Source organism: Falco cherrug, chromosome 7, assembly GCF_023634085.1.
Source record: "Falco cherrug isolate bFalChe1 chromosome 7, bFalChe1.pri, whole genome shotgun sequence".
In the NCBI taxonomy this organism is placed as follows: Eukaryota; Metazoa; Chordata; class Aves; order Falconiformes; family Falconidae; genus Falco; species Falco cherrug.
Window position 1 is genome coordinate 21,993,141 of NC_073703.1, and position 144,179 is coordinate 22,137,319.

The 144,179-nt window shown below is 38.2% G+C and overlaps 1 protein-coding gene across 3 annotated transcripts; it reads right to left on the reverse strand.

Annotated features, from left to right (window-relative positions):
* Window positions 1–11,373: 11,373 nt before the first annotated feature.
* Window positions 11,374–108,667, reverse strand: VPS13C (vacuolar protein sorting 13 homolog C). 3 transcript variants are annotated; one of them, XM_055715787.1, is made up of 85 exons: window positions 108,262–108,663; window positions 106,651–106,694; window positions 102,631–102,673; window positions 101,741–101,836; window positions 100,894–100,995; window positions 98,459–98,521; window positions 96,492–96,557; window positions 94,233–94,342; window positions 93,793–93,852; window positions 93,144–93,203; window positions 92,350–92,430; window positions 88,204–88,261; window positions 87,747–87,874; window positions 86,765–86,871; window positions 85,906–86,077; window positions 85,384–85,446; window positions 84,411–84,546; window positions 83,772–83,866; window positions 81,777–81,919; window positions 80,191–80,383; window positions 79,933–80,047; window positions 79,468–79,604; window positions 78,623–78,749; window positions 78,027–78,144; window positions 77,538–77,667; window positions 77,078–77,156; window positions 75,959–76,098; window positions 75,213–75,366; window positions 74,705–74,781; window positions 74,486–74,545; window positions 72,551–72,704; window positions 71,118–71,234; window positions 69,716–69,819; window positions 69,242–69,409; window positions 68,147–68,451; window positions 67,694–67,841; window positions 66,581–66,686; window positions 65,434–65,567; window positions 63,284–63,440; window positions 62,516–62,595; window positions 61,634–61,693; window positions 60,316–60,481; window positions 59,262–59,378; window positions 58,622–58,725; window positions 58,010–58,177; window positions 57,289–57,593; window positions 56,762–56,906; window positions 55,477–55,633; window positions 54,488–54,615; window positions 53,310–53,479; window positions 52,518–52,756; window positions 50,818–51,047; window positions 49,947–50,039; window positions 48,550–48,915; window positions 47,224–47,313; window positions 46,649–46,804; window positions 45,378–45,639; window positions 44,381–44,541; window positions 43,751–43,872; window positions 43,215–43,509; window positions 41,460–41,849; window positions 40,338–40,442; window positions 39,440–39,604; window positions 38,953–39,081; window positions 38,673–38,806; window positions 38,138–38,264; window positions 36,474–36,709; window positions 35,995–36,145; window positions 34,822–34,962; window positions 33,687–33,768; window positions 33,512–33,581; window positions 32,554–32,665; window positions 31,529–31,642; window positions 29,862–29,998; window positions 29,549–29,630; window positions 28,996–29,109; window positions 28,677–28,752; window positions 27,838–28,001; window positions 26,563–26,608; window positions 25,426–25,549; window positions 24,616–24,730; window positions 17,622–17,713; window positions 16,194–16,317; window positions 15,853–15,936; window positions 11,374–13,085 (listed from the first exon to the last, which is right to left on the reverse strand). In XM_055715787.1, exons 1-85 carry the CDS (start codon window positions 108,359–108,361, stop codon window positions 12,984–12,986), a joined length of 11,280 nt encoding a protein of 3,759 aa, XP_055571762.1. In that variant the 5' UTR covers window positions 108,362–108,663; the 3' UTR covers window positions 11,374–12,983. The 3 variants fall into 3 exon arrangements, with proteins under 3 accessions (XP_055571762.1, XP_055571763.1, XP_055571764.1); XM_055715788.1 differs by lacking the exons at window positions 96,492–96,557; window positions 98,459–98,521 and having other exon boundaries at window positions 108,262–108,662; XM_055715789.1 differs by lacking the exons at window positions 11,374–13,085; window positions 15,853–15,936; window positions 16,194–16,317; window positions 17,622–17,713 and adding an exon at window positions 18,784–23,772 and having other exon boundaries at window positions 108,262–108,667.
* Between the last annotated feature and the right edge of the window lie 35,512 nt (window positions 108,668–144,179).

Consider the following 144,179-nt stretch of genomic DNA (forward strand, 5'->3'; position numbering starts at 1 on the left):
GAAATAGCTCACAAAGAAAAAACAAAATTTAAGCAGTTTGCTGTCCCTACAGATGGCCAATTCAAGTGCTCAAACAACCACGCAGGAGAAACACAGCTCCAACCTCTCCAGAATACTGAAATCTTGAGGAGAGCTCAGTATTGTCTTCTGCTCTCTATTCCCCACTATCATGAGAAAACTGCTTTACTCAGCAGACAATTTTTTTCTAAGGCTTAACAGGACAACATAGCAAGACCAAGTTGAACTTAAAATCCAGCTTAGATTCACAGCTACGAGAAAATCTGATCTCCTGTTCCACTAATATCTTTTCTACTTTTTCCTTCATCACCCATTATGGCAAAAATATTAGGTTTTGAATGTTTCATGATACAACCAAAGAAAAGAAAGAAAAAGCTTCATCAGCATATGGTTACCTGGAATGTGAGAGACTGGTGCTCTAACCACCACGTTACTATTCCTAGCTGAGATAAGAGAGAGAGAAAGGAGTGTCTTGTTTTTATTTCAGTTTTCAGCTGAATCTGAGCAACTCTCCTTCAATTCAGTATGTGTCAACATATTTATGCTTTTAATTAATCTGCTTTCCCTCCCATTAACAGAATATTCCATTTATGAAAACTCAGCAATAACTCTTTTTACTGAACTTTTTCACGTAACATTATTCAGAAGGCTAACAAGTCAGTGTGGTTAATTTGTGCACCCTCTCAGAGGTTTTTGGCTCAATGCATTCATCCAATTTTGCAAGAAATTCTTTTTAAATCACAAGGATTGAAAACACATTTCAAAAAACTGTATTTCTAAGATTTGTGTGCTGCTGTAATAGGAAACTAGATCTCATCAAGCAACAAGAGGATCTTGATAGAAAGGAACAGTCTGTCTTTAAATTGCTTTGTTGTTTTTTTGGTTTTGTTTTGTTTTTTTTTTTTAAATCAAGTTTGACCTAATCCAGTGATTTTTAAGATTTCACTGAATCCATGTACTGTCCAGTAGAAAACTGGAGTATTTAAAGGTGAGGCTTTAAAAAGCACATAAGAACTCTACTGCAAGACTCAGCAGAAGTCTGGGACAGCATTAGTAACTGCACAACAATCCCAAACTAGCATTGCAATCCCCAATGCATCCTTTCTCAGTGAAAAGCAAATGCCTCTGTGAACCAGCTGTGAAAGGAAACTTTAAATTATTTTGATCAGTGGCTGCAGTATTCCTTATCAAGTGGCTAAGATACCTTTAAATGACCATCACTTCCATGTGTTTTGTTGCAGAAGTCTGCTATTCTCACAGCATTCCCACGTCCCAAGCAGAAAGTGGTTTTTATGCTCCATAATGAACTATTCTTGTCAGCACTTCTTTGGAGATCTCTGCTAACTCATCTTTTGTCACTTAGCTTGTGCAAGCTGATAGGATTGTAAAAAACATAAAACTCTCTTAATTTCATATTCTAATACTATCAGTATATTCTAATACAGACCATACAAAATACTATTCACTAGCATACACACGTCATCACTCACACAAGTGATCTTTTAACATTTTAAAATTTCAACACCAGAGTGATTTCCCCTGTGATCCATGCTTACAACACTTACTGTAACTTTACTGAAGAAATGCAAGACTATATTGGGCTTTTTTTTTTCCACTACCCCACACCTCCCCCCAGTTTTAGTCTTTAGTCTAGAGTAAATGCTAAATGCACAGCTTGCAGTTGTCTTAATTATAAAGGTTTTTCCCAAATGGAAATGCATTCCCCCTGAAGACTTTATTTCCAAGCCCTTATCACCTGCAATAGAATAGGTCTGGTGAAACAGTTGAGTAGTATATCATGCACACATTCACTTATGCTACGATCTCCATCTGAATACTTAAACAGAAGCATGTTTTCTTAAGAAAAACTACTAGTAGAAACATTCATCTGTGTTGAAAGGGCAATGCTATTATTCTGCCCTGTATTGCTTTCTATCTCATGAACCGAATCTATTTCAGGTTCCACTGAAAATGCACAATAAATCTCTTAACTGAACTGCTAGAAATTCAGGTGGCCCCAGTTCAGACACATGCTGTGCTCTCACACCATTTTCCTTGCATATTTATAAACTTGAAATGTTAAGAGGTCTTTCTTCCCAAAACTCCTTAGAGAGCACCATAATCTTGTGGCAAGTGGATAGCTGCCCTGATCCCAAATATGTAGGCATGCTCACACCTTTGATGGAACTCCATCCCACAAAGCTTTTATTTCAATTCTTCACTAGTTACACTGGTGACTGGATCCTAAATCATGCCCTATTTATTGCACACTGGCATCTGTTTGACTGATGTCATTGGAAGGATTTGGAGGTTTAACTGCCTACTTGTTGCTCATCTGGCATAGGCCTTCGAACATGCCACACACTTGTCTATCCGTTGGTGGATTAAACAATTGCCTGCCTGCCAACAGGCTCTCTGCTGGAGTTTCACACTCCTTTCTTTGCTTCTTGCCTCTGGTTTTGGGGCATTTTGTTGACTCTGCTCTGCCAACATGAGCATTATTCATCTGCCCCAGAAACAGGTCAGACCTCAGCACACAGAAAAGACTAGAGGCAATGAAGCCACCCAAACAGTAACACCTCATATCAGACAACACTGTAACACTTCAAAACCAGAGCATTTAAGCTTCCAGCTGAAGTATTTTTTTAAATTCCTTTTCTAGTACTCCATTCTTCAGTGGTAACACAAATGGAGACACTGTGGTAAGCTGTTATGTTTCATTGAAAAGTTTAGTTAAATTCCACGTCTTTAGCATGCAGCTTTGGTTAAAAGATTTCCTCAGCACTTTAACTTTTGGGATGAAGCTGAGCCAACCTAAGAGCTTGCCATCATCCAAATGGAACATTCACTTCCCTTCTTTCCGTTTCCTTCCCCTCTCTAGGTACTTAGCTGACTGTTAATCCGGCAGAAAATTAATCTGGCATAGGAGAAGTAAAATATGCCTCTACTAAACTTATCTACTCCAGATGATTTTGTTGATCGTATTTGGATGTTGGTATGACAGCACTTTATATATATAGGCAAAAAGTAATATTTAGCATGTATATTTTCCACCCTTCCACTGTTTTTATCTCAGTTATTAAGACAATTGATACCACTTTAGTTTCTTCCCAACATTAAATCATGCCACGCATTTGAATTTACAAGCAGTCTGTATGTGAACAAACATCATCTATGTTCCCTACAGGTTACAAGAAGGTGAAGAACAGCAAAGCACAAGTCTTTATGTAGCTGTCCACTGATCAATCAAATATAAGCTCTGTCAAGCATACTAGTGTCTCCTGGATTGTAACCACACAGCGGTGTAACACTATACACAGATACCATGTAGCGATATGTGAATTTTGGTGCAATTTTTGCCAAATGAGAAACATAATTGCTGCCTTCTATTTTGCTGAACCAAACCAGAGGGAAAAAAAACAGTCATTTGTTGCACAAATGCTTTGATGACTGTGAATGATCAAAACAGAGAAGGAAGGTTGTTGACGTGCTGTTGACTCAACTACTGTATGGCATTAACTGAAATCTTCAAGTATATGGGTAATTGAGTACTTTCCCCAAAAGGTGTAGCAGGATAGATAAATTATATATACCTTGTGCTTAAGAACAGAAATCGTCTTTAAAAATTCCACATTCTCATTCTAATGTACACAAGCGTGACGTGTTGGAACAGTAAGCACAAACCAAGAGCTACCTAAGCTAAGGCTGTGATTTGACACTACAAATGATTTGGCAGCAATCTCACTACTTCTGACTGCTCAGTCCCACCACTGACAGGTTGCACTGGTGTTAAGCCACACGAGTTCCCTGATCTGATTCAGAGTTTTGGTTCAATGGACAATTAGATTTACTCAACAGAGGGCACGGCACAGAAACAGGCATGAGGCGCTTGGACTACCTCTGAACTCCACAACAATATTGTTGCTAAACGCTTCATACTGTCACACGATGGCCTGTTCCATGTGCCATGGTCCACAGAAGGACCAAAACAAAAAGTAAGGCAAAACCACGACGAGTATCAGTGCCTCCTTGCCAGAACTGCAGCACTGGCAAGACTACCTGCCTAACTTGGCTTTAATACCACTTTAGCCATATTTATCAATGCTTATTATTTGCAAACGTGGCCCTAAATACGCTTTCAGCTAGGTTATATATTTCCCAGGTCTACAAGCTTGCTTAAGTACTTAGATTAGGTAAGGCTTCTACATATGCCTCCATGAAAAAGGGCATACAAAAGAACAGTTAGGTCTGGAAATGAAATTTTGTGCTCTCAAAAAACCTCAGAAAACCATCATGTAGTAGCCATATGAGTACTTCAATGTATTATTGTATGTTATATTTATTTTCAAAGACATATGCATAGAATTCTGAAGACTTGAAACAACCTGCATCATCAAGAATATGCGCCCTATATACAGGTACAATTTATATTTAAAATTGCAAATGTGCAAATGGAAAAGAAACAACTATCAGAGGCAGGACATATTATGAGACATCTAAAGAGGAAACCTGGAAGAAATCCTCCATGTACTCTTATCCATAACAAAAATTAGTGTGATCTGAGTCTAAGAAAACTTTTAAAGAACTTCTTAGAAGTCAAATATAAATGTTATGACAGCTAAGTTACATTAGGGTTTTGAACCTGGTGACTACAAATCACCTGGAGCAAGTACTAGTCAGAATGTGATTCTCAAGATTCCTGGCCTATCCAGGTTTCTCCATTCCACTTATTATTCCCTATTTTTCCTGTGTTTTAAGTTCCTAAATCCTTCAAATACTTCTAGATTAGTCAGGCAGGTGCTGCAGAAATGACTAGAAAAAAATGAGAGGCCATTCCGAATTTGTTACTCGGCATACCTAAAACACGTCAGTGCCACCACGGCCTGCTGTCTGCCCTTGGTGTCAGTGGAAGCCATGAACCATCCCCTGACAAAGGCCAGATATTAACCCAGGACACAATGTCTAGCAGAATTCCAAGAACAAAAAGGTCAAATTGGGAATTAAAACACAATCCCTGTGTTACTTGCTGGCTACTCAGGATATACCAGATGGGACACAAAGTCACAAGGTCTTGTACCCTCCTGGACAGGATGAGAGCATCCAGGCAGAGCCTAGAAAAAAAGCAAGGCAGAAAATCCTGTTGCAAGCGTTGGCAGTAAGCATCTTCGCTCCCTCTTTCCTTTCCTCTCAATTCTCAGCCCCTGCCTGCAAGCCCTAGATGCTACAGGGTGAAACTGTGAGGGACAGCAGAAGGAACAGAGCAGCCCTCAGAAGACAGCACAGAGAGCACTCTATACCTAATACTAGAAATAACCTGTTTTAAAATGTTTCATTCTCCTACAGTGAAGATTGTCTTTTCTCCCATATGCCTTCACAGCAAAATTTCCTCTCATTAAGTATTTTTTGCCAGTAAAAAGATATGGCCATATTATTAAACATTTATATAGCCTTACCTACTTCCTATTTAAGTATTTCTTTCCATTGGCAAGAGAGTCTTCAGAAGGCAGGAATTGGAAAGGATCCTAAAGGCAGACAAAGAAAATGACACTTGCAACCAACAGCACAGGCACAAAGAGGGCAAATTGGCTATAACATCTTCAATTCTTGCATGCTGCAAAGGAACATAAGTGATATTCTGTACAGTCCTGGAAGCTCACGAGTGTAATGGCTCCAAATCTGAACTACAGAAGTTGAGTGAAGACATAGTGGCAGTCTCTGAAGTAAGAAATGGCAGTTATGACCCAAATACAGAACAGTATTACCTGTTTTTTAATTTTAACTCTGTTTGCAAGTATTAGTTTCAGGTAAGATGTAATACTTACTATTAGTTAATCTCTCCTGTTTAGAAAAATCAGATTTTTATTAACTTTAGCTGAACACCGCAAAGAAAGAGCACACAATCCTTTTAAATAGTTCTGTTATGGCTTCCTGGGCTGCCTTAGATCTCTCTGAATTTATTAGATATGTAGGAGAAAAACAGGACACACCTTATATGACACTTACACAGCCATCTTCAAATCAATTCCTGCAATTCAACAGCAGCATTAGAAGAACGAGCATTTGAGTGAAAACCACATATACAGGCTTTTACTTTAAACCACTACCCACTAAAGAAATCTGTACACATGGAAACACGCACCAGTTCCTGTAACACTATACACAAGTAAGAAGTATCATGTGGATGATCGTTGTGGTGTATTTTTTTCAACAGTTCTAGAACTCCAGACTTGGATCTATAGTTTGTAAAGCTGATTTCCTCTAATTTACAGCTCTATGCTTGCACTGACCATATCAACTACATGATTTTAATAGTATGGCATCCACTCGGGAGGAGGGTGGGCAGGAAAGCTGTAAAACAACAGCAGTAAAATATAAAGATTCACTCCCCCACCTTGTGGGTAACTACTGAAACAACAATTTACAGTAGCATACATTTACAACCTAGACACATTCATCTATCAAATTTCACACACAGACTTCTGCTATACCACAGTGAGTCAAAAATTCCTTGCAATTAACTCAAAGTTGATTTAAGTAATATGTTCTGATTTAGTTTTAAATTCCACAAAAACTTCGAGAATGTCTACTCTTTTGATGCTTATCAGCATCAGTAATCAATTATTCAAACTCAGTACGTTCTGTTAAAGTGTGAAGAATGTCTTAACAGCATATATAAAGGTAGCTAACTGGAGTTGAAATTTAAAAGAAAAAGTTTCTCCACGACTGTCACCATGACAAGCCTACTGATACTACTCTAGTTTTAAACAATTGTACAATTGCTCCCCAGTGTTTGTTAGAATGTCATTATATTAAACTTCTGTTTTCTCTTGATATTTGATTACATACCTTTGAGGACAGGATGAAGTCTGAAGTTGGGTTGCTTAAACATGTAAGTAGTGACCTCGAGATAATTTTTGTGCTGCTTTTACTGATAATTAACCTGCAACAATCCTATGGGATCAGTTGCAGAAGTCTTTTTGGACTTCTTAAGAGCATCTTAGCCTAGTATCACAGCTCTTTAAAAATCAATAGCAAATTTTTCCAGCAGGCAAATGGAAAGCACAGCCAGAGGCGAAGACAGCCATAAACACAAGCAGCAGCTTTATAAGCACAATACAATCCTCGTACATCAACTACGTCAAGGGCAGATTCAGGGCCACGTTTAACAGAGCAGAGACTAGGGCCTGCACAGCTCAGTGATTTACCTATAAAGCTTTGATTATATATGAGAGGAATTTATGTCATACCTGATGGGGAAATGTTTCAAAGCCCTAGAAGTACACTACATTTTACAGTGTATAAGCAGGTTCCCTATTTTTCAAGTCTTTGTTTTGGACAGGCACTTTTCAGAATTACACAGCCTTCCTGTGCTTACCTTTGATAAAAACAGCAAAGCCTTCCGTGTGGACACACACACAATATGAACACTGGAATTTGAGTGCTGCCATGCTACCAATAAAGAGACTTTTCAGTGTTCCATCTACTGACTCCAGTAAAGCGTCTGGGAATGGCTCTGCCTCCCTGACCGAAGTACAAACAAAAATTTCTTTTCCGTGTTAAAAGTCAAAAGTTATTGTTTTCATGTATCACGGTTTGTTTTCATAACTAGGTGAGGTATTTTCCTAGTTACTGATGTAAAAGGAATTTGTAGCAGCATTTCAATATATCAAATTAGCTTTTCCCATTTATTTTTTTTTTACCACTAAAGAGTTAGACATTTTACAGATTTATCACCAACCTTTCACTTTCCTTCGTTTCCGAACTACCATGCCATTATTACAGGGTTCTTTCCCCACCACCCTCGCTCCCCTGCCCCAGTGCACTCTGAAGACAAGATCAGGACAGGCAATGAACATTCTCACTCTACAATAAATAAAAAAGATGTAAAAGTAATTTCAAAGTAGAACCTTACTTGTTGACCTGTAGGAAAGGTGAGGATGCAATGAACTGAATCACATTTCAAATTAACACGTTCCTTTTGACAGGTCAAGTCCTTCCTTTTTGGAGTTATTTCTCCTCTCATTAAGCTTTTCTCCTTCAGACAAGTCAGGTGACTAGATTAAGCTACCATCTTAGTTGCTGACAATTATCTTGAAAACTCAAAACAGGAACAACTTGCAGCACAGAGATAATAAATGCAAAAGTCTGGAGATCTGTGTATTTGCATCACTGTTAGTGATTATTCAAATGAGATCCATAATCCAAGGAAGGGAATTGTATTAGAATCATTAGGAAACTGAACAACATCCATACACTTGGTACAATTTTATTTTACAACTAGATGTCTAAAACCCTTTTATTTCCTTCAATCCACCCTTCCCGTGCTGTGTGGTATCATACACGGAAATTTTAATAAAGAGACTAAAGCTTTGATTTTTCCAATGGAACCTGAAGTTGTATACATTGATTCTCAAATCCCTCCACTTGTTTCATATATTAAGTTTTCTCTTGAAGTGGTCGGTCCACTGCCATCTCTTCCAAATTAAGTCTTCACACTCAAGTTTGACTAAATGTGACTTCATAAGCTGTTGAAAGAATTATTTAGTGAAACGAATGCTAGCTAATTTCAAAAGGTTTCACAAGTCAGTTTTCACTTTTAAAATTAAATCCTTTTTATTTTATTTTAAAATACTCTGAGTGACCCAAGATCCCCTTACATAAATAATCCTTGCTGTCAATCAAAGACCAAGACTAGGCTATAACTATTGTAATCACTATGTTACCCTGCTACAAGAAAAGCATATTTACTGCCATCAATGAAATAAAAATACTGGTACCTTGGTTTACACAAATTACTTAATTTAGCCCCTCTAAAACTATTTAATCTCTTACCACTAAAGCACTCTCTTCAATGTCTATAATAAACCAAACATCCTTTCAGACTCCGCAAGTATTGAGAAAACTTTTAAACATGATGGTGAGAGGTGTAAAGTTGTTTTGATAGGTATAATTTAAATTAACCCAGAAAACACAGAATCTCGCATCTTCAGGGGTTTTCTTTCTTTTTTTTTGAGGGAGAGGGGAGTACTTCACATTTCTTACTGTGAAAGAATCACAGAACTGCTGGGATTGGAATCTATCTCTTGAGATAGCACAATCCAACCACAGACAGCCAGAGAAGGTTGTCCAGGACCATGTTGACTCAGGCTGATATCATCTACAAGGATACAGATTCCACAGTCTGAGTGTTTTTAAGAGTGTTGTGGGGTAGGGGTATCTCCTTCTTTTAAAAGTTCACTGGAATGGTTTTAAGTAGTTGACTTACTGTAATCCTGTAAAGAATGACTGGTAGTAGTAAACTTAATGAATATAAAGTACTTTTAAGATAAAAAACTGAATAAAATGCAATTACAATTTGCATTGGAAGAGATCCTAAAAATCCCTCTGAACAATTCACAGCAAAACTGTGATAAATCAGTAAAGAAGCTGATTGTATTTTCAAATACAACACGTGGAGGCTTACTAGTCTCCAGATTGGAGAGAAATTAAATGAAAATTATCAAAGTAAAATATTCCCTAAACAGAGCCCACAGTTAAGTGGAATTGATAGCAGCACTCTGTGAAAAGCAACATATACCCATTATCTACTCCAAAAGTTCTCATGTCTTTTTCTTCTTCTTTGTAAAGCATTAGACAGCTTTTAAATCATAAGCAAAAGCATATTAGCATGTTTTTACATGAAACAGTTTGATTTTATTATCACTTTCTGCTAGTGTCTTTTAAAATGCTTACTAGGTTGATACAGATCTACATTAATCTACATACTGTTCTCTACCTAGGAAGCAGCGGAGCATGCTGGTGGAGAGAAGGCAGAGAGAACCTCAGAAAGGACTGAGCAGTTTCAGAAAGGAGGCCACAGCTCAAGCAAGAGACTGAGCAAACCGTTGCAAGGACGAAATAGTCATCCAAACCTTGTAAAAAAAGTGCTTTTGAAGAGCCAGAGAAACCTATAATGAGCTGGAAAGCAATGGAGTAACTGAAGGAAAGCAAGGATCCAGGCCTGACCTAAATGCTTGGAGTTCTAATTAACAAGTAGCATTCCATGTCTAATAATCAGGAAAACTTGGATTTTGAGACAGCAAAAACTTCTGGGACCTCATCGTAAGGAAAGGTCTATGAAGTTTTCAACAGTTTGGCCAACTTATGTGCTCAATAATACTGAAACTCTAGAGCTTCATAGAAACATTGTCTTAACAGTATAGGAAATCACTTTGTTGCCAGACACAGTCCAAAAAAAAAAAAAAAAAAAAACAAACCTCTGAAAAAGCTCTTTCACCTTACATTGCAGAACCTGGATGAAATTCATCACTAAAGACTGTCTGAAAAGGCAATCTACGCATCATTCCTACAGATGTCCTGAACAGGATTTAATTCTGCAGTTGTTCTTATGCTGGATATACAGATCTTCCCTCAGCTGGCACTTCAGGAAGATACACTAGATTAAGGAAAAGAACAGAAAGGAAACAGGAAAATAAAGTTGCCAAATTCAGACAGCAGAAAATAAAGTTGCCAAATTCAGACAGCAAAGCTTAGGTATAGCCAACAGCATCTGCAGCTGGAGAGAATGCAGCAATGCAAAAGGCTGGATAAAACACAAGAGCAAAGACAGGACAGATAATAAAATGGAATGGAACACTTCAGGAGAGCACAGGACGAGTACTGGAAACCTACTGGTTGTGAATATCTATCTTTATTTAAGGAAGAAAGGGAATTCCTTAGCAAATGATGTCTCTCATCCCCTTGAGCACTTGACCCACACAGTAAAGAAGGTCATTCATTACTTCTTCAGCTGGAATTTTTAGTGCCATCTACCAGTTCAAATTCAGCTAGCAACCCAAACTGCAAAGACATGCATTTCAAAAATTAAAAAAAGTTCTATAGAACCCTATTTGCTTTTCCGGACTATTTCAAATAGGAAGCTACTTTACTGTACCTAATCACATATAAAGTAAGAAAATATCTACTGTTTATAATTCAAGTGAGAAAGCTTAAAAATGAAAATGAGGAAGTACAGAAGTGAATCAAGGACAAGACTCAAATCAGAAACGTTATCAGCTTAAAACGTTGTCTTAAGCTCCAATTTTCCACCTCAGAATAAGCACACGGTACCATCTAAACATGCACTGAGAGTAAAGAGGAATCTATTTTCAACTACAAATTAAGAGGCAGTACACATACAACTGTCCCTTACATGCCAGAAACCAAGCTGAAAGAAATGCTGAGCTGTAGAAAGTTCTTCTACAGTACACTAGTACTCCAGTAATTATTTTCATGATATGTCAATAACCTGTGGGAAACCAACAGCATGGAACGTATTTTAGAAGCAACAACATTTAAAAATCATAGCACAAATAATTGCATATAAAAATTTATTGTCTTTTTTTTAAAAAAACACAGGTTTGAAATACATACAACTGAGACAGCTAATTTAATGTGTGAGCAGAGGTTTTTAGAAAATAGGTGATACCACATAATTAAAGGTTGTACCACATTTTTCCCATTGAAGCTAAGTGGATTAATAGCCATGTGCATACAACAGCAATAAAATCATATCTGCAGATGCAAAAGTTCTGTTTGGCAGCTTACTTACAAATGTCTTAAGCTTTCTAGATTTGGTGAGATCATAGGTACAGATTAGGAGTACATTTATAGAATTCACCAGCCTTAACTTAAAAACCCAGACCTGGTTTTCATGATTGCTCCACCTACTGAATAGATCTATGCAAGAATATTGCCATTTTTCTTCATTGAATTTGTATCTATAGCTATTACCTAGTACCAAATTAATTAAAAAAACAGAAAATAATTCTTTCCAAGAATGATTTAAGTTGCAAAGATCAAATTTTCACAAGTAAATATTTGCAAGGATGACAAAGACTGACAGAAAGAACTCTTAGTTCACTGATCATGGAACACGAATCTGTTTGCTCATAGAGTCCTTGACCCAGACAGTTACTTATGGATGTGCCTAGTGTTAAGAACAGACCTTGTCTTAATGAAGTTCATGGGATTATTCATACCATTATGAACTAGGCATATACCTTAGATGTGCTTAAATATCTTGCTAAACTGAATGCTAACAGTCTTCAGGAAGAGAAACTGTAACAAAAATACTGTATCCGAAGCGATTATTCACTTAATGACATGGCAGTCTTCCAGTAGAGTAACTATACACTGAAATATGGAAAGCTAATTACTTTGATTTAAGCTTTTGACATACAATGCTGTCTAAAACCAGCATGCTGTTCCTCCCAAAGAAGTCTTTAAGCTACAGTGATACAACCAAAACCATATACGTGCACATGACAGGTAAATGATATTTTCCATTTTTAAAGTGCAGATTTTAATTTACAGTCTAAGTGACAACATTCTAAAATAAGCATTTCCAGACGACAATAGCCTATTTTTTTCATACATATTCATTTTTCTGTTGCTCCAGTGCAGTATTTTCTAATACTAAACAGACAGGGATGAAATTACAGCAGCTAAATTGTTTACACTTCTTTCTTAATTTACAGAGAATGCTGCCTAAAATAGAAGTTTTAATTAGCTTCAAATCAGTAACAGAAGTACTTTATTTTGCAAAATGCTGAAACCACAATTACTACAACCTGTCTGTAAACCATAAACTTAAAAGAGTGCAAATGAGATAACCACTTTATTTTAGAATCCATTTACAAGAACTCCTACACATGAAAAAGGGTAGAAAAGAAAATTCAAGAGTGGGAAAACATTTTAGCAGAAGTTGTGATTTTTTAAACTGAAATGCGTACTTTAGAATAATGAAATCCATAGTTTTACAAAGTGGCATAGGTTCTTAAAATAAAGTGTTTATGGCTGTTAAGTTTGAAGGAAGACCTCAGATATTTCATCTTTACTTTCTACACCATTTTCCATTTTGATTCTAATCAAGTTTAGGGATAAAACTGCATACCAAAGGTCAAACTTGACAAATCCTGTCATTATCAAGATAGTGTTTGTGGCTTCTTCAACTGCAATGATGCTTGCTTTACCAACTTGTGTTGTTTTCTTGTTGCCTGGGCTTCCTGAATGGCACAAAAAATCCTCTGTAAAGCAACATATTGAAAGAAAGAAAATTAAAACATGCAATCTGCAGTTTTCTTCTGTAAGATGCTACTAAGAATAGCTAATTCAACAAAGATTAAAACCTACATACGCACTGGTCAGTTCAAGTTAGATACATAGCTTCTGATTCACATGCATAATATTCCACTCAGAAAAAGCTTCAGTGATGCTGCCAGTCTACTCCAAATTTTTCAAGCAGTAACATTAATGATGTTCTTCACACTTAACTAGATAAACCTTCCTCAGGGATTACCCCGATACAAGTGATCCAATTCTAAACTGATAAGCAAATGACAGTTCCAATACTATATGCTCTGGAGGCTCTCACAGTCAGGCCACTTAAAGATCCAGCATTAAATTCATGTCCAGTCAGCCTAGTAAGGATGCATTCCTTCTGTCTTAGCTGATCTTCTAATATTATGGGATCAAAAGTCTCTTACATAAATATAATGATCAAGTACTGCAACATACTAGATCCATTAATCAGCATCTGTCAGCTTTTGACATCCTCTGTTCCTGTTGCTACACATTGTTTTTGGCCAAAGTCTAAATGCTGTAAGAATAAGGTCGTTTGAGGAAAATTTAGTATCAGAACAAATGATGCCATTTTTCCTCTTCTAAAATGGCTAGAGAAGTAATGAGAGCCTACAACTACTAGATTCAGATGTCAGCAGGCACTTTTGAAAATACTTACAATGAAAAGCACTCTCAAACTGGAGAGCCACAAAAGGCTACATCAAAATAGAACCCAACAATAATTCTACAACTAGAAACAACTTAACTGAACAAAGCAGTGCAACTGAACCAGTAATTTTTAATTCCTGAATATAAACAATCCAATAGTTAACACCCCCCCACACTTCTCAATTGGCTAACATGAAACATATTGCACATTATGCATATAATGTTTATACATAATATTAAGAAAGTGATATTATCTCATCTGAGAAAATTAATGTCAACATGATATGCATAAATGCCTAAGGAAAAAAGCAAAACCCAAAATGTACTGGAGTAGCTTGCATGGTCGCTCTGATTTCACCCGAGTAATTCTAGCATTTAGTGAAAGCTGACAGGTTTGAAACACTTGTGTGGGTTTTTTTATCCATTATGTCAGTAGAAGTAAAACTCATATATACAACAACAAATGTTAAAATAAAGAATAATTTTAGCTGAATGGACCAATAAGATGCATCAGGTCTATGTACTTCAAGTATTTCCAATATTTATGGATTTCTGACAACTCATGGAGGCTGGGGAAAGTTTCAGAGGACTAAAGAAGGACAAACCTAAAATGCTTGGGTTTTTTTTCAGAAGAGACAGAAAGAACACAGAAGCTACAGATAACTTTAATCTGATCTTAAAGTTTCATGCACGTCCAAAGGTCACCAACGCAGTTTTCACACAAGTGACAGTTATTTGTCAAGCATACTTTTTTTGTATCTTCCTATCAAACTGCTACAGTTTCACAACTGATATCTATGCCAAGAACAGAGATGCAAAGCAAAGAGTAATAGTGATAAGCTCAAGAAACAAATCCACAGAAGGTAAATGGGTAGTGCTGCACTTTAGGACAGAAAAAATTATTTTCAAAGTATAGATATCAGCATAAACACTAGTAAAGGAGCATGCAGCTAGGCAGTAACAGAAAAACAGAGAATTAAACATAAAGTATCCTTCTGCTGTGGCCTGTGTGCTGTGTACAACATTCCAGCTTCAGCCAAGGCACTAAACACAGACAAACTAAAAGAATTTAAATCAGTTAACCAAGTGTGATTCAGAAGACATGCTGTAAGAAAAAGTGGAAGGAACTTTGTAGACACGGGACAGTAAAGAAATAATATAGATAGATAAAAATATTACAGTAGATAAAAAAGTGCCTCAAAACGATAGCAATTTTTTTTCCTTCCCAGTCTAACCCATTTTTTTAGAAGGCTTAATCAATGTAATAGAAGCAATTTGGTCCCTATTCTGATTCTAGCTGCTGACTTGCCAGTTACTGGAGCTACAATTTCAAGTGTGCTTCCAAGATGTTGTGGATGTAATTGATTTCACTTTTGGTATCAGGAAGAACTCCTCCTCTCTCATCATCTGATACAAAACTGCACTAAGACACGTGGTTTCCTAGGTAAATTTTTCCATTGTCAAAGCACCTTGGAATTTATACAAATCGGTAGTTCAGCTTATGAGACCCAACCATCCACAGAAAAAAACCTCCCAAAATATATCCACCTCTGCAGCATCAACGTGAACAAACATTTAGAGATGAACAGTAGAAAACCCAGGTCCAGGAAGGGTGAAAGTGGGGAGAAATCCAAGTAAGGCTTTTTACACAAGGTACACTTATTGGGTTAGTCCAGTGACCTTGAAATAATGAGGGGGTAGCAGAATTCAGAGGTATGTTGAATCCTAGAGACTATAATGAACTTAACCTAGTACTTCAGATATTTTTGTTGTTTTCCTTTAATGAGTTTTAATATACAAAAGATAAGACTCTGCAACTTCAACCTTAAATTATTATTGCCTATGCTCTTGAAAAATTTAGACTATGTTGTCTCATTGTTCTCCTGGTTAAACTAATTTTTCAACATGAAAGCATGGTAAGCAGTCCTCAATCTTTTCCAACAGCAGCCTATTCCATAACGAATCTCTGAACATTACCATGTTTTATATGTGCTGAGTTTCAACAACTGTTAAAAATATCATAATGAAAGAAGAAAAAAAAAAATAAAAAAAAAATGAACATACCCTTGCTGTAGCTTCATCCTGAAGCTGAACTGTCTTTACACATTCACGACCTGTACCATCCTTCCTTTGGAACACCCTTTGATCCTGTGGTAGAGAAGAACAAAAATGTACTTCAGGTGACTCAACACAAGAATACAGAATCTGATACTTAAACAGCTTGAATGTTAACTTCAGTTTAGATTTCAGTGTGGCCTCTGTTCAACCCAACTCAAACTTTCCAGAAATCTTCAGGAAATGCTGACTCACAGTCCCACAGCTAGCAGCTTGAACCATAAATAAGTTAAGACCATGTTTGGACTCTAAACAGTTAAATAAATAAATAAATTACAAGCTTTTCTTACCAAAACCGTTATTTTTAAAACATTTGCTTCATAGGAGGGACACTGTGTGAATTCTTCAAATAAGTAATACCACTCTGTCGTTAAATGGCCCAAGATTTCCACTTCTTTTACATATATCACTCTCCTGTTCAGAAGAAAAAACATTAATACTCAATTTCTCCCGGGAACTAGAACTTTCCTAGAAAAACAAAACAAAATTAAGGAAAGAAATTTGATTGAGAAGGTGTTTTCTATGTGGATTAACAGTATCCACTCAGTCACAGTGGAATCACATTTCCTTAATACATATTCTGAAATAATCACTTTATCCTTAAGACTCATAGATGATCTACGATACCTCATGGTATGCACAGGCCAACTTAATCAAAACCCACCCCGACCTCCAAGTTCAAACATTTTACTAGAATTGAATACTAGAGGGTCCTCAGTTAATTCAAACCAGTTCCTCAAAGCCAGTCTCCACCAGATGAAGGCAGCCAAACAGCAGCATACTACCTACACAGTGACACAGTAACTACTAGATGGACAGATGCCTCAGTTGCTACTGTTGAGAGTTGCTAGCTAGCTGACCCTTCCATTACTTCAAAGCTCCAGTGTCAGCTAGCACACCAAGACAAAAACAGCTGACAGTTTTGAATAGAGTTAAAATAGAACGTTTATGCAGATGGAGAAGAATTGGGATAGGGAGAGAACTAAGCATTTACTTGAAGCTGCAAACAACTAAGTCACCTAACTATCGCTGAAGAACCTTGTCAGTATCTTGAAAAAGCTTGTTCAGCTACAGCATGAATTTCAAGGTGTGCTAGTTGTTATTGAACAAACATGGTGGGTTGCGTCCCATTGCCTCGCTATGGATGAGCCTATCTCACACATGCAGGCACGGTGAAACTGGTGATATTTGGAAGTAGATATCATAATTCATGGGTTCCTTTTCATTCTCTCAATGTATTTAGAAAGTTTTGAGTCCTCAAACTGTGTATCCACGACTAGTAACATCTTGAATTCCAGAAATGGTCCAATGAGTTTAATAATAATTTTCATACTTGCACAAAACCTTAAGACTCCATTTAGAGTATCCTTTAAGTAACAAGATGGTAAATGTGGATTATCAAAATGTTGGTTTGAATGCGAACACTTATGACAAGATAATTTGAAAAATTAGAAAGATAGATAAAAAAATATTTCCCTCCAATATGATGAAAGGATCACTGACCTCAACTGTCTTCCTAAATTAGTACCTAACATTGACACTACTATAATATTACATTTTTCATAATGGCAACAAAATAACTGTAAAAAAAAAATCAAGAAAAAATGGGTAAGAAAAGTACATATGCAGAAAAGAGCAACTGCTTTAGACCTAGCCAGATGTCTAATCCTCAAGCTGAAATGAAGACAAGCTCTTAGTAAGCCTTCAAAACTTAATACCTATTTGTAATGATAAGGTTTGCTCTTCTGCCTCTTGGAAGCGCACAGTGGTATCGATAGCTCTCTTTTTCCAGCTTTCTGATGTGCAATTTCTGTAATAGAAACAGAAAATAATTTTTGGGCTGTAAAAGGAAACTCAAAGCAGTGTTTTCAATTCAAACGCCTTTTAAAAAGTTGCTTTGTTGAACAGGTGCTTTAAAGGCAGGCTCTCACCGTGTTCTCATTCATCAAGCTGAGTATTTCTACAGTTTTAATGTCCTTTCTGTGCTAGTAATTGTTTAGTAATTTTTTTTCTGTTACACCCCATGCTGCAGACTTGATTCAAGCATGAAAAACCTGCAACAGTACCTTTAAGAGGCAGCAGCACATGACCCAGACCCTTAGAAATAAACCGTCAAGTTACAAATACTCAATGCACCTCAAGATTAGGTTTCTGAAGCACTGAATGGACATGCCTATTCAACATCCCAAATAAGAAAGTATATGGAAGCGCAGATTAAATCACTCATCAAGTTTTTGTTGGACAGCTACAACTCAGGTGACAAACCATGAATACATAGGTTAAAGTTTTACAATTAAGTACTGAAGTGCTTCTGAGCTATTTTTTTCACTTCACTAATTTTTTGATTACATATTTTTCAGATTTCCCATTCTGCACATGCTGCTTAACTGAAGTATATTTTGTAAAGCATGCCACCATGTTTACAATATTCCACCAACAATGAAAAGCAGCACAAAAGACAGTCACAGTCATCCCTAAATCAAGCTCACAATAACACTGGCTTAAAGGCAACAAGGTTCACAGAGTGACACATCAATGTTTTTGTGGGAAATGGATACACGTCAAAGCATCACATCGAAAAAGATAAAACTGTGAACTGAATAATGTACTACCAATGGGAGCCCAACCTCCAACTGGGCATGATAATACATCTGTGCCAACTACTGATGCTCCTGATACAAATTTGTCAGAGAGCAGGCAATCTCCTTCTATCCACTCTGCTTTGCTACCAGCTTGATTAACTAACACAGCACTGTGTTACAGGCAAACATACTTGGGTTACTAGTTTGAATGAATGTTAGTTTTCAAGACAGAAGTGGTCTACTGCAATTAAATACATGTTTTCTGTTATAATTCTGTATATAATTCTGTATATATATATTTAGTAGCTGTAAGGTGGCTAGAATTCACATTCAGACTGTAATTGTCATTGTACACAAGAAATACGTAATTGCTACTGAAGAACCTTACCTGTACACAGGTTGCATTAAATGCAGAGATCATGAATTCTCTCCATAGCAAGCCTACCACAGTAACAGTGTTGTATGACATACATCTTATCTAAAACCAGCTACCAGCAGAACACTCCAAAGGGAAGCCCTTAAAATACCCAGGCAGACCCTTCTCTTTGGGGAAGCCATACACTGTTACATTTTAAGGTGAAAACTCCTAGCATGAAAAAAAAAATAATAATGAAACAAGCAATATAAACATCTAGTTTAAAATTAGTTCAGCATTTATTTTGGACTGCAAAGCTAAGTATAGTTGAAATATGCGATATATACTTCCCTATACTTCAGTCATCTCATGTCTGAACCTGCAAATCAAAGAGCCACTGAAGTTGAAATTCTGTGAAGTTATTTGTAAGAAACTAGAAAATCTTTAGAAGCCAACAGTTGGATTACATAGTCTCAACCCTGGATACAATTGTTGGAAAGAAGGTGTGCATACCCTGGACTTTGCCCCAGGACACTAACCAGAAAAAGCATCTGGATTCTGTGTACACTCAAGAGGCTTCTAACAAAGACAGGGCTCTAGCATACTAGTCACAAAAGCCTGGTCAGGGACACTAACCTAGTTATGTTCTCTGACAACCGCGAGCTTTTTATATTTAAAAATTACGACGGTGATCAACAGAGGGTTTTACAGAAGCTCCAACTACTACAGTCTTCCTAGGTCACACCATAAAACTTACCATTTATTGCTAAGATAAAGAGCTTTCAACTATCACCACAGTGAAATCAACAGAGATGCTGAAATTTCACCTATGGTACATGCATCTCAAACACCTACTAAGAATGTTAGATCAGTGCAAAAAAAAACTTTACAAAATACACTTTCCACTTGTAAATAATGTTTACACAGCAAAAATTAGCAAAGACAGTTACATAGGTACACTGTCAATGCATGTTAGCTTTGCAATCTCTAAGACAACACAACTCCCTTTTTATCATTTAATCTGTTTTATTGGAAAATGTACAGTTCCTGTGTAGGAATGTGAGGAAACATCATGAAGACTGAAGGCCATACATGCTTTGCCTGGATGCAGGATGCATGCACCTCAGAGCAAGTTTTAGCAAGGGCACGGATGCCCCAAAATTGGTTTGATGTTCTTCATAGCAAAATAAGATGACCTTAAGTTAATTTTACGGATGTTACTGTGGAATCTAGCCTCTGTATAATGGTAAATTTCTCAAGCTGTTTCTGACAAACTAGCGTGAATAATTTAAAGAGGAAGGACTAAAAATTCAGTGTGTTTTTAGTTAGTCCTTGTCAAGATATATTCCATTCTGTATTTCCGTAGCTGTATCTATAAAAACGGTAAGATGACAACAGAAGCTAAACCTGACTCCACATTTATCAGTCTATGATCAACCATGCAGGCCTAGAACTCCCTATAGTTTAAGTCACCCAAATGGAAAGATCTTTTGTCAACTCAGCTTATATCAGAATCAATTAAAAGAGGCGTCAACATTTACTTATATTTGCATATATTTAAAAGTTCAACAAAAGTCTTCAAGCATCATCATACATCATAACCAACCCCCAAAAATCCTTTAAGATCAAAAGTACATTAATATTCACAAGTTTAAATCAACAACATTTTTTTTTCTGGATTTGCTCCCTAGTGACATGACATTTTGAAAAACATTAATTCAGCATTTCCAGCAACCAAAAATATAGAGTCCACATCTTCTATAAAAAAAATAGTACTTTCTGACCATCTTAAAAATTTCTGAAACCCTAAAACATACGTGGAAAGAGAAAAAAATGCCAGAAAGACTGCTTATCTCAAAGTCCCTTCAAAACATCAGAAGAAAGATGGCAGCATGTCTAAAATTGAAATATGAATTCACATTTTATACCTGAACCATAACTATTTGAAAAACAAGTAAAAAATTAAGAAATACAAAACCCATCGCCATGTAAGAGTGCAGTTCAAAGGCTGCAATCCATGTTCTGAATCCCTTTGCTGGATATGCAGAAATGAGATGTGCCACATATTTGAACAGATTTATTCATAAGCATGTTTCTTCTATTTAAACTCAAAGCTTTGGAGAGAAAGCCTGTTTCTCGTAACTTCAGAAACAATCCCGATAGTATTTTTTGTATTTTACATGCAGTGTTACTAAAGTAAGAGTTCCCACTGAGCTCTGTGCTTAAGAGATGCAATATCACTCAGAGCTATTCTCAGTACACCTGGTAGACACCAGCACAATGGTGGTGGCATTATGTAAAAAGGAGGTTGCACTTGCTGCAAATTACTCCATGATTTACACACTCTTAAAATTCAGGCATCTTTACCAAATGCTTTTATTTTTACAAGAATACTAGAACACTTAAAAGCTCAACGCATTCTTGTTTTATGTGGAAATGAAAGAACCAGTGCAAATTTACACAGCAGAAGTGTGACTCAAATAGAATCTGCAGTTTCTAGCACAGTATTCTCTTTGCCACAGCACTGTCTTACCACGATGTCTCAATTATTCATGAAACATTCTGCATTCTTTATAATGCTCTATGCTATGCTCTATGCTTTAACTGGGAAATGAAACAAAGTAAGGCCATAGGCATTGAATAATGTATGAATTGCATCATGTCAGACCCTAAGTGCTGGGGTTAGAAGACAGCCTCCTCAACCAGAGCAGGCAGCAATACCTGCATATTAAAATGCAAAGACTAACAAAGCCAAAGGCATTCATTACCTGCTCTAGCACATCTCATCGACTGCAAACACTCATCATGCAAAGATTAGCACTCGTGAGAACTTATTCCTTGGAGTTGTCCTATTTGTTCTTTGTTCTCTCCAGCTACACATACTGTGCATTTATGCTTAAGAAAATGCATTCTATAATACTGAGCTTCACTGCATGAGCTAGAGACTTGGTCTGCAAGATGTTAAATCTAACTTTCCAGGTTTTGAATTGACTGAGCAGATCCCTATATAGCCCATATACATTAGATCCAGCACTTCTGGGAAAACACACTGCATGAACAAGTTTATACAACTGATCTACTCCATCTGGCGACTGTCCTTATTCTGTACAAAAATGCCCCACAACTTCAAGTGGAAAAAAGTAACTTGTCTTTTAAGACCTACATATATGCCCCTCTTAAGCCAAGCTCTAATGTCTACCAATATCTACATTTCACATACAAATGAGTATTTAAGTGAAACATCTTTTTGTACAACCACTGGATAGTATTGAGGCACCTTAAGGTAACCTTACGAGGCTTCAACCTTGTAAGCATGTATTTATTTTCAAGGGATGTATGAATTAAAGTTAAGTTAAAATAGATGAGAGGGTAGGGATTCTGATTAAACTACTCATAACATTGGGTCAAAACTGGATTCAAATGCAAACAACACTAGTACCTATGAGTTATTTGCAATTAAATTTGTAAATGCATATAACTGATTTTGACTCATCTTCCTTGCTAAATATCTTATAAGACACTGTCCCCCTCTTGCTTGTAATTAACACTAGAAAATGAAGCCTCCCCAACACTAACCTCTAGCATAATAATCAAAACCAGTTAGTTAAAAAAGACCAAAACGACAAACCACCACCAACAAAACCCCCTGCATTCAATTAACTGACTTCCAAAAGGAAGAAACCGTATGTAGTGAACTAAATAGAGGATTCATTCTTGGTTAGTATACAATTCCAATCTACATCATTTAGATTTAAGAAAAATTCAAATATTAGATGTGCGGGAACTGCTAATATCCAGGTTTTGGTGTTAACTGTGCTATATTGTCCTTTTTGAAGAAAGAAAAAATAAAAATAAAAAAATCTCACTACATGAAAAAAATGGGTCTGTTTAGAGTATCACAACAACAAAATTCCATTCAATCAGCTAAACTAAAAATTCACTAAATGTTTTATTAAAAAAAAAATTAAATTCAGTAAGCTATTGACCACTACATTCTAAAAAGGCATTAGCAGCAGAGATGTCTCTATTCAGTTTTTTTCACGTACGACAGGTGAACAATTTGCTCTGAGAACAGTTTGTTAAGCTTAGCTTGTTAATTCATGAGAAGCTCTATTAGAAATTAAATTTATGGCATCACTTAATTTAGAAATATATATTTTTTTATTTATACATATATGTAAATTCACGTTAACAGCTGAAAGTTTACATTTTAGTATGCTGAACATCAAAGCCCCAGAAGATTCTGCAAATGAAACCAGAGGCAACTGAGCTGGCTATATTTTTTAATTGATAAAATTTCATAAAGAAGCAGTAGTAATAGCAACTTGAAGTGATAGTGGTTCACCAGATTTGTAAGTGACAGGCTTATGGCCTATTACAGAAACCACAAATGCAAGTTTTCTTCACATTTATATGGAAGCAGTATCTCTGCATCATGGTATTATAAGCATTTTCACTGGAAAAAATACCATTCAGTATCACTATTTTAAATTTTGCACAAGTATAAAAATATTGCTTTCTCCCTTCATTCACAGCCCTAGCTCTAAGAGAAAGCTAATAAATGAAGTCAATGTCTACCCTATCATGGTGTTTATTTTTCTTTCCAAGTGCCTTCTGTTGTTGCCATTTCTAAGGAGCTAAGCATCCTTAGAAAAACAAATATACAGAAAACAAAGGACCCTCCTTGTCTCTCTCCTCTTACTCACTCATCTAATCTTACTGAAGATGGTTATTCAAGTTTGTTTTCTTAGCCTGGACAACATGAAACACTGTTTTAATAGACTGCTACACAGAAAAGATAAGAATCAAGGGGAGAGGACAAGTTAAATCCGATCATGCCCTTTATATCTAAATACTTAAGGCAGATAAAAGACCATGATGGAAATACAGAAAGAAATATGGAAAATGTTTACTCCGTTATTCCAGTTCTTGCTGCGTAAGCCAGGAGAAAAAGAGAAAGAAGAGAAATATTAGAAATAGAATAGGAAATAAGAATTAAAAGAACATGTAGAAGAAAGAAGCAAATGTGCAAGTTTTGGTCTTAAAATGTTAATGTAGACAGTTACTTTACTCTTAACTTTTTAGCAACAAAATAAGCATTTTAGGGTAAGTTTTAGGAACATGAAGGCTGAAATACAAGGTAACCAGATTCCGATTATCTAGGACTTGAAAACACATGTTATTCATCCTCCTTATGTCAGCCACATCCAGATGTGGAAGCAGGCTAAATGTGCGTACAATGCCTGTAGCTATGACACATTGCTATTAAGAACAACACAAGGAAATACCAAAAGGTGGTATTCTGAGAAATCATGCAGACTTTTTTCAAATGCTGATACCACCAAACTGAAAAATTAAAATTTCAGTATTTGTACTATATGTCAAACAATTCAAGCCCTATTCATCCTATTTAAAATTTTTTTAGTTTGTAAATCAGCCTCAAATTTGTTATTAAGCAAAACATTAGAACTGAGTATCAAAATATTTGTTTCAACATACTCTAATCTTGATCCTACTACCTACTTCCAGGTAAGCGGTTACGGAACATAACACACAAAAGATCGTTTAACAGCAATGCTGCAGTTTTCTTGTTTCATTCAGCTTATGACCAGCATTAGGTCTTCTCTGCTATACAGGCTTGCCATGTGAAATTGGCCAGGGCAAATTTTTACTACGGGTAACAACTGTCACAGATACCTGGCAGCTTTTTTCTAATGTCATGTTTTATGGAACCCTGTAGGTTAGTTTTAACTATATTTACAATGTAAGTCATACCTCAAATAAATCATAACCCTCAGCTTCCACTCTATCATACGGCCGGATGATGCCATCTTCATGAATGAAACGTGGAGGACGGAGATTAGATACTTCTTCAGTTGATTCTGCTACCCTGCCATAGATAGTGGAACAGTATTCTGGTAAGCTTACTTAGTTTCACCAAGATATCTTTAAAAAGTCACCCTTTCATTTGCCACATATCCCACGTACACTTCCTGGGTAGCCTACAGAATGTAAATAGTAAAGGCACACATTAGCCAATTAGACAGCTACACAATAACTTAGAAGTTTACTCCCAACTGTGGATAATTTACTAAGGGTTCTGATGTTTATTAACACAGTTTCCAAAGTTCCCCTTAAAAAACAAGAAGCCTCCAACTTGCACGCTAGCCAAATTTCAAACCGGCAAGTCTTTCTCCAAAAATTTCAAAGGTCTATTTTTTTTTTTTACAGTAAGTCTAAATGACATTTAGCTATTTCCATTCAGCAGTACACAAGCCTACCTCAAAAGTAAAATTTACACAAGACCTTTTAAGTACTTTCCAATCAGGGGAGGGACTGAAAGGAGAGAACTGACTAGTTATCATCTATCTGAACTACAACACTGCAAGACTTGTTGTTCTGAAGCAGCAATTTCCAGAAATCATCATAAAATACACTCATTACAGGATACCAGACATCTCAACCTCATCCATCCTACTGCACATTGTATTTAACGCAAAGAATTGTGCGCTGCCCCTGGACCACTTTACCACCCAGTATCCAGCACATGGAGAGGACTTCAAAATTTCATCTTAACATTTTTACCTTTGAATTCCCTGGAAGGTACTGCTTGCCATATCTACAATGCCACCCGTTGGGCGGGCTACCACTCCTACAAGCCCCTTTCCAATTCCTTTAAAGAATCCAGCTGCACCTTCTTTTTTAGCCCCTTTAAAAAAAAAAGTAACAGAAATCATTTTAATGACCTACTCCTTGAAAACATTAGCCACAGAATTAAACCATTACTGCTCCAGGCTGCATTAGAACTGTTTGAACTGGAAACAGCCCACATGAATTGATTATGTACAATCCACCTTAAAAAAAAAAGTTCTCTGTGAAGTCACACATTGCTTCCTCGTCTGTTCAGACACATTGCTGTCCACTTAACACCCTACGAGCCTCCAAAAACAGCGTAACTGAGAGGTCAGCTAGGTTTTCCTCACATTTTCAGTCTGGACTGTAGGCCAACAGATCAGTTTTTATAGGTTGACAGTAATAAAAAAATCTGAAGACTCTTAAGATGCACAAATATAATGGAAGCTAACTATTCATATCTCAAAATTATACGTGTTTCTGGTAATACATAACACTATACATAACTATGGAAGAGCCAAGACAGTGTTTAGAAAACATGTGTGTTCATCCACCAATGAGAGGAGGACTACACCTCAAAGTGTCTGCCAATAACCTATAAAATACAACACAGTAACAATCAACATCCGACATTTAAATCACCAAGACATGAATTTACTAAGAGGTATTTTATCTTGCATTTTTTCAACATCTATCATGCTGATAAACTGATAGACTCCACAAAAACAAATACAGATCTCAGACATAAAACCAAATTTGTTTTTTAACATTTCTCCGAACTTTGGAGTTCTAAAAAACTTTTTTCAATTGGTGCTTTCTAATTTACTATTTTTAGTATCTCTATTACGGCTTTAAACAATATATTAGGTGCTACAGTAGGCCTAACATAATATATATCAAAGACAACCATTCCTTAATTCATAGAAAGGCTGAAAATGTAGTAAGGTCACATTTGAATCAGAAATACAATCTTGCTGCAGCTTAGCATCACCACACTTAAAGCAGGCATTTCTTAAAAATTACAAAATAAATTGTAAAGTACTGGGAAACCATTTACACAGTGCAGTTCAGCGCAGCCTTAATGCTTACCTTCTACAGGTTTAGTGATTATGCCTGTCACACCTCCGACAACGCCCTAAAATAAAGAAGGCAGTTAAGTTCCTACTCAGAAACAGAAATGCTATAGTCTAACTGAACAATGACTTATCTCTCATTTTCATTGTAAAACACTGTTTGGCTGGGTCTTTTTGGGTGGTTTATTTTTTGGTGGGTTTGTGGGGATTTTTTTAATTTAATTTTTTAAGACAATCATAACAGAGGGAAAGAAGAGAGGAGGGAAAACCTAAAATGGCTGAAGAAACATTTCTGCTGGCAAGAAAAAGACAGCAAATTTTTGTATTCAGTCTTGTAATAATTAACAAAGTCACTATTTCACTTTCACTACTAACAGGAAGCTGCCAGAATTCCCAGTCATGAGTCAGTGATACAAAATACTCAAGAGAAGTTAATACCAAACAATTTTCTGGAAGACTTTAAAAGTCAAGTAGTTTAATGACACTAAGCAGAATAATAAAAATCCACTGAGATAACTTCCAAATCTTCAGCAAACAGTATCAGAAACAACTCCAAAATGTTTATTATTTATAATTATCTTAGAAATATGTTGACTGCTTTTCTTCTGTATGGGAAGTGATGGAATTTACTAGAATACTTAAATTATATTCAAGTCATACAGATCTCTCTGTAATTGTTTACATGAGAGTTGTCTCATACTTAATGCTAACTAGAAACAGGCATGATCTTTCAGCAACCAGAAAAATACAGGGGTTGCACAGCTTCTGTTTCAAAAAAATCTCTCAAACTTACTGTGGTACTTTTATACACATTCTACTTGCTTTATGTTCATATTCTTTTAAGTCAAGAAAACCTAGCAGGTCTTACAAGACCTCAGTATATAGAACGTAATTTCTAGTAAGCAGCACATGCTTCAGAGCTCATAATTCACAGTCAGCTGACTGAAATGACAGAACTGACTGCAAGGAAAAATACAGGCCCAGCTGCTTTAATTAGATAACACATTTGTTCAACATGAGTAACTGTGTATTTATATAATTCACAGGGGAAATTGGTGTTACTTCCTACACTTTTCCCCTCTGAAACCATACCTTCAATTCCACAAGTTAGCCAAAATCACAACCTCAAACGCTAAAGCTGATACATTACACTGACTCTCCTATAAACTGACTGCCTGTTTGTCTCTTCTGTTTAGTTCATGAACTGATAAAGAAGAGTAACTTGCTTGCATGTAAGTTTCAAGCATGGATTAAAAGTTGGAACACCATGCCCTCAACTTCAAGTTCATACCCGTAACAAGCCTTTTCCTCCTTTGGCCAGGCTGTCACCAAAGTCTTTTGGCTGCCGACCCATTTCCTCTCTCCGTTTCTGCTGGAATTCTTTATCCATAGTAATAGCAGCCAAGCCTTTTCCAACAGAACCAGTAATCCTAGATACCACCCCCGCTGCACCACCTGATGGAACAGGGCAGAAAGCAGGAGTTACTGTTCTTTCACAATTTAACAGCAGACAAGACGTAAGAAGCCGCCAAGGTCATAGAAGTTTCCCTTCATATTCAGTTTAGATATTACGAATTTAACACAAAGTGACTACCACGTCACCCATGAGGAGACTCTAGATCTAGCCTGACATCCATAAATACTGCAAAAGGTAACTCTTAAATTGCCTCAATACATGTTACATAGCATATTGGATGGAATTGTATTTTCACTAATTCCTGTAACACATAGGCAAATAAAAATCTAAAGTAACTGTAACAGTATCTTCTATTCAAAACACTTCTCAAGCTTCTCCAGACATTTTAGGACCATCGGAATTATTTCCCATATTCATTCACAGCATGTTACAAATTCAGTTATACATGCAGTGTTTCTCAGTTTGGAAAATGGACATTTAAATGGTCTCAAGTCAGTTAGGTAGGAATAACCTGTATCATGAATACTGGCAACACTATCTGACAAACTTAAATACTTACTATTACTTTAAAAATTTAATACTTAATACTAATACTTTAAAAAATTACCATGTAGATACTTTAAAAATATAACTTTCCCTTGAAAATAAGAAAAAAAGAAAAAAGCAATCCATGAGTTAACGGTTTATTAAAACAGTAACAATATGATACATACCCACTGTGTGTCCAAGAAGACTTCTAACACCAATTACAAAGCCTTCAGCAAATTCTTCAGGTCCTTGAACAGCACCCTAAGAATGAAGCTTATTATGAATAGCAGAAAACCATACATTTATGCATCTCTTTCAAGAAAAACTAGTAATTCATTTACACTATGAAAGTAAGGCCATTTCAATTTATTATTTCTTTAAAGTTAAAAAAAATGACTGCTTTTTTAACTTTGCAGGGTGCAGAGTACAGTGACAACAGAACTACAACCCTACGAGTATAGTCAGTCTACTATTCATATGCAGTGAAGAATCAGAAAGTCATACCTGGAATGGCTCATAGAAGAAAGCTTCTACTCCCTCAGACAATCCTCTGATTAAGCCAAATGGATTTCCAAGAACATCTAATCCAAGTACCAGAACATACATCTGTTTCAGGAGCTAAACAATGAGGGAGGGGGAAAAAGCAAAAAAAAAAAAAAAACAAAACATTATGTTGTTACATAATGTTAGAACCCAGGCTGTTAAATTTTTTAATTTACTACCAAAGTAAAGTGTTAAGAGTATTCAACTATGTATGCCTACTAGAACGAAGAAAGCCTTAGGTAAGAGAGGCAGTATATGTATGGATAACAACTAGAATACTTTGGTTAATGAAGATTTAAATAAAAGGAAGTAGCCACTTTAAAATTCTTAACACACATTTTTCAGGGCACTTCTGTATTTACGTTTTCATAATATGCCACCAGATTCCTACTTCAGTACCATGAAATAAAAATTTATTAGCTTTTAGAGGTATTCACCTTTTCTTTCCTATTTTCTGAAATCTGTAATATATGCAAAATTTTACAAAGGCTTGACTAAAACTAGATAAGCTTACTTGTTCGCTATAATGTCTAACAACTCTCTTCATCAGTTGGTCTCTCTTGTAGAACTGATATTTAATTTCAAAGAAAGCAAGTCTGAAAGACAAGTAATCACACATTAGTTATAGATATCCTTCCTGCTTCTGAATAGTTCCTTCAGATAATCCTGAAGCCTTATTCTCTTAAAAAAGAGCCCAAACCCCATCTTCCCTTTCCCCAAAGGCTGTATATATTTATAAAGTCAGTCAGCAAAGTATACCATGGACCCAATTATTAAATGTATAGTAGCTTTATTAAAATATTTTTAGAAGATCTTTATTAGCTTACTTGAAAATAAGATCATCCACATCTGTTAGAGTGGCTCCAATACTTTTCAACAGCAAATTCAGAGAATGGATGGCTATCATTTCTTCTCTCCTATCTGATGCTTCTCCACCAGAAGCCAGAGATAGACTCAAATGCAACTATCAAAGCAGAATTAATAAAACAAGACAAATCAAGACAAAAAAAAAAAAAAACCCAAGACACTAGACAGGTTGTGTGGTGCGCATGTAAACAAAGCAGTGGTGAAAGAGTGGTAAAGTGTACTTTTACTCATTTTGAGGAAATGAACAATTTCAATGAACATGCTTGAACTCACAAAGATATTACTATTAAAAATACAAGGTCCTGGAAGTTGCCCTGGAAGTTTAACTTTTTTTATGTTTACATCTATAAATTCCTGTAAACAATGACAGAAACATGTTAAATAGGTGGAGCTTAATTCCCAGTAAAAGTTAAATCTTATATTCTGATTTACTTAACTAGTTTGTGTGTATTTTTGCAACTACTCACTCTTTGGGGAAATGCATAAACTTCAGAGAAGTGCCTTTAACACTAAAATGGGATTGTTTAGTGTTCCTAAGACAGTTATTTTAACAGAATTCCACACACTTTTACGGGTGGAGAGGACAACAGAAAATTACTTTCCTTTCCTCTTGTTCACCACCATAACCAATTGTGCTCCCTTCTACTCGCTTAAAAGAGGGCATAGCAGTTAACTTGCATGATTTGAGTTTTTAATGATTCCCAGTTTTCTCCACCCATGCCTCGCCACCACCACCACCCCAAAAGGCCATTTTCAGTCTTCCACTATCCAGTGGTTTATAATATTGAGATGAGACACCGAATTAAGGTAAAAAAACACAGGAGAGAAAAAGCAGCCCCCTCCCGTACATCACAGGCAGCCCATCTAGACACTTCAAATAAAGATGCAAAAGAGACTTAAAATTATAACTGTTTCTTTAACAACTTTAACCAGACAAGGTAAGGAATGATTAAAAAAAATCACAATAATGTCTTGTTCCTCTAGTGTTTTCCCTGGTTTCACATTTTTCAAAGTTTATAAGCCAAATCACATCAGAAAAAAAAATAATCTGAGAATCTAAGTGTACCTTAAGAGGTAGTGAAGAAGTTGGAAAAAGCGACAGAATTTAATGATCTGTATCAGAATTTACGTCTGCCTTTTATATGTTCAGTGAAAAGGAAAATAATTATTTTTCCTCTAAACTCTTTTTCAATCTGATATCCTTAGGGGATTCTGTTGATTCAGAGTAACATACAATTACTGATGATCCTTCTTCCCTTGCTCCGAAAAAATCTATACTGGTTGAAGAGAGACATGAAGACAAGCGCACGGAAGTGTGTTTTAATGTATGATAAATTGCAATACTTGGATACCTTCAGGCCAGCATTCTCTCTAGCCCTTCTCATTATTATACCCATTGACTCTACCCACTTAGCAATGGTTAAGGGTCTGTTTCTACTCATGGGCAACTATGAAAGTTTTTCAACAAACCATTAAGTTCTAGAGAATATTTAAAAAATCCCTATTAGGAAGACAGCATGAAGACCTCAATTCCTCAGAAGGTTGATCTGAGGATGTATTTACTATATGGAATTAATAAGCCAGTTGATATCATGATACCTTAACCACAAGTATCTCTTTAACATACCTTAATTGGAGAAATATGGAAATGCTCAAAGAAGCTGAGCATTGACAGGTCTGTTAGGGAAGACTCCATTAGCTCAGTGTTAAGTGCATCCACATCTTGTTGAATTAATTTAGACTGGTTTCATTAAGAAAAAAAAGAGTAAAGAGAACAGAAGTTAATCTCATCACCATATATGTAATACAATTAATATTATATATAAAGATGAGTAAAAAAATCTATGCATATGAACAGCAGAAATAATAATCAGTCAAATGTAATAAAACAGTTAACTAGTTAATCAGTCAACACCTCCAAAACTGGAAACAGACTAATTACTTTTTGTATACCAGACTATAACTGTACTAATACATTTTTCAATCCAGGGGAAAACAAAATAATAACCACCCTAAAAAAAACCCCAAATCCACACAATTTCTGGGTGACTCTTCTATTTCATGCTGTATCACTTGATATTCCCTTAAATTCCTCAATCACTTAAGGTATCGCTTCAGAACTACTAATAAAATAACTTCCTGAGCTGCTTTGTGGTTTTGTATTTCCTCACAAAATTAGAATTTTTATACAGTAGATAAAATTTCTAAGAAAAGGAACTTATAAAAATGACTCTCCTAAGCACACTAGAACCAAATACTATCCATCTATATACGACTTCGAGCCATGAAAATCTGTTGTTCTCTCTAAAAACAAAAAGCACTATAGACTAACAAGTCCACTCCATGAACTCTAATGTTATTTCATCTACCACCCTTAAGCCTTAGTAGCCACTGTTAAAACAACTGTGCCATCAATTAATGAAACATGAAAAGAGCAGAAGACAGTTACACATACCCAAGTATCACTTACTCAAACTTGTCAATTAGTAATGCTCACCACCAATGCTTAACAGAAAATTATCTAATCTTGTCCCTTTATTCACTGCCGTCAAATGCAATATTCACTCATTTAAATTGAAATTTTCAAAAAACAGCAACACTGTTACCATAAAGGCCCTGTTCTGGTAAAAATCAGTTTATTTCATACATTACCCTTTGTTTTTCAGCTTCTGGGTCTGTAGAGGGAGTGAAAAATTCACTAAGTGCTCCTAAAAATCCCTGATCAATTTTCAGTGCCATTTCCTGGATAAGAACCATGAAGTATCTAAAATGGGAAAACAAGTGTGTACCTGTAAAAGTTTAACTTGGTAATCACATGCTTACCCTGTTTGAAGTTTTACCTAATTGAAATTTTGTTATGTAATGTTGCATATTAAGACACAATCTACAATATCAACCGCCTACTTACAGTTAGAAGGTCATAGCAGCCTCACAAAGTTATACATTACTGCAGTTTATTCGTATTTTAACACTTTCCAACTATACCTAAAAATACTAACTATCACCAAATACTACTTATATTCATACATTATGATTCCATGCGCTCCATGGATAACATACCTAAACAACATATTTCCACCTCTTATCCAGCTGCCTCTCTCTGAAAGTCATATTACTGAATATTTATTTTATTAAAATTCATTGTCCTCAAATATTATACACACACTGGTTGGGTACAGATACTTGCATTAGAAGCCATCAGTGTAACATTCTTGTCTCATTTTAGTACAAAACCCCAAGACACAGCCATATAAACTAAAACCCATACATTTCACAATGTAACCCACTGTACTGGGCCACACTACAGACTGTATGAGCTGTCTGTTAGAGCACCAATAAACTCAGCACCGTACAGCAAACAGGCAGACACGCAACTCCGATATTGTAGTACAAGAGGGAGATAATTCTGATTACTAAAGAATCTGCATATCAGTCCCTTCACATGGTCAGTCCTTATTTTCTAAAAGTAAGTTTCTTTTAGAATGATGTTTAAAAACTCAGTCCAAAGTCAAAAGTAGTTTGGACAGGAGAACATGAACTTTAAAACAAGGTTCACTTCTAAAATACATAAAATCTCTAAAGTTATATCACAATACACTGTTAAACTCACTTGAACTGCAGTACTTTGCTATATTCGTTGAATCTAGTGATGATGCTGATGTCAATGAAGGGTTTTGGTTCTAAATAGAAAAAAATAATTAAGTATACGGAAAAAAAAACCCAAATTGCCAAGTTACTACTTCCAAGGCTGAATAAATCTGATATTACTAAAGGTTTTCTCTTACCTGAATCCAAAGCAATTGACTTGGGAGGGGCTACAGGATGAAATACAACAGGAAACATCGATCCTGGTAATTGATTATCAACCTAAAAAAATATTGTATAATTACAGTAATATTTTAATGACATGATAATCCAAGACCACTTTCATTTGAGAAAGCTTGAGAAACTTGTTTATAGAGTGCATTCAAAAAGAACATCATTTTTATTTGGGGGGAAGGAGAAAAGAGGATTACTCTGATGTTTGGAGTGTTATCCATTTAAGTATAGAAGCCAAGATGGCTGGAAATGTTGCACGAGGAATGCTTACAGAGATTCACAAAGGTTCACTCGGAGGGCTACAGCTGATAGCATACATTGAGTGTAGCAGTGAAAACGACCTTCAGGCAAAATCAAAAACAAAACGCAGAAGATAAAAGTAACCAGCTGATGATTAAAAGCATCAGAGTCCTCAATGAATGCCCTCCCCTGGGGGACTCTAAAGCACAGCAATTGGAGATGAAGATGACAACAATGATGACTATTTCTCACCACTGTTTTCCTCTACTACTAAACACTTCTCACTAGTACCTGCTGAAGTCTCTACTGGTTAATTTAGCAACGTTATTAAAACTGACTGGAGAATACTAACCAGGTGCAAGTGTTGCACACAAATTCGCTGTTAAGCTTATACGCAGATATATTACTGCATACTATTTCTGAGTATTTATATGTCAATTATCTACTTTCCATTAGACAGGTAGCCTTTGTACTAAAGATCTCTGAACCTCTAGACACAGCCTCTAGAGTCATGTGTTACATGACTATACACAAATTATGGTAAATAAATTTTGAAAAATGTTGAGGTTTTTGTTTAATACACCAAAACATCTCTCTCTAGAAAGCAACTTTGCATCATAACACCCTGCCTTACATTACCCCACAATTTTACAGGATTTTTTCTTTACCACTTGCAAAATCCTGGGATGGTAGTTCTGCAGCACTTCTCAATAAATGAAGCATTCTTAGCACTTCTGCTACTCTGACATAGTGAGCAGAGCACCACATATGTAAGATTTGGAGGTACTTCTTCACATAAATGAATAAAATAAAAGCCTTAAAGTGCCTGTTTTGTTTATGGAACATGATGAAAGATGGTACCTGCAGCCAATACAGTTGAGCCCGTAAGCTTCTTTGGTGAGGCGACTGTTTGAATTCAACCTGAATTCCTGACAGGAAGTTGCGCCGGATGCTGCATCTGACTGGGAGACGCATTTCCATTGGAACCCTACTAAAATTCACCTGGAAATTTAAGCAAGCAGAGTTAACACACGATTTAATTTGAGAAATAATAAAATGTTATGTTACTAATAAACAGACTAGCAATCAAATCCTGCATTTTTCCTTATTTTGTGATCACATGGCTACTGAATTACTTGACCCATTCAATTACTCAATCCACACAACCCACTATCTGCATGGAATGTAATGAGAACCACAAGTTAGTCTGATAAGCACATTACATTGCAATTTTAGTTGCCCCAAGTGTGAATCTCTGTTTCATCTTAGTGAATATTTCTTCATGAGTTATATATTACAACGGCATAATTAAAGATCTTTACATGCAGCTGACTACTTTCCCCGATGCTTTTATCCGGATCCTGAAACATTTAAGTTATGAGGAAAAAAACGAAAAAACCTCTCCTTTAAGTCAACTTACAGATAGGACCTTTTGTTACCACACACTTCAAATGCACTACTGCAATGTACAATACCTAAGTATTAATAGAGCTGAGGATATATATGTTTTTCAAATTAAAGGATGATATAAAAAACAAGCCTGATTATGGTACTATAAATGCCTGTATTGTGCTTAGCCATTTCAACATGCTAAATTTATACGTGGATTACAGGCATGTATAATCAATGTCAGAAAAAGCTCAGGTAAGTGAATTAATTTCAAGTCTTTGAACACTATAGGCTCCTTTCTCATATCAAGTCATGGAAACTGCAGCTTACCAAGAAGCTAAACCCAAGATTTCTGCGACTAAGTTACATCAATGAGAATATAGGTTCATAACTAACATGCAGATACCAAGCAATCTTTTCTACCACACAAAAGCAAAATTCTTTGAGATTCTTACTTCATAATACCAGTCTGGAAAAGACCTCAATACAAAAATGTTCTACTGTATAATATGTGAAACTATTGCAAAAAAAGCTTGCTTTTTGTTGTGCTTCTCTTAACACAGCACCTAACCTTATTTTTACAGACTTCTGTTTTGCCTGTTCCACATTCTGCAATCATTTAAACACTGAAACCTCAAAGCATACCTCAGTATTGCTGTCTAGTTTATGCCAACCTTGAGCTTGGAAAGCACTCTTACAAAGATACTGCTGATAGGCTTGTTCCAACAGGTTTATTTGCTTTTGATTAAATGGTTTCCACTTCTGCCTTGGTTTCAGTTCCCAAACGACACCAGAACTGCAAGACAAATAACAAGTTAAGAATTTAAAAGTACTTACACCTTTCTTACGTATGCAAACCATGTAAAAATATATTATCCTAATTTTTCAGTCTCAAAAAAACCTATTGTGTACTTTTGCTTAACAGAAGCTAAGAAAGCAGGCACTTAAATCCTATTTATTCAAACTGCACAATAGGAATAAGGTAGAACTTAATTTTAAAATGTTTAATTTACATTAATTTCATTTGAAAGATATTCCCTTCAACTCAACTGTTTAGGTGAAATTACAATATGCTGTCAAATTTCAATTATTTCAATGTATACTTAGGCTTTCATGTGCAGTACCTAGTAACTCCTATATAAGAGATTTCTTGTTTATTTTCATTGTTAACGAGAGAAAGTCCAAGACTGTGGATTGACAAGTTTATTTCTTGATCAGGTTGCTCCAGCTCCTCTGCTTGTCGTGCTTTAGAAACTAATGCAACATCATCAGTGAAAAGTAGCACTCGTTGGCGTCCATCCAGGAAAGACACCCAGTGTATCTGAGTATTTGCATTGTAAGGGAACTGGCCACATTCATCCTGTATTGGGGGGGAGGGGAGAAAAAACAAAGTATTAATATACTCTATATACTACAGGAATAAATCCATGCTCTTGCTCTATGGTTATAAGCAAGCAAGTTTACTGGCACACATACAAACTGGAACTCAGTATTCTTCTTTGGTCAGTTTACTGCATCATACTGACTTGGTGGTATCTTGTATCCCAACACTTGAAATATGCTGGGGGTGGGGATTTCATATTTTTCTTCCTTTTTAGAAGTAGCCATTCCAGCAATATTTGTGGATGAGAATAATATTGGAATTTATGAAACAAAGGCCTTCACAGCAAAAGAAAATACTTAGAAAGGTAGGTGACAGGGGAAGAAGGCATTAATCATGTACCACAGATCAGTAAAACCAGACAATGATGAAGATCTCTGCTCTCCAAATGCTGATACTCCTTATTTGTTAATTTGTGAGGCAAAACTGAGACAGTTAAAAGCCTCTTCTCAAAAGCCCCAAATAATCATGATTGAGTTTTCAAACTAAAATAATTTGTAAACATATAAAATTTGACCCAAGAAAAGTGCTTATACAGGAAAGCACACTAATTAGTTAACTGTCAGAATTCAGCTGTGAGAAACTAAATCCATTCCCAGTGTAACTGAAACACTTGCTTTCTTGTCCCTACTTTTAGCTAGTAATATTTTCCGTTTTCATATCTCAAGTCTGTGCGTAGTCAACAGAAAAACCTAGCCACCTCTGAAGAATTCAGAGTTTAGTAAAAGGTTCAAGAGGGCTGCTATTTAGAAACAGACACACATTTAGCCTGCACTCCAGTTAGGTGAGGAAAGTCTTCCCCCATCAACGCTTGCTCCCCTATTCTTTAACAAAATACTTGCCCAGCCTTATCCTAAATTTACCTCTGCTTCTCATTACAGTTTCCCTCTTTCTCCAACTCATTTCCCACCTTGGCCATTGTTATTTTGCTCCAGCTTCACACATTTTTCTGTTTTAATACTGCATGAGTTACAAACACCGGAATAGTTCAGTGAGCAACTCAGAATTTTCAGCTCCATGCAAGCATTTCCCATAGGAAGCGAGAGTCACAACAGTTAAAGATTTTCTACATCTTTAGGAGATACTTTAGCTGCAAGCAGCACTTCTGTAAAATTGGCAATTTATTCATCCTCTGTACTGTTTAGATACATCCACAGCTCATACACTTTAACTTTCTTCTTTCATATCCAAGAAAACCATGGATAAAATACAGGTTGGAGTTTGTGTGCAGTCCTCCAAATACATTGATCTAAGCATCTGAAGTCTTGCTACTGAAGAGTACATTCAGAAGTCTCTTACAGGACAAGACAAATGCAAATTTACTGAAGAAGCTTTCTCCCAGATAATTTGTATCTTGTTACAGTCCTAGATAGGTTCAGCATTTACTTGTCCCCTTCTGAAACTTACCTTAAGTAGGTCATGTTCACCAAAGTTCTGGGAGTAGCCCCAAGTCAATTTTCTTGTTTTAGTTGGATCTGTCCATGCAAACAGGCATACTTCCTTTGGTTTCAACTCCATTTCCTCTTGCAATCCACTGCAGGTTAAAAGAAAAAAAAGAGTAAAACGACAGCATTCACTTGGTTAAGAGCAACGACTGAAGTGGTGCCAGCAGCTCAGGGTGCTACACGCTCCACCCCTCCAGCCTCCTGGGGTGAAGCACGAAGGGCCCTAGGCTACCCACTCCAAACAAGTCCAACGGTAGCGAGGCTCTTAGAGAACTAAGATCTATACTCCCACTTCTTTCTCTCCACTTTCTCAAACTATGAATACTGCTTAAAAGTATACAAAATACCTCATTAAAATAATATGATTAAGAAAAGGGGTTTATTCTATTTTTCAAGGTAGCATAATGGTAAAAGAGAACTACATCCTTCACAAAGGATACACCCCACCCCCCCACCCCCCGTTAAATACCTGATGGTGAATTGTTTCTTTTAAATACCTCTGTTTATATCTGAGGGAGTCCCACGAGGTATGGTTAACAATAAGAGCTGGAGCAGCTCCTTCATGGTAATCAGAGAAGCTTATGACAGTAGAATGCTCAGAAACATTCACATCTACCAGTAAGCCCCCATTCTGGAGAGAAAGTTAGACAGAAAATTCAATATTTGTTCTATGCATAAATTCAAGTTAGAACAGACAAAATAATTATTTTTAAGCTTTCTTAAGTTCATTAGCATAAGGCTTAAATGGAGTATTAAGAACAGACCACACAGTCTCACCAATTCTTCCAGTCTAAGCAGGGTACCGTTATCCTGGGCTTTAAAGAGGAATGGTTTAGATAAGCTTTCATAGCCAACTACTCTTACACAAAGTTCACCTGATGAGCTTTCAGGCCAAAATGGAAGACACTGTAAAACAAGAAGTATGTGTGACTTTAACAGTTCATATATGTGCAATATACTAAGCCAGCAGTAAAACAGTCTCGTGTGACTAAAACTATTCCAGATGCCTTAGTTCTTACTCCAGCATGTGGTGATGAACATCTCATCTACATGTAGTAAACTATCTAAACTGAAGGACTTTGTTAATTTACCAACATATACAACCTGTGCTGTTCAAGTTGCCCTGAGATGTGAAGTATCCATGCGATGTCATTAGAAGTGACAGAGCTTCTATAAAATAATTGCTTTGTCCTTAAGTGACAGCTGGAGACCTGTTGTTTGTTTGTCTACAATAACATCCAAAGGAAAAAACCTGAAACATTACCTCTGAAGCAGAGATATAATTCCATTTGTTAGTTGGAAAAGAGCCATTAGGACCAATTTCTCCAACTTCTAGTTCCAGGGAGGATTTGTTTGCTATTGTGTAGAACGGAGTGAAGGTAACTATCCTGGTAAGGTTAAAACTGCTCATTTTGATGCTAACTCCAACCTGTTGAACAAAGACAATTTGATCAAACAATCAAGAACAAGCTTAAAAGTCAGGATGGAAAAACAGAAAAGCCAGTATTACTGTAATTACTAAAGCTAGCACAAACACTCCTGTTATGAATACCTGTAATAAAAGAACCAAACAGCATGCAGCGACATCAGCGAACTATGCAATGCAATTAATGCAATGGTAAAGCAACAGTTTTAGCTGTAGCGTTTGTGGGGAAAATCCAACAGAAATCCCTCTACAGGAAACCCAGAAGGCCTAAAATGATATCATCATCAGAGATCAGTCAAAGAGTACACAGAAACAAAACTCCCCAGATATCTGCATATTGTTATTATGTGCAATCTCCATTCTGCTTAGTTGTGGAAATGTAGTCTTAGACAAGGCTGCTGTATGAAGATCTAAACACTTGCAAACAACCATGAATTTTGAGTGTGAACTCCTACCTCCATTATGTAAGTTCACCACTGTATTTTCAAACAGCCCCGTACTACACGTTTGTTACAATAAATCATGTGTTTTGAATTACACTGAAACTTCTGTTGGTGAAACTACTTGTCACCAAGTGGAGACCTGAACAGCTGGGGTGTAAATGTTATTATCCTAGTTGTTAAATACTTCCACTATTTAAAAGCAGTGTAAGTAGTGAAACAAAGGCCTTAAGAAGAAATAAGTCAAGCCAAAAGAACCCCAAGAGAGCTCCACGAAACACAGAAAACTATCTTACCAGATAGTCCATGTTATTAGCTGAACACCTGACACATCCGTAGCTTCCTACAGTATCAAGGGAAAAGCTACTGGACCAAGTGCTAGTTGAGATACATAACTGGATCTACACACAAAGAAGAACAACATGGAAAGTATTTCAATAAATTAATTTCAATTCTATAGTTCATGCATTACGGGCTGCAATTATATCACATGTAGCTGTATAAAGACAACTAAGTGCTTTTAAATCCCTCTATAATTCAAGATAAGCATAAGCATATAGTACCACTATTCATTTTCTGATTAGTCTGCACCTGATTTCTGGGTAAAATGTTACAGTAAAAGCTAGCAAAATACAGGAGTCCTCATTTACTCTCATGTTTGTGACAGCACTCATAGATGGGAAATAAAGCTACAATTTTGTGGTGCTTCACAAACTTGAAGGGGGCAGGGGGAAATAATGAAAAGATGACCTTGTCAAAACTGTTCCTTCAACCATTTCTTAAACTATTGTTGGGTGGAAAGATGATATTTAAAAGGAAGGAAGGGCCACTTGACAAAATTCCTCTATTACAGTACTCTTCATTTGATTGTGTAAATATCACATCAAAACAAAATAAATACATTTGACATAGGACAGAATATTTACATAGTGCATTTTATATGTCAAGGTACCTAGCTGACTAAACCACAAGCCTATGATTCCTCTTTATTCAGTGGAAAACACCTCCACGGGAAGATTGAGAGCAGCCTTCCTTTTGACTATAAAGGGAGTCCACACTCTAAATTTACATAACTGCGTTAAATTCCTCTCCCCAAGGAAAGAGTTTTCCAGTAGGGTATCCTCTGAGTTTTCAGGACCTAACCACTCTATACCATCAGCCAGCTTCGGGCCAGGAGGAAAATTAGCCAATGGGATGCAGTGCAAGACTTAGACACAAAATCTATTGCAACTTTCTCCATCTGCCTTCCTTTCTTAGTCCAAAAAGTATAACAAGAAAGCAACAGCCAAATGACAGCCTATAGATTTAAGTACTACAGAAAAATTCCTTAGACAACAATCTGTGAGTGTGTGTGTGTTCCTCCTCAGAGCAGTATTTTGAAATACCACCACCACAACCACTGCCTACAATAAGCATACCTTATTTTTACTAAAAATATTCTTTTTTTTAAAGGAGAACAAAACAATATCTCTGTAGTCTGCTGGATGCTTCACGTGTATGTCTTCGGCTCGATACTGGAGAATACGGGAAGTCTTGTTGATTATCCAGTAAGGACTGAACACAGACAAGATCATACGGCTTCCAATTCGCCTAGTATGTACGTAAATATCCACTGTCATCACTGTTGCAGAATGGGATGTGAAACACAAAGAAAAAAATTCAGGCATCCCATCACAAATTCTGAGATGTCCATTCCAGTCTTTGCCTTGGTATTTTACCAACACAAGCTCCATTATTTCTCCATGGATTCTTGAATGAAAAACATCTGCAGCAATCCCTTCAGGCAATTCACGGGCTTCTGCTGTCCCCTGTAGCAAAATCAAAGGAGGCAAATTTAAGTTTTTAAAATATAAAATTTAAGTATTCAAAAACCAGCATTTTGTTCTTCTGTTGCAGGATGCATGTTGCAGGTATCTCAGTACCACACACCCCAGTCTCCAATCACTTTCATTTGAGCCTGATCCTATGAGTAATTTGAGATGAATTGCACTTTTCTTGCAGGGCAATAAAGGCTGCTTAATTCTGGATTTCAGGAAGGCAAACTAGCTCCAACGCATCCCGTCTCTGTTTCCTCCCTCCCCCGTGACTTCAAAATGGCAATGAGTTCTTATTCACATACTTAACACACCAGGTGCAACACTGAACCGGACTGTGCTGCAGACGTACAGCCAGGACTTTTCACATTAAAGAACACCCAAGGCAGAAAGCTGGCTGCTGCGCCATACTGTCTGGCAGCACAGCTTTCCTAAGGCCCTAACATCCCACAATAGTAGCTTTCCTAATTTTTACTGAGAAACAGTACATTTTTACTGTATTGCACAGCAGCCGGGCTTGATTAGTTGAGGGACGTGAAGACAATAAGCACACATCCATCTATAGGTACAGTGACTTCAGAAACAGATTTCAGTTACTAGTTTCTAGCTCCTCAGTCAAGGAATGGCACTCTGATCTACATTCTGTCACCAAGTACTGAAGTACAGTGAAGGCAAGGAAAACTGGAAATAGTGCCATTAGGTTGTTGGACAGGAGTGAAAGACAGATCTAAATGAATGTCACACAGCCAGTTATAAGAGTAGGACAAAATGGAACAAAGAGGATGATAGCTCTAAATCCTCACAACTTTTCTATTTACTAAAGTCACACAGCTTTCATGAAGAAATACTAGATACTGAAAATAATAAAAGAGAAAAAAAGTCTGCATAGCATCCCGCAAGGAAATCTTCCATTTTTTGTATGGGAAGCCTCACAATAGTCCTCAGTGAAGAACCAGTGTCAGAATGGAGAAGCTATGTTTTTTACATAGAAGAAAAGCTCCAGAAATTTCAGATGCTTTTCCTTACACCTCTCTTTGTGAAACAAAAGATACCTTGCAAAACACAAAGAGGATCTCAGAAGAATGAAAAAGAGAAAGACCAATCCAGTGCAGGATTCACATTTAAGGAGCAAGGCAGAACTGCCCAGACACACCCAAACTGAAAAAAAAGAAAAAAAAAAAAAAAAAAAAAAAAATATCCCTAAACCTCCCTGAATCAACCCACCAGCTGGCTCACTCATTTACAACAGAAAATACAAAACCTAACATTCATTACCTTCCATACTACTTCTAAGTAAATATAGTGTTACTTAAAATCAAGTAAAGGATTTGCAAACAAAACCACAGTAAAATAACTTACCTCAAGTAAGTACCTCAAGGAGTATGGTAACAGATTCCTCAAAGTCAATGTAGGGTAAAAGTGAATGATGTAGGCAGGATCCCACTCCTCTTCATAAGTTGAAATAAAATTTAGTTCATCAGGTACAGCTGTTGAGCTGATTATCAGAGGCAAGAAGTTTGTCTCAGTGGCTGGACACTGCAACAAGCACTTCACTTCATTGCTCCTATGTAGCTCTTCCCTCCAGGCAATGTAAGTCGTGGACTCTTTAAACTGACCCTCCAACACACCCGTTGGTCGAACATACAGATGACACCTATGGGAAGATGACAAGTAATGGTACACAATAGCTTTGCATTGACAGCTAACTTCATCCATTTTCAATTGCCACCACCCTGAAGGGCTTTTGCAACACACTAATTGCCCAATAAAGGTAGCATTCTGGGGTTTTTGCACAGTCAGGAGGGGTTCCAAGGGCAAATTTAAGCTTCCACACTAATGCTGTATTTGTGCGTCAGTCTGACAGAGACCAGCCCTACAGAGAAGAAGTAGTGTACCTGTATGAGTGTAAAGGAACATGAAATTCCTCTTCTGGCTTGGATATGCCAATTGGCTCCAGGAACTTGGAGTCTCTAGCCAGTTTATATATCATAAATGGGATTGAGAAATGGTTCTTTATCTAGGATCAAAATGCATAGTTTCCATTACATTTCTATGGTACAAATTTCTAAGGAGAAAGTATGAAAGTATGAATAGCAACAAGAAAAAACAACGCTAGCAGATTTAATTAAATTATGGAAAACAGACTTCTATGCACCTTAGAAATACAATTCTAAAGGAGAACAATATGCAAACATATGAGAAAACTATGCTACTGTTAAGTAACATGAATTGAAAAACATGCTTATAATTTTAAGTCACATAAAAAGTGTATGTGCCAACTTCAACTCCGAGGCTAGTATAAAGCCAAAAATAAATAAAAAAATTGAGGTTTTACTTTTAATCAGGAAGATACACACATACAGAATATAGATAAAAATTCATGTAACAGTAAAATACTCACTAATTTGCCTTTAAGTAACTTGGAAAAGTATGATCTCAAAAAATGCATTAAGGAAGGAAAGCTAAGGCAGTCAGAGAAGAGCACTGCTTTCAGGCTTTTGGTTTCTTTGGTTGTTTTTTTTTACCTGCAGAGGAGATCGTAAAGTAACAACCTTATTTCCTTCTGTAGCATCTATCTGTACAATAATCGAGTCTGAATGATTAGCGAGAAGGCTTCTTACGTTGTACAGTCGTCGACCTGGTTTGGCTATGGGAATGTTTACCACTTCTTTATATCCTTGAAGTTCTGATCCATAAAAACATACAAAAGTCTTAATTAGACAAAACAAATGACATTACCATTTTCTAGTTGACCAATACTTTAGCTTCTCTAAATTCAGCAACAATCAGGATCAAAGCACTCTCTGGCAAAAGCATCTTGAAATGGTGTTTGAGCACCACAGAAGGAAAGATTTAAGGTCAGAATACTCTTGGAGACGATAATTTTAGATTAAGATTTATACATAGCATGATAAATACACCACAGAGTAAACAAAGGTATCTGGCTGGGTAAGACAACAAAATGCAACACAGAACATGGTCTTTGTATCACGGACAAGTATCTTCATATGGGATGGGAGGGAAGGGAAAAAAACCCAGAAGATCATGTATTAGTAGTTCTATCCTACTCTCCTAGGAGTATTTTCTAGCAAATAAAAACTCTCAGTAAGACCTTAACTGTTGTCAAGTAACTGGGTAAGTATAGAAAGCTAAATGGTAGTAGGGATGTCAGAAATGAAGATCTTAACAGGAGCTGGAACCCACAGGCCTATGTTCCAGGGGTCTGTAAGATGATATATCAATGACCCCACTAAAATGTCTTCCATTCCTTCCAAAGGGGGGAAGAACAAAAATTTTGTATTTTTCCCTCTGAAAAACTGGAGAGATGTAATTTTACTTCTTTTTAGAAGTCCAGTAGCTTCTTTAGTTTTGTTTGGGGTTTTAAATTGCCATCAGTATACAACAGTAGTTTGAACACAACATACTTCACCTGAGTTTTGATCACATTTAACCATGTTGACTCTCCCCTCCCATCTTCCCATTCTCGACATCTCATAACACAGTGCTCCCTTAGCACAATACCTAAATTTACAGAGAAGACTGAGCTTTCTTGTCGGCACAACGCAGACAACTTCCCTCGTTGGGGTGTTTCAAAAACAGAGTATTCCAGTTCCATGTTCTGACCACTTTCTACGTCATTCTTGTTTTCTTTTTCTGAACCAACGATCCGAAAACTGGAGCTAGGAAGCACTTTGAGAGGAACACCGAGGGCATTTTTAACAATGAAAGGTGCTGTCTCTTTAAAGGAATAGTCAAACGTGGATGCGGTCCCTTCTGAAAATGCCTGTAATTAACAATATATATAATATGTCATACATAAATAGCCACAGTAACATAAAGGCTTCAAAAGACAGTTCCTAGTAACTACCATTTTAAAGAAAAAAAGCAATGCCTATGCTTTGTATAGCAGTATCTCAGGGAAGTAAAGGTTACTTCTAGAAAACTTCATTATTATTCTGTGATTTGCAGCAAATGTTGATGATATAACAAGCATTCATGCTTCTCATAGGGATTTTTTACAGTTGTTGAGTTGTAAGAAAAATAAGATCTGAGACACAGAAGCCCCAAGCACATTCACCATGTACACATATTCAACCACAACTTATGCTTACAAACATTTGTTTGATTACACAAAAGCCATGGTAACTGACTGCCAAAATAGACTTACAGGATAAGCAGGTACTAACTCAGAGAACTCTTGCTTATTCAGCGTTAATAAATAGTCACATTCTGTAACAAGTTTGATTTAGTAACCCCAAATTTATCCCCCCCCCCCCAAAAAAATAAGGCAAAGGGAAGTGCCTAGGACATTCTATAAGCACACATACTACCACAACAAAAACAGAGAAAGAAGTATTTTCAACACACTGGACTTTCTACTTTTACACTTTGAAGGCCAATCTTAAAACACACACTTTTCTTAGTATTCTGTTAAGGAAAAAAGATGAAAGGGAAACAAATTTCTCTTAATATTTCAGAAAAAGGATTGTAGGAAACAGCTGTGTTTATTGGAGGGTTTTAGTTTTAATCTCATTCAGCTGCTTGTAGGACTGTTCCTTAAGTCCTGCAAAAGCATATTTGTTCTTCTAACACAGAAATTGCTTTTTTCAAACACTAGCACCACCTTTTTGTTAACCCTAAAGGACTAAAACTCCTCAGTCCTGCTAGATAACATCTGTCAGGGCTGCAGAACAGTCATTGGCTTGTGACTGGCAGCACAGCAATTTCTTTTAAAAGTATCAGAACTTCCTACAGAAAAACATGATTCAGCACCTTCTGCCTGTTAGGACTACCTTGGCTAAATTACTGAAAACAGCAAGACAACATTTGGATATTGTTATATTCATCGTATCCTTTGAAGAGATGTTAACTGCAGTTTGCGGCTCAGGAAGAACAATGAAATCGTCCCCAGGCATCAAACTTCTCTCTTGGACAGGGTTAGTCTTCATCTAAAACACAAATTTCATTAGGCCATTATGAACATACACGTTACTTTCTCCCATGTTAAAACAGAAAAAAACCTTGACCTACACTTAACAATTTCACCAAGCAAAGGAAAACCTACTTTCCGTTGTAAAACTTGGACACCCCCACACAAACACAGGATTTTTATACCAACACTGAAGGCAAGCAAGTTATTTTCTTTCCTCTCTGTATGTGTGGTTACACAATACATTTTGTCCATGCACTGGAGAATTAACATTATTCAGAAATGCCTTAAGATGTCTGAAGACTGATTTTCTATGTGAAATTGCACAGCTTCCTCAAAGCAACAGCATTCAGAAGATCAACCTTCTGTCACAGAAAACTTTTAAGAAATAGTTGGCTACTCAAACTGTTTCACATGGGTTCAAGTGTGTTTACATACTTCCAGCTTTAAACTCCATTGCTTCTTTCCTCCTTCAATTCGTTCAATAAGTGGCTCCCACACTGCATAGGTTTCATTGTAATAATGAACCTAAAGAACCAAAATTAAATAAGGCATCTAAAAATAAAAGACTGAGTTCCTTCCAATAGCATTTAGTATGAAAAACATTAACAAGAAAACATTGAACTTCATTTCACATTTTGGAGGTCTACCTTTCAATGGCTTCAAAAATTAATACACAAGTGTAATATGTCATACACTTTCTGAAAGTGACTTAAGTTTTGAAGAACTGACAACCTGCCTTGCTTTTAGAACAACCAGACAGCCTGGTAACTCCATGCCTTTTTAACATCTTCATTTAATACAATTAAGACTCCACCCTCTCTTAAGACTGTTTGAGACTATGATTTTGAGATCAGGAACTTCAACGCCCAGAGTACATGACTGTACTATGAAATAAAAATTCAGTCTGAGCAAACCTTAGCCTGGATCTGGTCCACTGGAACAATTAATCTCATAACCTACACCAAGTTTTTACTTTCCTTCAGCCACTGCAAATTTGAATAGAAGTTGGGGTCCAAACTGTTTTGCACACTCCCTTTCAGCTATCTTCCTCATCCCTTCCCACTTTCGGAAGCATGGCGACTTCCCCCAGTTGTATACGGTTAGGTATGCATCCTCCATACTCCGATATGCACATCTAGCAATGAAAAAAGGCTACTTGTATATCCAGTACAGAATGGAGTATGAGGCACATTTGGTACACTGACAACATATAATTAAGCTGTAGTTAACCTACTGCACAGAACAGCTGCACATCTAGTTGTATGAAATTTTAATATGCTGCCTCCGTAAGAGACATAACATCTCAGAATTTACCGTGTCTTGGGGAAAACAGTTGCAATAGCTAGCAAAACAGATATCGTATGATTACAATCCAAGATGCAAAGAAGATTTTTGAGAACATAGCGTAACTTGTATCTTACAAATAAACACAATGCTAGAGAAACAAAGATGGGCAAACAGATAAATATGAATATTCAACTAAGCCAAGCTCATTGTTCATGCAGCAAAAAATGAATATGTGAAAATAATGGAGAAACAGAGAGAACTAGATTATTCCAGTAACATCTGTTATTGATTTTAAAGTTTCCTAAGAACTACATCATGCTTAGCCATACTTGCCTAACTACTAAAGCACTCCTAAGAGCATTACAATTTAAAACTATTATTAATTTAGCACATAGAAATATACTAGAAACTTTCTTGGAACATTATGAAATGTGCAAAAGTGTTTTAAACTGCTAACAATTTGATTCTACATACCTCCAGTGACATATCAGCAGTGACCTCCATCAGCGAAGACCAGTTTTTAAGGACACCTGAAAACACAGATTCCACTAACAATAAAGGGACAGTACGATGACCCAGGCCACATTCCAAGGTGACCTGAACTGATTTCACCACAATGTCGAATTTCTCTTGTTTCAGAACATGTTCCCGGTCCTTAAAAGTTTCTGTTGCTTCTGTAGCTACATCAACACCAAGAAACCAAGCATTGCACTCATCTATAGGCTTCACTTGCCACAAATTCTCAGAAACTTCAGGTGCTCCTCTAGAATCCTCCTCTATTGTTTTGGGTTTTATGGCAGCCATAATGGTCATTACAGTGTTTAAAATTATTGGTGAGATCTTGAACAAAGAACAAAATAAAAACTTTATAGCACAAAACAATTTAAAACTGATTAACATACAAAATATACAATAAACGGAAATGGCAAAGAACTCTTGGGTTCTTCATAAAGGTACACAGCATTAAAGACTCTTATACGAGATGCAACTTCAATTCCAAGATAAAGAAACAGAACCCATTCATGGACTTCCTCTGCTTTTCCCTTCCTACAAAACTTTCCAATTCCTCCCTCACAAGACACCCCCACCCCCGCCCCCCAGCTCAAGAATAAAATTCTCAGATTGCAATTTCACTTTTACTAATACACAGTACTCCCATAACGGCAGTCAATATCAACCTTTTCCCTACTACACTGTGAAATGTGAATTTATTTTTTAAATCTTCAAGGTGTTCAGAAAAGCATGTTTGCAGAGTTATGCGCACCACCATTTCCATTTACAGTACAATACACCCACCAAAAGCTTTATGCTTTAGGAACAATGTACTGTTGCCTACAGTTTAAGACAGCACCACTGACCACAATTTTCAGACCACAAATGCAAATTTCTGAACTTTTAATAGGAGAATTAGTAAACTGCATTCAGAAAGACCTTTACTATAGACACAATTATTAATTTACCTATTAAGAACTAGGTATTTCACATTGCATATCATCCTGGAAATCACATTAACGGCACACACACTTGCATGTATGCTCCTGCTTATAAGCATCTCTGAAGACAAAAACAGTGGTGGTGGTGGCGACAGGGGGAAGGTCTGTTTCATAAATTTGGAAGAAACTGGTAGAAGGAATCCTAGTACCTGACGTATTTAAATTAGTCCTTTTTTGCCAAGAGATTGCCCAAACAAGGAACATGGAATGATTTTTTCCAACACAGAACAGCTCTAAAAAAAGGATAAATGCCTATTTCTGAAATTAAATTAATGGGGAAAATGGAAACTTTAAGTAGCAATACAGAACTTTAAAAAAAAGCATGCTACAGCTTGAGAAGCGCACTTGTTCTTCAGAAGACAGTTTTAATGATCTTACCTTTATAGTAAGTTCTTCTACTGTTACTACCACAGTTTGTAACCCTGAGACATGCACCATATTTTCCATGACCAAAGAACATGGTCGTAACACCTGAGTGAAAAATATAATTTTATTATTAAGGTAACTCCTGGAATCTAACCTGTTCAAATGGTCTTGTATTTTTTAATGCCATAGGCCAAAGGGATGCTGATTCCATAAAATAGTATGTTTCAAAGTAACAGCATTCTTTCCACAGTGTTACTGTACCTCATTCCAGCATCCAAATTTGCACAAGAACAATTTTGTACAGGAAGGTTAAAAGCAGTGAAATAAAAGCTTTTGATGTAAGGCTTAAAAAACAGACCAAACAAAAATCCAATGCACAAAAAGACTGATGGTATAGTCAAAAAAACCCTGAATCCTTTAGAAAACTAAATGCAGAATGAAAGATACCATGTGTGAGATGAACCACACAGGCCACCTTTGTGGCTCACTGATCGCTACCAGGAATGAGTAGAAGTTCCAAGCAACATGCTAATCAGCATACTCTACTGCAACAAGTGAGCTGACAAGCAATAAACAAAAGTTGCAGAGAGATATTCTTAGTCTTCAAAATCCCTCATACAATTTCTTCACTAAAAACTTTAAATTTAATTTAAAAATGCAGCACACAACTTTTAGACAGAACTCTACATAATGAAGTCTTGCACCTACAGATGAAAGATTCACCTTTAAAAGCCATACCACAGATGTGCAGTCCCCTCCTGTCTTCATAGCAGTCATGATACAAAACCTGAAATTTCTCAGTGCTATGGATACGCCAACCGAAGGAACGCACCTGCCAACAATTCTCATTACTTATCACATTATGAAAACCGAGTTTTCTTACCGTAGTAACACTTTTGTCTTGTTTTTCTTTGAGAAAGGCACAGGCCAACACTTTGAATCCCTTAACTTGAGCAGTCATCCTCTGTGCGAGCTTTCCAGATGTCAAAGAAAAGTCACATTGGAAGGACACTTTTAAGGCAGGGGCATCCGCACTGGTCAAATTAGCAACAAAAACGATTTCTGGATCCATGATCACAGCTTTTACTGTCATATTTTGCCGTACAGATATTTCTGTGAAAGTGAAACACCCCCTTGAATATCAATCGTTTGAAAGCATTATTATGTACATAATACCCAAGCCATGCATTAAAATTGCTACATAATTTTAGAGGTATAAATTTTACAAATATGTCTCAATTTTTACAGGAATACTTTGCTGAATATTACACAGTGTGCAGAAATCAGCAGCAAACTGGTCAGAAGCCTTGTTTTGAAGAAATTGTTTCAATATTGTAAAAAGACAGTATTAGCTCTACACACTGTAGTCAACCTAAGCAGTGGCTCTACAAAGCCAAGCTGGAAATAGTTATATTCTGGCTGAATGCCTAAAATAACTAAATTCTTTAGAGTGAAGATTTACTAATTAAAACCAAATTAGCAATATTCAATTTGTCTGAATATCCACTCAGTCTTCAAACAGGAGGAGAGAATCGTATTATGTTTATCTCAATTAAAAGCAAGAGTCTCTAACCTAGTGATGGATCAAGTCACTTTGGCCCTCAATGATAGGCAGTGTAGAGCCATGTGATGCTCCTGCACACTGGGACTCATTATATGGGTTACTCACACCTCATACTTCCTGGTAGTACCAGGATATCACACCTATGCAATGGAAGAGGTGCCAAGTTGAGGCTTGGTGCACTACAAGGAAAGCCAAGAAAGCTAGGCATCATGGACTACAGGCAACAACGCACCCTGAGCAGCCCCTGCAAGTGCCATTTTTCTGGAGTGTGTACCATCTCTCCCTCATCACAGGGCTTGTGCACATCCCCAGCAAGGGAAGAAGAGAGGAAGTGAACTTCTGACATCACTAGGGCAATTCATAAAACCTAGGGCTCACTCTAGTACTCTGCCAAGGTCCCCAAAACAGCAGCAGGTTTGTTGGGAACCAGCTAGACAACACAACCCAGACTAGGTCTGACCACAACTAAGGCAAGCCTAACAATCACTTAAAACCAAATAAAAAGAACCTCAAACACGGTGTTCCTTGCCCTTGTTTCATCATGCTTTACCTTTAGTCTTCAACCAAAGAGAGGAAAGCTGTTCATCAAAAACTCAAGTCTTCCATTCTGAAATAACCTAGTTTCAAAATACACAACTTGCAGAAGTAAAGGTAAGACATCACTCACCTTTAAAGAGTAAGTTGTTCTTTTTACTTCCTTAATTACTATCTACACGGCACTTTTTACCCTAAGGATGCTTCCTTTGCAACATTACACAGGTAAAAGTCCTGTTTAGCATGAGTGACTTTCAATATTTAGCTCTGTTGGAGAGCACAACTCCACTACTTAACACAGCAGTTTTAGAACTACTACTGCTTACAACAATCTATGGTATCAGTGCCCAATTTACACATTGTGAAGAATAAACTCATTTCTTAAGCCTGATAGCAAGACAGTATCTTGAAAACTTTTGGATGATTTATTTTCAGTACGAGGTCTGTAAAGGAGGGGAGTGGGGGTGGAAATCAGTTTCACAGACCTGTTTCTGTCTTGGATTTCCCAGAAGCAACATGCTTTAATTGGAACTGTGCAGATCTTTCAGTTGAGGATGCTGGCATTGAGTTAATGAAAAAATCTGCTACTGTCAACAAAAACTCCATACTGGCACATATGTATAGCTTGTCAAGGAGAGCAATTACTTCAGTTCCATTTTTATCCTGCTTGTAGTTTATATCTATCATAGAACTGTCATTTGTGTCATCTTTCTTGTCTATCATTCTGGAAAACAAGTTTCATAAGATACATTTCAATCATCGTAACACATACATCTAGAAAAACGAGCAATGCATAAGTAGTGCCATTTTTTCCCCAGTGCCATTTATAAATAACAATTACAACACAAACAATCGGCGTTCCCTCCAGAAACAAGAAGGTTTCTCTAACACAGGAGTCATTTCAATTTAAAATGTGTGCTACAGTTTTGGAACTACCTATGTAGCATGTAACAATCAGACTAAAAAGTTTCCATGCATAGAGCTCTCCAGCTGAGGCTGGCTGCTCTCTACCCAGTTGTTCTACATAGTTTACTCAAGCCTCCCAGGTACATCTTTTTTTGTTGTTTTGGACAACCTGGGAAATCAACATATAAAATAAACTTGCTTAACATTATTCAGATTACATCATTCATTACTGTAGTGCACACTATGACAGGCAACAACTGACAGCCCTACTAAGTTTTATCAATCCCATGTGAAACATAGTATAGAACAAGGTAACAACCTTCCTCACAAGTTGCATGGAGTTTTTTCATGTCTGATGTGCTCAAACTTACCTTGCAGTCACATTCTGAATTCCTTCTCTGAGATCATCCAGGGTACACGCCTTGAGTTTAACACTAATATCCATTGAGCCATCTGAAAACATCTTCCCTGATGATGCCATGAGATGCAATCGGAGTTCACCAAGGCGTAATTTGTCACTATGCAGTGAAAGCAGGGACTTCTACATAATGAGACATAGTAGGACTAGTTATTACGGAACAAATAGGAACATTTCCCTTACTGCTAGCCACGTGCATTTTGATCCATGAATTGAAGGATCTGATTAGCCTGTTGCTGTCAGTCCTCCAATCATACAAATTAGTCCAAGAAACTCACTGAGAAAACAGAAAACGGGTTGTAACAAAGTTGTTTCTTTACCACATTTCTAACAGTTGTTCAGAATGCATGACCAAAGGATAACCTGTCTGAACTCTGAACCTCCTACCAGAGGATCCCTCCACTCCTACCACACTAACTTATTTACAAACAGGACCTGAGTAAAATGTGGAAAGTGTATGAAGAAATTAAAATGGTCCCATTACAGTGTACTTTTTCCCCCGTAATGCTCGTTTTGTGCCCCTCATACAAAAAGCACCACAAATTCCCGCACTACAGTTATTTTAAATGCAAAGCTACCACATCTTCACTATATACCAAGACTAACAAAGCAAGCATCTTCACTTCTGGACAAAGCATATTAAGTCATAAAAATAAGGCAACATTGTACATTTTTCTCTTCCATTTTCTGCACAAGAAGGATGTTCATTATTGCTCACCCTCAGGGATATGAGAAGGAAGTATGGGCTATGTTCACCTTGGCTCTGCTTACTGACTGTATAGGTAGCATGCACAGAACTAGCATCATCTAAAGCTAGCAATTCCTGCTTTTCAAATTTTCATTTTTATTTTGGATAACTGGAATCAAGGCTTGAATGACCAAATCAAATGGTGGGTTGTTTTGGTTGGTTGGTTCATTACTTTTTTAGGGTCATTTTTATAAATGCACTTACAGACATACTCTGCCCATAAAGAAACAAAGTTCCAGGATAAATTGCATAAACTCCATAGAGTAAGCAATACAATGTCAACAAAACCAATGAAACTCTTTGTTTTACTATCCTGAGTTCTGTCTATGTGAGAAGCATTAAGTTCCCCACCCCATCTCTATGGTAAAAGTTTTGTCACAAACCTGATTTGTATCACTATTGTAGAGAGTTACTGAAAGTGACTCAAAATTGAAGTCAAATTTAAGCGTTGTATAGCATTCCACAGAAGACTGAACTGCAGAAGCATCTTTTTCTCCAAAAGCAAGACGACCTGTCAGTGAAAAGAAAGTATTTTTATATTTCTTTATAACACTGGGCTTGGGGGTGGTTTTCTGGGCAAGGCAGGGGTGTGGGGGTGTTTTGTTTTGTTTTGGTTGGTTTTGTTTGTTTGTTTGGGGGTTTTTTTAGTTAATATCAGACAGTCACAGAAAGAGGAAAACCTCTAAATTTGGAAGACTATTCAGATCAACAAGCACTACTCTTTACTCAATAGCACTCTGTTCTATTTAATGCATGCTAAAATTACCTAGCACAGAGTGGTTTAATAAAAAAAAAGCTGTCATTAATTTACTGCAGTTCTTCATTTGCTTTGATGGAGAACTACAGAAAACACTGAGACTGCTCAAGGAGTTTGCACTATTCTTCCTTCCAGTTTCTTCTGATAGCATAGCAATTCAACTATTGGCTGAACAATAGTTTTTTGACACTAAGAAAGTTAAATTTTGGACAAAAAAAAGACTTTGGCAAAGTTAACAGTATTTCATTCACAGACTTACACTCTTTACATTATCACACTATTTGAATACTAATAATATCTAGATTGTTGTAACTGTGCATTAACATTATGCAGTAGTTGGTTTGGCTTTTTTCTTTTTTAAACTACCTGCAGCTGAAGAGTACCATCCTATAAGAGATGAATCACAAAAAACACACTACAAAAAACTTTTGATCATCAACAGCTCACACTACATGTATGTGCATACATTATTTATAACCTTTCATGTACACAATACATACAGAATAATTAAGAAAAAGATTTTATTTACACATTTAAGTGCTTGAGATAAATACGATTTTTGAATTTGCAAATTGCCCTCTGCCTAAACATATGTAGCTTTTGAATTGAACATACCCTCACAGAAATCAGATTCATTTGGAACTTTCCCTTTTTGAAGTATCTGTGTATCTTCAATGTTCTCTTGCACAGTAGTTGGCTGGGAAGAAGCCCCTCCAAGGTTTTCAAGTAAAATTTTCATGACCACAGTTAGATCATCTTCACTGAGTGCAATCTGTGAAGTGATAAACCCGCAACTTCATTTTTGGTGACAGTACTTCTTTCTAACACAGTATGCAAATGTTGAGAAGTAACAACATGCTGCTTCCACCATAAACAAGCTGTCTAGTCAAAATGATCCTGGCCAAAACACCCAAAATAATTTGCCCATTTTTCCTAAAATATCATTTGTTACTTGTTAAGAACAAGAGTTACACCAAGAACTAACACTCCACACGATAAACACTTTCTAGTCTTGTAAAGGCTCTTTGCCTGCTAAAAATATGAGTAACTGATGATAATAAGCCCTTCTTAATAATTCAGTAATCCATAAACAAAACCAGATAACATTAAATGCAAAATTTACATCATATACACTAAAGCAACTGTCATTCAGTAGGCCTTTAAAGAGTTAATTAAACCGAATCCAACTATCACATAACATGATCATGAAAAAAAGCAGTATTAAGTGACAAAATGTAGTCACTTAGCCCGCAATACAGTGTTAGAATGTTTTTTCTACATTTATTTTTTTTTACTGGTACTGCTCCACTACGTTAATCATCTGTGCTTCACCAGTGCTACATTTGGCCACAGCACAGATTCAGGAGTTAAACAGGGATCATGAACAACTAAAAGGCCCCTAGCCCATTTTTACACACTTAAATCCATACGGTTAATGTAGGAAAAGAGAAAGTAAAGGCCTCCATCTGCAAAGATATGAACCATACTACTTAACTGTTGCATACTGGAGATCCACATCTACCCTTTTAATTTCTAATAAACCTACTTAAATGCTCAAATAACCTGAATATTACAGATTAAACAATATAAAATCTTAAATCTAGATTTTAAATGCTAACTCAAAGACAGCCTCAATGACTTTACTGACTGTTGAGTCGAAGGATAGCTCCAACAGACCCACAGAAAAGTAAAAAATAGGTTTTATTCCATTTGCATGCTGCTACACCAAAATTAGTCACTATACGATATCAAAACTCCAATAGACCAATGAACTGGACCGTCAAGCTGGAATCTTTTAACATTCTGTAAAGAATACAAGTTGCAACGAGTTTACAAGCATCTTAACTAGGTTATTCTTATTCTGAGAAAATATCTAACTTTTGACATAACTTTGTATTACCTGCATTGGTTTTAGGTCTCCTTTGATACCAATTGTTGGGGTTTTATGATACCAAGTTGCTGCTAAATTTCTCTGGACCAGTAAAGTCAAACTCACAGGACACAGAATTTCATGAAATGGTTGAGAATCTGTGGATATAACACACCTACAAAAGACAGTGGCAGAGAAAAAAAATGTTTAGTAGTTGCAGAATATAAAACAATATCATGTAAATCTAGCAGAATTATACATATACTTTTTTCTAAATTAGTAATAATGCATGCTTACATGCACTTACACCCAGGTATGCACTTAAGATGAGCTCAGTTACTGTCCTATCATTCCTTTCTTTCCAAGAAGTTTGAGACAGGGACATGTGTCCCTATCTAAAAGCACTCTCAAACTTAGTCTGGGGGAGTGGGCTTGTTTAGTTTTAGTATTTTTTCATCACCTATCATCTTTAAAAACATAGAACAATGCTGTATATAGAATATGGACCTGTTTTCTTTACAAACACTTTTCAATTCAGAAGAAAACTCCATGTATACCTTGATAATTTCAAATGACTTAGTTGCACATCCATGTTGTCAATGACTGGAGGAAGAGGAGATTCATCTGAAGACACCAGCTTGAATTCATTCTGAACTCTGATTAAGCCAAGATCAGCTACCAAAGCATTGTATGAAGTTGAAGACTCAGGAACAACTATAACTGGAGCTTTCAAGTTGACATCCATTAAGAGGCGGAAGCTCTTTTTAGCAAAGTCTTTCATGCTGGAAGCAGCCTTTTCTGCTGCCTGGACAGTAACTGCAGTCAGGGCCTCTTGTGCCGTTTGGAAATTGTTTAGGAAGTTCTGTTGACAGGCAGTGAAAAAAAGTAAGAGTTCTATGACAGCAAATAAACCTCTCAAAAAAGACAAGCCTCCGACAAAACGTAAACTTAAGCAAAATAGTTAAACTGGCAGAAAGATAGAACTTCTAATGCAACCATGGAAAAGAGCAAAAGGTTAAAATCATGCACAAGCTGAGACGTTGCTTATGTATTTAATTTTTAAGGTATTATTAAAGCTATCAATTCAAAATTTGTTTTGTCATCCTCCTTACTCCTCATTCTTCTATGAGGCAGTAAAACTTAAGTGACACTTCAACAAAATATTTCTATACGCTTGTGCATCAGTTCACGCAAGGTACAAGTCACAAAGAACAGATTATGTTTTATTTTATTAAAAAACTTATAATGTCAAGTAAGGAACTGAAACCAATGTCTTACCAAGAGAGACAGGAAGAATCTATGTAGGTAAATTATTTGGATGCAGCCTACTTTCAGAGACATTTTTCCATCCACCCTTGACATATCAGCATAAGCTTCCCCTGCGGTAGCATCTGGATAAAGTGACATGTGAAATCTAAACACTTCATCTCCCATTATGGAGACAGCCTAGAAGATTAAGTCCATATAGTTAACACTCCCAGGCAGTAATATGTGATAGAATTATTGCTTAAGTTATCAAACAAAAAATATTTCCACAAAAAGATCAAATGCAACTTATCAGCAATAATTGGACACATATATGCTCAGCACAAAAGGAAATTAAATCAGCTGTTCTATAGTATATGTTTTCTCACATGGTTACCTATAGTCCCTTTACATTTAACCCATGCAACTCAAGCGCATCAGTAAAAACATGATTAAAAAGAATTAAATATTTTAGGGAAGCACGTTTTTCTTCCCTGAAATAAATGAAATGAAACAATGGAATTTTGCTTAATATTTGATACATTACATTGCACTTATTATACAACACAGCAAATAAACTACAGTGCTGTCATTAAATAAAGAACAAGGTCTTTTTGTTTGTTTACAATCTGCACAACACATCACCTTTTTATGGACTGTTTTTGGATCAACATTTGTAATAACAATGTCCTCAAGTCTGGAGAACACTTTAATCTTTTTAGGTTTCATAGCTATAGATGCATCCATTCCTGATTTGAGACAAAAGGAAGAAGATAGCCATTTGTTTAAGTGCATTTATTAAATAAACACTTTTTAAAAAAGAAGCATCATTTATTACTGGATATAAAGACTAAGAGGAGCTTAGAATCCAGTATTCTACTCTATAATAACTGACACTAAGCCCAAGACAGAAGTCATGACTTTACTACATATGCCAGCATAAACTGACTCTAAGACTAGAGTGAAAATTCCCAACACTATCTAAGATCTAGCTATTAAAAAAAGAAAGCTTCTGTTATTTATAATGTAGTGCCTTCATTTCTTTTAGTTTTACTCCACTTAAAAATTAATTGCTTTCTTTTTCAGGGTTAAACATTTTCTTGCCTCGCAGGCATTTTGGCTACTAAAATAATTAACCACCATCTTATGCAATCAAAAAGTATTCAAACATATCTTACAGAGACATATGTGGTGCACACACTAGCCTTTCAGAAGTGAATGGAGGGGAATAATATATTTCTTGCTACAATCAGCTACTCTATTACTTAAATAAAAAAACCCTTACCTTGTATTCTAATGTCTGCAATGCTACAGGTCTGATCACACACTGTAATACCGAATGCATTTAGCTTTGCAGTGAGTTTTAATTCACAGATATCATCACGGGCTGCATTACTGGGCACTAGGTAGGAAACACAAGAGACAGACAAAAACTTCTTAAGCTAATTGCTTACAACAAATGTTAGATAATTGTACACATATAAACTATTCAAAAAGCAACCTGCACTTACTCCCTTAAAGTTACTGCTAATTATAGAAAAGTCACCAACTAACACAGGCAAACAGCAATCAAGACTATGTTTTCTCTCCTCATAAATACCTAGTCTTCATGCGACGGTATGCCGAATACAGCATACATTTCATTATTTGGAACACGATCTCACATGAGAAATGTTCCTTTCTTTATAGAATAGCAGTGCCAATTTTGGCCTATCAAGTGAAAAAAGTTTCTGCAGCAAATTGAAGGTGCCTGTAGAACACAAAATCTGCCAGCCACTGTAAACTCAGTCCCAATAGATTTAGGATTAGAAAACCTTGAATTTCCCTACAAATACAAGGATCAACCACACAGGACCTGATGAAACATTCTTATGCAGCTTCCATAGAAAAACACGTACTATTTCAAAGTTATAGCTACTAATTATTCAAATAAGCACAACACCTTTCAGTTCATAACTTCTCTTTGCTTCCCCCAGGGCTCAGGAATGTTTCTTGTCAGCAATGTAAGCAACTCTTTAGAGCCTTCAGATTGGAAAGCAACTAAGTTGTGACACCAATGCTTTGGAAAAGCTTTGGTTTTGTTCACTGCAATATCATTTAGTCCACTTTTATTACAGAAGTCAGACCACTACCTAGGAGAAAAGCTATATTGACTAAGGAGAATGTGTAAAACAAAGCGACAGCAAAAACATCTGGCTTTTCTTTCTTAAAGAAGATTATTTTCTTCCTTGTTTTTCTCCAAACAGATTGCAATGCTGTCACCTGAAATGGCATCCTTTGAAAGCAAAGGCTAGATGCTGTTAAGCAACAGAAGTACAGGCTTTCTAATACCACATTACCTGCTCTAAGAGTACTGCCTTTTTCTTGTTCTTTTATTTGCGGCTTGTGGTCTGATGTTTTATCAGTGCTGGGAAAACCACCTGATGGAACACTGAATGTAAGAAAACTTATGATGGAAAGCAAAGCTTCTGTGTGAAGTACTATATCCAAAGATGAAAAAGTGACCTAAAATGAGGGCAAGCAGACAAAGTAACATTGTTATTTAGTAGCAGTCTATTGCATAACAACTCATAGTTATTGTTGCAGAATTGAGAAAATAGTGTCTTGCTCAAGTTTCTCACCCTTTCAAATTTCTCCAGTATCTCACACTTCTACCTCCTTCAACTTAACACCACACAAGCCCCCAAACAGATGATAGAGCTGTGGAAGCAAAGCTTAAAACTGCAACAGAGGAACTGTGCCTATCTAGAAATTGATGCTACATGTAGTTATGCTTTTTCAGTAAGCTCTCAGTTCTGCTGCATCTCATTGTGAACTATTGAGCACTCTGGTTGACACCTTCAGAACTGCGTACAGAGGTATTTTAGCAGGTATGATACAACAAAACATCAAGACTTGCACAAACACAAAGTACTCAAGTAGCAACTATCTAGTCAGTATTACTTAGTGAAACCCAGCATCACCTAGCTGACTTCTTAGCCCAAAGCAACTCTTGATAAATGGTTTTGCTGATGCATTATGGGATGTCAGCATTATTGACTCTAAACAGTCCAGCCACTTCAAGTTCCCCATATGGCTGTCAAGAAGCAAGCTGCACCCACCACTACTACTTCAAAGGAACCATTTTAAAAGCAAAATGACTCTCTTGCTTCAAAAGTCACTGAAGCCATGGAAAGCTACACATGAATGGTTGCTTTCAGGAGAAGTAGAAAAGGACTGATTAAACACAAGACCTCTGAAAATACTTTTGAAATTTCACTGTTACAAACTTTCAAGCTCTGAAACACAAGGCCTTGGTTTCACAGGCTGCTAAGTGTCACTGCAGAAATAATACACACCCAACAGGCCTCAGTTAGAAATAAGTACTTATAAATTTAAACTAGCTACAAATGTACAGCTTCTAGTTAAAAGAATTAATACACTAAATAGTTCATTAAAAAAAGAAAATAATTTATTCTCCTCCTGGATTTTTCTTTGAAGTAGTTAAAAATAAAGCATTATAAGCTTTAATGATGAAAGAGTCAAGTTTTCGTTTTTTAGGTTGGTGGGGGTTTTTTCCCCTCTTCAATGAAAAGAGAAAAAGAGGGCAACTAACAAGTTTACACAGCTGTTACTTTGCAAGAAGCTTAAAAAAAATTAAATACATCCAATACTTACATTAATGTTTTGCTTGGTACTTCCATAAGTAGTAACAAAAGCTGGTCCATCAACATCAGCCTAAAGGAAATAAAATAAGCCCAAGCACACACTCAGTCTCTACTGAATTAACCAAGTTCATTAACTGAATTAACTGAACAAATTGAATTTATCACACAAACACATAAGGATTATTCCCATTGCAAAGGAAAACAAAGGACAAGAAACAAGTTCTCTAAATAAGGCACACAAGTCAACAAGAAGGTGTACTCACAACACTCAGTGACATTTTACAGCACATATTTTGTGAAAGTTCAACTGGCCAGTTACAATTTTCTCTCTTACCTAGGATCTATTTAAACTGGATCAATTTACACTTACTCTGTCACGTTTCTGTATATCTAATAAGAATCAGGTCATTATAGATAAGAATACAACTACAACCTACCAGATTCCCAAGTATTCATGCGGTTTTTGAAAGGCACTTTTTTTAAAAAAAAAAAAAACAACAAACTCAAGAACTCCAGCTCATACCACTCCTCAAATGCTAGTTTTACCACCTGTAGAGAGCCACCTATCACTTACATAGGTAAAGACTATCTCACCTATTAAGTTTCACCAAGATACTTCTCTGTATCATTCACAAAGAAGAACGTATACAAACATTTTGCCTCACCAGTGATTTCAGTAATTGTGTTGACTTAATGAAGCAAGCACTGTATGGAAGCAGTGGAGAGTGAAATTAAATGGTAAGCTGAAATATAGGTATTTGGGAGAAGACCTAGATAAGTTTTAGATACAAATCCTACAGGTTTTAAAAGAAGAAAAAAAATTTCTGACGCAGACTAAGTATGGAAGCCTTATTTTACTCCCCATATAACCTTAGTTAAAAGGTACTGAAACCTTAATGTATTCCATTTTCAGAAGATGTTCATCTGTCTCACTTGAAGAATTAATAATGCAAAGAGGATCTCCTTTTGTGTCTGCAAATAAAGAAATAAAACCGTAAAGTATTCCCACTCAGAAGCTTTACTCCACCTTTGGAATGCCTCCATGCTAATTCTCAATTATATATAATGATATACTATTCTATAAACATCGCTTTTCACTGAGAAGCTGCAGATTAAGCATTACCTTGTGAAATAGTGTATTCACTTTTTTTTAATTAAACTACTCAAAATTAACTTGATCCTGATATAACATTCAAAATGGGAAACTTATTTTCCTATAATTAGTTTTGCATTCCTATCTTTAGGTTTTTATATTCAAAACCATACTTCTTCACTTTGAACACATGGCTATTGCAGCTATTACTTGAATATCACTTTGTTACCCGGCCAACCAAGGATGCTGATCATAAAGCACAGATTCAGAAGCCCATCAAAACACTCTGAACAGATAGAATACTTCTCAGGAATGACCATTCATACTCACAAGTAGGCAACTAATTCAAATAAGTTAACTCAAACCAACTCCAGCAACAGGAGTATAATTTGGTATCAGGTAAAACAGATTAATCTGTATCACACAGGACATCATTAAATGGATTTGGCATGTAACCTCCTGCCATTCCCCCCCCTTAATTTTTTCTTTTAACCATCCTATCCTATTGCTACAAAAGCTGATTGCACACACTGTACTGACTGCATACCATTTTTGTAGAAGACTTACCACTTATTTCAATGCATCTCATAGTAATTTTTTTCAGATATGCTGCTGCACTCAATTCATGATTTTTAACTTTGGTTTCAGTTCCAAGCTGTAGCACAGTTAGAACATGTAATGGGTATCTCTCCTTCTGAACCTGCTTCATCAAGGTTATTACAACCTGGAATGGGGAAATGGAAATAAGTTCACTATTTCAGTGAAGCTGTCCAGATGATAGAGCATGCAGTTATAATGGGCCATTATCTCCTCAGCTAAGCTTCAAGAGTAGTATTAATCTAGACATTTTGCTTTTTAACAAAGAGAACCCACAACAGGAGTTTGTTAAAAGATTTTTTTCCCCTCTCTCTCTCTGTTCCTCTTGGCTGAGCAACCAATCACTTATTAACTCCAACAACAAAACAAAAATCCCAGGTCTATTAATTTGGCTATAATTTAATTTTGTTGGCCTAACAGTGTATCTTTACATTGTTAAGCTATGCTTTAATTTTGTAAACAGGCGCTACATACAGAGTCTGAATATGGAAAAAACCGTTACTACAAGTCATACTGGTCTGGAAAGAAGAGCAGTAGAGAACAGACAGCAATGTGAATCAATCTTTGAATACCTGATGCTGTGCAAATAATAATTAAGGACAAAAAAGTTTCAACGTTACAGTTCTTCATTTATAGAATATATTAAGCATTACACCGATTACAACATTGAAAATGAGAAAACTTGAGTTTCTAAATGTAGCTGAAAATTAAAGCAGAACTAGGTATAGTTATTAAAGAGCAATGCTAACTTTAATGCAATTGTTACATGAGGCAATTATCTTACATTCTTGGGAACTAAACCCAGTGCATCAATCTAACAATTTACCACACAAGAAATTTAAAGAATTCAAGTCTTGTCAAATCCTTTCTGCATCATTACGTGGCATACTCTTTGTACACTAACTAATCAGCATTTTGTCATTTATCAGCCAACATATACAGTCCACAGACAATGTGAACCCTACCTCAGTAAAAATTTCCATGTAAAGCACGTGTATTAAACAAGACAGAATTGTTCATAAGATATATTAAATAAGAGAACATGGAACACTACAGCCTAGCCCGTAACATGCCTCAGTCCCACCACTAAAAAAGTTCTTCACAGCCAAGCCAGCAAATCTGTAAGTCAGAAGCGACCAGAGGGACTAGTGATGCACATTGAATAACTACATGCTGGTTTTGTTGACAGGTACCTCATCAGCCAGTCGCAATTGTAATTCTGAAAAAACTAAGAAAACCCAAAACCTGGGATGGTATCAACTTCCTACCTGTCTATACTTCAACTGTGAGACAAATATTTCTGATAACCTTATAAAAACCCTGATTTTTCTTGTATGATTTCGTATCACACACACAGAATATGTTTCCCTGGTGGCCAGGGATAGGAGGGTGTTCCTAGTCTTTGAATGCACTCTCACTCAGCAATGGAATAGTTTCAAGTTTGAAAATGATTTTTTTTTCCTGTCTAAAAAATAGGAACTCAGATTTTGTATTGGACAAGAACATCCACAGAGATTTAGCGAAAAAAAAATACACACAAAAAACCCTGAAAACCAAAAGCCAAACCCGCATACCTAAGCTGTTTGGTCTCACTCTTGAAAAAAAATGAAAGGCCATGCTGAGTTCTTCACATTTAGCATGTCAGACATCTTCAGAGAAACACCATGCTTGGACAATTTCTTATGCATAGCTATCTTTGTCAATTGATCACTCGTGCATTTTACCAGTACTCCATCTACGTCAGACTTACTATCTCTATGGGAAAAATACTAGTTCTAGCTTAACTATTTCACCTGGTTTGTTACTAAGAGAATCATATGCAGTGTTATGAAGGATTAAGGTTTGATGAGTACAGAACATGTAAAAAGTCTGGTTTTCCCTGTTAGATGTATTGTCTATGTTAAATATACTATAAATACAATCTCGCGTAATATAGACAAAAGAAAACAGCTAAAGAAACTGCTTAAGAACCTAAGTTCTGGGGGTTTTTTGTTTTATTTTTGCTGGTATGTACCATCATCATCTTTAAACAGTTAAAATGGATTTTATAGCTCACTACTTCTAAGAAAAAGACTTTAGTATATATTCAGTAACAATAAATTTTACAGATGGATACATACCTCTTTGATTTCAAAATTAAGTAGCATATTGATTACATCTTCATTTAATGGGGTTTTTCTCTTTTCAGGCAGCATTCCTTCTGGAACACACTTATCCTGCGCCAAAACTGATTTCTCCATTTCTTTAGTTTTACCTGAAACATTCAATAAATTAGTTAACTTTTGAAACTGCCACCATTTGTTTAGCTCAAGAAACATATTGTCCTGGTTTCTGTTGGGATAGATACATTTTTTTTCTTGCTGGCTAGTGCAGTGCTGTGTTTTGACTATGGTGTGGGGGCAGAGTGGTCATGGACTTCATGGTTTCTCAGGCCTTGCTGGTAGGAGGGCTGCAGGGGCACAGGGAATTGGGAGGGGACACAGCCAGGGCAGCTGAGCTGAACTAATCAATGAGGTATTCCATACCATGGGACATCATGCTTGGTATATAAACTGGGTGTGGGGTGGGAGGTTGGGGGGTGTCTGGGGCCAGTTGATTGTTGCTCAGGGACTGGCTGGGCATCAGTCAGCAGGTGAGGAGAAGTTGTACTGTTCTTTTCTCCCTTCCCTTTGGATTTCATTCCTCTCCCTTTCTCCCTCCTTTCATTATAACTGTTATTGTCATTATTACTACCGTTCTTTTGTTCTTATTTTATCTCAATTATTACATCGTTCTTATCTCAACCCTTGAGTTTTATGTTCCATTCTGATTCTTCTCCCCACCCCTCTGGGTGAGAGGGGAGTGAACAGGCAGTTATGTGGTACTTAATTACTGGCTGAGGTTAAACCACCACACATACCCCATTCTTTCATTCATTTAGATGGCTTACATTCACCTAAAATAAGCTAGCAACACTTCCACAAGCAGGGTCTTTAGCTTCAGAGCAAGCAAAGGAAATACAAACATGTTCTGGCAGCAAGACAACTCTGATATCTCAATACCTTGCTAGTACTATAACAATTTAGCTAACACCATTACCAGATTTTGTCTTGTGATGTTTCCACTTCTTTGAAGTATTAAAAGTGTGAACACTGTCCTTGCAACATTAAAAAGTTTATCACTTATACACCACCGTTTCAGATCTAAGCTTACTTTCCAGATAGTAAGCGCTTTCCATTATTCCTGAAAGCTATACACTTAATATTCATGACAACATCCGTCTCTGACCTTCCTTTTGCAGTACTGGTTTTGCATGAGTTTGTTCTTCTGCTTCACCAAGGTTTTCTGTCAACACTTTGAGAAAGACATTCAAATCCTCTTGACTTAACACAACCTACAAAATTGCAGATGACAGTTCTCATGAAAAACGTTGTTCTTTAAACTTATTGCTAGCTAACAAAGCAGAACAACATTTCCTGGCAAGAAGAGCGTTTATTTAGGTATTTTGTTAGCAGCAGCTACCCTTAAATGACATGATGACTTATTGTTAAAGGATTAGGACAGGGGTCCTCAAACTTTTTAAACAGGGGGCCGGCGCATGGATTAAGTGGCAGGAAGTCATCTGTGGCTGCTTGGTTCCCCCCACTTCCCCCCAACCCCTGGTGGGGGGGGGGGGTGTGTCTGTAAATACCGGGGGCTGGATTGAGGACCCTGGGGAGCTGTATCCGGCCTGCAGGCCGTAGTTTGAGGACCCCTGGATTAGGAGATTAAAGAAAGTTGAGACTTCCAAAGCTGTATCAATAGATACTGCATCCTTTACTTAGTATATCTACACTTTTAACACTTTCCTGTAAATGACATGCTACTTAATATTTTGAGTTTCACCCAAGATGTACCTGGTATTTTTCTTGCACAGCACATGCATTGCCACAGAAAACAACTATCTTGAGAGGTCATTCAAGGGAGACAGGAAGTTATGAAGCTAGAGTTACTAAGGCAAGTATTTGCCTAATTTAAAATTCTTCTCAAGAAGATATTTTTAAAAAAAACAAGCACTGAAAGAAGACTTGCTCTGAGAACTGGTCACAAAACCATTTGATTTAAGTTGGTCCTGCCTTATGGCAGGGAATAAACAAGACCGCTTGACATCCCTTTCAGTTATCTTACCTTTCTCTCAGTTTAATATATGTACACAGCAGTTTGGGTGCTTTATATGACACTTTCAAACCTCTGCATTCAAATAGGTAGGCTAAACTCTGTTGACATCCCTGAAACTCACTCAACAAACTACTTAGAAGTTTGCAGCTTGTTGCACCTTTGTGTCTAAAAGTAACATAAAGGTTAGTCTTATGTTTAGTATTGTCACCGAGATTCTCACCATGTTCTTTTCACAAGACTTACATTCATTGTATCCAGACTCCCCGTGATCTCCAATACTGGCAATTTGTGAAACCAAGTTGCAGACAGATTTCGTTTCACAGACAGGCTTAAATTAATAGGACGAAGTATTTGAATGTCTGGATGTGACAAACCTGTCTCCATAGTGGTCCTTAGAACAAAAGGAAGAAAACAAAAACCCTCACACCACACATGGTAGGCAAGTTAGAAGTTAAGTACATTTGCAAAGGAACATCATAAAATCTCAAATCTCATCTCTCTTTAGGCTTAAATGGCTTCCCGAGCAGAACAGTGTATTATTTTACTACCAAATTTTTTGCCCTTAAGACCACATTATTTTAACACCACATATTTGACATTGTCACAGACCATGGTTTCCAAGTAAGTAGATTAATATCCTATGAAGTATTAATATTACCAGTTAGCTAAGGCATTACTTAGTAAAATGCACTTTACCTGGACAGTTTCAGCTTCGTCAGCTGCACATCCATTTTGTCAATGACTGGCGGGAGCGAACTGCCTTCTGGAGACACCAAACTAAACTGGTTCTGAACCTTAATCAAGCCAAGATCTACTACTATAACATTGGGGGAAACTGAGGACTGAGGAATGACTATAACTGGTGCTTTCAAGTTAATGTCCATCGAAAGTCGAAAACTCCTTTGAGCCAGGTCTTTTACACTGGTAGCAGCCTTTTCTGCAGCTTGGACTGTAGCAGCACTCAGTGCCTCCTTAGCTGTCTGAAAGTTGTTCAAGAAGGTCTAGAACAAGCAGTTGAACAAAAAGTAGAAATGCTTGTAAACAGTTGTTTAATCTAAATTACTTTCATTTTACATCATCAACCACAAGCAACATCAACCACCAGTTATGCTTCCTACTGTGCTGAATTTTCCCTGGGGAAAGACAAATGTGTACCTTCTGTCATGACCTCTCATAGAGGGTCAAAAATGTATTAACCAGTACTATCCACTCATTTTAAACCCGTTTCTACCTTTTCTTACTTATTAGCTACAAATTCCTTCACCTCATTAGCTTCTGGAGACATGTTTTTAGAGCCCCTCTTTGCCCCCACTGAATACTAATTCTTATTAAAGCCAGTACTAAATGACAGAAAGCCCACTAGCGCTTTATTGAAAAAGACAACATGAGAATATCTGATGAAGGTATAAATATTTACAGTGATTAATTTGCAGCTGTCATAGCATCTAACCTTGCAGAAAGTTTTGCCTCTAACATTAGCTCAGATATGTTTGCAATGAACTCAGGTTTTTGCCAGGGTGGAGAAAGCAGTGAACACAAACACCCCAAAATACCTTAATAGCATCAAGCTTTTCCCTATTTCGAAAGCAGAGGGTGGGAAGTGACCCACCTACATTATCTTAGTTTTTTGAAACTCAAACTAGTTCAAGCTTACTGAAAGTCTTTTTTAATAGTACACACAAATAAGCTTATCATTTCTCTTTCAGAAGCTTGTTACCACTTGTACTGAGGACACAAAGAAGGCTAATTTGAGAATACAGCAGAAACATAAAAAGGGAAAAAAAGACTCACCAGAAGAGACATAAGAAATTTGTGAAGGTATACTATCTGAATGCAGCCTACTTTCAAAGATACGGTACCATCCACTTTTGACATGTCAGCGTAGGCTTCTCCCTCAGTAGCATATGGATCTAATGCCAGATTGAAACTGAAAACTTCATCTCCAACTATAGACACAGCCTAGAAAGAAAGAAACAGTACCTACCAGCCATCAGCAGCTTCTAAAAAGGTACTTAATACAAAGAAGGACTAAACATATCATCAGCCTATCAGATGTACAAGTTAGACCATTATTTTTTAAAAAATTTTCAGACATCTATTCTTCTAATATGAAAACTATGCTTTACCATGTATCTTGTTAGAAAAGGAGGTATACATGACAAATCAAATATTTTAAAACAAGTGAAATAGCATTTATTACATTTCACTTCTACACACAAAAGTAACCAAGAATCAAGTAAAACTTAAAATCTTGTAGTTTAGTACTTTTTTATGAAGGGTCCTTGAATCAACATCGGTGACAACTATGTCTTTAAGTCGGGCAAAGAATACAGTGTGACTCGGCTGAAGGAGAAGAGATGAGTCAAGACCTGTAAAGCATAAAGAGAGAAACAGTAGTATTGTGTAATGGAGGTAAAACTCATTTTCAGGGTAGGGCCACACAGCACCGTTAGGGGAGATGAGATCAGTTACCGAAATTATACATTGCAACAATTATTTTATTAGTAGCTTGCTAAATTCAACAAAGATTTTAGAAAAACCACCAAAAAAATAAACAAACACACTTGGTTTTCTCCTCTGTTTCGAAACAAAGTCAGTTACCATTTCCCTTGCTAAAAGGACTGTACGTAGAGCTCTATTCAATCCAAGGCATTTTTGTCTCCCTGTATCCAAACAAGAATAATTAAAAGTAGTTCCCCAACTACCATAACCTCTCCAAAATAAAAAAGTACTCTTAAGTTCTGGAAATAGATACTTCTTGTATCTTACCAGACACAGAAGGCAAGTATATTGTCTGGAGTTCAAATCCAAGTCTGTACACTGTGCCATCTGTTATTAAGCTTTGAGAATGTGACCATACTACTGCTTCGAAAAACATGAAATATAAAAATTTCTAATCCAGACACTGTCTCAATATCAATCATCTCTAGAAAGAAGTGAGCTAGTATTCACAGAAAAATATTCTAACATTAATCCATCTCCTAATAACCAAGCTGAGTTAGTTTATTGAGATTTTCTGTCACAGAAGATGTTACCATACTATATTTGAATACAACACTTTCTTGTGTGAATACATCGTATGATTTAGAGATGGGCACAAGTGAAAGACTTTTTATGAACTGTAATACATATTCTGGTATATCACACATTCTTCAATATTCACACCAAGAGGGAGTTTTGGCAGCTATAGCCAAACTTGGAAGTGAAAATTCCTCCCCTGCCTCTCTCTCACACAGAATTATTGATAGCCCCTCTGGGGGGTAAAAAAAGAATCAAGAAAATGAAACCGAAACAAGAAACGCAAACAAACCCTAAGACTTCAAAAGCAAAGAAAATATTTTTAAGGGATTTTTTAATCCTAAATAATTCATGTATAGCAGAAAAATAGCGTAACATGAAAACCCACCCATAAACAAGCTCCTTCAAAACATCAGCCTAATTACCTGAAGAATAATGTATCATGCTTTTCTAGCAGGAGGCCAAAACATTATGACAGACTAGAAGACTGACTTTGAAAACAATACCACAAGCCACATTTATACAGATAATTTTTTTTAAAAAGTCAGATACTGAAAATATATACCTTACATCTCTTTTAGTCCAATTATTAGCAGTTGCTTTAAAACTAAGCTACTAGATCAGTTGCTACTAACAAACAATTTGATACCTTGTATCTTGATCTCTGCAATATTCTTCTTTTCATCACAAATACTTAAACAGAAGGCATCCAGTTTGGCAAAAAACTTGAAGTCAAAGACATCCTTATCCTTGGAAGGTCTAGCCACTAGAAATGAGAGAGGGAGTGATTTACAAGGTACTTTCACTTAAACTCCTGAGAGTATTTGCGGGTTGTTTTGGTCTAGGGTTTGGGGGTTTTTTTGGCATTCAGATGACTTAGCTCTGTTCCCTACAGTTTCTTTCATCACCAAGTCTGTAACATCCCATCTTAGAGCAACAAGCCTTCCTCTGAAAGCAACTCTACTGACAAAACATGTCAGCATCTGTTTGTAATACTATGTCTGATATTATTCCCATTTAGCAATGATTCTCTGTTGGAACAACTTTACTTTTTTTAAATGAAGGGTAATTGTGGGGTTCAAAGGAAGTAAAACGCAGAGTCTACTTATTTGTAACATCAAATCAGTAACTCAAATAGGTTCACAGTAGTGGCTTTTTCAGGTTATCCAGTATTTCCTATTCCAAGATCCTAAGGTAAGAATTTTTCTCTTAAAGCTTATAAGAAATGGCAAACCTTGGAAGCCTGTTTCAGGCAGCCAACATCCAGGTTTTATGAAACCAAGTGTTAAGACTGGGAAAAATAAGGCAAAGTCATGCACAAGTGTCAAAAATTATCTCTGGGGGAAGACCAGAAGCCATCAGACCTCACTGATGGTGTGCACCTTCACTAAGAAAAAGCAGCAAAGTATTAATCCAAGAGCTTAAATATTTACGGTCTTTGTTACACCACATACACCAGCACCTTCTTTTTCAGCCTGCAGATTCAAACCCAGGACAATTGAAATTGTATGTGGTTCTGAACATTCTTCACCAGGCACCTCATTTCCAGCATACCTGATGCTTGAGTTTTGCGCTTTGTATTAAGGACACTGCAGTTGCTCCCCTCTGAGTATATTTTGATATAAATTCAGATTTTGTTTCAGTGCTATACAAACAGGAAGATTTTAATTAGGCTAGCAAACAACTCTACTACTTCTTTGAAAGTATATTTAAATCACCTCAGTCAGTAACATCACATAATCCAAATAATACATCTCCTTTATTTTACCATTCACAGTAAGATCATGCTGCTGTTTGAGTCCTCTAAGCTCACAGAAATCTCATTTACTCAAATTCAAGTGTATTTGTGAAATGGCAATGAAACAAGAATAGAAATATCACCTGAAGACACTATTTATGACCAGAACCAGTCTCACTTACTGGTTTTTTGAAATGAGTCCTCCAGCCTGGTAAGCCACAGTCACATGACTTTTGATCTTCACCCCACACTACAAAGCTTATCCTGTTTCTCTGGATTTGATCATTTTGTCAGCATGTTAACACTTCCTTTCAGAACGACCATTTTGTCAAATACAACTGTACCTTTCTTCAGTCTAGTTTCACCTTCTTGCTTTTCATCTTTATTTGGTGTGTCTCCACTACTTCCATTGCCTGATGGACTAACAGCTGTCAAAAAACTGACAGTAGACATAAGGGCCTCTGTATGCAGTAGAAGGTTCAATGACGAAAACACTACCTGTTGAGAACATAAGACTCCATATGACAAAAAAAAGTAACATGTACAAGTACAAGAGCTGGGCTGAGGTGCAAAAGCATCCAATGGTATATAATAACTAGATTATTATTCTTAGATTATTTTTTAGATTTATTACGTTATTTTCCTTAGAACAGGAAAGCCGCATGTGTTACCAACAACAGATCATAAAGGAAAAAAGCTTTCTGTAAAGCAGAAAAGTGGTAAGCTTAAAAATAAGAAAACCTAACAACCACCCAACAGTGCAGCTGTTAACTACAACCTCCTCAGTACAAAAGCGAAGTGATACAAAATTAATTTAGAAGTATTAAATGAGTAAAACACTTATTGTGGAAAACTGCAGTAAGTAAGTGGAGAACTTCATTAGATGACTGAGATACACATCTGGAGTAAGATAGTCCAACCTAAACCTGGATTCAGTCTTCTCAAGCTGTATGGTCTGTCCAACAGACTCATCTTGAATTCTCTTGCAGTAACACAGCACTACATGAACAGATAGGTGGCAGGTGTCTGCCACGTAGATACAGAGCATAAAGGTATTTCCCAACATAGCCACTATGGGAGTCCAAAAGATGAGTAAATGCCTGACATCCAGTTTAGTAAAAAAGTTACCCACTTGAATGGGCTTGGAATTGGAAAAAGAGCCCAAATGCAATACTTGCAGACACAGAAGTCCCACTGAGAGTTGCAAGGCAACACCTCACGATGTACGGGAAGTTGAGTTCTCTTAACATCTGTGCGATACCATTGCATGAAGGCAGTCAACTCACTGTATAGCAACCTCACTAGCATCGGAGTAGCAGAACTGTCATCCACCCTGCTGTGGCTTCAGGAACTTTTTCTTGGCAAAAAGATTCCAGTATTAACTAGACTTCCCAGATGAAAACTACAGATACTCTAAAACTATTAGATGGCAAGTGCAGTATTTCAGTTTTCACACCAAAAAACAGCAGGCAAAATAATGCCATAAAATTATAAAGGCGGGAAAGTACCTATCGAAGAAAACTGACTCTGTAGTTTCTTCCAGAATTCCTCAAGACACTGTTGTTCCCTAGATTGAAATCTGACTCAAAAATTCACCATTAATACAGCACTCAGAACTTAAGAAGTTAGGTACTTGCTGCCTGAAAATGTTTCCCTATATTGTAATAATTTTTAAGAGATTAAATTGTCATTCTAGAGTTGACAACAGAAGTGATGGAGAGGAAAATGCAGTATTGCAGGAAGCTCCTGAATCATATTTTGGAGTGAAGAATAAGACCGTGCTCCCCACTGCCCATCCTTGAAACAAAAAAACAAAAACCAAACCAACCCACACCAAAAAAACCCAAGCAAACCAACACTCAAAAATGGATTTAGACTTCTTATTAAATTTAGCCAGAGTGCTGATTATGTGGTGCTCATTATTTGACAGGAAAAGGAAAGAATTCTAGACCCTGCTACATTTTCCCATACTGGGCATTGGAACTTCATGATCTCATATGTGTGAGATGTATTCTTACATTAGTTTGCATTTTATCCACGTGAGCTACCCTAGACAGTTTTTCATCATAGTCAAGAAACAGACTAACATATTGCTTTTACATTAAATCACATAAAAACTTTGAAATGCAGTAAGGAGAATTAAAGAGTTAAAGTGTAAGGCTGTGGGGGGGGGGTGGGGGGGGGGGGGCAGCACACAACAGGAAAGCTTAAAACCCCTTATTGATTCTTCCCTTCTAATCCAGCAAACAAAAAAAGCAATAAAATCTGCAAGCACTCACTTGAATCATCTGTTCAGTGTTGTCAAATGTTGTCTGGAAGTGTGGCCCATTTCTGTCAGCCTGAAAATAATGATTCACATGAAGGTTAATACTAAATTCCGAACAGTCACTGTGCTCTTCAGAAGATACAAAACAATCCACTAGCTCTGAATAGTTGGTTTAAGCCTTTATAATATATAAAAGAGCTTTAACAATACATTTTAAAAGCTTTATGTATACCTTGATATATTCCACCTTCAGAAGGTCTAATCCAGGTTTATCTGAAGAACTAATTAGATGAATGGGTGCTTTTTTACCTGTAACATACCACAGGAAATACACAAGAATTAGAGTAATTTCTGTCCTTTCAAAAGGACCAAAGAATTTCTGCCTTGAAGATAGGGATTAACTTTCAATACCATTTGTTAAAATACATTGCACCACCAAATATGAATCACTGCTTTCTCTCCACTAAGTCCAAAATGGCGAGTCTACACCTCTTCTCCATCCAAAGGTGGAGTACTAAGCTATTTATTTATCTAATAAGCATTACGGTGGGCGTCCAGACCTCATCAACTGTGCTAATGGAACAAGCACAGCCAATGAACATTTGCATACCAAGTATTGTAACTGGAAAACTAGAGCAACATCTGGATTTCAGTGAGCACAAGAGACAGGACAGCCAGTTTCAGGCTAACTGATATACACACACACCACCACCCCATACTTCTCTTCCACTGCTTATTACCTCCAATTTCATAGTAATCCAAGTTTATTTTCTTTAAATAAGATACAGCTGCTAAATGATAGGTTTTGACAGTAGCTTCTGTCCCAAGATGCATTACATCAAATACAAGTACCACTTCCTCAGTTTTCTTTTGCCTGGTGAGTTCTACTAAAACCTGCATGAGCAAGAAACACACAGTTATACCATCTTTTCACATGTAGCATCCTCACCATTCAAAACACCAATGAAAAAAGCACAAAATTAATGCCTTGCCTGCTTTACTGGAAGTATTATTTTTATTACCATGTTAAAGTGTAAAAACAGAAAAAAAAGATTGTTTGATGATGAGATATAAGTATCATGGAAATGTTTCAGGATTTACTCTCTGAAGTGACATGCCCGGGTATTTACTTTGTTCTTCCAGTGCAAATTTCCCACCCAATTCCCCCATATTATGACTTAGTACTATTAATTTCGAGCAAAAATACTCCAGTAAAGGGCTTTTTCACTGACTTTTTTTTTTATACATACACACAGATAAAGTACGTGTATGTGTTTTTTATATACATACCATGTCTAAAAGAACCTTCATATACAATATCATACACGACTCATACACAGAAATACCTATGTACATACATGTGTATTTTCTCGTTTGGTGGCTATGTTTTTGCATCCAGTAAATCTGGTGAACAGTGGTAATACAATATTGGAAATTTTCTTGAATAGTCTTTATGTATAAAATAAAAATAGAATTAGAGACATACCTCTTTAATTTCAAACTTCAACTGAAGATCTGTCAGTTCCTCTTTAGCAGGCTCCTTATTTCTTATTTCTCCTCCTTTAATTAGCGACCTGTCAGTTGGTTCAGAACTTTCCTCAAAATCAAAATATTCTTCTTCAGAGTCTACGGAACAGAAGTGACTTCCTCCTTAGTACACTTCTTCCAGAAACAGGGGTAAATATCCTACCCTCTCTTTCCCATTCCAATGGGATTTTAAACTGTATGAGCAGTTTAAACCTAATCTAACAGAAGTATACTTCTTAGATCTATACTGCTTTCTCACCCATTGGACCCAAACCAAAGAAAATTAAAACTCTACCAAGGTAAGCACTGGAGTTTGGCTGTATCATTAGATATTCAAGAACATATATAAGGAAAATCAGTTATAAAGTAAGCCCCAGGAAACGTTACCAGGTTCCACTAGAGGAAAGCTCTTTTCTCGAAGAAACACGAACATAAATGCTCAAATCCACAGTGTCAATACAGTAATGCACCATTTGTTATTCTAGTTCTGCACTTTCAGTAAAAGAAGAGTTTTGCTAATGCAAAACACTCAGGACAGTACACGTGATGTTTGTAACAGTCTATTTTCACCACACATCGGCTGCCTAATGCAAGTGTATACATCCTCCAGACATGTCACTCACCTTTCTTATATGCCCACCCCAAATTATGGGTTCTGAAGTGGCAGCAGCAGCAAATCAGTATTTAGCTAAAACTGTTTTTTGATTTAAGTTAATACTGAAATAACAGGTTCCTCAATACTCCCTCCTAAAAAGATGTCTCATGGCATCTGAATAATTAAATTGGTTTGCTAATGACATCCTAATACAGTTATTAAGAGCTCATTTACATTTTAAGAGTTTACTTATGCAAAATATTCATTAGCAAAAAAAACTGGTTTTGCTTTTTTGAAAAAGTTCATTATTCTGAAGTAACATCAGCATCTTTATCAAATCTTCTTATGCGCTTCAAGTTAGAAATGATCATACTCATCCCTATTGTCCTGATAACATGTTTTAGATCAATAGCAGCCTGAATGTTAGCTATTCTGTAAGTTATGCCCTTCTACTTTTACAAATGCATATCTGTAGCTTCTTACCTGAAATTATTTCTGCTAACAACTGGGGTGTATCAAGTAATCCTTTACTAACAACAGGAATTGTGGGAATAGCCAGTACCTAGAGGGAGGGGGAAAAAGAAAAAAATGCAAAAAAAACCCAACACTATTTTAAAGTTTGTATAACTTGGTATGTTCAGTCATACTTTCCACTGATGAATGCACATTTTACCTCGCCTCTCCCATATGACTTAGAAAATTCGGTTTTGGCAATACTTACATTGAAACCAGCAGGATAATGACACGGGCTAAGCTAGACACATTTGAGTAAGGTCAGCGTGTTCTGATGATAAGCATAATGAAGACACTTTGCCTAACTCAGCTGACAACAGATCACTTATTTCAAGTGAAAAAGACCACAGACATTAGCAGAATTCACATGTACAATGACTGCTTCATGGTGTCATTGTTTTTTATTTCAGTTTTCTTATAATCAGCTTACCTTTGTGCTTGGAATTGACACAGATGACTTCTGAGGCAATGGAATGCTATCAATCAGATCAAAAATTGCCTTGATTTTCTGGTCAGAGAGTCTGACATGCACCAAAGGAAGTCCTCCTGACACTTTAAACCTTTTAAAAAAAATAAAATAAAAAAAAGGAGGAATAAACTCCAAGACAAAAGAGTACATAACAATTTGTGATTTAAATCTTACTAATATCTACACTCATATGTAAAGATCACATCACAGTAAAGCTAGTGATTCTGCATTAAAAACAGGTCTTGGATTCAGTTTAAGCAGTATAGTTGGTAACCAGTGGAGGTACCCAGGGAACTCCTGGCCAAAACAAGTTTCATGAAAAGTAGTAAGCTACTTTATTTCTTATGTTAATACCTTCAAATTACAAAGTGTAACAATCTGTGGGGAAAATACGGTTTTCTGTAAGTACACAGTAATGAAAAAGAAGTCCTTTCAACATTAACATATTACTTTGGCATCCTGGTATCTCTTTCCACCATCGACTTTGCCAACTGTACATGAATATCCATAGGCTGTAATACGTGCAAAGTTGATGGATGTTGAAAACGAGCCTTCTTCCAGTCTTCACCTGCAAATGTTCAGCAAATAATAGATAAAAGCATCACCAGTTAGTTGCTCTAATTAAGCTATCATTAAAGTAATCAAATGGCATGACTAGGAGAACAAAAAGAACCCCCTCACAAACTAGAGAAACCTAGAACAATTTGGACAAATTATTTTAAAAGCTTACTTAAGCCCAAATGAAGTATTAAGGCCAATTTTAGCTGTATTTTCCTGCATATGATGGAAAACATAATAGTTCTATGCATTTATGTTGCTTGCTAGCATCAAAGTAAAGAAGCAATATATAAGTCCAAACAAAAAGCAAGCAGCTGTTTAAAGAGAAACTATTTTTTTCCACAGCTTAATAACAGACGTGTGTTATACTCTATCTTTTAGTTAACTATTGGCTTTGGTTTGCCTTTTTTCTTTAAAGAACATATTTATTACAGGTATGTAACCATCACCAATTTTTTGAATAAACAGCAACTATGTTGTTTTGTTACCTTTTCTTCCAAAAAGAAGTTGCACATTTTTTATTTCCACGTCAAACTTGTCATAAGCTTTGTCCATAATTTCTTCTAAAGATGAAAAGCTAGAAGCTTGGCTACTGCCTTGATTTATGCTGTTCAGCTGAACATGTAAAGGACAAGATAAAGTTAAGTCTAAAACTTACATACACATGCTATTAATTCTAGTGACGATAAAGGTGATTATTCATAGGAGTTTATGATGGACATTTGAACTCTTAGAGATAAGAAATAATTCATTTCACATTTCAGTTACCAAGAGTTAGTAGGCGTTATTTGTTACTTCTATCAAACCATTTAATTCAAGTTATGCAAAAAAACTTTATATTAGTTTACAAGTTCACTGCTGGAGTAAAACTAAATCTTAATTAGTAAAACTAAATACTTAGTCAGGTAAAACCAAATTAAATTATAGTAATATTTCAATTTTATAGGAATAAGTGAATCAACTCTCAAATTCCAAGAGAAAAATTATATTCTTTTATTATTAATAAAATATTATCAATTTACAAAAGGAGAAACAAAAGTTCATGTGCTTTGCTGAAGAAATGAAAGACATTAAGTAAGCTACTACAATCATGATTACAAAATGAAAATGTTTCCTAGGGAGATTTACTAGTAAAGTATGTCACAGACAACAGCTCTGAACATTGATCAAAACTGACCCACATTTGTTTGGTAAGAAATACAGTACATTAAAAACACATTCACACGGATGATCCATCTTTGCCTTCTGAAAACAAGATAGGTTTAAATGACAGCTATGTTAAGAGAAAAGAATATTTTTTCCTCTGAGCTTATAAGAGAGGTCATGTATATACCTGAAATGTACCAAAGTCCAAAATTAGCAAATCTGATTTTTCATGGTAGAAACCCGTCTGTGGAACCACAAGGTAGGAAGGTTTCAGATAAATCTTCAAGTCAAGGACTTTCCTCATTTCAATAATATGAGCTAATCCTTAAAATAAAAAGGGACATTAAAAGCGAAATGCTATTCAGAAGCGTAACATTTATGCCAGTCAACACACAGAGGGACGCTATTTACCTGAAGGGTAACACAACTTGAGCAAAGACTTACTTTTCTAATATTCTACTGATTTCTTACTGAACCCAACGCTCCTTCCCACAAAACACCCACTAAAGCTCCAAGTCACAAACTCAAGGAAAAAAGCCAATCGTACAAGTTGGCCAGTAATCAAAACATACAAAATGTGTTTAGAAAATCATATGGAAACATTTCAAGACATTCAAGGGTTCACCTCAGGTGAGATCTGCTATTACCTTACCTGTAGCAGTTCTTTCCTTGATTTCTTCCAGCTTCATTAATGTGGCTGATGTTAATCTTTCAAGATCCATGCCCTTACTTGTCTGAAAGAATTCTACCATTGCATTTATTGTTCTCTTTTCAAAAAAAAGAGAAGACAAGAATTACCAATACACAAGTCACTCTGCAAAGACTCAAAAATAGATCTGGACAGAGCAAACAGAATAGGACAGAGAAAAGCAAATCAGAAGAATGGTTTAGAGTTCTGATTACTACTCACTGCATCATATTTTATTTCCACAGGCTGTGATTCAATAGTGAGGCTCTGGTCAGCAGTACTATCCTCTGGGTTAATATTAAACTCTATCTGAAGTAGAGAAGACTTGCTATCTCCTATGGAAGCCACAAGAGATGGTACCGTGTTTTCTTGTCTCAGGCCTGTAACGTACCAGTTTTCGAGCTTTGCTTCAACTCTAAAGATGATGAATAGTTAAATATACTTAATTAGAACACAGAACACAGTTCCATCTAGGAAAGACAAGCAAGATGAGAAAGCCTTTGATAAAGCCAAACCTGATTAGCTTCACAGAACTAACATACCACATGGTTAAGAAATTATTATATTAAGAAGTCGGAAAAATAAATAAGAGGCAAATTGTTCAAATCAACCTAAGAGTGATATTTTCTTTTTACCTTCCATTATCTGCACAGCAGACTGAATATAACTTTCAGCTCATGTTTATTAAGAGAATCAGTTGCAAGAGAAAAGAAAGGCAGAATAGTTATGCTACAGGTGAAAGAGTAGGAATGTTAACTATGACATACTGATTTCAAAAACAGTTATGGACTTGTTTTGGTTCAAATGGGTATTCCTTACTGACAGTCTCTGACAACACTGTTAAATGGATTCAGTAGAAAAATGCCTCTAAAAGAAAGCCATGTGAACACAACCAAACTACACAAACTTCCTTTGTCCTTGTAAGTACCTAATAGATACAAAACTGATTTTTGGGTCCTGGGTCTCCACCATTGGAATTTCTGACTTAGGGAGGCAATGTGGCTTGGGCATAATCAGCATCACAAGCCTAACTCCACCAAGAAAACTTGTGTTTTTCCAGAAACTTAAAATCAACAGAAGTATCTGTTCTACTGTTTCCGCCTTGCTAACTAAATTACATGGCATGCATTTATGTAAAATATCCTTAAAGCTCTTTTTAGTTTTGTGCAGCATTCAGGCTGCACCTTTAATATTCCCAAAAATGTTTTTTAGCAAAAGTATTTCTAGAGTCAGCAACTGAGCTGGTGCTCTTGTGCATGAAGTCAGAAAATGGAAGGAGCTGCAAATGAAAGCATGAAAACTGCAGACTCATTTACCAGACACTGAAATTCTTATTCATTGACTATATAATCCAGTAACTTGTGTTCAGTATTTCTGGTGTGCCCTCTCAAAATACTGTAAGGACTCCACTTCCTAACATGCTGGTTAATCTCCTACCCACAGACTCAGTTTTTCATTTCTGTAGGAAGCAAGCAACGCAGTAGCTTGGCTGGATTGTGTAAGCCTGACCATTTCACACTGCTTAGGTATCACTTCCCAAAAGTAACATTCAGCACTCCAACATCTAGATTCAAGAAAGAGCTTATTGTTTATGAAGACTAACAACAGTATTCCTTTCTTCATTCTATTCTATGTTACTGACCAAATCACATGACTAACTTTTCAGAGTGCAAAACTGCAGAATGCCCATAAATTTAAGAGTCAATATACAATATCATGCACTATCCAAAAGAAGATTTAAAATGGGGGGTGGGCAGGGAACATGTGTTAAAGATGTTTTTACAGAAAGAAAATACCAATCTGATTACTTAATGCCTTGTGCTCCTGGGCGCTGTGATATTTTGGTACTCAGATCAATTATCTGTACTTTAAGAGTTTCTGCTGCATTCTTGTCTTCTTTAATTGTAAGAGAAGTGCTTAACAGCTTCAGTGTCACAACGTGGGCAATGTACTAGTAAAAAGGACAGAGAAAATTTAAGTTAGTCATCTTGATGTGAATAATTTTTCAGAACTCCTAATTTCAACACACCTAACAACGTACTTAAAGCTACTCCAGTCGACTAAGGTAAGAACCATATCCCTATACAGTAAGTGAAGCATAGTATCTTTACTTGCTTTCAACCCTTCTCAGTCACTACTTTTAAATAAAATAGTGTACTTCAACAAATGCAGAGCAGATAGAGTCTGCATCTATTCACAGGCTTCAAGGAAGGTGGTGGTTTTTTTTTTAAAACCATGAAAGCAAATGTGGCTAAACTACACTCACTAGACAGCTAGCAAGATCAATTAAAAAAAAAATCATCATAACCCCATCAAATAACTGTATTTTGTAAGACACTGCATATATGCCTTTCTTGTTCTTGCTGCTGAATGTCATGTCTAAACCTTGCCAAGAAATGGGTTTGGCTTCCTGACACATGTGCCATTTTATGACTGTGTCAATCAGCAACTTCAGAATCAAATAATATTTCTTATCTGAATTTGAAGCCCGCACCTTTCTTCAGGGTACTGAGTGAGATGAAAGCAGCTTTACACTTCATTTGTCCAAATTATAAATTGAAGTTTTTCTACACAGGTAAGCAAGGAAAGCATGAAACAAAGTGAAGAAAAAAAAGCACCAGTACTGGGCACTGTTTGGGCTGTGTGTCCTCTTTGTTGGCAAAAGATGCTTGCTGCTGCTCTGCTCCTTTCAACTTGACAGGAACACAAGTTCATACAATAGTGTACAGGCCTCCATGCTGCTACTCAAAGAATTCTCAACTTCCTTCTGTGAGGCCATGTAAGCTTATAATAATCAAATTTAACAAAAATATACAAGGTTGGAAAGTTGGTTTTGGGTTGGGAGTAGGGAAGCCTGATGGGAGAAGAGACAACATCCTCCTTGAAGGAAATAGTCTCAATGTAAAAATGCTTCTATCAATGATAAGCAACTTAAAGCAGAACCACCAGTCACGTTAAAGATTTAAAACAACAATGTAACAGCACTCTCAGAAAGAATACTGAGAGAAACCTTACCATTACACATTTTCTTGTCTACTTTCTAGCTTTCTTCCTATAAGTATGCTTCCTTTCTTTCTTCCTTTAAGAATGCTACACCTGTAAATTGTTATCCTTTATTTCTTTGCTTACAAGCCAAAAAATGTCTGTCATAAATGTTTAATTTTATGCCTTCCTTTTTGTAGCAGACAAGTACTACAACTAAGATCTTCTAATATTAATCATTAGGATAAGCATTTTAATAGAAACATAACATGATCCTTCCAAACAAAGCACCCCTGAAAGTTATAAATGTTGGGTGAAACAGAAAATAATCACATACTAATGCTCACCTTTTATATAAACAACAACTATTCATTTATCAGAATCAAACTGACTCTGGATTTTGAAAAACAAAACCAATAAAAAGCCAACACCCAAAAAAAAAAAGACAACTATAGACTAATTTAGTTTTCACCACAACAGGTAGCAAGAAACAGATGCACTTAAAAAGCTAACATGGAATCTTTTTTCACATACAGTTAAGCTTTTTTTATTCTTTTCCAAGTTGCAAATCTACTGTCCAGATTAGGGTTGTGCACAAGGCAGAACACTGGCAAAGAAAACACTAGCCACTTCTTGTGTTCTCTGAATATTTCCTTACTATCAATATTATTTGTACATTCAACATATTTGACTTGCACTGACACACATTCGACTGCTTATCTTAAGGCTAGCATGCATCAGAAAAGGGGTTTTTTTGTGTGGTTGGTTTTCTGCTTGGTTTTTTGTTGTTTTTTAAACCATACTCATAAGAAGTTGCTTACCTGCTTTGGTAATGAAAGGTGATGGGAGCTGTCACTGTATCCAATAGCAGTAAAAAGCTTAGCTTTCTCTTCTGGTGTCATTAGCTCATCAATAGCTAAAAACCAAAAACCCATAAAAACTTGCATCTTAAATAGTAATGATAAGCATTTTTTCCTCCCATTTATTTTCTACTGTACTTAGTTCTGCTGACATTTCTTTAATTCTTCATCTTACACTAAATTCCATATTGTAAAATAACGTATGCAGAAGCAGCCTTCGTATCTGGCACTACCTATGCAGCACAGGAATCAATGTAACTTACATTACAATAGTACCCACAATTCCCAGTGACGGAAATAGCTTTGAGGAGTTCTACTTAAACAAATCTCTGGTCCAGACAGCAAATCACCAGAGTACAGTGTTCCAGACACTGCAGCTGTAAGTCTGTACTCTTCTTCTTACTAAGGTTCTGAAACGCTTAAGGCCATTTCAGAAGTAAACCTTATTTGCCAGCTCAACATTCATTAAGCAGTACCATGAAATGAATCAATACTACATTGCACTGTTGATGCCATACTCCCTTCTGCACAGCAGGAAGCAAAACATACTATAACTTTCTTCATGTGTATAGAAGTTAGTGCATAAAAATCTATACCTACTTTCAGGAACAGGTGATTCTTCATCTTCCTTTTTCCGAGATTCTCTTCTACCCCAGAAACCACCAAACCATCCTCCACCTTTTTTTTCTACTTCAGTGGTTTTCTTCTTCAATAGTTTTTGTCCTGATCTTATTGTCTACAAACCAGACATTAAAATACATAATTAATAGAATTACTGTATCTTTTGCTTTTCTGTAAATAATGCATACTGAACAGACATTTAACTATGGACAGCAACATCACCCCGCAAGGGATTAAGAGCACCTTGACTTACCAGACAGAAGCAAAAAGATTGGGGGGAGGGGGGAGGGATGCACATGGAAAAAGCATGTGTTACTTCTAGTTCAGACAGCTGCCTTCTACACATTTTACTAGCATTTAGACTACAAAAAGGCAGGAACCACATGAAAAGACACTATTTAGGAGGATACAAGAAGCAATTACATTGTTAAGTCTAACAGTAACACACCCAGTTCTCCCACACAACAAGTGACAGAACAAGAGGAAAAAGCCTCAAGCTACACCAGGGGAGGTTCAGATTGGATATTAAAAATTTCTTCACTGAGAGGGCGGTCAAGCACTGGCACAGGCTGCCCTGGGAGGTGGGTGAGTCACCGTCCCTGGAGATGTTTTAAAAATGCACAGATGTGGTGCTTAGGGGCATGGTTTAGTGGTGGACTTGGCAGTCATGGGTTAACCATTGGACCGGACGATCAAAGGTCTTTTTCAACCTAAATGATTCTACGGTACCAAGAGGATAGCAGTAACACTGCGCGCGCACACACTCATAGCTTTTTGGAACTGGTTTCCAGTTTGGAAATTCATTTACTCTTGTCCTAGAAGAATAGAAAACTTACTTTCCCACCTCTCTTTCCTATCATAGTCATCAGCACAAGTTTTTTCAAGATAGTATCATGACACAACCATCTTATTTGAAGTCTTACAGTTTTATTAAACAAAAATTATTTCTTACCTCAACTTGTGCTTGTTGTCTTGCTAAGATTATATTGAAGACATCAAGCTTTCTTTCTAGGTCCTGTAAAAAGTGAATCATGAAATCATTTGCCTCAAACACATTTCAGAAAAGGCTCACCACTACAAATTCTCTACTAGCTCCTTTGTATTTACACAGTTTCTTTCTAGACTTGCTCCTTTCTTTCAAGGATATACCCCACCCACCCCCAAAGTTCACTAGAAGATGAAACCTGATGTTAGGCAGCCTAATTATTTTTTTTTAAATAGATTAATCTCGCACTTCATTAAATGCATCTGAGTTCATTAATGCACAACCAAAAAGGGTTTATTTAAATGGCATTTAACTAGTATTTTCTGTCTTTCCACAACAGGTTACGCTGAACTTCAGATTAAAAGGCTATTTCCACAGAACTCTTGTGCTCTTGTAAAACCACAAACCTTGACTATGGTCATGTACATTAAAGAATTTTTTAGAGGGACCGAAACATACTTTCTCCAAAGAGAAAAAACCCCCACATACCTGAATCTGCCTCTGTGTTTCTTCTGACAGTTTACTCTGTGTCAGCTTGTTCTTGTACACATTTTTGTAACTCTTCAGAAGCTGCCTATGCTGTTTTATGTTATTCCATGACCACATTCGAGTATGTCTTTTGATGTGAACTTCAAGAACACTGCTACCTGCATATTTCCACCTATAATAATGCCACACTTTTGAGCAACTTCCCATTTCATTTGCACATTACAACTTAAAAGTTGCAGAGGTAGTTTATTAATATGCAAACACTTCATTTAGCACTTGTCATTTGAATAACTTTGTTTATAAAGATTTTAATAGTTTCAACATCACTTTTGAAAAACAGACTGAGGACTTACATGAAATGCCTGAAGAACTATAAACCTACATTCTCTATTGACTTCTGCGTGTTCGCAAATTTGGTCTGTAAAAGCATTAAGTACACTTAAGCACTCTGACAATCAACATCAGTTAGTACTTCGAAAAAAATGCACAGAAATGTGTATCAACTCAAAACTTTCAAAATTACAGTTGACATACGTGTCTCCCTTGTAATAGATTTGCTCATTTTTTTCTTTAGTTTTTCTAAAACTATATTCTAACCTCTAGGGAGCATGTTGTTCATCAGCATTTTGTTCAGAGATTTGGGGACCAGAGTTAGCTTTGCAAGTCAGATTTTCATCACTTAGTTCTATCACGTGTTCTCTTCTGCAAACCTTTTCTACTGGGCTAAGCAAAACTCTGTGAAAGTTAATAATGATACATGTGATCTAGTTTTAAAACTATGTTTAACCACAAAGGAGAATGAAGAGACTGGAGAGGAATCCAGCATCTTCCAGAGAAGGCATGAACATATACAGCTTACCACTGTCTGGCATTTTTATGGAGACACACATTCGGCCTAAATCTTCTGTACGGTGCATTGCGAACCATGTAATCTATGGACTCCAGAAGGTCTATCATACTGAGGTACTGAACACAGAAAAACAAGTTTCTTAGCAGAGGTTTAAATTTTGTGCTTAAAGTGCTTAAAGTACATGTATACCATGATCTTCAGTATTCCCCAAACTTTATAGAAATGTAAGCCTATGCTTAAATTTTCATTAGTATGTAAAAGTGGGCCAGCTACACCATTGCTCTGAAAGGACACCACTGTATGAACTTCCAGTTTCCTTGAAGGTCAAAACCAATTTTTATTTCTGCTGCTAGTCTGCTCAGCACAAAGTCTCAGGCTTTCACAAACCAACTGTACTGTCTTCATTAGTTAATACACATTTTCCCCAGTTTCAGAACTGCCTTTGCATTATCAAACCTTATTGTACTGTTCTGAACTCCTGTTACACTCTGACATCAGGAAGAGCTAAAATGCTGTACAAAACTGACTGTAAATTATCACTGAATAAATGAAAACACTAACATTGCTGGGGAGCTATCTAAGTGAGTTCCTTCACACTTCAGCAGGCTTTGTCACCAAAGCCAGTATACTCCATTCCTTCCCACCCTTGCTTGTACCTTGGCACCTCTGCTCTTATAATGTCAGCTTACAGTTTTAGAACATAAAGGCTACTCATAAGAATGATTCCATTCTGTATGTGAAAGGAATACTAGTGGAAGGGCTGAATACAAACCAGGTGGCTCCCAGAGGGTCCACAGGTAACAGGATCTAGCAGCATGTTACACAGAGGGAAATTGATCCTACACATTTCCCACACTTATCGCTGAACAGTTTAGGCAGTCGACTCACATATAAGCTGAAAATTCCCAGAGACAAATGTTTTCAAACAAAGAAGTCCTACAGTTCATCACGAAGTCTGAAACAGGTAATAAGAGATACCAAGCCAACTTACCTGTGGCTTAGTGAATTCAATGACAATTCTCTGTACTTCTACATTACAATCAATCTTGGGAGTTTTTAATTCTACTTCCGCATATGGGTTGATATAGAGTCTTGCAGAGGCTGATACTGGTCTAAAAACTTCAAGATATAAAAATGAAGATTGATTTTATGTTTACAATTAAAGTATGGGAAGCAATCTTAAAAATACTGATTTCCACTGCCTGATATATCAGCCACTTCATACAGATAATGTGTATGCTCAAGACCTACAGAATCAGGATGCAGTTCTTACCAAATATTAAGATAGCCCAGCAGTAGTTAAAAAGCATGCAAGCTCTAATATGTTCTACTATGTTTACGTTTTCCTAAAAAAATGTTAGTATGGGCATGGCTGCATGATCAGGTCAGCCTGTTGTATATGAACATGCTCAGAACATTTTATATTCACTCACTCCTAGCTTACTTACTGTACTGGTAGTCTTGCAGCTGGTTACCACTACATGGAATTCCTCTTTTCAGCTGATCCTGTAAAGGAATATAATATGGTCTAACAATTGCTGAAGAGCATTACTTGTTTACAGTTCTCTAAGCTTTGAGTAGACACATATTCTGGAAGGGCCTCCTCCACCTAAACAGGAAAGCTAATACAGCACAAGCACTTCAGAGTGAAGGGGTCATATCAAAAAGAATTCTAAGTTTCTCCTATCAAGTGGAAGGTTAGTACAGTTTCTATTCAACTTCTGTCTAAATCTGGCAATAATTAATGCGTGTTAATCTAGAAACATACAGTTTGTGTACATCCAAATATGTAGGATAATAGGTCAAGCATTTGTTTTTAAACTTTAAAGTACCAGGAGCATCTATTCACATCCTACCCTTCCTCATTTTTAGCAAACAAGGAGGCCACTTGAACCTTCTTGTATTCTGCAGGTATGAGAGGAACTGAAGGCATAAAGAAGTCAAGAAAATAATAGAATAGCCCAAGAGGCCTGAGAAATATCATGCTAGAACAAAGCCTTAATTCAAAATGAGGTGTCTGATGTTACAATTCTTCAGCACTTTATTGAGATTGCTGTATTTATGCCCTAACATTTTATCTAGTTTCAGAATTGCAGTGGCACAACCAGTTAAAGCAGGAGGTCTGCTTTTAGGAAGATGTACATATTGGCTAGTACATGATGGCAGATGAAGTGTTTGATTCCATTATATTTTATAAAGACTATCACTATTAAGAGTTGTTTTTATGAGGAAAATATTTTGTAACCACAAGTTTCTTCAACCTAATCCTTTTCCCAGTTCCTTATTAAAAAACTGGTTTGTATTTTATAACAAGTACACCTGCTCATTAAAAATATTCATATTTCAACCTATTTCCTGTCTACTGATATATATGAATAAAAGTTACATTTCCATGAGATTAAGTATAAAACAGCTAATCTCACAACCAGCCATATACTCATGTTATTTAAATATGAAGACTGTTGTATGAAAGTAACAGATTGCTACAGATTACACAGCTTATTCTTATTACAACATACACCAATTAGCTACTACGATAAATCTGATATCCTGATTATGCTGCTTAGAATAAGACCAAAATAGCCTGTTTGGATAGAAGAACTAGCTCTCCACAAAAAAAGCTGTACTAAAAGTTACATATAAAATGTATTCAGTTATTTAATACTGATAATGTTGCTAAACAAGACATCTTATTTGCTATTTGTTCAGTTCCTTTATTGATTTTAAAATTGTTAAACAGAGAGGCTTAGCAGGTGGGATAATACACTAGTAATCTTATGCTCATGATAAATTCCATTCTTCCCCAGTCTTCCAAGATGTGTTTTGAATTTATTCCTGCTCTCCTCCCCCGCTTTCAGGCACAAGGACATAAAGATGACTCATCACAGTTGACAGATTTAAACTAACAGAAGTCACAAAGCAGTCAAAAAATGCAAAAGTTCCAAATAATGGAGATGATGCTGGTATGCAAAGTGGTCCTAGTATATAGCACTAAAACTGCTAAGGATTTCAAGAGCTGGAAAAACTGCAAGTGGTGAGATGCCTCAAGTTAATAGGTGATCAGAATAACAGATACTGTTTGTTACACACTGGAATTGCTCTGCCTTGGCACTCCAAAGAAAAGTTTACACACAGGACATGCCACAGGCTTTGGGAAAAGGCAACTCCATTTTACAGTCATGGAGGGCAAAATCCCAATTCTTTCAGAAAGGACCTGTTAAAAACTTGCTTGATGATGGAACAGAAAGTGGTACTTCCTGATACATAAAACTTAAGTTCAACAGTGTGTCAGCTAAGCCCACAAAGCCACCGGTCCACAAGCATGTCAAGGACTGATTCACAGAGGATCTTTCTGACAGTGCTGGAATAACACATCTGAAGCACTAAGACTTCTGCTGCTGTCAGTTCAAACTGTGTCTTGGTTTCTATTTACTGTGTTTCACTTCAGACTGATATAAAACAGAGAAAACACCTACAGACAGGTAATTCCGAAGACTCCCATTGATAAAATAACTTGGCTATTATTAAAAATACATAAGCTTTACCACTAAACTAAAAAGGCAGAAGTTGAAGTTCTCTGAGGAAGTTTAGCTCTTTAAAATACAAAGCGAGAGACTGTTCATAGGAGAAATCAACATATCCTTAAGATCTTCTACATACCGTGAATTTACATCCCAACTTTGAGACAACAGTGCCCTACAAGGTATCCAGAACAAAAGTAAAAGGGCTCAAGTTTCCAGTTTCACGTAACAGACAAGATTCAAAGAACTTTAAACAGACTGGCTGGGTTTAAGTTTTGATTCAACCTTCCATACTAATACCAAGCTCACCAGGTTAAATGTATATTTTGTTAAGGAAAGAATAAAACAACAAGAAAGACACCTGTAAAAGATCAGCACAGAAGAAAAAAAAACCGAAACAAGCAGTACTGTACAAGGACACACAGAACACCTGTATAACCTTTATAAACATGAGTAAAAAATGTACCATTTTTGCACAGAGAGCACTTGTTCACACCAGAAACAGGACGCAGATACACAGACAGCATAGGTTGTACATCAGTTCTTCTCCACAGCAAAATGAAATGAGATTCAGACAAACTACAGTAATCAGGTGTCTGCTACTCCATGCAAAGTGAGATATTTTCATAATCTATTCTTACGTTTATCTCCAGAACCTAAAATATTCAGTACTATACTACCCAAAAGCTCGCTAGCAAGTGTTATTGACTGTTTCTCATTACCTAATAATGAGCTCTCTTAACCACACAAATGAAGTGGCCATCTAAAATAAACTTATTGGTAATGGTGGTTTTGCAACTTAGAAGTCCTCTACTGTCAAACAGAAAGAGGATGTATGCCCTCAGCCACAATTTATATTATATAGCTGTCCTGTTCATAGTGCCAAGGCTACCAGTTCCTCTTCCAGGAAAGTAAGACTTGGAGGGTAACACAGCAATGAAATTAAAACAAGTGCTTCACACTTTTAACAATATTACAAGTCGCAGTAATCCACTACTCATCCAGCTAACAATAACTCAAAACATGAATTAATCAGAAAAGACTAGATATAACCTCCAGGAAGCCCCCACAAAGCTGGTTTTACTCCTTCCCTGTAATTATGATTTTAAGGTATCTGCCTCTTGTTCTGTCCTGATTTACCCTCACTGCCCTTGCACTGCCTCTCCTCTTCTGCACTGGAGCACCATCAACTGTTTCTCTATCTCTACACCACCTGAGTTAGCTTCACCAAGTTGGAAAAAAGTATTTCCAGCACCATCTTTTCCATAGTGTACCTTAATTATGTTCTATCCAACATCACTTTCAAAAGCCTTCATTATTCAGCCCTGCTGTGCATTCCACATGTAAAGCTATGACCCTCTTCTGTCTGTCAAGCACAGCACACTCATTCACTCATCCACAGAACTTCTACTAAAGCTCTTCAAAATTTTGCCAGAGCTACTTCACCTAATAAGGGCTGCTATCTTCAAGAACTACTTGCTACGTTAGCCCCTCCACAGGTTTTTTTTGTTTCATTGTTTAGGTCTGACAATGGATACCTACCTACCTAAGCTTTTATTTATTAAAAAGCAAAAAAAACCTTTTTTATTTTAACATCTTGTTCTTCTATGTGGCTTCACTCTATTGGTTAATTTCAGCCATGCATCTTAGCTAATCTGGAAAACATGTGATCTAAGTTCCTGCTCTGATAAAGATCTACTATTTTTTATTATTTTTATTAATGCTATGCTCATCTAATTTCTCAATATTGCCTTTTTCCTTACAGTAGCTATAACATAGCTCATATAGCCCAGACACTGGTTAAACAGCATGAAGTTCAGATGAACAGGCTTATGGAACAGATTTTAAAGATGAACTTTCTGACCTTTTCTAAAACCTGTAGGGCTTGATAACATATAAAGTTCACCAAAAATATTAGCTATCAATGGTGCAAAGGATTAACATATGACCCTGGTATCAGAATATGGTTGACCCTAAGTGTGAAGAGTGGGGTGCAAATTAGCAAGGTTTAGTTTTGAACAATACAACAGGTATAGAATACAGTTATGTTTAATGCATTTTCTTCTACGTTACCAGTATTTGTTCACGGGAGCCATGATAATACATTTTGCTCTCTATGTTCCAATAAGCACTGAGGCTGTCCAGGCACAAAAGCTGCACAGGAAATAAAACATTCAACAGATTCCACACTCAGTATTCAACCTGCTCTGTGAACTTAGCTTTCCATTTATGAGAACAGAAAACAAGTGAAAGCAGACTAAACAGCAAATCCACCATTAGCACTGAGATGTACTTAATCTTATAAAAATATTTTTTAAGTGAAAACTGAATTGCGAAAAAACAAGTTCTTAGAGCACGTAAGTTCATGCACATCTGTTAAATACAACTCCGGATTGCAGGAGCGAGGGTGCACAAAACCAACATTTGGCCTAATTAAAGAAGCCAGGACTATTAAAACCTTCTTATATTGTTACTATAATTTCTTAGATCTTTGCATACCCCTTTCAGTATGGGGTTGGGGGGCAGGAAAAACAGAGAGACTGCTTAGCTAACAGAATCCAAATTACTTTAGGATACAAACTAGAGTAGGAAATGGCAATTTGACAACCTATTTGAAACCAGTTACAACACAGACTTGCTGTATAATGCATTTAATGAGGGCATCACTGTCCACATGTAAGGAAAAGTATTTAAACCTTGGAGTTGAAAGTCATGCCTTACATGAAGCTAGCTATTTGTGCTCTACATCTGTTTAAATACACTGACAAATTCAGACAAACAGTAGATTTCTGAAAGCAAACTTTTTCAATTATTTAGAAACCCAGATTACTTCAATTATGTAGAGAAAAAAAAACCCAATACATTACCTTGTAGATTATTTTTGCAGCTTCATTCAGAATAGAAGGTGTCCAGTTCTCATTTGTTGTCTAAAAGTTCAAAGTGATAAAAGTCATTCTGTGTATCTTATTTAACATATTTTTGGTTTTATCCTATACTTTCAAGCACAAAATGCATTAATTTTGTGCCAGTTTCTCTAGACTACATACACACAAGTCAAAATCCAATATAAAATTTGTCAGTTTATTTTGATTTTCAACTCCCTAATCCTACCCATAAAATCCTTTAACATCTAAGGCAAACAGGTGTTACCTGAAATTTTCTCCCTGTTTCTCAAACAGCCTGGCAAAATACCACATTATTTATCATCATGATCTAATGTTTGCCAGAATTCATTTATTAGGCCTGGAAACAACCTGCCCTATGAAAGGAAACATATTCAGTTTTCAAGATCACTTGGATCATAAGAAAAATCACTAGTCTCAGAAAGTGTGACGTTCCTCAATCATTTTCCCTTCTACATGCACAGAGTTCAAGTACTATTTGTATGAATAAAAGACCATCTTCGCCTCCAGTTTACATACGTTCATTATATTGTTAATAGCTTGCTTTTCCTTTCTGTTACTCCAAAGATAAGTAAATCAGAAACATAAGAACATGTATGTATACACACATTACCATTAAACTAAGCTCGCCCAACGTCATTCCCAAGGAAATTGGAGACTGTGGATCTGTGACCTACAAAACCAGAAAAATTAAGTGTTTTCAACTATCTGCCTTTTGACTCATCTGTAACCCCACCAGTTTCTGCCATTCTGGCCTTAACCCAGAACACTGAACAATTCTGTACATCAATCGCACACACTAACATACAGCAGCCATCATCCACATTGAGTGATCAAGGCAACACTGGACAAGGCAAAAGGGATAATATCTATTTCACATATCCAAAATATCTGGCTTTCAGTCATATCTGGGACACTTTGTTCGAAGAGCTGCAGAAGAAACCACAGCAACTTTTTCAAGGTGGCCAATAAGAGTTTCTCTCTATGGACTAGACAACCATGACTACACTGGAGTTCAAATTAAAATGAAAAGAATATGTTCCAGATGCTTACATCATCTTCGTATTTAACATGAATGCCTGTGATTTTGACTTGTACATTTTTTATAACTTGAGTTGCAAGCTTTTCCAAGAAAGTATCTTTCTTCTCCTCCTTTGGTTTGTCTAAAACAGTAAGGTAAAGAAAGTCAGCATTCAGTGTAGCAGCTGCACCTTGAATTCAACCACACCAAAAGCTATACCAATGTAAATTTAATATTTACTCTAAAATGAATACTTACATTTTCACTTATTTAGATGACACATCTCCATCTTTTTCTTTGCTGTATACTCATATTTTGAATATACAGAGTTATTTAGCCGTGCAGGCACAACACAACCACAAGAAAGTTTATGTCTAAGTTTCAGTCAAAACAGTTTAGCTTAAAGCACGTTCTTGTTTAATATACTTCTCCCCCCACCTTCCAAAGTAAAAGGCTCTCAAAGAGTCCCTGAGCAATTAATTAGGGGTTTCAACAAGCAAATAGGTAAGACACTATAATTTAGCACACTATACTCTTGAACAACCATGTGAAGATTGATACTTGTACAGCAAGCAACCAGCCCATTAAAGCCTTTCATACAACACTGCCTGAGAAAATTAAAAAGCTGGTGTATCGTAAGTTAAACCCAACAGTTACTCTGAAATATTCCATTTCTTCCATCCTGGACTTACACTCTGACCCTTTAAGCTAGGTCAGTATCAGACTCTGCTATGCCACATCAGTGATACTTGAACTTATGCTGAACAAGACAGGGTAGCAGAAGTTGCATACCCACAGAAGTTCAGCATTCCACCCAAGGCAAATGTACACATGCCCAGGCAGCGGGGAATATTTACAATCCCCCATTATTTAATGACATAACTCTAAAAATATTATCTTGGGCTGAATGACAACGTTTTACCTAAAACATGGATAGATGAGCTGCTTCTTCTCTGGCTATTTTTACAGGCTACCTTGTCTTGTTCAGCATCCACCGTACAAAGCAGCTTTATCTGAGAATGCCACTAATCAGCCTACCCAGCTTGCACATTTTTGCTGTAAATGCTACAGATGGCTCAAGCTGAAGAACCAGTCACGGCTACTCAAGTACAGAAAAATAAGGACTAGAGGTTTTGACTAAGTTTAGGGTTGCACTCCGAGTTTGACTTCTCTGCTTACTTTAGCTGCTTAACTTTTTAAATATGCAACGCATGCTGAACACCACAGATATGTACCTTCACACATCTTGCTATAAAAATTATGGTAATTTTTGTTTTAAGCTTTAAGAGAGGTTCAGGAGATTATTTTAACAATGAAAAAACTTTGCTACTGAACATGACAGAACACTATTTTAGCCAATAGAGCATTTGATTTCATGTAAAAAAAGTTAAGTCAGGAAGAAACCAAAATGTTTTAACATGTCTACATGCAACTCGCATTTCCTCCTATTAACCATTCCTTCTCAACTTCCACTCCCTATTAACGAAAGCCAACAAAATACTGATAAAAAAGAGCAGAAGTGCTCATCAAAGCTTCATGACCTTCAACAACAAGCAGGCAATCCATTAATGTTTTTCCAGCCAGATGCAGCTACCAGCAGCAACAGAAGTTTGATACCTTACAAAGCTTATCTAGGGTCCCCACAAGGCTTTTTACTCCAGTTACAAGCTTTGTCCAAGACCAAACAGATAACAGTACAACCCTACGGGATACAGCAAACCATTCTTAGTCACGTGCTAATACTGAAGACCTGCATTGTTTGGTGCTTATGGACAATGACTATCCTCTTGGGGAAAAACATCAATTTCGGTGCTGTTAAAATATCAGTCATAGAACTATGCTAGCTATTTAGAACAGAAGCTAAAAGGTGCTGAAAAAGACTTTGCTGCTATATCATCAATATAGTACCAGATTTACCTTATACAGCTGTTCCTGGAATATTACAAAAATTAGACAGATCTCTTCCACAAGAACTTTTTCCAAAAGTTACAGTGAAGTGCCACTAAATCAGCCTGCCAAATGTGTACATTTCTGTTGTAAACGCTACAGATAGCTCAAGCTGAAGCAACAGGCACAGCTGTTCAAGTAGAGAGAAACAAGGACCTTTCAGTCTACTGGATCCAGAGAATGGATAAACAGCAAAAAAGAATGCTCTCCAATTTACATCCTCTCTTTCAAACAGGAGAAAAAAAGGTATCACTAGATTTACACCTGAAGCTAAGAAAAACTAATCCAAACAGAAAGCAGAAAAAAAGTCTTTAAAAAAGTTAAAAGCCGTAACTTTTACCCACCTTTTGAGTGATCATGACCTTTAAAGGGCCTCTTAAAATGCTTTTTATACTTTTTACGCTTACGTCCTTTTTCAGTGCAAGCAATTTTTGGGAAAAGGATAAAATTCAAGTTAGTAAAGCAGAAATACAAGAAAGCATACGAAAAGATGGAAGAAAGTTTAGCTTGTCATCAAGCAGAATGCCTTAGTAATGTTTCATAAGAAAGCTTTTAAAGAATTTCAGATCTGTTAAGAAAGCAATCAGCTACTGCTCATAGCACAGAGCCTTTTTCATAGTTTATGTACACCTTCACTCTCAGGGAAACAGCTGAAGCCTTGCTCTTTGCCCTGCCCCTCCCCTCCCCTCCCCCCCCCCCCCCTTTTTTTTTTAAGTTATTGAAGGTTAAAGCCCAAGTAAACTAACTAGCCAGGAAAAATCTTAGATATTAAGTATCCAAATTTCTACTTGATCAATTGTCCTGCCAATTGTAACGTCAAGGCATTTATTTCAACTTTCATATATACCCTATGTAATGTCTCAAGTTTGAGGAATTACAAATAATCACCACACTTCTCAGCACATACATATCCAGACTTCATAACTGCACTGCATAACGCAATTCCAGATCACCTATGTACAAAAGAGCACCAAGAACAGAGCCATGACTGATTATTAGAAACCCTGGTGAATAAATTTTTCTGTAATCCAGGTGTTTGGGTTTTACTTAATGACCTCAGGCAAAGCCGTAATTTTTATAACTGAACAGTTAATAACATACGTGGGGAAAAAAGCAATATGGAAGTTTAAATTCAGAAGACACTTCTATCATACAAAGGTGTAAGTCCCAAGTTAAGATATTTGAGATGTACGTGGAAACCCAAAGGGCACTTTCCAATATGATTCTTGTGCTAATCAACAGTATGGTATGAAAGCCATCTGAAAGAACAATACCAGTAACTGCAAAAAAGGCGTATAAAAATTATGACTAAAAGCTTTATATGAAATTAAATTACTTACATACAAATTATGACCCCCACAATCACAACCATGTCATGTATTAAATTAGTGCTCATATTTTTCCACATTTCTAAAGAGAAGTAGTTTGGCAAATTGCGTAGTTTCTTTCCCCTCTCTGACCATATAAGGGGAAACGAACTTAGCAACAGGGCTGCCTGTGCTTCGCTTTTAAGAGGTTTTAGCATGAGAAGGGTGTATGCCACTAGAGCAAGAAGGAAGTAAGTGCAACAGGGTATTTAACTATGGGGAAAAACAATTTTCTTTTTATGTTATTTGTATGCCAGTTCAAACAAAGGAGGATAAAGTGCCTGCCAAGATTCCAACCTGTCTTGCAGGTAAGGTGATTACCCTACAAATAACAAGAAGGAAAAACTATGCCAAACAGCCAACTTCTTTTGGATAGTTCCTTTAAACAGTAGAAGTAATCCTCTATAAATTATATTTTTAGAAGACAGTTTCCTTCGCTAACTATTAAATTTGTAGGTCTCAGGCTTTAATTCCCATGTATGACAAAACTAAGGCAAGCTGATTTTCTTCTTGATTATCTGCATCTATTACTACAGAGCAACTAAAAGTATGATTTTAAGCTCATACTAAACCTGCACTCAGATAAAAGCCCACTAAGGAATTCTGGCTAAAAAATTTCTGAAGATATGGCTCAAGTAGATAAAAAATACAGCAGGTACAACATAATAAAAGTTCATCTGAATTCCAGTGGAAACTGCTTCCTTGTGTAACTTGAGAGCAAACCAAACAAATAGAAACATGGAAAAGCATGCTAAATGCCTTCATTCTCCTATGGTTCATTTTGCCCATCCAGAGTTTCAAGACCATGCACACTTACCAAACAAGTATTGTTTCCTCCTTTCTACATTTGGCTGCTTTGGGAGAGTGTTTTTTAATTTTTATTTTAAATGTAAGCTGCATACCTATTATGCATGTGCAAAACATAACTAACCATGCATACCCACCAGGCTTAGCATCCTTGTAAATCAGACTCTCCAACCCATACAAGGAATCTTGTGAATGAGTGCCTTGGTCCACATGGCAGCAAATAACCAAAAAAATACATTTCATTTAGAAGAAGAAAATCAGCTCCTGATTTAATGTTAAGTTTATAAAACTCATATGACACATTAGTATTTCTACTGCAGTACCTGATAGCCAGAGTCACTTCAGCATATCTAGTTTCAAAGATTATCTACACAGGCAAATTATGCAATTTTCATTTTACTTATAACCAGCAAAAGACAAGAGCTGCAAGCTTTGGTCTCCATATACAAGTTCTGATACCGACAGATTTTAACAGATTAGGAAACAGAAAATAGCAAAGCTTGTTACCATTTCCTCATCACACTACACAAACCACACAGTGATATGACTATTTTGCTCAATATTGGAATAGCATGTCTAAAGAAAATATCCCCAGGACTGTATGCTAAAATCCTCTCACACAAATGCAAGTACCAAATCCAAATTCTAAATACATTGTCAGGTGAGTACTACCAGGAAAGCAAATACAGCTAAAAATTCATGGACACTGGTAACTTCCTTTCCAATGTATTTCCTAGATTTTCACCAGATATTGTGTGCTATTAAAAGCCTACAGAAAGAGCTGAATTTCTTAGAAGTTTATGTTGTGGTAGGGCAACTTGGGCCCCTAGACTTCATCTAGCAAAAAGTAAGGAATCTGCTCATGCAAGAACTACACAAGTCCTCCTGAGTACAATATTCTAGTACAACATCAGAAACCCAACTAGCTACTGCTGAGATATGATTGCAGAATCATAAGACTGTCTCAAGTTGGAAATATCCATAAGGATCATGCTGGGGTATGACTGAGAGGATAACTACAGTTTAAAATAACCCAATCTGATTGTTCCTCCAGCTTTTCCTTCACAAGGCTTAAAGTTTAAAATCACAAAATGTGGCTAAACCTAATTCTAGTTCAACAACACAGAGCTGAGCTACTGAGGTTATTTTTTTTTTCCCCAAAAAAACCCTTACAAATGCTCAATGTAGTACATTTCTTTCAAAACTGACCACTGTCACAGGTGCACAGACTCACTTGTCAAATTATACGAAGTTCCAGAATTGGAATTCCTCAAGCAGCACCTATTAGGTCAAATCCTTCTTGTTATATTATCCCTTCATCCCATTGCTACTGGCGCAAAGAATAATGGCTGAAACACTGCTGCTTTACAGCATTCAAGTTCTACATGCCCAAGGTTAAACCTCTATGAACATCCCTTTGCCCCTGTATGAAGTAATGGCTGCAAAATTAATTCACTGAAGCTGTCTTAGCTCTCATACAGTTTCTGACGCACCAAAGACAAGAAATAAAGCAAGGCCTCTTTCTTCTACTGTAAATGGATTGCCAGTTCACTGTCTGAAGGAAACTGCAAATATACACTTCAAACTAGCAAAGCAGGAACAAGGCAGTAGAGCATCCTGTAACTGGAAAATTAAATAATCAAAGAGAAAACAATCAAACTACCTTTTCCTAAGTGTTCTAAGCATAATTTCATTTTCAGTAACTTCTCCATGACTTGCAGCATTACAGGTATTCTAGAGATCCATCTTAAGAACCATTATACTGCCCAACAAACAGCTCTCACTTCAGAAAAAAACTACAGTAGTAACTTTTTCCTCTACCATATAATTAGTTACCTGTTATTAGTTCTGAGCTTGGTTTCTATGCAAGCTTAATTTATACCATAATTCTGTTAAAAACATTTATTATGACAAAAAAACTCCACCCAAAAATCAGGTTAACTTGACTGAAATGATCAATTATTTTAACCTGTAATTGAAAGTGTAGATTTTTTTAATGACCCTGATCAAAAGTTTTAAGTAAAGTTTCCTACAGTCATGTTCAATTGTTTTCTTGCATCACAAATTATTTCCTACTCAAGAGTCTCATTTCTCAAACCAGTCAAAACACAGTACATAGGACAGCAGAAATTAAAACAACAGCATTATTGTTGAAGTAAAAATTTACAAACCTTATCAGTCTCTAATTTGAAGTTTTCTTTAAGCAAAGGACAACCTGTCACATGCACGTCTAAAATACATTATTAATTATCTATTACTGATGAAGATATCAACATTAGCCTCATGCAATACAGTTTCTACCTCTGGTCCTGTTCCCCTAAAGCTTTAAGCTGGGGGGAAGACATACCAGATTATAAAATTCCCACTCCCATGAAAGCTGACTGGATAAATGAATGGTTAAAAAAAATAACATTTATTTCAAGATTTAGAGGAAAAAGGTTTTTCAGAGTAGTAAGATGAGCTAGACACTTGAAAAAACAAAGTTTATTAAGTCAATCACAAAATGGGACTTTTCTTTTATAGCACAGTCTAAGTCCTCAAATTTCAGGGGAGACTTATATTAACTCAGTACCTTTTTCTGCTGCTTTCTGCAAGGCCTCCTCAATCCTTGCCAGTTCCTTCTGTTTATTATCCTGCAAGTATTTTTCTTCCTTCTCTGCATCATATTTAATGCCTGTAAGCCAAGTTGGGACCACTTTAATCGTAAATTTCAAGTTATATAAAGAAGCAACTCACACTATATTCAACACGATGTTGCAAAATACCTCATTTGAGATAAAAGCTATTCTAGGTTTAATTGCTGAAAGCTGCATCCAGCCTCTGAAATTGTAATCTTTATACACTAAGACATAAAAGGATTGTACCAGCATTCAAGCATTACTTCACAAGAGAATTCACATTTCTTCATAATGGGAATTCATACTCTTAAGTGTGGCCTGTGCAATAAGTATATTTGACACTCTAAAATAATGTGCAAGTTTTCTTAATATACCAGAGGTTCTGATTTCAGGGAAAACTAATCAAGTTCTCTGATGCTCTTCTCTCTCCTTAAACACAGTTCTAATGGAATTACTACTTTTGATTGTTGTCAGAGGCAGGTGAAATATATCATGCAACAGCAAAAATATCTAAATCATGCCAGAAAAGTAGATTCAGAACAAGCATACTTCAGAGGAAACTTGGCTGCTGAATTGAACTCGGAATGGATACAACCAAGGATTTCCATAAAAGCAACAGGTGGTGTTTTCGCCCACCCTTCTTCCACTAACTTGCCAGCATTTGTCTAGAAATTTCCCTGAGGAAACAGAATGTAAAAATGGCAGCTTACACTAATTATTTGCTATTATATACTCATTTACATGGTACCTTGAGATATTTTTTTCTTCTATTATTTAACTGCATTGGTGAAGTTTACGTACTTGCTCCAGGAACTATCAGAAGATATAAGCCTTCTAGAGTTGCAACAACTGCCTCGCCATACAGATTCTTCCAAGGAATCTTCAGAGTAAGTTTATCTAAATAAAAGAGATAGAGTTAAATCAAAACAAAAATCTACACTGTGCTTAGTCCAACCACCTCAGCCATCAAAAAACATGAGCCCTATATTCTGATGTCCTAAACACCTTAGAAAGTAAGGAGAAACTGTATGGGTTTAAACATTTTATAAAGCCCTTGAAGTGAAAAAACACATACAGAGAAAATATAAGCCATAACTTTAAGCAAGATGATGCTGTTAGAGTCAGAAGACTTCAGACCAAAACCTGAGATCATGACTGGAGTTCAATTCACTGGAGTGAACATGATTTTCCCAGGGAAGTAGAAGAAGAAATACAACTACATTCACCTTTAACAAATGGAAAGAGATTTTTAATTTAAAAAAAACACCAGGGAAAGGATTTAAAAAAAAAAAAAAAAGCATCTAATAGTTTCTAAACCCTTGGCATGTTTACCACTTTCATGAATCTTGCATAAATTCTTCATATTCCTAGTATGTCCTTTAAAGAGCCACACACACTCTGCCTATACAGAACACCCTTGATCCTTCATTATCTAGGAAGAACGTCTCAGACCTGTTTTTCGTACCAGCCTACAAAGTTCACAAACAGGGTTTGCCAGACAACATTTTTACAATTTATCCAGGGCAGTCACATCAGACTTCTATGCTAGTTTCAATAGCAAGTACAATTACAGAGAGCATTTATGAACGCTTGACAAAAGAAATTCAGAGTCAGGACTGACCTTCAGTCTTGTACTAAAATGCCTGTACTAAAATTTCCATTTCAATACTACCATTGAAACAAAAACTTACCTATCTGGCCAACTTTTATTCTAAAAGGTACATCCAGTTCACTCTGTGAGGAAAAAAAATAAAGTATTAAACAGGTCTATGTATTCTAAAGACAAGCTGGTTTATACAGTGAAATTATTATCTTTACTTCTGTTAAAACTGTTTTGCCAGAACTGAAGTTCCAGAACAGAAACACTTCTCCATTTGACAGAATTTTAACTATTTAGCCATACTCATGTGAACACATAACCATAAACATGGTTAGGCTTGCAAAAAGCCTTAAAATAAAGCATGTACAATTTCTGGCAATTGTCTCCTAAAAGGATGATAATGCCTCACTCCAAAGGTTACTGAAAATTAAAATTTTACCTATATACAAGAATTTCATTTTACATTTTTATTCATTTGCCATATAGGTGATTTTTGTTTGTTTTTTTTTTTACAATAGTACTTAGTATTTGCAAACACATAAAAAGTTTTACTAACAATACTGAGAAGTTCTTTGCAAAATGCCTTCCAAAAATCATGATCAAGAAAGGCTTAGAAAGATGAAGAACATGTGACAAATGCGCAATTATCATCATCAATTAAAGCCTCACAAAGTATCTCTCCTATACAGTGTACAGCAAAACCAGAAATATAACTACAAGAATATCATGAATAGCAAAAAGGGACAAAGTGAAGAGAAAGTAGAAAAAATCAAATAAATAAAAGGAAATCGTAAAAAGTAAGTCTCAGAAAATAAAAATTCCAGCACAGTCTTCCACTTCAGCATTCTTTTCAAATAACTTAACCACAATTCAAAGACCTGAAGTCTTAACCTCAAAGGCTATAAAAAGCAAACCCACTTTCCTAAACGAGATAGGCATTAACCACTTGTCTCTTCCCATGCACTAGAAAACAACTTTGACCACCAGTCTTCCAACAACTTAAAAGCATTTAACAGAGCTGCTCCAAAAAAGAAGATTAATATCCAAATTAACGTGTCTGCCAGATTTCCACAGTTTTTAAAAAGTATTCTGAGCTGCAGTTAGGAGCCTAATATCAACCAACTTTAAGTGACTAAGCTTGTGACAGTATTTCCATGGCTTTTTGCTTTTCAGCACCTCAGAGAAACAACTGAAAAGCAAGACCTATGGAATATTTTAACCCTTTCCTGGTTATAAATGCATAGTCCTAGAAACTTATCCTTATGCATTCAATTCTTCCTGGTGACAACTGCTCTTCAGCACTTCCCAAATATTTCTTCCTGCAGGCTCCTGCACATTAAAAATCTGGTCATTAAGCTTAACTGGAAGCTTTCTTCTCAGTTTTTATTTTTCATTGAAATGTATCAGGAGAGAAAAGAAAAACAGACTCACTTAAAATAGTCTGATCTCCAAACTTTGTTTTTAGTAGTAAGAACAGGCATAAGAGGAGGCTGAAACATATTGTGAGAGCAAAGAAAGATCTCTGCTCTTGATAGAGCCAGGAACAGTACAAGTCATGTAGAAGCAGATAGCAGAAACCAAATCCACCCCATTTAATACTTCATTTATGAACCACAGCTAAATTCTGAGGAGGACCTGCTCAGTTTGGCCTGCTGAAAGGACAGGACCACGAGTTTGACATTGAAAAAACAGTTTTCAGAAGAAAACTGGGGGGGAGGGGGGAAGTGAAGGATAGGCTAGAAATTAAAGATGCTTTAAAGTTGTTGAGTAAAGACAACAGACTGACATAAATTAAAAACCGTGAAAGCACTGGGGTTTGATGTTAACATGAAAAAAGATCTACTGAAAATACTTCAAGACTATAACTGAGAAGAAACAGGCAATTTTAGCTTTGAAGATTAAGAGCTGTGACCAGCTGGGTACTGGATACAAATTCACAAGTAAAGCTCAGAATTCAAGCTTTTTGGTGGTAATGACGGATACAAGCCAAGAAACACATAACAAGTTTCTAAAGAGCTTAGACCAGTTTGTCATCAGTCATTTTTCATTATGATTGAAAAATAGGATAAAACTGAAAAAAAATCCATCAAAAGGATTCATTACTATCACTACTATAAGTTTTTAATGAAGTAGAAAAGGAATATCAATAGCAACTGCCCCATTATACTCATCTTTTTTTTTGTAGCTCAAGTCACACTAAACAGTACAGCCTCAAAAGGTAAAAAGTACGTATTTCACAGAATGACACTTCAGCATTTTGGGTCAGTAAACTCTTTAACATATTTTTTAGGGGAAAGAAAGGTTACATTTTAAAGGTGCCTAAAAACTAATTTGTACAATTTTATTTTAGAGATTTTACACTAACCTTCTTAAGACTACTTTGCATGAGCTGAAGCCTAAATTTTTACTGAGGTCTGACAAACTTCCATCTTAATGAAACACTCTTTTACTATGACCAAGGGGGGGGGGGGGGGGGGGGGGGAAGTGGACTCAGCAAGCATAACAGTTAACTATTTGCTCACTTCCCTTTTCTTAAGGACTTTCTTTTCTTACATTTAAAAAGTACTGTACCTATATACAGAAATTAAAAGGTAGTTATTTTCTGGTGGAAAACCTTAAGAGGAAAACAAAAACAATCCAGACAGAAGACAGGTAAACTAGAAAAGAAAAAGTTGGACCATATCACATTCCTTTAATCCCTTCTTTTGCAAGAAGGTAGAGGCTACTCCGCTAAAAGTGGTGTTCAATATCAACCTTCATTTAACTACTTTTGCACAGAAATCTAACATACTGCTATGGTAAAGCAGCCCAAAACATCCCTTGTTTTCAGTTCTTGAATTCGTCTTAGCTCTGGTCAGTCACATACACAAATATGCATTTTTAACTGCTAGAATCATAATCAACCTTGCTGTCATCATAAGAAGGAAAGACATGTAGAAAGTAGATAACATTTCCTTCTTTCCTTTTTTAACGGCCAGATTATGAAGATATTTGTATCAAGAGTTTTAAAGTACAACAAAATTATCGTGAATGGATGAAATGAGAATGGAAAATATGAAACTTCAGAACAATGATGAGAAACCAATAATTATGTCATAAAAAGATCCAACTGTTTTCAATTCACAGAAGAGTAACAGTTCTCAGTGTAGTTTGAAGCACACAAGATTGCAGTGAGATTCTCTCAGTAGTGCAGGTGTTCATTAGCTCAATTAAAGAACATAATCAGCCAGTTGTTTGGGGTTTTTTTCAGACAAGAATATGGGTACATCTTCAGACAAGAAAATGGATTCATTTTTTTCCTTCACTCCGTCATTTCTATTTTAAAAGCAAGAGAATGGACCATTGGAATAAACATATTTACTTCCACAGAGTATGTATTTTAATGACTGCCAGTCTTAATAAGCATCAATTTACACAGAAAGTCATAAACATAAGCTTCAATCCCATCAACCGAGGCAGAAGGATGAACTTTTTCTCCCTTCATCGCCACGCCAACAAATGAGAAGAAACTTCTGCCTTTCAGAAGACTTAGATCAATCAATGAATGTGAAATCAGGCCTTGAAAAGCCACTTACTCAACCAAAGCTAAAAAAAACTCAACAGCAAAACCTAAGCCTATGAACACTCATTAGATCTAGTAAATTGTTCAGAAACATACAAACATCTCCTGTGTGGACATACAAGAGGAAAAAACCCTACGACTTAACTATGAATTACGATTATACAGTAGCAGTCACAGCAGAAATTAAATTCTTTAAGTTGTACTGGATGACCAAAATAGTGACAGAAACACATCAACATCTTTTTTAAAGTTTTATCATGTCAAGCCTCAAATACTACAACAGGCTGTATATGCATGTATGCATAAACACGGAGAAACTCGCCTCAAAACCCTGTTGCTAATTGCTCAGCAGTTACTTTTCTCTTCTGAAGGAACACACTTACCTTTTCAAACGTAGCTAATTTTCTTCCTTTGATCCAGTAACATGGGCAAAATTGGAAACAGTTAACCAAGGACTGACTTCTTGTTAGACTACAGTAAGTAACATTTAAACGTAAGACTTAGACTTTTGACACAGAAAAGCAATTTAAAAGAAATTAGAACACTTACTAATGCATTCTCCTTTATCTGTAAATTGTCAAGTGCCACATTACCTATTTAGAAGAAAAAGAGAAGTACAGAACAAGTGACTTTCAACTATTATGTAAGTTGGAACAAGGAACACAACTACAATCCTCCCAAGTACACATGGATAAAATCTGAAAACCTTACTCCAGTTACAGAACAGCACAATGCGTCTAATTTGTAAGTCATTAAACACTGATTATTCAGACAAAATTTCATGGTGGAAGAGATTACAGAAGCTTCACCAACTTAAAGGTCCGCATGTTTCTACTCTATTAAGTACACCTACAGTAACAGCAAATCTTTCTTACTATTCACTTTATTGCAAATTATAATTACAGTTCTATCAAGGTAGGGTAGACTAGGAAAAGTGTATCTTGGTTGTGATGATTTTATGTAACAGAAAAATCATGAATCAGAAAGCCACAAAAACACATGCCTGTTTTCACAACACATTAGCTCTTCCTGACACAGGCAACATAATAGGATTTCCAAAGGAAACACTGGCACACAGAATTTACCTGAGGAAAGCACATAGCATATACCTCTTAGTGCTTTTAATGCCATGTTCGATTTTTAATGTATTAATAATTTATAAATATTTATCATCTATTAGTAATTTATGAATGTTAGAATACTTACTACCATGGCAAGAGCAAAAATAAGATGACGAGAAAAGTCTCATCCCTTACGTGTGGGAATCATTTAAAATAGCCAGCCGTACTTCAACTGGGCTTTTGCACGCCTACAGCGTAGCAAACCAAAATGTCCAATATATTCACAGATAACATCTGCTCTGTTTTATCGCATTATCACTTCTGTTCAACAGACATTATTTACACCAATAAATCAGCCGGTTAAAGACACCCGAGCACCCCACCAGCCGCCCCTCTGCCAAGGCCTCCTCTCCTCCTGAGGTCACTCCACACGGGCCCGCACGCAGCAGCACACTCCTACTCCCAACCGGTACACCCTCGAGAAAGAGAGGCCAAAAAAGAGTTGTTGTTTTGGGTTTTTTTCTCCTTGCCGATCGTTTCGTGCCTCAGCGCACTCCGAGGCCAGCGACGTGCGCCCACGCTGCGCCTCAGCCCCCGGGAGGACCCGCCGCCGCGGGAAACCCGCTTCGCGCCTTCTCCCCCCACGGCCCCTCAGCGCAGCGAGGAACCCGCCGCTCCCCCACAGGCCGCCCGCCCCGCTAGGGCAGGGAGAGGGGCCAGAGGCCAGGGGCACGGGGCGACCGACGGCCCGTCATGGGCGGCGGGGTAGCGGGCACGGCCTGACCGACCGACCGCCCCTCACCAGGGGCCGCGGACCGCCCGCAACTCACGGTGGGGAAGGGGCGGCGGGGTACGGTCCGCGCCACAGCCTGACCGCCCGTCCCTCACGGAGGGCCGCGGCTCCGCCGCTCGCCCTCTCCTCACAGAGTGCCGCACCGCACACTCGCAGCCCGCCGGCCCCTCAGAGAGAACGGCGGCCCCGCCGGCCGCCAGCCCCTCACGGGGGTACCTCAGCCAGCGAGCTCCACTCCCCGCCGCGGCGCGGGGCAGCGCCCGACTCCCGTGACAGCGCCGGGGCACGAGAAAAGGGGCTCCTTACCCCCCCATATGCCCAGCTTGAGCTGAGACTTGTTCAGGTTCTCCACATAGTCGCCCAGGAAGCGGTTCAGAAGATCCGCCACCACCGACTCCAGCACCATGGCGGAGGCGGGCCCCACCGCACGCCAGCCGCGCCGCGCCGTACCGACCGGGAGGGCAGGCGGAGGAGGGGAGGGGGCGGCGGGCGCGGCCCCGGCGGTCAGGTGACGGGGCGGGGCGCGGCCCAGCGTCTGACGGGCTGGCGGGGCGGCGCGGTGCCCCCGCGCAGGTGCCGAGGGACGCGGGCGATGGAAAGGCTCGGAGCAGCGGCGCCGCGCTCCCCGGGAGCGGGCTGGGCCGCGGGCGCGGTACCGAGGGCCGGGGCAGGGGGCGCCGGGCAGGGCGAGCCGGCGGCGCCTCAGAGCCGCGGCGGCGATCGGGCAGGGGGAGGGGCCGGGCCGGCGCTTCCGCGGGCGGCGCCCCCAGGCAGGGCAGCGCCCCCAGGAAGCGCGGCGCCCCCAGGCAGGGCGGCGCCCCCAGGCGGCGCGCCCCGGCGCTGAGGCGACAGCGCGGGTTTCCCTGGGCGCCTCAGGGGACGGCGGCCGCCGTGTGGGAGGCGGAGCGCGGGCACGGAAGCCTCCCAGCGCCCTCCGGCCGCGCCCGGCTAGGTGCCCCGTGGGCCGTTCCCGCCGAAAGCCGTGCGTACACCTGAGGTACGGCCTGATGGCTTGTGTATGCAGCGCTAGGCTGGAGGGCTGATGCGAGAAAACACAGTGAAAACCCTCAAACTGTGCAGGCAGGAGCCGCAGAGGTAACGGGAGCCATGGGCAGGCGGGCAGGGGCCGCACTGCCTGGGGAGAAGGGCTGGGGCCCGCTCAGCGCCTCGGGGGGCAGTCGGTACAGATGAAGGTGAGCCCCACGGGAATGTCAACCAGCCTTCTGACAAGGACGTGCTAATTGCTGAAAGAAAAATTACTGAAGTGGTAAGACTCAAGGACGCTTGGATAAAATAATTGTGGTAGTGGGAGATCACGACCTCCTACTCCAATGGCCCCCCAAACAGAGTGAACCACCTGCTCAGGGAGCATGGGTAGTAAATTTACAATGAGCTGTACCTTTAAATTGAAGCGAGAAAGCAACTAACCAATAATTAGCTCGTAGGTGTAGACTTTGGGCAGAACTAACCAACTTCACTGTATAAATATGTATTGTGAGTACAAGTAGGTGTGCAAGTTAGGAGGAGCGATCCCCTTGCACCCAGTATCACAATAAACACACCTGCTTTGTAACTTATCCTGAGTTATAGAGTTTAATTCCACACATCAGTGCGACCGTGCCATCCGTCCTGTTTGGACCTTTATTTCAGGTATAGGCAGCCCCCGGGGCGAACGCCTGCTAGCACTGCTTCGGCTGGGACTAGACAGAGCCTGCCTTGTGCTTGGGGTTCACAAGGAGACCACCTTGTCTGCTAACCTAGCTGTTCAGTGACTTGAAAACTCACAGGCAAAGGGAACATGAGTAAGAATGTCAATTGTAAACCCCAGGTGTTTCTGAGTTCCCAGCACTGCAGGGAAAGCAGGTGAGAGCATGTGGCTCTGTGTGGTGAACCCACAGGCAGCGATGTCAGCATGGGAACATGCTGTTTAAATCTCAGGGGGACTAATTTCAAACCGGTTATGGAAAGTTCTGAACTCATAGGAGCTTGTTAGTCATGGTGGAACAGCACTTTGAAGCTCAAAATGACACATTCAGCCTAAAAATGTGTTCCACAGAAAGGAAATGGTTACTAGCAATAGGATTCAACATCAGAAACGTATTAAAACACATCAAGACCACGATCAGACTATTGATAGGGTGAGACAAATACTCCTTTAAACAGCATACAAGTATATTGTAGAGCTTAGTGCAAGGTGTTACAAAACCACAAATAGTTCAAGGAAAGGTTTTAAGGAAACTGGTAAAGGAGTGGCCCATCAGCAGCTGTTACCCCTCCCGTTCTGTTACAGCCTGTGTTTTCAGGCTTGCAAGCTCCCTCTGGCTGTAGTTGAGGCAAATCCAAACAGCTGTTTGGATCTCTTCTGGCTTGTGAGTAGTGGACACATACGTGAGATCACCGTTATCCAAATAATGATGTGTCACATGGATTTTCAGTTTGTTAAATATGTGATAAACCGTACAGTCCAGTCCAGAGCATGCAAGCAGCATAAGATTTATTATTTAGCATGCTTTTTTTCCCATTGTGAGAGACAAAGGCCACACCTGTACCCCATTACTTTACATATTATATGCCTACCTTTCCTGCAAGCATTTCTAACATCTAAGATTGAATAGGTAAGTCAGACCCACAAAGCTCAGGCTGGCAGTGACTGTTACACGTGATGGTCTGGATGCAGGTTTGACTGGGGAAATCATATTATTGAACGCTGGAGAGGCACAGAACTGCTAGGGAGGTTCTCTCCTTGCACTCCATCATAAGCAGCCACTAGTAATGGCTCTGATGTATCGATACACACAGGGAGCCTTTTCCTTCCCACATACCATGGCAGTTCTTGCACAAGCACTGTCAGATGCTTTATTAATAGTCACAGTATTGGGCAAAATCATCTAAGTATGGTGCATTCTAGCCCTTTTGCAAAACTGGTCTATGCCTGCATGTGGAAAGATTGGGTTTATGTTGAGTTGTTATGTGGGTTTTGTTCTTTATGAGAACTGTAGCTGTGGCAACCCAGAGGTGACTTCAAGTACTGTAAGTCTGTCTCTGTACCTTCAAACTAAACACATTGTGATTCTGACATGATTACTTTAACAGATGAGATTACACTACAGGGTTTTTTTTATTTTTGAATGGCATTGAAATAATCTAAAACTGTGGAAGAATGAGGCATGCTCTGAATGATTTTACATAAAGCTATATATAAAAAACCCAGCATTGACTAGAGCCTCTCTTCTAAGTCATTGTTAGGGAGGGAAGGGGCAGAGGGAATTGTGAATGCCAGGTACCAGCCCATACAACTTCTGTGTGACTGCAGAATTCAGCATACCAAGGAGTAATGCCGGGTTGTTTCCCGGAAGACAGGAGTTCTTGTTGAGCCAGTTGAGCACACTTTTGCCCCAGTCAGTAGGAATAATGTACTCAGAGCAGCTATCACGAAAAGTTCTTATAGTTTTAAGCCAGAGCTGAAAAACAAAATCATCAACCCAAAATTCTTTGTTTCTCATCTCACAATAAGAACTGTCAGCCCCTAAAGATCACTACAATTATGCGTATGTTTACGGCTAAGGTCTCTACATATCTAACTATATATATTCTAGATAGTGACATAACAGTAAACGTCACAGTTTGTCATGAACTTAACTTACAAACTCAACAATTTGTCACAGATACAAGCTTACTTTGGAAGGTTCGTTTCTTTCTATTATCAGACCACGTTGCACTGACTCCCAAGAGTAAAGCAATTCTTTCACAGTGTGATTTTAAAAAATACAAGGAAAATGGAATTAAATTAAGTGGAAAAACTGTGAAGATGGCAGTTTTAATAGGTATTTTATCAGCCATATGTGTGGTTACTTTAAGTACTGAGATACTACTTGAAAATAAAGATATGTATTTTTGAACCTCTGCTACCAAACAACCCTTCTTTAGTCTTCCTGTGCCTCCCTTGGAGATAGGATGCCACTTAAAAATAACATTAATGCAGCTCTGTTTGTTGGTAGGTACCATTCCTTGTGTGTTCACAATGAAAAAGGTAAACAGTCCAAAATGCAGAGGGGGCGGGAACCAACCCCCAGAAAAATCTCATACATGGTTACATGACATACGAGTTCTGTATCCAGAACAGATACAGGACAAACAAATTTTGGTATTTGCGTACCACTCATTGAATACACAATATTTGTTCACCTCAGGGAAAAACCCATGCATTCTGCCTATGCTTCCTAAATACCAACATTGAATAGACATGACTAGTTTGATAAACATGAAAGGAATCAGTAGTTTCACTCAGCTGAAAGTCATCAAAAACAGCATGTTCTTGTTGATGTATAGAGGCTCCTTGTGTGTTATTGTAGCACTTCATTAAATAAGAGGATCTGATGATTCCATCACTGCATAATAATTTACTAAAAAGAAAACATAAATACAACACTGTAACACGAACTTTGTGGGTTTGCTATTTACGTGGCAGGATTTGCACAAACCTCTTAGGGAAGCCTTTACAAAAAATGAAGGCTAAAAAACCCCCAGGAAATCTGCATTGAAAGTATCTGTTAAAGCTTCAATTTTATGAATACAAATACACATTGCAACAACAGATACTTGTTTAGTGTGGCCTGTTACACAATCTTGCATGCATAAATAAATAATAGTCAGAGCAATTCTAATGCTAATCTGAGGTGGGTACATGGATTGATAGCTCAATAATGAAGCTTTCTTGTCCTATTTTACTGCATTAATATTACAAAATCTCCAGCTCCTACCATCTGACTGTTGGCAAGAGAACAGATGGCAAATTTTATCCACTGTACCTCACTAAACAGAGTGTATGCCTGTTAGCAGTTGGGAAATTAGCCAGATATTGTGGCATCCACTTTCATCACAAAGCTTACAGAGATGAGAGGACTTTGTGATGAGTTAGATCAGGTTGCCAAGAGCCATGTTTGGAGAAGTTCTAAAAAATCTCCAAAAGTGGTTATGCCACAGCCTCTCTGTTCCTTATCCGCTCTGATTGTGAATGGTGTTTTATTCCTTTTAGCTGTTGAGAATTTCTCTTACTGCAATTTTGGACTGTTACAGTCTCAGAAGTAAAGGCACGTATTTTTGGATTTAACAGATGGAAGAGACCATTATTGATGAATTTTCCAAATTGACTTTTAATAGTATTAATAATAGTATTTGATATTGGTTTTAATTTTATTTCTTTATATTTTCAAATTTTATAGTAACTTCATTTTTCACTGTTTTTAAGCTTATTTCTAAGTAGTGTGGAAGAGATTTCATTAATGCTGAATTTATATTTAGAAAATAAGGGAAAACAAAAGATGTGTCAACAATTACATCAAATACTAAAATAAACACCCAAATTACATTACAGGAGCTAGAACAGCAGAATAGTTAGAATAACTGCTACTACTTAAAAGTTATAAAACTATGTAATAATTATTAAGATAATTCTTAGAATTTTTTGCAATATGTCTCAATTACATTAGCAATAAGTAAAACCAGCAGAGTAAGATATATGAAGATGTCTGAAGTACTAAGATGCCAGCATATAGCAATCTGCTTTCCCTTTTCGCCTGTGACAGCTGGAGACTCTCAGTTCTCTGTGGAGAGCTTGGAAGAACTCACCTCTGCAAAGCTATGATACTGTTTCAGTGTGTGTCCTCTCTCCCTGTGATGGAACAATAAAATGCAAAAGACTTGCCAGGCACAAATATGCGAGAACTAAGCAATACGCAAGTGGAAGTGTCAGTATACAAAGCCAATGTTATCTTCAGCTACTAAAACCAAGGTAAATACATTTTACAAAGGCACAAAGTTGATTTTCATTCACAAAAATAACTTGGATCACCTGGAGAAACCCCAGGTTTTTTCTTATGATAATTTTAAGGCAGATATGTTGTTTAAATTCTAACAATTATTATATTTTTCCCCTATAAAAAATGCCACATCTGTTTCTAAATAAATAAATGTGCACCTTTTCCCATCATCATCCAAGACAAGCCCTGCATAAAATTATCTCACTGGCTACTGTGAACAAGTTTTCAGAGAAATCTAGATTAGAAATGGCATTCCCACTCACTGTTCTTTATTAAAAGCCTAGACCCAAAGCTTTTCATAGCTTTCACGCGGTTAAAAAAAAGACAGCATAGTCTACATGCCGCATGCTGTATGCACAAATAAGAATAGCTCCGTAGACAATATGACTATGAGAGGTAGTTTTCAAGGGGTGTGGGGGGGTGTGCATGCAAAGAAGCATCTTTATCTACTGCACTTTACCTGCATCTAAGAGATTTATTAATTAGAATCTATATTTCTGCATGAAATTTCTAAGCCAAGAGGCTTAGTCTTTCTGATCAGTATCGATCACATGCGTGTCATACCAACTGAGATTTGAAATATAAATTACATTGCTATGTTTTGTCCTGAGCCAGTGAAGCTTCAAAAAACTCCTAAGTTCTACATAAGAATGGTCTAACTTAATTTTTCATGAGGCCTTTACTTGATGGTATTTCTGAGAATCATAGCTTTTTTCTTCAGTGATGTGCTGTGAAGATGAAAAAGCCACTAGCTATGTAAGAAAATTAGTTGAAGTAAAAATGCACTTGTTTTAATGAATATGCTGCCTTTGAGGGAGGAAAGAAGAAATAATAGCCTAGTCTGGACCAAACACATTGTCTTTTAAATTATAAGTGTGATTTCATTCACTTGATAAGAACTTGAACTTATTCTTTATGAAATCACTTGTAAATATCTATTAATCCAAAGCCAAACCATTTCACTTGCTAAAACTTTCAGTCATTTGTGCATTCACTTGGATATTGAAACAGTCTTCCAGCAAAACCCACTAACTCATAAATGATAGAATTGTTTGAGATAAATTTTCTGAGTGGCTTTTCTGGAAAAGTACTGACTGATGCTGAAGAAATGGGATGCTGAAAGGTAGCTTTATCACTTACTTATTATCAGCCAGAGTTTGATTTGGAAATAGTTAAGAGCAGTAGGACTTTGCACCATTACTGTTTACTAACAGAGAATTCCCATATGTCCCAGTAAAGAAAAAAATCTAAATGTCTCACTTACTACGAACCCCAAAAAAATGAAAAGTAGGAGTTTCTTTCTTCTCACGGAAGTCACCCTTACTTCAGACATTGCTGAACTACACAGTGTTGCTTTCCGTTAAAAAAAAAAAAATCTAAGGAACGGGAAATACACAATGTTTACTGTCACCTACTTTTTACAATATCTATAAGATGCCCTACAATTTTCAAAATCTTAGTGGAGGCTGAAAACATTAATATAGGTTACCTTGTTTGCTAATGCATTACTCCAACTGCACAGTCAGCTAGGAGGTCCCCTAGCAAAGCCACCACTTCAGTCACAGGAAAAACTGGAAAAAAAAGATCTCTGAGTAACAATGGGCTAACTGCTTCCAAAATAAATCTTAAACATCAGGTCAGGTATTCCGAAGAGCTATTGTCTTCAGATGTTTCTGCTTGGCAATATCTATCTCTCATGCCAATGCACCTACATTACATAACAAGACAAACACCATGTGTGGGTTTTTTTGTCTCTTCTGTAAGTTTAAAACTGTATTAACTCTGTTAGAATTAATATAGGTACAATCTACAAAGTCAATGTGTGTTAAGAGTTATTCCCAGCATTTTTTGTGTCACAGTATTCTTGCCAGTGATTTGTGGCTCAGACCTCTTCATGTTTACCAAAAAGTGTAAGTCAAAAAAATGTATCAATTAGGAATGATGAGTCAGGAAAAAAACAAACACAGTGTGTAACTTTTACTCATTTTACATTATTCAGAAAAACAAACAAAGCAAAACAAAACCCTTTCTTGTATGTTCCTGAATTGTCAGTGGCAGCTGAGCTTTGCAGCATTTGTGAGACTTCAGAAAACACTTTCAGGACACATAAAAGTGTCTATAATTTAATGTCTAAAGAGCTAATGAGAAATACCTTTTGTATAAAGTAGGGGCTCCTCGTGTCCAGATGGCATGTACTTGATAGCTGTAGTAGCAGTATTATCAGAGGTACCACAAGCAGACTTGGAGAAATACCTAAAAAAACAGTTCAAGGGATCTCAAGTTTTCATAAACTGTATCACAATCTGAAACAATTATCTTGTAGGGCTCTGTTCCTTCTACTGAAAACCCCACATTCATCTTCTAACATTCACTTTCTGTGCATATTTCATCATCTGTAATGTATGAAAATGCAAAATTTTGGAAATTCTGACTTTTTCATACTTTGTTGCACAGCATGAATTACATTTGTCACACAAAAATCTATGTGCAGTATACGGTTAACATAAGTAACAGGCATCTATGTCAAAGTGCTTGCTATTAAGCTAAAAACGAGTAGTCCTACAACAAGGGCCTAATTGTTTCACTCTGACCATTTGCATAGATGTATCAATACTGGTTTTTAAAGTCCAAGGGGAAAAAAAAAAAAGCAACCTTTAGTAAAACCCACAGCAAGTGACAAGCCCTGGCTTAGAACTGCCACACATGAAAAATTCTTGGAAACAAGGCTAAGGTGGAACTGGCAGCACGTCCCTGGGGCAGGCAACATGCCCTGCAGAAAAGCAGTTGAGACTGAGCCCTATCAGGAAAAGATGTTCCTACCTTCTTAGCTTCTGGAGGCAGACTTGGAGAGTTACCCATCGTAACACAAAATGAGACCCTTACAGTAATACTGCCTGGATGCTTACCTCAGTGTTCCTTCCAAACGATACAAGTTGGAAAAGGCTCTCCTTCCAGGAGCAGAGTCCAGGAGAACTAGAATTAGGCACCATCTAAATAAGAATTGTTCATTGGCAACAGAAATGAATTGAATTCTTTACATTTTTCATGTCATTCTGAAAGGCTTTTTAAAAATTAGCATGGCAATCAACAGAAATTAAATGATTGCTACAATTTTTTGATAGCAACAGTCAAATTAGTATCACAAGAAACACCTACAGATGTTCCTCTGCATTCCAAGAGAAACCTGTCAAGTGCCCCTCACCATTTCACTTCACTCATTCAAAGGAAACTTAGAATCACAGAATGATTATAGGTTGGAAAGGATCTCTGGAAGCATCTAGTCATACTTCCTGCTCAGCGCAGGACCAACTTCAAAGCAAGATAAGGTTTCTTCAAGGTTTGTTGAGTTCAGTTTGAAAAATCTCCAAGGTCAGGAGATGGCACAATGCCTCTAAGCTACCTGTTCCAGTGCTTGACCACTCTTACTGCGGAATCTCTCCTTATATCCACTCGAAATGTCACTTCCTTCCATCCAGAATTAATTTCACTCGTTAGATATTTTGGGGGCTTAGGTTTTATTTATTTACTATATTGTTCAAATTCATTAACTCTAAAAGATGTGGAGATGTGTCTCAGTTATGCAGTACTGACCTCTACTTCCTTTCTCACCATTAGTCACCTCTCATAATTAGGTATGGTAACAGGTAATTTCCCTGTCTCAGGCTGCAAGGACCCACCTTTCCCTGGGGAGAGTTTTCTCCCTGCAGCACAGGAGTGTGCTGATGTGATGCCTGTACAGTCTTAGCCAGCTGTCAGGTCTGGCAAATTTGCTAAAGGAAGGTTTTTCCTGCAGGAAGAGAGCTGGAAAACAGCAATGATTTATAAGGAGCTAACATTATATTTACTATAAGGAAAGAACAGGTATTAAGCATTTAAAGCAATAGCAAAAAGTCAGATATGATACTACTGGTTGTTAGACTGCTAGAATGTTATATTAGAGATTACTGGAGGATTTGGCTTCTTCTGCAGTTTAATTCAGCAAAGCTATTTTTGATACAATACATTGATATTTATTACAATGCAGGTAACTTCTTTAATCCTATTACTGTATGAAGTTAACTAATCAAATGGAAATTGGGGCTCAGACGCCTGCTTGTTGGAAGTTCCCCAAAAGTTTTGAAAATGTAGCCCACGATGAGACTTGTTCATGAAAGTATAGCCTAGATTTTATGGGAGTCCTAAAAAGGGTCCGTTTACTGGGAAGCTTGTCTGTTCTTGGAGACAGAGGGGATTTATAGACGTATCAAGAAGACACTGCATTTGATATTTCTCATTGTATAAAGGGGCACAATTTCACCAAAATGCCTTCAGAAGACCACAAACAGAAGCCAAACAAAAACAACCCAACAACAATTAAAAAGTGCTAGTTACACAACACAGTAAATTCTCAGTTAGGTCATTCTACATGCAGAGGGGAAGGGTATGACCCAATATCCGATATTTCTATGTGATGATCTAGTTCTAACAACAGGGAAGGAAGGATGAGCAACCAAGAGGGAAGGGGCAGGGAAGTGGAGGAGGGGGGGAGGCAGTGAAGAGTTTTCTATTCAAGCAAAAAGGTTTCCATATCAGTTGCTCCTGGTAGTTGAACTTTTGACAGTAAAAGCAAGAAAGACCCAGTAAGAAACGTGCTGAAAATGGCAGCTTTAATACAGATTGTAGCAAGTTGTTACATCAACCATTTCAACAAGTTCAAGCACAGGTGCAACACAGGAGGAGTCTTATAATAAATTGTAGTAGTTAGTACCAATAGCATATTTCACAGGTTTATTTTTGTGTTTCTTCCATTAGTGCAAATCCATGCTTCATAATGCAAATACGTTCTTTTTCTCCTTTACCCTTAATAATGAAGTTGACCTAGGGTTCCTCTTGCACACAGGCTGCGTGCTTTCAAGGGATGCAAAATCTGTTGTTCAAAGCAGACTTCTCCCCAGTGGGTCATGAGTTCTCCAGACCCTGCAAGGCAATCCATCACTGCACTGCAAGGGCACAGTCATGAGCAGGTACGTTGCTAGTTTTGGAGATATGCCTTTCCACAAATCTCAACAAGAGTTCAAAGACAGCCTGAGAGTTACTGTAATCTCTCATTACAGAAGAACATGGTCTTTGTTTATATTTCCACTTATTCATAGACTAACTATTCATATGACAACAAACCTTTGAGTAGTGTTTTTAAAGCTTATCTGATTTCAGTTTATCGTATTTAAATTTTCCCCGAAGATAAATACACTTACCATTCCAACTTTATTATTTTATATGTATAGTCTGGGTGTTCATTATATCAGGATTCTCACGTGAGAAGTATGTATCTACATGAATTTAAGTGGCAAGTTATCAGTTATCTCACAAGTAAGGCACTTGTAGGTTCGGTCTCAATATATAACATACTCAAATACTGTGCTTGAACTCAATCACATAGTATCTGCCCTTAAATTAATTTTTTAGTTCTTCTCAACTGGTAAGGGATACTGAGCAGCTCAAGCCTGATTTTAAGAGAAAAGGTCTGCCTCAGCTTTCACTCTTATATTTGCTCTTCCCTCTTCTCTACAACTTGGTATTCTTTGGCTTCTGACATTCAGATACTTGTAGCCAAGAATCTCAACTTTTTTCCCCGCAGGCAAAGCAACAGTTCTGCACTGCCACCACCCACACAGGAGATCAAAATAAATATTGATGGTGCTTTAGTGAAATCTAGGCTTAATTTCCATTGGAAACTTTAATTGTGATAGTTCATAAAATTGTTGTATATGTCAGGTTTAACATTCAGATTGTGCTAAATCCAATGCTGTAATAAAACTCCTCCAAATCAGAAAGCAGGACGAGAGTGTCATGGTTATTAAGCTATCACCACCTTTCATTTTTCCATAGAACATAAGAGCATCCGGCAATGAAAGATCACAGGAAAAAAACATGTGTGAAATAATACCACAGTTTTCATTTGTGGCAGAGTTATGATATATTCTTGTCTTGCAGGTATACATGTTAAAATCACTCAGTTCCACATGAAAATTTATAAAATGCTTTCAAATGCCTGCAATCTTCAGAAAGTGCTGCGCTCATCTGCTGGAACTTGCCTTTTTTTCCACATCTAAAGACATGCAACTAAAACCAAGTGAACCTAGAATCACTAGGGTTTTTTTCTGACTGCTGAGGCTGTATAATCAGCAAATTTGTAGTTGTAAAGACAGAATATGAGAATTGTAACAACTCCAAGAATTCAAAGACAAACACAATTCCACTTACCCTTTGTAAGATAGATCAGCTGTAAAAGTCAGGAATGCTCAAGAAGAAAATAAAACTTAATTTCCAGGTCATGGAGTTGGCATGTGCCAGATAAACCAGCTTTGCTTTGTCTTTTGCTCCCCAAAAGCTTGTGGAGTTTCTCATATTGCTGCAGATGTTGTTAAGGCTGCCTTCACCTCTCAGCAGACTGTTTGATGACCTCACGCAGGGGTCTGTAGCTGCAGTGTGACCAAGTCATGTGCCAGTGCAATGTGACTGAAGCAGGAACACTGTTTCCTTGCCCTGGGGTCAACGAGGGAAACATTTCACTGTGCAAGACCTGTGAGACATTATAAACTGAACTACAACAGCTAAATCTGAGAGCTGACATAATTTAAAAAGGGGACATGGACTAGAGAAATGGGTGACCAGATATGGAGGAGGCTGTGGGCAATGCAAATACAGGTCAAACTCTAAAGGAAAGCTTCACTTCACTTTTTAGTAATGTTAAGGATGTGCAGGAGAATAATGTTGGGGTACCTAAGGCAGTGAGTACAGAGAAGCAGAAATCACAGCTTTTCAGGAGGAGTCCAGACATGGGCTATTCCTGGTGATCTCCATGACAGAATATTCAAAGAGCCAGAACAAAAAAAGTGAGTCCTGTAGCAATGATTTTTAATTATGCCTTCAGTTCAAATGTGAATCTCACAACAAGTACAGTACCAAGAAGCCAGGGTAAAAGTGTGATATAAGTAGATACAGCGCCTATAGAATTGTCAAAAGCTCTAAGGAAGATCTCACACGGATTATGTCAGATTGCATCCTGTGGTGCCCAGATTATGTGGGTGGCAAATTCAAACAGGAGGAATGGCACCTGCTCTTACCTCTGTCAGATGAGGTGATACTGCTACAGCCTGGTGCCTGGCTAGTGAGCACCGCTGTCTCTGGTTTAGCTCCAAATCACTCCTCCTGTTCAACTCATCTGTTTGGTTTACCAGGAATGAGGTTGAGGAGGAAGCCCCAAACAGTAGTTAACAGCACTGCCTCTCATAACCCCTCCACATCAAATTAATATCCCACTTGGGTGTGTTTCCCCCCAGCACTACAAGCCATGCACGCCCTAGGTTAGAACATAGCCTTGTTTCAGGATATGGGTGGATGGGAAGCTAGGGAGGAGACTCTAGGCTGAGGATGCAGCGTAGATATCCAAAGAAACTAAGCCTGAGTCCCCAGAGTAAACTCATGTAGTAGACTATGATTTGCAACATAGATTTATCAGAAGTACATCATGTCATGTCAGTTGCTGTCTTTCTACGGCTGAATAACTAGCTCCACAGACCAGAAGAATTCAATAAACCTAATCTAGGTAAACATAAGCAATGCATTTAATACAGTACCCAGCGGCAAATCACAATTTCGTAAATATTATTTGAAGTTTGATTATACTTTCAAAATATTTACATTATTTTGAAATCATTGCATTAAAACAGAGAGGACAAGAATACATATCAGTATAAAGGGGATAAAGGGGAGATTTTAACAGGTTGTGTTCAAAGAGAAATTGTGAAGATGGAAAAAGAATCGATCACCTAAATGACAGTTTTTAATATTAAGTGTTCCTTGTGAATTGCTGTTGATGTCCAGTACGCTTAATATTTAATAGTGGGGAGAGGTGAAGTTCCAGAACAACCTGGGTACTTACGAAATGTGCAGATAAGCCAAAGCTGGATGGTGTGACCAATACCGGTAATAGCTACTTTATCGTTCAGGATTAGATGACAACATCGTCTAGGCAGATTGATGTCCTGTCTGTACAGAATCTAATTATCAGATGCAGTAGCACTAACCTAGGTTATCATCATGGATCCCAGTGGTTGTTATGAGAAAGAAGAGCATGCCAAATGACAGCATCCCCCTGAGCTCTGCCTCAGTGGTCCCAAAAAACCCACGCACACAGCAGCCTCCCCTCCATTAAGTGCTGGAGTCAGTCCCCTGGTGCAGGGTAAAGCCAGCTGTCATGTTCCCTCTGTTATGTGCCTTCAGCATCAAACTACATCACCCTGGCCAGAGAAACCCCAGGGAAACTGTCTCTACTGCTCTGTTCTCTACCTTCGTCATTCTTAGCAGAGGGGCTCCTCACTTGTTACAGCTCTCCTGCAAATTGGTGCTGCTTCCTTTTCCTTGTCCTTCATTATGACACAAATAACAAGCTTTCCATAAAAAGAGAGAGAAAGAATCCCCAAAGAATCAAGTTCTCTGGCAACATCCAGTTCAAGTGGATTTTTTGACATTTCTAGCTGTATTCTAGTCTTCCTGGCCTCTGGCAAAAAGGGAATTGCCCCCACAGCCTCTTGCATCCCACCTGGGAAGCAGGAAAGGCTGCCTGGCCTAGGCAACATAATCTAACTATCCATAGGAAATATTGAGAAACACAAAGCCTTCGTTTTCAGTGTATTTCACAACCCTAAACACCAGCGTTCAGTAAATAAGCTTTTTATAGGTTTAGCCTTGTTTCATAAGCTTGCCTTTCTCATGAAACTTTAACCCTCTGAACAGTTAGCGTATGTGACTCGGAAAGGATGAAGCTTATCAGTACAAATTGTGTTTTAAGTTGTTGTATGTATTGTAAGCTGTCCGTTATCAGAAGGAAGTAAAAGCTATTTAATAATACCTAATAAAAATAATACCATAGCAACTACCTTTCACAGATGATTGGGTTTTTTAGGTGAAAGGTTGTGCTTGGTATATGAGAAAGAAATTAAGAGCTTCTGCTTACCATGCTTCTATATATTTATTTTTGACAGCAGCGAACCATGTGTGCTTTTTTCCTGTTGTTACTATAACAAAGAAGCACTCTGTTAAATTTTAAACATGGACATGAATTAAGCACTTACATGCTGTGTTGCAGGAGTCTGTGCAAATCAGACTGTTTGAATGCCAAATCTCTTGATTTATGCATTTTAAGAATTCAAAGTAGTAACCCTGAACTACAGACACACATCAAGAGCCCCAATACCCTACACGTTATACCAAATCCCAGTCACATGAATGGGTTAACTGCATGGGCACCCAGATCCATCCGAATTCCACTGCTAGTTCAAAAATATCTCATGCTCAAACTTTTCTCTGTTTTAATCTCAGGTTAAAAATCATCCAAAATAACAAACTAAACATCTTTGCTCCAGCTGAAACCTCTAAATGGTAACCTCCAGCACATCTTGTAGCATGCCTGACCATGCTGCCCTTATTCAGTTCATTGACGTTTAATACCAAATTGTGGCCTTGTTAGATACCTAAATGTTGTCTCCCAACATTAAATATTTCTCCTGTGACTCTGAGAAGCAGACAGTTCTTGTCATTTCAATTTATTTTTTTTATTATTTTCTTTCCTCTGAAATGCACAGGGTAAGATCTACACCAGGTTTAAATCAGACACTCATTTGTTTCAAAAGCATATTCCCCATTAAATGGGAAGCAATTAGTAAGAACAGCCAGCCCTCACTTTAAAAACCAAGGACTGACAAACATGAAAGGTACTTTCCTGATCCTCTGATCCTGATCCTGAAGAAAAATGTCTTGTGCTTTCTCATAGAGAAGCTATAGCCAACACCGGGACACAGACTACAAGCAAAATTCAGCTTGTGAGCTGGCAAACTCTCTGGTGGAACAGTGTTCCCTGATGAGGACCAAGGCAGCTGAGCACATGGAAGTAGGGTACAATCGCTCACATAGCACCATTCTCTGTAGTTTGTCCATTTTCACTTTCTGAGAAGAGATACGCTATGAGCACACCAATACTTGCCGTTACAGCAACTAGCTGACCACGTTCTGTGTTCAGCATTTTAGTGTAATAGCACAGGAGTAACATGGAAACCGTGACTGTGGGGTTGAAGTTGTCCAATCTGCAGTGAGATTTCTTCCCTGTAGGGGCTGTGGGGCCTGTGAAACTGATAAATGCTGTCAGAAAATGCCCAGAGGTAAAACTGGGAGTTTGGGATATTTTTGTACAAAGTACAGAGCCAGTGAGTATACGTAGCTGAATTTTGCTAGCATCCTATTTCTGAAACTTGTCACCAGCACGAAAAGAACACCCCTCCAGTCTCTAACAGAGTTTAGAAAGATCCTTCCATTATCCTAAACTTCATATGAACACTCTGTGTATACCTCTGGCATCAAGATGGTCAAACTGGTGATGCTACCTCTCTTGAGAACAAAGCAAGTATTTGGAATCAGTGGTGTCATAATTTCCGTGACACAATTTGGCCCATAACCACATCAGATTTTATCTCCTTTGAGAATATACTGTTTTGGGAAAAGCCATTTTACACTGAAACACTCTTCAAGGTAGAGCTATCCAGAAGTAAACAAAGATGTTCCTTGGCGCTTAGGTACTCAAGGTAGTAGGCACAGGCTTCCCCTCACGCAGATCCTTGAACTCTAGCTGGCCTTCGTCAACATAGGTATTGTCTGATAGAGCTAACATCACCTGATTTCCGATTTCATTATAACATCACAATCCGTAGAAACAGATGTATTTCTTGCCACTGAGGTAAAAGTTATGCAGGAAAGAAAACACTGAGCAGATGGGCATGTTTACTAGGGAGTGAAACTGTGTGCAGAAGCACCACTTACAATATTTCTGGGAAGTGGTGTAGTCAGGAAAGGATAAAAGCATATTATAATTATCAGTCAGCTCAATCATAAATGAGTTTTTCAGGCTGTGATTGGAAAAATGAGATTTTTCCAATTTTTATCTTTCGTAGTTAATGCTATTAAGCTGTATAAAAATAATGCTTTTTGCTTACAAAATATTTTGGAAAACAGTTTTTTTTACTGAATATTTAGGAAGCACTAAGAATATATAACTATATAGTGTTAGACTAGGATCTAAAATAGGACAAACTCCAAAATACAAACCATTTACATACTGTCAAGACAAGAGATGGCAATTTAGAAAGATATACTTCCAACTTTTTAGGTTTTGTTTGATTTAGGTTTGTTTGATGAAAGGAAATTAGTATTCAGATTACCCAGAAATTGGAAAACTTCAGTGGACGCAGAAGAGTTATCTTGAAAAATATATTTGGCACATAAGTTAGTATATGTTCTCAGATGAAATTAAAAAAAGAATGTTTCCAGTTGTACGATTCTCATTACCTAACCTAAAAAAAAGATGTATGGATCCTTCCTGAGATTTTCTTCTTTAGCACAGAGTGATGGAGATCAGCTATGAACAGGATGTAAGTTTAAAGATTTCCCACTTGGAGGGGGCTGGGTCACACAGATTGCGTCCAAACTGCGCAGCCAACTTGACTGTCAGCCAGTGCGGAAGGTCAGACAGTACTGGTTCGTAGAGAAACTCCATAATTAGCCGAAAAGCAAACTCTAGCTCATAATCCTGTTGTTTACATTGCGATCAAAAGAGAGCCCTCTGAAAGTAGGCCGTCTCGACCTCCCGCAGCACGTCTTAAGGCTGGTCCAGGAATTAACCTTGCTGCAAAACTCTTGGCAAGCTTTGTGCTTGTATGGCTAAAGGCAAGGAATAACTAAGGAGAGCAAACAAATAGCTCTGTAACTGCAATGAAATTTTCAGGAGAAGGTGTTGAAGCAGAGAACTGCAAAGAGCCTGCTTAGATCTCTGTAGTTCCTTAGGACCGGCTAAATGGGCTTTATCCTCTCTTCCAGGCAGTGTCCTCTGCCAGTGAGCCCTGGCCCTGACCATCCCCAGGTAGCTGTCACCTGTTACAGATAGGTCTTTACCAAAAGGAAACAACTCCTCTTTCAAACACCTGATGCAAAATTAACAAATAGAAGTTCCTCTCTTTGTTGGGCATGCACTTTGATTACACCCTGTACTAACTTTATGACTTCATAAACCGGTGAACTAAACCAATATAATTAGTAACACATTAATCTCAACTGTCATTTCGGTTTGATTATAAAATTGTTCATTTTCAGTTTATAGTAGTTGAGCCTATGTGATGTGCTTCTGTGATGTTAATATTTACCCTTCTCATTTAAAATAATGAAATAAGAAAAAGCACACAGAACCAGATTATGCCTTCATCTTTAATAGCCCTTTGCAGGTCTCTCATGTAACACAAGTTAGGACTTTTAAAGACAAAGGCCTTTATTAGAGTAGGTCGTCCCTTGTCAAGAAAGATGAATCAAAATGTATCCACTAGCATGATCAGAGGACAAGTGAGCATATTTTACAGAAGAATGAGAAAGCTTGGCTTGATTAGTACAGTAAATTGAAGGATGATAGGGATACAGCTTTTCTTCATAGCTGTCACAAATGCTGTAGGGGGAGAAGAGATAGTGAGGCCAATACTGGCAGGGATTGACCCTGGTTGAAGATAAGGACCATACTCATCCAGAGAGTGAGGCTCTGGACAAGCTTTATAATAGGACAAGGCCTAGAAACCTACCAAAAAATGGGAGTGCTCAAGAACCCAGTTCCAAATTTTTACATTTCTGGTGTTTCTGAAGAACAGTTTTTCTTTAGCAATGTATTTTTCCTCTATTGATTATCTGTATTGTGCACCTGATAATCTGATTTGCAGTTTTTACAGCCATGAATTTCCCTGGAAATATCAGACAAATTGCCATGCTTTCAAATTAACTTGAATTAAAACCTAAAAAGTCTTGCTCTGCAACCAAGAAAGATGAAAAATGCTTTCTTTTCCCAGGAAGCAGATCAAAGGCTTTTATGAGAGAAAGGCAAAATTTCCTGAATGGTTCAAGGGCATAGCAACATGATATAATTCAAAACATAAGTGCAATTTATGAACATCCCTCTTATCCTGAAGCTTGGCAGGAACTGCACTTCACTGGCAATTGGTAAGAAATGTGCAACTACTACGACTGGAAAAAGTTCCTTTAAAAACAGGTAGTGTTTAGACTAACCAGTAAGATTTTTAAGTGGGATTACTGATGTGTTAAGACTTAAAAGTAAGATGTTATCACGTGTTTTCGATATAGAAGGATGGCCACTCATGCTGTCTCATTGCTCCTGGCCAGAGAGCGTGGGCACAGAACAGCCACGAGGCATGGCAGAAAATGGTACATGGTAATTCCAAGCAATTTGCTGTCCAGTCTTCCAGTCATCAGCTAAGCAATAAGAAGCTGTGGTCCTGACAGTTTTATATAGTTCAGTTCATAGATAGATTTCAAAAATTGGTGCCTCTGGTCACTAAGATTTGAGGCAGTTCCTCTGCTCAAGTCCCTATAACGAAAGAAGCTCTCCTTGACCTCCCCCTCCACAGCCTGACCCATTTCTAACGGGTTTTGGTACATGAGCAACCTCGTATATACCATTTCCTCAAGGAACCCTGTAGACCCTCTGGAAGGTTTTTCACTTTAGGTGCATTTGGAGGATTTTTATTAGTTCTCATGGCTTCCTTTTTTGTGGAAGTTAATTCTAAAACCAGAGCTTATGCTCTTCTCTGTTTTAGTGATTTGGATGTGATTTTTTTGGAGAATGTTTCTTCACTTTGACAAGGCTCCCTTTCCTGTTTAGCCATACCAATTTCTTCATGATTTGGTCCTTTCAAAAGCCTGTTAGATAGGGGTCCATATATCCAAGTCTCATTTCCTTTTAGCAAGCCTCCTCATTTGTCTGCCATTATGTATTACTGCAGTGAATTTGGTTTTTCCTCCTACGAGGTTGATGACTTGAACACATGAGGGTCTCTACTGCAAATCACAACCATTCATTCGCTGTTAGGTATCTTGCATACTGGTCAGGCATATGTCAGGATGGATTTCTCATGCTGTGGTCTCTGGCTACTTGAAGAACAAGGCAATTACTCTGCCCTGTGTCCCAGCATGGCATTTACTCAGTGTGTCCCGGCAGTTTGAGTTTCTCACTCTCACATCTGTTATCATTTCATGGTCACCATTCAGATTTTATGACAGATGATATCACCTCAACTCCACTCACTTCAAGCACAGCATTTCAATTCAGAGATTTCAGTGCTGACACTTAGCATTAAAAAACAAAAGAAGCCACACACACAAAAAAAACCCAACCCAAACAACAAAAACCACCAAAAAACCCCAACCACCAACCCCACAAGACTTAGCAGTTTTTATAACATAAAACTAAAGTTTGAAATATTTGACATAGACTTGTCTTACATGCTCATCAATACCTAAAAGGTTTGTAACCTCCTCTGATTATCTTTCTTCCACTAAGCCGCAGAGCTTATCCATTAAAACTTTCTGCTCTCTGCTCCATCAAGAATGCTGGATGTGCAGTTTCCTGGAAGATACTTATAAATAACTCTTGCTAATGCAAACAGAAACTGTCCAGTACCGGGTTTTTTTTAGACCCTGATAAATAGGGCTGTCTCAATATTACACAATTGAGATAATTAATTTTGGCCTTCACTAATCACGCTCCAAAATGGGTTCTGTGCAGCCATACCTAATCCAAGCTACGGGATTTCAGCTCTGTGCCAGCACAAGAGTCCGGGGGTGTGCCACATTTCCCAGACCAACCTGCTCGGGACTCAGCCACAGAAATGCAGATTTCATGGCAGTGCCTCTGCCTTACCCTCCTTTTGGCTCAGGCCCCCGTAGCCTTGGGCTCTGTTTTGCACAGCGTAGCATTGTGATTCCCACTCAGCCTTCTGGGGAAACTGCTGAGGTGTGAGCAAGGGCTGTGAGACTGTGTTAGGTAGGGCCAGGCAAAATAAGAAAGATGAAGGTCACAGGCAGAGGCAAGATTGTTGAGATGGGGAAGGTCACTTCCTGGAAAGGCATCAAACCCTATGGAAAAAACAGGGAATCAAGGATGGCCACTCAGCAACTCTGAGGGTGAGCCTGTTCCAGGGAAGAAGGGAGGCGTATGGTCATACCCCCCCTCACTGCCAGGTCCCTACCAGCTCTCCTTAGCCTGGGAATTTGTTAGTACCACCTATATCAACTGTGTGTAGAAGGCAACAAATAATTGCTTTGTACCTGGAGGGTGTGTATATCCTGCTTGCAGCATCTCTTTGTGCACACTCAGGGTTGCCAAAGCCAAATGACATAGAGGAGAAAGAGAGCACATCCAGTATGCCGAAAATGCCAGCACGGAGAGGCTGCCTGATATGCCTTTCTCTGAACGACAGTTCATACTCTGCATAGAACCCAGGAAAAAACCTCAACCTGTTGGTGCTTTGTTACGTACAGACAGATTGCTGCTAAATGGAAAAAGCAAAATCTGTTCACTTGTAGCAAACGGAGGGGGGTGGGACACACGTCACCAACACCCACAAAACAAACATCTGATCACCATTCCCATCTATTTCTAGCTGCATCTCAGGCTTTAAGGCCTACCAGTTTGTTAGGGCCACTGCTAGGACGAGACCCCATCCTCACAGCTGGCAGCACAGGCCATGGGAGCACAGCCCAGGAATCCTACCAGTGCCCAGCAGTCACAAGGTTAGACTTGTTTTGAACAGACTGCTGTTTTGAACAGTGATATAACTTTTATAGAGTAGCACTCTTATTTACTTGCTTTATCTGTAAGGCTCCTTAATTTACCTGTGTGGCTGTGGAAAGTTTGTGCCGTTTACCCACAAGCCAAAAGGAAGTAGAGATTGATCTTTAATGTCACACAGACTCTGAATCACTGCCTAAACCAACATAAACTAACTACCCTATAATCTCTCAGTAAATTAGTTTTACCTTATCATGGCATGAGGAAATGCCAACAAGCTTAGAAACAGGAGGCTAAAAATAAGGCACCAGCAAAATTGCATCATTTGTTTAACATAGTAGGGGGTAAACCTCAAGACATAGGGGCAGCCACAATGTAATAATTTTTCCTTCACTTTCTTCCATAATTTGGATTTGAGAAATTCTTAAATGAATGTATGTTATCTTCAGGCATTCGTTGCTAACGAGCAGTGTTCATCAGATTATCTCTGACTCTAAGTGGTTTGACGGGGGCTGCCACCCGCTACCCGCCCCCAGCACATTGACCAACCATTTCCCACTTCTAATATCCTTCAGAAATAACTGGGGACATTTCTTTTCCAGGAGAGATCTGGATGCTTCCTGCTATGGTAGCAATCATGCTGTGGTTAATATTATTCTTTTGAAATAGTTCAGAAAACACACATTAAAAAAAAATTCTATTGACCTGGTATGTTTTGTCCTCGAAACCAATAAACTGGTTTTGCTGTTTGAGAAACTGCTGCTATTGTTAGTTTCCCTTGGCCAGTGCAGGTGTGGTGCCTTCCCAGACCTCCGTTGCTTTGCCTCTTCCCCTGGTTTGACTGTTCCCTGCCTTTGCCTTTTCAGAGCCTCAGTTCTTTGAGCTGTTTTCCTTTTGGCTTGTGGTCAGCTGGGCTAGTCCCCCCAGTCACCACCATCTTACCAGTGTCATCACCCACTCCTGCCATGCCCTGCCAGCTCACTGAGGTGACGCCTTCCTCCCCTCGGCCTTCGCTCCTTCTTCTCGTGTATCCATTTAAGTTGTAGCAGGAGGATCAATGTACACATAAAGAAGAGAAGCACTGTGCTGGGGCCAGAGCAGCTTTGATGGGGAAGGTCTGAGACTACTTTCATGTGTGGGCTCAATCAGGCTTAATTAGTCTTTAGAGTTCATGCACACACAGCTTGATCAGAAACAAGAAGAAAAAATAATTTTATCAAGCATGCACAAAATAGATAAGACATACCAAGATTTTAGCAACTATGATATAAGTCTGCACAGAGCATGTGCAAATTACAATTCATCAAGGCTTTCCAGCTGGCATGAGAACATCAAGAGGTCTATCCCTTCTGCAAGAGCCATGCCAATGCTATATTTGAATAATTTTTCTGAGCCTGGGAGACAAGAATTTAAAACCATGATTTCATCCCTAATCTCGATCCTTAGAGAAAGCTGTGCCTTTTGATCAATGTTTCTTACTAAAATGCAGCCTGAGGTAGCCTCAGGCTAAAAATCATGAGACCAAACACTTCCAATTTGACAAAGTTACAAATTACTGAAATCCAGCTCCGATGACAAGAAGTGTCAAGCAACCTGAATAACCAGCTTTATGGGCTACAGCTGGAACCAGCTTCCTAATGTTTCTGGTACCTGTGCATTACCTGTACTGCTCTGGAGCCATTTTTCAAGAAAAGTTATAAAAAGGATCTGTTTTCATAGGTTATTTTTACACAGCTGTTTAGACCATTATATACTCACTCAGTGAAAGGACATTAAATCAGCTTCACAAATATTTAATCAAGCAGCAGCATGACTTAACGTTACTTCTCCCTTTCTGCAGAGCTAATAGCCGTGCCTGGTCGTTGCTGTAGTTACCCCTTACTGGAAAAGCATCCAGGCTTTTCATCCCTTTGGATCTAAGGCTTCCTTCATGGAGCTCTGTCTCAACTGAAATTCTAACTACAGCTTTTGAGAGAGTAATTCTACTATAGCAAGGCTGTTTCACTGGCTTTCTGAAAGGGTGGGTTTGGGTTTTGGGGGGGGGTAAGGTGGGGTGGAGTGTTGTGTTTGGGTTAGGGATTTGGGTTTGGGGGTGATTTTTTTTTCTTCTTTTGGTTATTTCAGGTTTTTTAGAGTGCTAGAGTGCTGTAATAATAACTGTTAAGTTCATATTTATTATAATACACTCACTGAAATGAAAGCTCACAGACTTTATGTAATGGGACATAGAGATTATTCTTGTGGTGTAAAATCTGTCAGAGCTAGTAAAAACAAAGTGGAAGAAATTTAAGCACTGCATGTTGTTCCTCAAAGAGCTTTCATAAGGCTTTCCCAGAAATGCTGTGCGTTTTTTTAATTCCAGCAATGACCAGTCAAAGAGGAATGATTAGTTGCTTTTCAGATTGTAGGTATCAAGTTTCTCCTCTTGTTCAGGCTTAATTAGATCGTTGCATATGGCGGGCTGGATGTTTGCATTAGTGTGACTGAAAATGAGCTCTCTTCCCCAGCGTCGGAGGTGTTTCAGCATGGAGGCAGTGTTTCACCACCCTGCCGAGCCAGCCCTGTAATGCTGAAGATGTACCAGGCTTGGAAATAAAAGGGACCTTGTTCTGCTTCAGCCTCCGCCTTGCCCAGCATCAGGCGGTGACACTTGGAGGTCTTCCAGGAATGCGTGTCACAGCCCCTGCCAGAGCAGCTACTACATCTTTGTGCTGCAACAAAGCTGCTCCCATCCGTGCGTGTTTGGAGAGTTACTACTGAATACTGAAAGGACATTTGAAAATATCTCTATCCAAAGACATGTGAAATGCATGTTGTGGTGGTTTTTTCCAGTACTAAATTTAAGTGAAGAATATAATAGAAGTAGCAGAAGGTGAGATTTGCTATAGGAGAGTACCAATGAAGGAGGAAAAGGTAAGCAGTATGTGAGTGACATGACATGCTTGTTAAGCTGTATTTAACAGCTTCTCTACTTCACTAAGCCTAACCATACCTGTACTTTGTCACCCAAATCAGCAATTCCTGAACAGGTCACCCAGTGGAGACCCTCTTTGCTGAAATGCAGCCATGAAACTCCAGCTTCAGGGCCAACACGTTATGTGCTGCAGAAGTTTGTCTGGAAATGACTAAGATAGGTAAGTAAAATACTGATGACATAACAGAGGAAAAAGTGGTAAAGACAGGTACAGAAATTCCTTCCATATCAGAAACAGCCTAGAACTCCTCAGGCTGCAAAACGTATCAGCTGATAGAATAGACTTAAAAAATCGTGGGTGACACAGAGACAATGAATAGAGAACAATTGTTCAGTGTTTCTTCCAATGCAAGACCTGCAGATCACCAAGTGAAGTTAGTAGCAAGTTCCAAAGAAGGGGAGAAACTTTTTCACTTAACACACAGCAGTGGTTTGAAACCCTTTGTGACAGGAACGATTGTTTGCATCCATTCCAAAAGCTCTGCATCAGATTCTTAGAGGAGAAACCTGTCGGGTACTGTTAAACACAATAGAATGGGCAGCAGGTCAGGGAGCCCCAAAGCAGCCTTGGCGCTGTAGTCTGGGCTGTGTCACCAGAGCTGCTCCCAGTCCTCGGCCAGCCTGGAGTGGGTTTGTGTGGCAAATGAGAAGCTGCCAGGAGCCTCCCCCACGTCCGATGGAGCCAACGCCAGCCCGCTCCAAGATGAACCCACCGCTGGCCAAGGCCGAGCTAATCAGCAACGGTGGTAGCGCCTCTGGGATAGTGTATAAGAAGGAAAAAGAAATATTCTGTGCCAGCCAAAGAGAGGGGTGAGACGGGGTGAGAGCAGCAGCCCTGCAGCCCGCGGGCCAGCGCAGCAGGGGCAGGCGGTGCTCCAGGCACAGAGCGGGGATGCCCCGGCAGCCCGCGGTGAAGGCCATGGTGAGGCAGGCTGTGCCCCCAGCCCGGGGGGTAACGGGGGAGCAGATCCCCCCCAGCCTGGGGAGCGCCCCACGCCGGAGCAGGGGGTGCCCCAAGGGGGCTGACCCATGGGGAGCACATGGTGAAGCAGATTTCACCAGGTGTGTGGCCATTCCTATTTTCTGGCACTGTCTTTTTTAATGCATTTAATGCACCTCTTGCCTGCAGGACCATGACCCGATGGCAGCATTTGTGGGCTACGCAGCTGCTTCAGCGGGCAGCACAGTGAGCAGGGCTCAGCACCACCACGCAGTTGGTTCCCTGTGTGGTGAGAATGACCTTGCCTGTGCTTTGAGCCCACTACCTCTATAGAGACAGAGTGCTAAGTTACACCCCGCTGCTATGTTTATTTATAGTAATTTGCTCAAACATGGACTTTCACCATTAAAACATAACAGCATGAATATGCAAATAGTAAATCCCAGTCAAAAAGTAAATTAGCAAGACACCAGGTACCTTATCTCTCCTTTTTGGTTACGTCGTGACTTATCACAGTTGACATTTCAGTAAGGCTGTAGTAGCAGATCTGAATTAGAACATTCATAAGAAGAAGATGCAATACGCCAGCTTTGATGTCAATAGAATGTCAGTCCCTGTCTACTTCGTTCAGACTGAACTTAATTGCAGGAACTGCATTAATAGTCAACATAAGCCATCTGTTTAAATATGCGTGTGTTGAAAAGAACTGCCACGTACAATAAACATACTCAACTGTAATGACTCACATACCTGTTTATGTGAAATGAAGATTTGGCAATTTCCCCCACAAAAAACATTGAATTACAAGTTAAAAGCAGTCTTCTATCAAGTTCATTTGTTTACATGGCAGGTCCAGTGGTCCCACCGTTTTGGTGCACTCTGGGAAGTATGCTAACTGCAGAGCTGCTGAACCAAACTGTTTTGCCAACCCTCCCTGTGAACCTGTTAGGTCAGCCAAAGCTGCACTAAGAAACGTCAGCAGTTCATGGCATTAAGTGGCTGACAGGCGCACAGCTGGAGTTGCAAAGCGTTCGTCAGTACTTTTGATGGGGGTGCACACGGAGGCGGGATACTGCATCCCAGGCGTGATGCAACGGTTAATTCCAAACATCCCAAGTAAGCCTGGTGGTGCTGGCAGTCTGGCTAGGTGATGTCTAAAACCACTGTGGGCTCATGAATGAGAAGTGTTCATCCTGAGTATAAATAATACTGAGCCCCAATCCCTGATCTTACAGGGGGGGAAGCTGTTACTCTCCTTTGCAGGCCAAAGCTGCCTCAAGCCGCAGGGGCCCCCCTGAGCAATTATGTACCGATGTGGGAAAAGTCAGAAATATTCAACCTCCCATTTTATCTGTCAGACTGACTTTGAAAAACAGGCTTTCATTCCTTTGCTCTTCTTTAAAAGTAACATCTAATATGCACTTACAAAAGTAAACAACATGCCGTTAGATGTCACTTGTGGTGTCATTTCTAAGGAAGCTTTGTTAAATTAATCATGACAATGCACTGGTGCCTGAACTTACTCAGCAGCAGCATAAATTATGAATCTGCTTCCATACACACCGAGCAGGGATGCAGAGCCTGGCTGCATGCTTACCACTCACAGGTAGAGAGCAGAATTCTGTTACATTTATCAGCCATTAATATGCAAAACATTTACGGCTGCCGGTATAGAGAGGCACAGAAACTGGAGGGGGGAGAGAACAAAAACATCTGGTGAAGGCACATTGTGAATCAGCAACTCCACCACCTTTCTTCACCTGGAAAGTTAGCTTGACATCAGTGTGGCCTTGCTTTCCCACCCCCCGGAACCATTTTAAATCCATGGGAGATGTAAGGAGGCCTCATTTTATTTCCTGTACTTTTCTACTGCACAGACTGCTTGTTCCAATAAGGTGCAAAGCTTCATTAAATTAGGAGGTCAGTAATTGTGTTTTAAGATGTACTTTAATATCACCAGTTTCCTCATTAAATGTTTTCTGCTTTATACACCTGAACAAGTCCTACTCGGTCAGTGGATTCTGTTAATGTTGATATTTATACCACTTACAAGGCATGACATCTGTTTCATATCACAATTGGAAATGACCCAGTTTTAGTAGTCCAAGTGGAAAAGTATGTTATCTAGGAGCTGGTAGTTCTGGAGCAAAGGCAACATTGCCAAAGGTTATGCCAATAAAGCCCTTGCAAAGAGGCAGAAAACCTTAGGAGGGGGCAGGGAACTGGAGATGTGGAGAAAGGTAAAGGAAAATAGGCTGTCAGCACTGTCCTTACCAGAAAGGTTTTTGACAGAGGACACACCAGGGAGAAGAGTTTACTGTATGCAGAGGAGGGAGATGGAAAAAGACAATCATTTCCAGGAGAGAAGAGTCAGAAAAAATAGGGAACTGATGTGCTAAAACTCTGAGATGAAGATTTAGCGGCACTTACCTTTAAAACAGTGACAGCTGACACAAGAGCAAGGTATCAGCTGCTACTACATTAGGCAAGGCTCTGCACTGCCACACGGCTATGTCATTACAGAATTTACCCTTGAAATAACTACCAGTTTGTCAACAGTGTTTTCTGTTTATTATAAATAATTTAATTTAGTAGCCATTGCTTGTAAGCCTGTCTGCTAATCCCTTCCATAGCAGCTCCCATTACATCCTGAAAGGCAGCAACAACTGCAGTCCGGAGCCACCCAGTGTCCCCCAGGAGAGCACTGGGGTGGCCACCCCGAAGGGCTTCTCCCACTGTCAGCATGCGCTGCCCCCAGCCGTATATTCCCTAGAAGGGCACCTTTCCCCCCCAGTTAGCAAATCACAGAACTGATGGCACGGAACGGTACAATAAACCGTCAGCAGGACACACTCTAAATGTGTTGTACTCTGAGGTGTATTTTAGGATAGCCAGAATTGCTCTGCCTGTGCCATAATTTCTGGTTTTAATTTAAGGTAAGCTTTTATTGTTTCAGTTCTTGCAACAGTGAAGAATCAAAAATGCACCAGCAAGCTGGTAGATGCTGCAAACAAAGGGGCAAGAACCCCTCAGCCCCAAAGTGTGAGCAGCAAACAATGAACTGTCCGAACAGCTGCATTAAATTAGAATACTTTCTCATAAATCAAACCTATGCTAAGGAGCAAAGCAGAGAAACATTCAAATATTTTAATAGCCTGCAGAAGACATTGCTTCACTCAATAACATCTCAATCTACCAATACACCATCTGGTTTTAGTACATGGTCAACTGAAGGAATGTTATTCTGATTTAAAGTCTAGTGAGTGATGTCAAATGTTAGGGTCACAATTCAACGGGTTCCAAAAAGGCAACATTTTGACACTTAACTACTTAATTGATTTCCTACTACTTTTTTTGCATTAGAGCAGGAGCCTTTGCTAAGAATTGCCATGCATTCTGTGCAGATCCTAGCTGGCAGCACCTCTATCAGCACCCTCAGGTGAAGCTCTCCACTTTTCTGTGAAGTGGGTGCAAAGAAGAGTTACATGATTCTAGACTCTCACCTTGAATAAACTTTGCTGTTTAGAGGATGTGAATGTAGAGGAACTTTAAGGAAAGCTTTCTTTTTGTTTGTGGTTTTTTTTTTTAATGTACAGACCATCAATTATGAAATCTGCAACTGGTTTTCATGTCTTTCAAGCAGATGGCACAATATAAAGCCCCTGGCAGCCATCCCAACACAGCTGTACTTCTCAGGAGAATATTCTTATCTTTTCCTAAAAACAAAATTTCAAGAAGAGCTTTATGGGCAGAATCATACTTCATCGTAGTTGTATTACAAATTACTGTGTTTCTGTCTGCAGCATTATTTGCAGCACAGCTTTTACCCCAAGGGATTCTCAAAAGAAACATTTTACCTAGAACACCCAAAGATGACAGGAAAGGGACAGGCAGGGCTGAGCAGGAGGCTGTACCCTCATTCTCAAGCTTTCTGTTGGGGCCACCTCCAACACCCGTTTAACGACCAAGGAGAGCATTTATCTACCTCATGCAAAGATGGCCTGAATCAGGTTAGACTTACTTCTTTCCCCCACAGCAGTAATTGAGTCACAAATGTCTGCAGGCTGTAGGACCAGAGCCAAAAAACCCCCACACATAAATGTCTTCAAGAGACACTTCATTGGGTTTTTATAAGCAATGCAGATGTTATTTTTGCAGATGTCTCCCATTGATTTAAGTTGCCTATATTCCATACATATATGAACTATTTGCTACATACTCCTTACGGGCACAACAAGCAGCAGCCTGTGCAGTTCAGGCTTCCTTTCCCCCACATCAGGGCGAGTGGTTGCCCACTGACAGCTGCGTGGCTCCTCTCCCACCGACAGAACCACCTCCCTGGAGCAGTTCCCTCCTGAGGCTGCTGGCACCCCGGGCTCCCCCAGCCGGGGGGGTAAGGGTGGACACAGACAAGACAATCCACCCTACCTTAAGATTCATGTGGGAAACTGTACATATGGCTTCTTGGACTATTTCTGCCTTTAGCTTCCTGCATTGTTTCTCCTCTAAGCCTCATCTGCAATTCAAGGAGAGGGGAGGCTGCAGAAAACAATGTCTGATTTAGCAGATCAAGCAAAATGTAGGCAAGAAATCCAGTAAGAAATGTCTTAGTCCATTTATTTTCACTGTTAGGAAAGCCACCAAGTAATGTGACCGGTACAGGTGAGAAATAGCAGTTGCGCAGGAAGCTGGTTTTGTATCTATTACCATAAATTGAATGTTGCTCACGTGTCTTCAGCAGGGAACGTCCCCTCCCACAGCCCATCAAAAGGGTTGTATTCCTAATACCACTGCTGTACCTGACCCAGTCACGTCATCTGCCCTGAAGAGGAATACAGCCTGCAGTTAAACCACCCAAAGTGATTAAAAAAGCTTGCCAAGGATTTGCACATCTGCTGTGGTGGCATCTGTGGTTACAGCCACCCGAGGCTCCCCGCGTGAGCAGGTTGCTTGGCGGTTACCGGTGGAAGGAGGCAGTCACAGAAGGGGCAGCTCCCACTGGCCGCTGCCAGGAACTCTTAGAGCCCAGCACAAATACCATACCGATTCAGCTTCAGCAGTTTGAATAATAAAACTTACTCATTCAAGTGCCAGATGAATTGCTACTTAGCTCCGTCAGTTCAGTTTAAGGGGTTGTCAAAACTGTGCGAATCGCCCTGGGAAGGCAGCTGCTGCCCAGCTGCAGATCCCATGCACACCAGTTATCACTCAGGGGTTTCAGACACTATTTTAAGCTTAGACACAAAAGTCCCAAAAGTTCGAATCCTTCTAGGCATGTATCTTGATGATAAGAGCCTTAGTTTCCTCACAGATAACAAAAAGAGTATATGAATATCTAGTGATAAATATACTACATTGCCCATTTAGGGGAGGAGGAGGGGGTACTGGTTTAAGACCTTTCTCATTAAGGTATTTTGTCCCTACTGGCTACAAGCAAATTAGTTCCTAACAACGTTTGATTCAAAACCTGTACCCCACCCTTGTTCTCTAGGCACGTAGGTCTTCTCTTCCCATAGGAAACAGACCAAGTCTTCCAGTGTTTGGCACCACGCATACGAAATATTTACACCTGTCAAAAGTTCAGAGCTTGGACCAAGGTAGATCCCACCCTGCCCCATACCAGCACTACAGGTGCACTAAGTCTTGGAGTTTCTCAGTGACATTTATTTTTATTATCCATTTCAGCTCATCACTGGAAAGACCTGCCCTCACAGCTCCGAACAGGTTAACTCTGCAATCCACAGCCCAAACAGCTCGAGATCTTTGCTGATTTATTCATATAGAATGCAAACACACATCTGCAATTACTTGTATTAGTGTTTAGTATGCCAGTCTGGTCCCCCTCTCTCCTGTACTCCATTTGTGTACTTTTTTTCTATAGACCTTCTAGTCCCCCATAGTTGGCAGATGCCTGCTTTCAGTAAGAAATGAGACCATGAGTTGCCTTGTGCTCCTCTGATGAGTCACACCACTAATTTTTGGATTTCAGCTGTAAACAAGTTCTGCATTACAGGTGAACAGCAGAAGTGGAAGCTTTGGTATTGCAATACTTCTTAACAAAAGAACACGTAAGGCTTTCAGCTTTTCGGGTTTTAAGTCTTGCTTAGTTTTCACACACTTGCATTTTATACTGATGACATTACATCTCACATGGATATTAAATTTTTTTAACTTGGCATTTATTACATTCTTCTGAGATTACCTTTGCATGTAATGTAATCAGGATCAGACCACAGATATTCTTAGTACTTTATGAAAACCAAGATATTTTATATCTTTATTTTTTAATTTTAATTACTTCATGGCCAGAATTAATTAAAAATTTAATATTACATTAGATTTCTGCTATTAGCTGACCCTGGCTGAGCAAGGGCTTGCACTGGGTGATCTCTGGGTGCCAACCAGCCTCAGCTTGCCTGTGATTCTGAAGTTGACCAAAAGTCCTGGGCCAATGCCATCACAAGGACTGGTTTTTCTTTAGAAAAATAAGAGTTCTTATCAAGAAAGAGTGAACTATGAGTGGCACCCAGTCTTCAAATAGTATTTGTTTATAACTCAAACATGGAGTGGAAATATAAATAAGTGGAGCAGATTAGCTCCATACATCAGTATGGAGTGAGACTCCTAGTCTCACATTTTGGTTTTCTACTTTACCAGTTTTTCTTCCAGTAATTTCCCTGAGAGTACGCTGCATTTTGACTTTTAAAAAGGTCCCACAGATTAAATACCCCTTTGGTTCCCTCCATATTCATGCAATCCTCAAGTGTTCTGACCCCATTTAAAGACGTTGAAGCCTCATCTTCTCCTGTGCCCATGTAGTAACTTCCAAGGGTGACAAACCATTCCTGCCAGCTGGACGTGTTTGCTGTTCCATAACTTCCACGCAGTCCCATCCCCGAGGCAACCTTAACTCGTTCATTCCTAGTAAGGGATCTTTAAAGCAAATGGCTAAAGGAAGCCACGTGCATTTTTAGAACAATACAGAAAGATTCCAGATGCTTCACATACCTCTTTGTCTGTATTTATTAGATGTGCCCTTTCCTTTCTAAGAGAAATATTTAGGACAAGTCTTAGGAAAGTTGCTATTGAATTTGATTTGTGCTTAAGTTTTATGCAGACTTGGATAACATCCAACCCTCTCAGTGGGTTAGGAATAGCTCTCAGCTCTACCAGCTTTTTTATACTAATGGTTTTGCTTCAGATTCCCCTGCATGAAGCACATACTCCAGCAAAATGCCCTGCCACAAAAGCAGCTGGCTTAATGAGCAACAAAGTTGTAGAAGAGTTTAGGAACTTTGCTGAACAGAAATCAAAGGATTTATCTTCAAAATAAAAATGCAAGAAGATTTCTCACATGCATCGCATCCTGTAAAGGGCACACGGTAATCACCCTATGTGAGGAAACGTTTCTGGAGCCAGTTGCACCTATGTGGATAATCTCCCTTCCAGCACCCCACCTGATGGCACCCCCGCCCCAACCCAGCGTCTTCCCTCACCGATGGAGCACGTTGGAGCAGACGAACAACACTCCCCCGGGATGTGCCAAGTACTTGGTTGTTTTAGCTGACAGCAAGATCAGCTGTTGCTCCACAGTTCTTTCACAGGTACAAGAAGGTTAGTTCCCTTTGGGAAGCGGGGAGGAAAGAGGGGTTTACCTGGAAACTTGGTAATTAGGAAACACAATTTAAGTTCTTTCTCAGTAATCCCACTGCATGCTGTTTCCTAAGAATGTTTCTAACCTTACCGAGACTTTGACCTCTACTGTTAAAGAAGATGAATTTTTACAAGTCAGTCACACAACTCACACTGGTTCAGGAAGTCACATCGTTTGGCAGGTACAAGCTGGGCAAACTCGCAGCATGTTGGAGCCCTGCAAATGCACCTTGCAGCGAGGTTATATTTCGCTCTAACCTTGCTTGGAGGACAAGGTTAGTCAGGTCCTGTGTTTGGGAAAATTCAGGACACATATCTTGCAGGTGGCACCTTCTGAGCCCCTCAGAAAGGGACACTCACCGCTGGAGGTGGAAGTCACTTCTGCCAGCCCTATGCTCTGAGGGCAGGCAAGGAGGGAGAGTCCCCAGGACCTCTCGCTTGTGGCATCGTGCGAGGCCATCCTGCACTGCTGAGCTACTCGTGCAAAAGCAGCTCTCCTTACACACAACAGGCTAAGAGGCCGTTTGACACTGGCCAAGCATCCCCACCATGGATTTGAGGCTGCAGCCCGCTGAGGGCAGGGTGCGTTGCCCTGCACGTTGCTGTTCCATGCTTTCTGCCAGTTCAGATCTGTCCCCATCCCACCCTCAGCAAGGATGAGCTCAAAGCCCGTTTAGCTGTTTCAAGACGTAAGGCAGTGAGTACCAAGTACAGAGCTGAGCTTACCAAGCTTAGATGGCATCTCTGAAAAGCCTCAGCTATGATTTGAGACAAATTTTCTTATCCATTAAAAACCATCTGTGGAGGCTTGACTCTCCTCCTTCCCCCTGCAGACCCAACTCATCCAGGAACGCACAGCTGAATTACTGGCTGACATCAGCTTTGATGGCAAGCTAATTAGGGGTATGAAAGTCAGCACTGACCGCAGTCGCTTTTCCACCATTGGTGACATTGCCTTTGCCAGCACTCGGCATGCATTAACAAGCTTTGCCAGGTGATCCCCCTGCCCCCAGCTGCAGCTCCAGAGCGTCGGCTCAGGCTCAGCGCAGCAGTCCCTGCAGGCTGGGCAGCAGGGCGTGCTGAGCCTAACACCAAAGCTTTGTCACACTGTTCAAGTGCCCACAGGAGCGGTGCTGTGGCTCTGGCACGGAGCACGGCAAAAGCCCAGCTGTGCCTCATGCCCAGCTCCTGCTGCAACACCTAACGGCTGGGATCTCAGCAGGAAGAAATCCTGGCAGGCACAGCTCTGCTAGGGGCACCCGGCTGCCAGAAAGGGTCGAGTAGCACATGCTTACAACCAGAGTATCTTCTAGAATCACAATTACATCAGTTAAATAATCTGGTGAAATCAGAGAAACCTCAGACAAACTTAAGTTGGTTCTGGCGTTTCAAGGCAGCATCCGTTACTGCCGTTGTGTTTACTGGTGTGGTTAGTTCAGGTTTATTGCTCACTGGAAACAGCTAATGGTTCGTACAGGAAGGTTTGACACACAAAAAACACACCAGAAACAGAGCAAAGGTTGAAGTTAAATGGTTTCAGCTTCTGGAACTGCGCACTGTCATAAAGGGATGATAGAAATAACCATGAGAATTCATGCAGTGCAACTCCAAGCTACTTCATCTCACCCTTTGCCCCTGCATGTCAGAAGACGAGCACACAACATGAGCCTCTCACTGAGGACTTTTCTCAATGTCTTTCTTACCTGTTATGTCAGTGCAGGGAAGAGCTGCTCCTTGCAGGCAACAGATGCACATGGGGAGGCACAGCCATCCGAAAGCCACAGCACACAGGGACGCGGGCACTGCGAAACGCAGCTCGGGTGACCTCCCCTACTTCACAGCAACAGTTTAAACAGATGGGCGCTCACTTTCTTCCCTGTATGTGTCTTTTCAACACAGCAATGTAATGAAGACCCAGGACTTTGGTTGGCCCTCTCTCTAAAAAGAAACAACCCTGAAGTTTTTCAGCTAACTTTCTCTCTCACCTTGTGCTCCTTCAAATGCTTCCTGATTTTGCACTGAAGAGGCTGAGAAACACAAGAAGAAAAATGATTAAGATTTAACAGAAAGGAAGCAAGTCGGAAAATCTTGTTCAGTGCTTTGCTGTCTAGTACGTACAATGCTTGACAAGGTCAGGTTCTCACTGTACCATTCAGGACAGCTAATTTTGCAGCACTGGAACATTTATAGCTAGAAATAGAAAAGTAATAGCAGGAGGAGTAACAAAATCAGAAGACAGAGCTGTGTGGTCACCTGTGGTAGTATCTAGGCAAAAAGAGGCTGTTAATTCTTTTCACACTTGTTTGTTGGAGCCTTCCTCTCATCTCTGGAGCTGTGCTCAGTTCCCAGTACCTCACCCCAATTGCCGTATGCCACCAGCAACCAGGGCTGTAGCCATTTCTGTTCCTGACAGGAGCAAAACTACTGGAAGCTCTTTTTAAGGATCCCCTAAATGCCAAGGACCAGCAGCGCAGAACAGCTGGCTTGCTCAGCAATCCTGATGGAGGCGCTGGGGGCTGACACGCAAAGAACGCGGCCCCTCTGCCCGCCCTGTGGGCAGCGTGGTGCTGCGCACAGCCCAGGCTCAGCTCTGCTCTGGGGCATCTGCAGCTCCATCCCCTCCTGCCACCTGGGGTTTATATCAACCACCTGCACACAACGCACATTAGTCCACAGATACTCCCAACATTAAACGTAATTCTCTCTCTGCTACGAGGATGGTTTGTGCAGCATAATTTTAGTCTTTTCTTCTAATAATGATATTAGAGCACATTTCAGTGACAGTCATCAGCATTAAGTCCATACTGAAATGCCATCTAATTTAAACACGCAGATTAACCTTAGATGCATTTTTTTGTTCAGAGCACATAGTAATGGAAAACAGATAGTATCTAATTATGCCATTCTGTTTGTGAGCGTAAGGCTACTGTTTGTTTTAATCAAACCTCCTGCTGCAAAAAGCTATCAATAAATACAAATATCAATAAAGTGACTCAATACTCTTCCTACCTTGGCCAAACGTCATGCTCATCAGTTCGGTCACCTATGCAACTAGCAGGTCTCTAAGCTGAACGCAGGACGAGTGCCTATGTGAAGCAGGCAGCTGTTGCTGGAGGGCACGGGGTGGCCCAGCAAGCGCCCGCACTGTGGTACACCCTCCCCACTGTCCCCCTGGAAGGTCCCACC

What these genes read in the sequence shown, in the direction of transcription:
- VPS13C (XM_055715787.1), bottom strand. Translation starts at nt 108,361, where the DNA reads ATGGTGCTGGAGTCGGTGGTGGCGGATCTTCTGAACCGCTTCCTGGGC. An exon ending in AATGGAGTTTAAAGCTGGAA is followed by an intron (nt 46,805 to 47,223) that starts GTATGTAAACAC and finishes TTTGTGTTTTAG; the next exon opens with ATGAAGACTAACCCTGTCCA. An exon ending in TCCATATTTCTCCAATTAAG is followed by an intron (nt 29,999 to 31,528) that starts GTATGTTAAAGA and finishes CTGCTTTGATAG; the next exon opens with TTGCATTTGAGTCTATCTCT.